The sequence below is a fragment of the Cotesia typhae genome, unplaced genomic scaffold, assembly GCF_013202065.1.
Source record: "Cotesia typhae breed Kobodo isofemale line unplaced genomic scaffold, CoteBio_Ctyphae scaffold_152, whole genome shotgun sequence".
NCBI lineage: Eukaryota > Metazoa > Arthropoda > Insecta > Hymenoptera > Braconidae > Cotesia > Cotesia typhae.
Window position 1 is genome coordinate 1,623,334 of NW_027423776.1, and position 144,179 is coordinate 1,767,512.

The 144,179-nt window shown below is 35.3% G+C and overlaps 12 protein-coding genes across 17 annotated transcripts; 8 read left to right on the forward strand and 4 right to left on the reverse strand.

Moving 5' to 3' along the window:
• The first annotated feature begins 4,938 nt into the window (after positions 1-4,938).
• On the forward strand, positions 4,939-34,884 carry Cpap3-d (cuticular protein analogous to peritrophins 3-D). Its single transcript, XM_074256108.1, has 5 exons — positions 4,939-5,093; positions 8,528-8,746; positions 8,819-9,086; positions 34,104-34,238; positions 34,648-34,884. The coding sequence occupies exons 1-5, from the start codon at positions 5,042-5,044 to the stop codon at positions 34,661-34,663; spliced, it is 690 nt and encodes a 229-aa protein (XP_074112209.1). The 5' UTR covers positions 4,939-5,041; the 3' UTR covers positions 34,664-34,884.
• On the forward strand, positions 34,696-51,967 carry LOC141535937 (uncharacterized). Of its 4 annotated transcripts, XM_074256110.1 has the most exons (5): positions 34,696-34,827; positions 34,909-38,356; positions 41,276-41,389; positions 50,470-50,753; positions 51,034-51,967. In XM_074256110.1, the coding sequence occupies exons 4-5, from the start codon at positions 50,559-50,561 to the stop codon at positions 51,505-51,507; spliced, it is 669 nt and encodes a 222-aa protein (XP_074112211.1). In that variant the 5' UTR covers positions 34,696-34,827; positions 34,909-38,356; positions 41,276-41,389; positions 50,470-50,558; the 3' UTR covers positions 51,508-51,967. The 4 variants fall into 4 exon arrangements, with proteins under 4 accessions (XP_074112211.1, XP_074112210.1, XP_074112212.1 ...); XM_074256109.1 differs by lacking the exon at positions 41,276-41,389; XM_074256111.1 differs by lacking the exons at positions 34,696-34,827; positions 34,909-38,356; positions 41,276-41,389 and adding an exon at positions 43,016-43,291.
• LOC141535920 (uncharacterized) lies at positions 45,071-45,949 on the reverse strand. Its single transcript, XM_074256083.1, has 2 exons — positions 45,871-45,949; positions 45,071-45,804 (listed from the first exon to the last, which is right to left on the reverse strand). Exons 1-2 carry the CDS (start codon positions 45,947-45,949, stop codon positions 45,071-45,073), a joined length of 813 nt encoding a protein of 270 aa, XP_074112184.1.
• A 4,403-nt stretch (positions 51,968-56,370) lies between the features above and the next one.
• Positions 56,371-57,883, forward strand: LOC141535921 (uncharacterized). The gene is made up of 2 exons (XM_074256085.1): positions 56,371-56,408; positions 56,731-57,883. Exons 1-2 carry the CDS (start codon positions 56,371-56,373, stop codon positions 57,881-57,883), a joined length of 1,191 nt encoding a protein of 396 aa, XP_074112186.1.
• Positions 57,884-58,057: 174 nt separating this feature from the next.
• Positions 58,058-58,981, forward strand: LOC141535923 (uncharacterized). Its single transcript, XM_074256088.1, has one exon. The coding sequence runs from the start codon at positions 58,058-58,060 to the stop codon at positions 58,979-58,981; it is 924 nt and encodes a 307-aa protein (XP_074112189.1).
• Positions 58,982-59,222: 241 nt separating this feature from the next.
• On the reverse strand, positions 59,223-62,595 carry LOC141536019 (uncharacterized). Of its 3 annotated transcripts, XR_012480668.1 has the most exons (3): positions 61,087-62,595; positions 59,707-61,009; positions 59,223-59,362 (listed from the first exon to the last, which is right to left on the reverse strand). XR_012480668.1 is itself a non-coding variant. In XM_074256220.1 (2 exons), the coding sequence occupies exons 1-2, from the start codon at positions 60,394-60,396 to the stop codon at positions 59,252-59,254; spliced, it is 801 nt and encodes a 266-aa protein (XP_074112321.1). In that variant the 5' UTR covers positions 60,397-60,879; the 3' UTR covers positions 59,223-59,251. The 3 variants fall into 3 exon arrangements, 2 of the variants coding, with proteins under 2 accessions (XP_074112321.1, XP_074112322.1); XM_074256220.1 differs by lacking the exon at positions 61,087-62,595 and having other exon boundaries at positions 59,707-60,879; XM_074256221.1 differs by lacking the exon at positions 59,223-59,362 and having other exon boundaries at positions 59,687-61,009.
• Positions 62,596-65,089: 2,494 nt separating this feature from the next.
• Positions 65,090-65,894, forward strand: LOC141535925 (uncharacterized). Its single transcript, XM_074256092.1, has one exon. The coding sequence runs from the start codon at positions 65,379-65,381 to the stop codon at positions 65,892-65,894; it is 516 nt and encodes a 171-aa protein (XP_074112193.1). The 5' UTR covers positions 65,090-65,378.
• Positions 65,895-66,479: 585 nt separating this feature from the next.
• Positions 66,480-67,319, forward strand: LOC141535927 (NF-kappa-B inhibitor cactus-like). Its single transcript, XM_074256093.1, has 2 exons — positions 66,480-66,501; positions 66,550-67,319. The coding sequence occupies exons 1-2, from the start codon at positions 66,480-66,482 to the stop codon at positions 67,059-67,061; spliced, it is 534 nt and encodes a 177-aa protein (XP_074112194.1). The 3' UTR covers positions 67,062-67,319.
• Positions 67,320-69,967: 2,648 nt separating this feature from the next.
• On the forward strand, positions 69,968-70,747 carry LOC141535930 (uncharacterized). Its single transcript, XM_074256100.1, has one exon. The coding sequence runs from the start codon at positions 69,968-69,970 to the stop codon at positions 70,745-70,747; it is 780 nt and encodes a 259-aa protein (XP_074112201.1).
• A 43-nt stretch (positions 70,748-70,790) lies between these two features.
• On the forward strand, positions 70,791-71,363 carry LOC141535931 (uncharacterized). The gene has a single exon (XM_074256101.1). It carries the CDS (start codon positions 70,791-70,793, stop codon positions 71,361-71,363), a length of 573 nt encoding a protein of 190 aa, XP_074112202.1.
• A 6,527-nt stretch (positions 71,364-77,890) lies between these two features.
• On the reverse strand, positions 77,891-117,334 carry Cpap3-b (cuticular protein analogous to peritrophins 3-B). Its single transcript, XM_074256106.1, has 4 exons — positions 117,206-117,334; positions 101,838-102,167; positions 78,397-78,793; positions 77,891-78,236 (listed from the first exon to the last, which is right to left on the reverse strand). Exons 1-4 carry the CDS (start codon positions 117,288-117,290, stop codon positions 78,122-78,124), a joined length of 927 nt encoding a protein of 308 aa, XP_074112207.1. The 5' UTR covers positions 117,291-117,334; the 3' UTR covers positions 77,891-78,121.
• A 16,778-nt stretch (positions 117,335-134,112) lies between these two features.
• Gasp (Chitin binding Peritrophin-A domain-containing protein Gasp) lies at positions 134,113-141,335 on the reverse strand. The gene is made up of 4 exons (XM_074256673.1): positions 141,143-141,335; positions 140,195-140,596; positions 139,749-139,962; positions 134,113-134,562 (listed from the first exon to the last, which is right to left on the reverse strand). Exons 1-4 carry the CDS (start codon positions 141,177-141,179, stop codon positions 134,415-134,417), a joined length of 801 nt encoding a protein of 266 aa, XP_074112774.1. The 5' UTR covers positions 141,180-141,335; the 3' UTR covers positions 134,113-134,414.
• Between the last annotated feature and the right edge of the window lie 2,844 nt (positions 141,336-144,179).

Below are 144,179 nucleotides of genomic sequence, written 5' to 3' on the forward strand. Positions count from 1 at the left end.
TAATTAACTGATAAATAATTTTAATAAAAATATCAAAATTATCAGGACTCGAGAGCGATTTTTTTTTCAATTCCTTATTTGACATTTTACCTGTCAATTAATTAAAAAATAATTTTAATTAAAATATCAAAATTATTGGGACTTGAGTTCAATGTTTGTTTTAATTTATTTTTTGACATTTTACCTGACGATTAATTGAAAAATTATTTTACAGAATAATTCCCAGCAAAATAAATGAGAAATGAAAGTTTTCCATCCGTTTGGTTGGGTCCGGTTGAGTCTTGGGCAATTCCTTCTGTTTTCAAAAATTATTCCGAGCATAAGAAATAAGTAATAAAAATTTTCTATCTGTTCGTTTTGGTCCGGTTGAGTCTGGGGCCTATTTTCTTTTTTGAAATAATTTTGTCAATTAATAATTGATAATAAATTTTTTCAATCAGTTTTTTATCGTCTTGTCAAGATTAGGCTGATTTTTGTTCAATAAATTTTTGTTTGTTATTGAAAAGAGAAAATAAATTTTTTTGCATTCTTCTATTCTTGGCTCTGGTCGAGTCTTGGGCATTTTTTCGTTTTTAAAAATAATTCCTAGCAAAATGAATGGGAAATAAAAGTTTTCGATCCGTTTGTTTGGGTCCGATTGAGTCTGGGGCCTATTAATTAATTTTTTTAAGAATAATGTTGTTAATTAATAATTGATAATAAAATTTTTCAATCAGTTATTCGAAGTCTGTTTGAGATTGGGCCTTTCTTTTCAAGGAAAATTAATCTTGGTGATCAAGTAATAAAAAATTTCTATCCGTTTATTTGGGTCCTGCTGCGTCTTGGGTCTATTTTTTTTTTTCTTAATAATTTAGTTAATTAATATTTAGAAATAAAATTTTTCGATTTATCTTTTTCGGGTCCGGTCGAGTCTTGGGCAATTTTTTTGTTTCGAAAAATAATTCCCAACAAAAAAACAGGAATAAAAGTTTTCTTTCCGTTTGTTTGGGTCCAGTTAAGTCTGGGGCCTATTTTCTTTTTTTAAAAAATTTTGTTGATTAAAAATTCATTATAAAACTTTTCAATTATTTTTTCTTGCTCCAGTCGAGATCAGGCCCTTTTTCAAAGGAAAATAATTTTGCTGATTAAAAATAGAAAAACAAAGATTTTCAATTTATTTTATTTCGGGTCTGGTCGAGTCTAGGGCATTTTTATCGTTTTCAAAAATAATTTCCTGTAAAATAAATAAGTAATAAAATTATTTATCCGTTTGTTTGGGTCCAGTTGAATCTAGGGCCTCATTTGTTTTTTTAATTAGTTTTGATGATCAACAATAAAAATAAAATTTTTGGATCATTTTTTCTGGGTCCGGTCGAAATTGAGCCTTTTATTATAAAAAAGTTAATTATGATGATTAAAAATGAATTGTAAAATTTTTTTATTCATCTCCCTTTCGGTCTGATGGAGTCTTGGGCATTTTTTCGTTTTTAAAGATAATTTCCAGCAAATTAAGTAAGTAATAAAAATTTTCTATCCGTTTGTTTAAGTCCGGTTAAGTCTGTGGCTTATTTTCTTTTTTTTAAATAATATTTGATTAATAATAAAAATAAAATTTTTTAATTAGTTTCTCTTAGTCTGTTTGAGATTGGGCCTTGTTTCGAAAAGAAATTAATTTGGCTGATTGAAAATGAAAACAAAATTTTTCAATTTATTTTTTTTTTTTGGGTCCGGTCGAGTCTTGGGCGATTTTCTTCGTTTTTTAAAATAATTCCCATCAAAATAAATAAGTAATTAAAACTATCTATCTGTTTGTTTGGGTCCGGTTGAGTCTGCGGACTATTTTTTTTTTTAAATAATTTTGTTGATTGAAAATTAATAATAAAATTTTTTAATCATTTTTTTTTGCTCCAGTCGAGATTGGGCCTTTTTTTAAAAGAAACAATTTTGCTGATTGAAAATAAGGAAAAAATTTTTGTACTGTTATTTTTTTGGATCCGATCGAGTCTTGGGCATTTTTTTCGTTTTTAAAGATAATTTCCAGCAAATTAAGTAAGTAATAAAAATTTTTATCCGTTTGTTTGGGTCCGGTTGAGACTTGGGCCCATTTATTTTTTTATAATAATTTTGTTGATTGAAAATTAATAATAAAATTTTTCAATCATTTTTTCTTGCTCCAGTCGAGATCAGGCCCTTTTTCAAAGGAAAATAATTTTGCTGATTAAAAATAGAAAAACAAAGATTTTCAATTTATTTTATTTCGGGTCTGGTCGAGTCTAGGGCATTTTTATCGTTTTCAAAAATAATTTCCTGTAAAATAAATAAGTAATAAAAATTATTTATCCGTTTGTTTGGGTCCAGTTGAGTCTAGGGCCTCATTTGTTTTTTTAATTAGTTTTGATGATCAACAATAAAAAATAAAATTTTTGGATCATTTTTTCTGGGTCCGGTCGAAATTGAGCCTTTTATTATAAAAAAAGTTAATTATGATGATTAAAAATGAATTGTAAAATTTTTTTATTCATCTCCCTTTCGGTCTGATGGAGTCTTGGGCATTTTTTTCGTTTTTAAAGATAATTTCCAGCAAATTAAGTAAGTAATAAAAATTTTCTATCCGTTTGTTTAAGTCCGGTTAAGTCTGTGGCTTATTTTCTTTTTTAAATAATATTTGATTAATAATAAAAATAAAATTTTTTAATTAGTTTCTCTTAGTCTGTTTGAGATTGGGCCTTGTTTCGAAAAGAAATTAATTTGGCTGATTGAAAATGAAAACAAAATTTTTCAATTTATTTTTTTTTTTTTTTTGGGTCCGGTCGAGTCTTGGGCGATTTTCTTCGTTTTTAAAATAATTCCCATCAAAATAAATAAGTAATTAAAACTATCTATCTGTTTGTTTGGGTCCGGTTGAGTCTGCGGACTATTTTTTTTTTAAATAATTTTGTTGATTGAAAATTAATAATAAAATTTTTAATCATTTTTTTGCTCCAGTCGAGATTGGGCCTTTTTTAAAAGAAACAATTTTGCTGATTGAAAATAAGGAAAAAATTTTTGTACTGTTATTTTTTTGGATCCGATCGAGTCTTGGGCATTTTTTCGTTTTTAAAGATAATTTCCAGCAAATTAAGTAAGTAATAAAAATTTTTATCCGTTTGTTTGGGTCCGGTTGAGACTTGGGCCCATTTATTTTTTATAATAATTTTGTTGATTGAAAATTAATAATAAAATTTTTCAATCATTTTTTCTTGCTCCAGTCGAGATTGGGCTCTTTTTAAAGAAAAATAATTTTGCTGATTAAAAATAAAAAATAAAATTTTTCATCCATCTCTTTTTGGATTCCAGTTGAATCTTAGCCTTTTTTTTTTTGTATTTGAAAATAATCCCCAGCAAAATAAATGAGAATTAAAAATTTACTCTCCGTTTCTGTGGGTCTGGTTAAATCTTGGGCCTTTTTATTTTTTTATTAAATTTTTTTCGAATAAAAATAAAAATTAAAATTTTTTCCTCTGTCTTAGAGTACCCGGTTAGCTTTAATTCAGCGTTACAACGCCTCCAATAATGCTGCGATACACGGACACACACTCATACATTAAGCCGTCCGCTTGCGACCTCATACATCCACTCATTCACACTTACGTACTCGGCTCATAGCGTCACAATCCCCTCTCATGCTCGGCTTTGTGTGAGCGAGTAAGCTGCTATTGCAGCATCTCACTCTCGCGTCTCCTCTACTTCCCCGCTCATTTTCATTTCTCGAATAGCGCGCTTCTGATTGGCTATCGTTTTTAATTCATAACTCAAATTCTATGGCCCAAAAAAATTTTTGGCTCAGGAACTTTCGATTCAGTATTTTTTTCTCTATCGACCCCAACAATTACTCCCGCCACTTCAGAGACACCCTGTATATATATATATATATATATATATATATATATATATATATATATATATATATATATATATATATATATATATGGTCCTATATAAATTAGATCTGATTAGATATAATCATATATGAACCCAGATAATTCAGGTCTGATCAGATATAATTATATGTAGATTTATTTATAATCATATATAGCCCTAGATGACTCAGATCTAATCAAATCTAATTAGATCTAATCATATATAGACTTATATAAAATGTACATATAATACATTAGTCCATATATGATTATATATATTTTATATCAAAATTTATATATAATCATATATAAATATATATAGTTAGGCAAATTCATTTTTTCCCGGGAGAAGTAAGTTCCCGTATGACCCCAAGCAAATTACGGCTATAAGTTGAAAATTCGGATTATAAATTGGCGTCTAACGTCAAGGTCTATAAGCGGGGAAAACTGTAACGATCGAACACCTGAATCGACTTAAAAAGTTCAGTTTATATATATATATATATATATATATATATATATATATATATATATATATATATATATATATATATATATATATATATATATACATAGTGACACCCTCGTGGGGATAGTCAAGAAAACTTCCTGTGACCTTCAAACGTCGAGATCTGATAAAAACTCGATTCTTGCAAAATGGGGTAAAACCAATAACTTCCCGATTTTTGAAAATTTTCAATTTTTTCAACGGGAAGTTAAAAAAAAAGTTATAATGTTTTTAAAAAATCACATAATTTTTATGTTATTCCATTTACTTTTTTTAATTTAGAAACGAATTTCGAGTACCCTGGTTTCCTTTAAAATCAAATATTATTGAGCTAAGTATTGAAATTTTGAAACGTAGATTTTTAAATAACTGAAATTCACGATAATTTAAAGATTATCCGTTTAATTTGTTTCTTTCGTTTGGATCTTTGCGATAGTTGAAAACAAGTAAAAGAAAGTTCCATTATTTGAAAAGAGATGTAATACGTAAAATGAGTGGGGAGTGACTTATTGAAAAAAAGTGATCGGTTCTTTCAGTAACGAGTGAAGGGAATACTTAGTTCTTCGAGGCTAAAAACTGGTATTAATATTTCTATATACCATAAATTTAGTTAGTACCAGTTGGTGTTTTATCAGTTGTACTGTAGTATTGAATTATGAACGAGAATATATTCGAGTTATTACTATTAGTAGTCATTTCCGAAACTGGTAAGAATTTTTTAATTATTTTAAAATGAGTAGTTCTAAATTCAGTTAGGTTTCACTTTAATACTTCATTTTCTTCAGTAGGAGGTCTAACATCTTGAAACGTAGTGATGTATTATAAAAATCAGGCCTCTTTAAAGAGAATAATTTTATCTTCTTTAGCAAATTGTCTGTTTAGAGAGATCCATAAATAATAGAATTTTTCCAACAAACATATGCTTCGTACAATACAAGTCTTTAATTATTCATTTTCTGATGAAATGAAATGATCTGTAATTTCATATTTTATCTCAAATCGAATAAATGTTTTCTATCATAATAATAATCAATTGTATTTATCTTTATGGTTGAATTAACAAAAAATTTGATGAATTCTATCATCTTAACTTTGAAAAGAAAAAGTTTTACATGTTTATTCATACAACATTTTAAATAAAAATTTCAAGACTGTAGAAAATCTATTATCAGGAAGTTAACGGACGTTTAAAATAAAGAAACTTTATTTTAGATTGTTTAAAAAATAGTTTGTTTAAACAATTTTTTTGAAAACTTTTTTGGACAATTTATTTAAGAAAATTTTTTCTATGTAATATTCTGATAAGAAAGTATTCTTTTTTATTGTAAAAACATTTTATTTTTAGCTCAATAAATACCTAATATATTCGGAGATATATTTTCTCGCATGGTAGTGCCAGTGATTGTTTTTACATGAAGACAGTAAATGTGTTGATTCTCATGGATGTGCTTAATCTTTTCCACGTTGATTAATTTTCAACCAAAATTTCTAAAATTTACAAGCATTATTTTTAATTTAATATACCACATTTATTGTTTATAAATAATCTTTCCTAACATATAGAGTAAACCGTTTTTTTCTCTTAAAATAATTTTATTCATAAGCAAATACTTTTCAGTAATTAATAAGAAAATCATTAATTTCCATTGATTACTTATGGTCAACCTTGATTTTTTTTTTTTTTTATTAGTAAACAATATATTCTACAGACAACGACTAATTTAAGATACTTTCTTTCTCGCAAGGAAAATCCCAAGTTCTAAATCTTTAGTGTGTTTAATTCTCACTTGTAATTGAAATCATAATCAATAAATGTTCACAAAAATAATTTCTTGAATTTCCATGTTTACTAGCATTTTTTAAATATATTCACATATTTACTTATTTTATGACTTTCCTATCGACCGCGTGAAAATCTGTTTATTCATGGGGAAGTAATTGCAGTTTAGAAATTTAAAGAATAGTGTTTTATTAAACTTTTCAGCTTGAAGAGCTCAAAAGGATAAAACAGCTCACTCAGAGAGCTCAAGATAATTCATAAATTATATTTAAGAGTTCGAAGAGCTCAAAAACGTCATGAGTGCAAAATAAAGCGCTTAGGTATGGAATTAGCGGGAAGTTGCAGGGATAGGCTTTGGTGACAACCGTTTTCCTAATTATTTCTAAATAAAAAATTGAATAAATGAACAATAAGCCGTAATTTTTCAGCCCATAGAATGAGCTTATGAAAACGATGAGATGTCATACGTCAAATGTGTGGAATGTTAATACGAGCATAGAAAACTTAAGATTACATTTAGATTATAGTTTGATACATTTTGTTACAAACTACAAGTATTTAGGCATAATTTTTGATTATGTGATCTTATTTGAGCTTCACTCTACTTCTTTGAGCTTTCGAAAACCATCGTTTTGTATAGTAGAAAGTTAAAAAGGAAAAGGAACTAAAAATTGCATCGTATGTTAGAATTTAATTATAAATTATGATCCAATTATTCAATGAGTAAAATCATCGTTCCCTGGTAGACTTGAACGCACGACTTTACGACGATTAGTCTTTTGCGTCAATTATTCATCGAAGTTTCAGATATGGAAATAAATGGCTTATTAGTTTTATTTAGAGTTAGTTGATGAATCAGGTTTACTATTTATTAAAATTGATTATCATGGAGAATCAGTAAATTGGGCGTCACTTTAAGAAGTACCTTTTTATTTATTTGATTAATGGAAAAAATGCACGGAAAGATTAGAATCCAAATGGTTCATATTCTGAACCAGTCTCAGTTGTGTGCACGAAAAAAAGAAGAAAAATTAGTTTACACCTGACTGAGTCGTGTGCGCACCATAATCAGTCGTGTGGGCACACGACTCAATCGTGTTCTGCACCAGACTCGGTCGAATATAGTAATGTAATGACAAATTTAGGACATTTTTAAAAATTTTAGGATACTTTTATGACAATTTAAGGACACTTTTATGGATTTTAAGATACTTTTATGACAATTTTATAACAAGTTTAGGACAGTTTTAGGATATTTTTATGACCTTTTATAACTTCATAAAGTTGTCATTGAAGTGTCCTATAATTGTCATAAAATTGTCATTAAAGTGTTTCAAAACAGTCCTAAAGTTGTCATAAAATTGTCATAAAAGTATCCTACAATTCATAAAAGTGTCCTAAAGTATTCATAAAATTGTCCTAAATTTGTTATAAAATTGGCCTAAAGTTATCCTATAAGTATCCTATAGTTGTCATAAAATTGTTACGAAAGTATCCTAAAATCCATGAAAGTGTTCTAAGATTGTCATAAAAGTATCCAAAAATGGTCATTAAAGTATCCTTAAATTGTCATAAAAAGTACTCTCTGCAATATTTTTTTTTGAGTAAGTGCGACAACATTTTTCTAAAATCCAAATTTAATTTCGGTTTGATGTCATAAAGTTACATACACGGGTATATATTGATAATTAGTAATTAAAAAATTAGATGAAAAATTTTGTTCACTATGAATCGATCATATCACGTATATGATATGATCATTTGTAATTATAACAAACTCAGCTCTTCAAGTAAATCTCTTAGGTAAACAGATAGTAAATTAGTCTTTCAAGCGTCAGGTCCACGGTTAGATTCCCACTCACGCCGATTTTTTTTTTGCTATAAAGGAACGGGTATATAGTCTGATATACTTATATCAAAGCATATATAGTCTGATATGGCCAATTTTCATATCAGGCTTGATATAGTCTGATCAGGAAATTTTTTTGACGGGTAAATTCTGCGATAACACCGACGAAAGCCCGCGAAGACCCTGCTCGAATGTTGGCAAAATTCTGTGGATGCACTAGCAATACTCCACGGATACCTGGATAAAACACCCTCGGAATCGTGTGTCATAACTGAACACAAAACTTCTCGTTCACATAGCTGAGACACAGCGTATAGTCCGTTCACACCGTATAGTCGTCGAAATCGCTGGGACATGAATACGATCTCAAACGTGCAAGGAAGAAAGTCCGCGAGTTTAGATTTTCCATATTTATTCGGCTATCTTCTTAATGGAATTGCTCGAATTTCATAAAGCATTTATTTTTCAGCATCAAAACTGTATAAATGGTATAATAATTGAATTTTTTTCAGCTTATAGTAATGGTTTACAGGAGGCTCCTCACTGTCCAGAATCTTATGGAGAACAAGCATACCCTCACCCAGAAGATTGTGGTTCTTTTTTTCTTTGTACAAATGGAACTTTGACACTCGAACACTGTGAAAATGGTCTTCTTTTTGATGGACATGGTGTGGTACATAACCATTGTAATTACAACTGGGCCGTACATTGTGGAGAACGTCGAGCTGATTGTATGTAAAATATTATTCATTTTTTAAAATTTGAAACGAATCACAGTGACTTCAAATAACATATATTTACAGTAACTCCGATCAGTTCTCCAGGGTGTGAATATCAATTTGGATTATATGAAAATAGTGATTCTTGCAGTACAACATACATTAAATGTATTTACGGTGAACCTCACATTGAAACATGTATACCTGGTCTTGTTTGGGATAGCAAAAGTCACTCTTGCGTCTGGCCTGATCAACTAATCCCTTATTGTAATCCAGAGGCTGTTGTTGGTTTCAAATGTCCGCAGAAAGTTCCCAAACATTCAATTGCTGCTAAATTTTGGCCGTTTCCAAGGTAACTTTATAAAATTCAGTGAGTGTTGAAAGCGAAAACTTTTGAGAGATGTAAAAATTATTGTACTTATCCTGTTTTTAAGTCAAATTATTATCAGATTTTGAAGTTTGAGGTCCTAGAAAGCTTTTTTGAAAATCCCGAAAAACCACTAGATTTTCGAAAAATACAAAAATTGCGTTTTTGAGCTCGAGCAGCTCAGAACATGACAATAGATAATTTCTCGAATTTTTTGAACTTGTACATAGCGGGAAGTTTCAGAGATGGCCTGTAGGGTCAACCATTTTTTAAGCGCTACGAATTTTTCTGTTTACTACAATTTTCTCAGTGACATCAACTTTTTATAGAAAATTCAGTTTACATGTACATGATTCTATAAATTCTATTTAAGGTGATACGGTTATGAAAACAACATTTTAAGAAATCCTTGAAACTTTAAATATAAGTCATGAAAAGCATAATACATAGACTGTTAAAATTTGAAGACGATTTACCGTACCTAACTTGAGATAACTGCAATTGAAAATAACATTGTTTGTACATATAACATAGGAGAAGCGTGGGAAAATGACAGTATTTTTAATTATTTTCGTCGAAAGAATTTCACTACTCTATCAAAAAACTAGTAGATTGAAGTATATAATATTTTGAACAATTAAAAAAAATTGAAAATTATTTCTCACGTAATTTTCAAGATGAATTAACATAAATTTCACTTTTAGAGGATTATTTTCAGAAGAGTGGGTACGAAAAACAGCCGCTAGTCACTGAAATCGTAGTTTATGTATATGCATAGAGAATATAGTAGTCGACAAGTATAGTAACGTTAGAAAAAACTTAACCTACAAGCTTAATTCTGTCGATATGTATAACATGGATAGTGAACTAAAATTTTTTGTCTGACATTCTTTCTCACATATCAAGTGTTTGGAAAATTCATTCATTTTAATCTGTTATATTTCCGCGATCTCGCGATATAAAAAATTAATCGCTTATGTGATCAGAAAAAATAACATGTTTGTAGAATTCTTAGTTCTTCGACTAAACAACTACTTGTGAAGTCAAGTTTTGGAAATCTTACAATGACTTTTTTCCCGCTGCTAACGAGACGATGTTTGTAAGGAAATTGTTAGTAAATGTTATTGAAGTTTAAAAGATTTGTTTCAAATTTCACATCTCGAGAAGTCTTAAATTTGATGTGATTGAATTTGGAATCTGTGGAAGTCATAACAATACTCTAATTAAATTTCAAATCTAGATCTAAAAATAAAATATTATTAAGTGCCCAGCGGAGCGGGCGGGTAACAGCTAGTTATATATATATATATATATATATATATATATATATATATATATATATATATATATATATATATATATATATATATATATATATATATATTAGGGTGGTCCTTATGTTGGGTTTTTTGAAATTTTTTTTCACGATAGTTCAAAATCGGTTCAAAATCTATAAAAAAAAAAATCATGCCAAGTTATAGCTCTTAATTTTAATATTAACCCGCGCCCCCCGACGGTCAAAGTTTTAAAGGAAAATAACATGGGAAAAGTTATATTTTTACTTTGGAATTTTTTACGTCATAAACTAACCAACAAATCACATCAAAAATATTTTTTCTAATGCAAAATTTAACGGTCTACAAAAAAGGTCTCTTATCATTTTTGATAATTCTAACGGTTTTGAAGTTATTCGAGGTCTAAATTGAAAATATAATCTTTTTCATAGTTTTATCTGGTCATTTAATAATTCAACAATCATAGACGGGTTATTATTCATATTAGATTACTTTTTTTACTTATGCATGTAATTTTGAACTATAATTTACGTGAAAAGTATTAATCAATTAAAGAAGTGTATTATTAATATTTTAATGAATCGAAAATGTACAAACATTACCATTTTTATTTTTAAGTACAGATACTTTCATGAAGTTTTTACATTAGTTTTTTTAAGTGCGTCAGGAAACATTTGACGATGATCTTTAATCAATTGTAACACGTATTGCATTTGTTTTTCATCCTTAGTATAACGATTACAAAAATCTTGCACTAGTTTAACTCCTCTTCCAGCACAGTCATTCACAACCGATAGTTTTTTAGCGAATCGTAATGCAGTTTTATAGTGTTTATTATGAGCCCATTCAGAAGAATGAATCTTTAAAAATTCTGTTTGTAACTCGAATCTATTGAAAAAATTGATCGATTCTGCAGTTACGAAAAAGTCAATATCATTATATAATAATTCAGTTATGCTCTTAGTTTGAAAGCGTTTAACACTACATTTTTCACTAGTATAATCCAAGTCTTCTTCCGGAATATCATCAATCACAATTGTTTCTTCTTCTTTACGCAGCTTAGCGACAATTTTTAATTTTGTTTCTTGTGAAACTTCCTCATCAAAAATAGCCATGATTGCTAATTCTGGTGATAAATACCACAAGTGATTCATAAATCTACTAATTGCCACAGTAGCAAGATTACTGTTGATTGCCTTAAAGTTGTTGAGTTCTTTTATAAACTGTAGATCATGGTACGGAGCTTTGACACTATTTGACGACGAAAACCAAGCTTTAACATAAACCATTGTCACAAAAACACATATTTGCCGTAGTTTATTATCTTCACCTTTTTCAATGACAATTGCTCCCGAAGCATGTACATTTTCAATATATAAATAGCTTTTGCCATCCATCGTGCATGGTGACAAGCTCCTGGCTTACGAAAACTAAATTTTTCGGAGATGACACCGATAAAAACTAAAGTAAGCTCTAATAACTCTTTGTAATCATCACGAGGCAGTTGTGATGCAAGATTTTCAGTCGCAAAAGTTCTAATAGATTCAATTTTTTCATTTGTCAAGATATTATCATTTTTCGGATCATCTAAACCTGTTTTGTAACTGAGTTTATTTAAATCTCCCCATTGCTTTTGGAATCGGATAAAAAGTGGAACATTAGGACCAACAGTATTTGGAAAAACAGCTTCGAAGACATATCTTAGGACTATTTCAAATATATGATGCCTACATGGAAGATACAACAAATCTCTTTCTAATAATTTTTCCAGTAATGCAGCAGCACCATTACGAAGGCCTAAATTTGAAGGAGTAGTGTCACAGCATATTGCTTTTACAGATATGTCGAATCCCCAGTCACATAATGTCTTATGAACTACAGAAGCTTGTGCCATTCCAGTTCCATCTTCACTCGTTGGTACACCTAACATAATTTCTTTACTTTCTGAAGTAATTATTACAGGCAATCGATGAACAGTTTCTGTATTTAACAAATTAGGTAATAATTTTCCATCCCAATGTACAACAATAGATGATAACTTTAAATCTTGGAAATGTTTTTTATTTCTATTGATTTTGACTCTCGCATAGTAAGCCGACATCGGCGAATAGATGATCGATTGACAATAATGGAATTAATATCCACTTCTAATAATTTTAAATCGATAAGCGACTGACAAATAGCTGTAGTTATAAACACAGCATCTCTGTCGCTTACTTTACAACGGTCAAAAGTAGCTACAACTCTTTCGTTGAGAATATTGTAAGTTCCTCTTATATTTCTTGATTTAAATTGGCCGGCAGTAGTTGGAATGTATACTTCTCCACTAGAGACTGATTGAGCACTTCCTTGGCTTAATAAGAGTTCAACGTTTTTGTCTACAAAAAGGATAATGATAAGACAAAAATATCTTCACTATAAAATAATAAAATATCAATGAGTAAGTTGATTATTATAATTTACCAAATAATGATTTTTCTTTTTCACTTTCCAATTTTCGTTTTTCGAAATCCAATTGTTTCTCTAATTTTTTAACACCAATTTCATCGTCATCGTATTTCGTCTTAATATTTGCAATAAAACCAATTCGTTCATCTGATCTCTGATTATTCAAGAATTCTTTGGAATTTTCATCAACCATTTCAAATACATTTGACGGTGCGATGTCAAATAATTTTTTTAATGAACAGGAAAATTCATTTTGTTTTTTCACAGCAACTTCACTCCGATTTCTATGTTTAAGAAGTATGCGCCACATCATACAGTTTTTTCAACTTATCTCGACATCTTTGCACATCTTGAACGGGAATTCGAGCTTTCTTCCAAAACACAATAATTTCATCAATTACTGCAGCAACACTATCTGTGATAGTATTATTTAAAATACGTGTATAAAAAAATAACACTTTCAAAGCTTGCAATTTCGATGGTAATTTGTTACCTACGATTTGAACGTCAACATCACCAATCAAAAAAATGTTTTGACGTAAACGTGATAACTCCATATTTAACTGATTACTTAAATATCGGATAAATGAACTCAAAAAATTTATTTATATATCAAAAAGGCATCAGTACTAGTAATTGAACGATTTTGATCAAGCTGAGAAATAAATGTAGGTTATGAGTAATCTGAGAATTAATTTTAGTGTTAGAAATTGAAGTAAAATCTAATAGATGGCGGCATGATCGGTTTCTAAAATGTTTTTAACCAGAAATCAAAATTTGAAATTGGAGTTTGTTGATATTTGTATCAATAACAATAAAAATCGAGACAATAGGTCCCGAATTTCTTTTGTATCCAAAAAAAGTTAAAAATCTTTAAAATGTTCGACAGTTCAGGCTAAAAAAATGAATTGGTGTTACTATTATTCCAAAGTTACAGTTACTTTGAAAATTTTCTAAACAAATAAATCCAATGAGATTATAAAGAATAACCGGTTCATGATTTATGAACTATTAAATGACCAAAAAAACAGATAAAACTATGAAAAAGATTATAGTTTCAATTTAGACCTCGAATAACTTCAAAACCGTTAGAATTATCAAAAAATGATAAGAGACCTTTTTTGTAGACCGTTAAATTTTGCATTAGAAAAAATATTTTTTGATGTGATTTGTTGGTTAGTTTATGACGTAAAAAATTCCAAAGTAAAAATATAACTTTTCCCATGTTATTTTCCTTTAAAACTTTGACCGTTGGGGGGCGCGGGTTAATATTAAAATTAAGAGCTATAACTTGGCATGATTTTTTTTTTATCGATTTTGAACCGATTTTGAACTATCGTGAAAAAAAATTTCAAAAAACCCAACATAGGGACCAGCCTAATATATATATATATATATATATATATATATATATATATATATATATATATATATATATATATATATATATATATATATATATATATATTTATTTATTTATTTATTTGATGTGTTTTTATCAGATTTATCTTTAATACACTGATTATTCTCGATCGCAAGAGTTTTAAAATAATTGTATGTAGTTCACTGACATTTGCCATTACAATCATAATTGAGATTACAAATTTAGTTTTGAGAATTAACATTTAGTTTAAGTTTGAGTTTAATTGGAACAATTTAAACAGTTCAATTCAATTTAAATTTCAATTTAAAATAGATAAATATAATAATTAAAAATTTTTAAAATTGAAATAATAATATAATTTCAATAGTTAGAATATGTAGTATTATACAATCTAAATAGTATATAATGTACAATATGTTATGTGCCAAGTATATTTGAATCAACAATCAACAATTCAGCGAAAATTTAACTAGCTTTCGACTATGAAACTTTATATGAAAATCAATTGAAGTTTAATTAAAGTTATGTGGCATTATTCTAGTGGATTATTTCGGCACAGGTTTGGACGTAGTTATATAGGTTGGTGTCCCCCAGAGTAGAGTAATCGTCCAGGATTAACATCAAGTTTAAGTTTTCACTGTTTAGAGGGCGAGATTCGGAGTATTTCTAGATATTGGGCTCTAGGCAAATTGAAAAGTGGGCATTCCAACAAGAAATGAGCCACTGATTTATTTGCCTGATTATGGCAGAATCGGCAAGGTTCTGAAGGTCTTAATTTGATTATTCCCCGTTCAGGCGTAATTTGACATGAGTAAACATTGGCTGTTCTCAGTTAGGCTCTGGATACAATTTTGTGGAAGGCGCTCTTCATTAGGTACGTGGGAGTTCCGTCATGTAAGGTTCTTGGTATAGGAGTCTGGCAACAGCTCGAAGTGGCGTATCTGCTTAGATCTTTTTCCCTAAATGTGTGCGATATTTGTCCAGAATTCTATTTTTGTTATTCTTCCAATATTGTGCTGTTAAATTGTTTAGTATCTGTTCTTCGTTTATAGCGGCAAGCAGTTTCCTCAATTGTATGGACCACTTCAAGTTGGATAGGTAGAAATTGTTTGAGAGCTTGAACAAACGTTTGAGGCCTATTTTGGGCAGTATATACTCTTCCATTTCCAAAATCTTGATGACCCAATTGTACGCTTGTTTCAATATTTCCAGCGTGGTATGTATCAAGTTCAACTCTAGTCTGAGCAGGTAGTGAGGTGTGCAGCTTGGGAGATGTAAGATTTTCTTGTAGAAGGAACAATGGGCAGCTTCGATTTTCTCGTAGGTTTCCTCTTTTAATCCCCAAATGTGAGCCTGGTAAAGCATAGTTGATTTCACTATGCTGTTGTAAAGTTGAATTTTGCTGGTCCATGATTTCGCCTTGAGTCTGGCGAGGATGGAATATGCCGTACCTAAAGCCTGGTTACCTTTTCTTATTGCCTCTGAGGCGGCTAGTTTGCTTTGAAGGTTGCTTGAGAGTGGAATTGCGAGGTAAGAGTACGATTTAGTTACTTCAACTGCCTCTCCTTTATATACAAAACTGTTATCGCATTTTCTTAGTCTTCCCGAGGTTCTACAGGCCATAATTTGTGTTTTGCTTATGTTCACTACTAGGCCGTTTAAATCACAGTATTCTTCTAAAATCTTTAGAGAGAGTCTAAGTTTGGATGCCGAGTGTGCCAATATGGCTACATCATCTGCGAACAGCAACATCAGTATCTGTGTATATTCTGCCAGACTCAAGCCTTCAGTTCCTCTATCTTTGAAGAAGTCAATTAAGTCGGCGATGAATAAAATAAACAGGAGTGGACTTAAGACGTCACCTTGTAGGACTCCTTCAGTGATATCTATTGGTTCTGAAGTTGAGTCATCGGTTTTAATAAACATTGTAGCTTTTTCATAAAAAACAACTTATCATTCTTATGAATTTGCCACTGACCCCCATGCTTGCCAGCTTTGACCATAATTTATCGTGAGGCACCTTGTCGAAGGCTTTTTGAAATCTACGAAGAGAACGTAAGCTGTGATGCCTGGGAAACGTAGTTGCATTTGGAGTATTGTTGTCAGTAAGAAAATGTTGTCTGTTGTTCCTTTTCCTGTGCAGAACCCGACCTGTTCTTCAGGGATCAGTTTCTGTGATGTCGCCCAGTGCTTTAGGCGGTCATGCAGAATTTGGGTGAAGATTTTTGCAATTGAGTTTATAAGTGATATGCCTCTGTAGTTGCCCGGATCTTGCTTGTCGCCTTTTTTGTACAACATGAACATTACTACTCTAGCCCAGTCCACAGGGATCGGTTCAGTCGTAAAAATCTTGTTGAACAGCGTTAGTGTATAATAAAGCCAGTTGTCCGGTAGTTCTTTCCAAAAATCATTACTGATATTGTCCAGACCAGGGGCTTTACCTCTTTTGCATTTCTTTATGCTGCGAACCAGTTCTTCTATCGTAATTTCTTGGTCGAACATATAATGTTGTTCTGTAGGCAGTTCTAGGTGGCAGCTAGTCCTAGGTGGAAAGGAGTTGGTGAAGTATTAGTACCAAGTGTCGCATGGAATATTGTTTTGAGCTGAAGGTCTCTGTCTGACTTGTTTACCTAATTTCCAGAAGTCCGTTCGGTTGTTTAGGTTATTAAATTGATAGATTAGCCCCTCGTTGTAGTGTTTGGCTTTGCTTCTGAGTAGGTTGTAGTATTTTTTTTTCTTTACCATGTATAGTGAGCAGAATTCCGAGTTCTGCCCAGTGTTTTTATAAAATCGTAAGAAATGAGAGGTAGCTATTTTTTTGCTCCTACACTCGGCATCAAACCAAGGTTTGCGGCTTTCATTTGCGTGATAGCGGGTGCTTTTAGTATACATATTGGCTGATTTGGCTGCTTTCATGATGGAGTCGCTCAAGATGCTGGAAAGTGAATCCACTGAGGATTCCGTAAAGTTCTGGCTTACCGCTGGTGACCAGCGAAGATTTTCCCTGTAAGTCTCGTTCATCTGAGGGTTCCATCTCAATCTTGAAGGTAGAACACGTGTTTCCTTAGGGATTCTGATCGGGTTATTTGTCTGGAGAGTAACTAAAACAGGGAAATGGTCTGAGTTGGTGAGTATATGTTCTATTGACTTGTCCTTGACGTAAATGATACCAAGTGAATTTACCCATACATGGTCTACCGTGCTTCTGCCTATAGCGTTTCTGAATGTGAATCCCCCAGAAAAATCTCCCTTCGTGCGTCCATTAATAATTATGAACCCATTAGCATTCATAAACTCTAGCACTACTGTGCCTTGTTTGTTTGTAGTTACATCGTTGACTGTCCTAGATGTTTTCAAGTTGGAACCCTCGAGAAGATTTTCGTCCTCAGGAAGTGGGTCTCCTATCCTGGCATTTAAGTCTCCTCCTATGATAATGACGTCAGCGTTTTGGACCTCACTAGAGTCAATAATCACTTGAAGATTTAGTAGTATGTCAGTTAAATCTTTCTGTTCTGGTTTAAAGTATAGTGCTCCAATAATGAAAGAGAGGCTGTTTGTTGTACACTTGATGAAAATCCAGTCTTTGGACACATCTAAGGTTGTAGTTTTAAAGCCATTGGTGAGTGTGAGAAGACCCCCGCTTCCTCGACCGTATAATTTGTTTTTCAGGGCAGGAGAGTTAGCTACGTTCCACTTGCTGAATGGATTATTTAAAACTATTTTTTCAGTGGTCACCCAAGTATCTGAGATACAAATGATACTCGACTGTGTGATGTTGTAGTCGTATAGGTTTGTTAGTCCCCTCACGTTCTAAAAAGTTACCGATATATAGCTGTTAATATTTGTAGGAGTGTTGCTTAAGCCAGCCTGATTATTAGTATTGCTGTTGACATGTATATATATATATATATATATATATATATATATATATATATATATATATATATATATATATATATATATATGTCGGAGATAATATCGAGCTGGGTTTTCCCAGAGATTGGAAATTCCCAATATTTTAGTTTGTCTGTTAATTTTAAGCAAAATCGTAAAGCATAGAATATTTAGATATTATTTATGATTTAAGCTAGTTATATTTTTATGGTTATAACGATGGGCTTAAGTCCGGAGTGACAATGGTCACCAAACGTAGCCGAGGTCACAGGATAGAAGTAAAAGTATATAGTTAGAAATATCGACAGACAATGGGGCTGTCGAAATAATTTTTGAGTGAATAAGTACTTAGGGTACTTGGGAGAGTAGTTCTCGTTGAGCATTGATCAAGTAAGGATCGCATACATCCTGCTGACCCCGGATTCGTTCTCGGTCTTATTTCCAAAACGTCTTTAACTGTTATATCAATCGCAGTAGAATATTTGTAATTAAATTTATTATTTGTACGAGTTAGTGTACGTTATATTTTAAATCAAAGTCTTTATTATATTTGATTATTGTAAAAATAAATAAAGATGGCTGATAATGATCCAAAGGACCGTAACGATGCCCGAACCACTCTTCCTCCGACATCAGAAGTGGGATCAGGATCATCTGCTGCATTTTCTTCTGAGCAATTTAAACTGCTTTTGGAAATGCAAAACCAAAGTCTTGTAGAGTTAATAAAGTCTGTGACAAAACCAGTGTCACCGAGTCGTAGTATTTCACTACCGAAATTTAACCCGGAAAATTCAAACGCGGATTCGTGTGCTTGGTGCGCGACAGTGGATATGTGTTTAGTGGAACGTCCTCTAGAGGGTAGTTCGTTAGTTATTGCACTAAGTGAAGCTCTTCAAGGATCTGCGTCTACTTGGTTATCTCAAGTGTGTTACCCTGGGATAACCTGGACTGATTTCAAAGATCTTTTCATTACAAGGTTTGCCGGAGTGGAGACATCAGCAGCAACTTTAATTAATCTGCAAAATAGTCGTCCAAAAGACGGTGAGTGCTTAGCATCTTACTCGAGTCGTCTCCTGGCGTCACTCATGTCAAAATGGAAAAATTTAACTGCGGAAGAAATTGCAGTATCAGTTGTTCTTGCGCATAACTCTCAGTTTGATAGTCGTCTTCAACGTTTGGCGTTCACCACAGACGTCAAGACCCGTATTCAACTACAGAAAGAGTTAAAGGCTTTTTCTTACACGCGCAAGAGACCTACATCGTCGCAAGATGAGCGATCGTCTTCTGATTTCAAGAAATTTAAGTCGGCTGTGCCTATTAAGTGTCATTCATGTGGGAAAATGGGGCACAAGAGTACAAATTGTCTCTCAACGGCAAATCAGAGGAAACCGGAGTCATCACCAAACAATCAGGTAGCTGTTAGACATATTCCAATGCACAACAAGCCTGTTACCTGCTACAAGTGTGGGAGAACTGGACATGTCGCTTCCAAATGTCAATCTACGGCCAGCAGCATGAAGGATCAAGGAAGCAAGGAATTTAGAGAGCGACGAGTCGATTTCTGCACAGTGGCAGCTCCGTCAGGTTCCTTAATACATCGTGGTGAGTCGTTTTCATTTTGGTTCGATTCAGGAGCGGAATGCTCATTGGTTAAAGAAAGTATTGCGACTCGGATCGCGGGAAAGAGGGAAAATAAATTAATAATTCTTAAGGGTATTGGAAATGTTAGCGTGAACTGTACGATACAAATTTTGTCTGAAATAACTATTAATAGCCATACGTTAGAGATACTTTTTCATGTTATTGCGGATGATTATTTAAAATGTGACATATTAATTGGTCGTGAAATTCTTGGGCAAGGATTTGATGTAAATATAACTTCAAATAATTTTAGCTTATCTAAAAGTAAACTGATTAATGCATGTAATAAACTCGAATCTATTAGTAAAATACATTTTAATGATATTGATACTGACGTAATTGGAGATGATAAAGAGAAACTCATTTCTATTTTAAAAGAATATACCGATTCATTTATTCAGGGGTTTCCAAGTACTCGTGTTAATACAGGGGAGCTTATAATACGTTTAGTTGACCCTAATGTAATTGTACAAAGGCGACCGTATCGTCTTAGTGCCGAGGAAAGGCAGGTAGTACGGGATAGAGTAGATGAACTATTGAAGGCTAATGTTATTCGTCCGAGTTGCTCTCCGTTTGCAAGTCCTATATTATTAGTTAAAAAGAAAGATGGTTCTGATCGTTTGTGCGTTGATTATCGGGAACTGAATTCTAATACGATAGATGATAAATTTCCCTTACCCCTCATAGCCGACCAAATAGCGCGACTCGCTGGTGCAAAGTTTTTCACATGTTAAGATATGGCCAGTGGATTTCATCAAATCCCTGATGAGACAGAATCAATTGAACGGACAGCGTTTGTAACGCCTGATGGGCAATATGAATATTTGACCATGCCATTCGGGCTAAAGAACGCACCCTCTGTCTTTCAACGTGCTGTTATAAAAGCTTTAGGAGAACTTGCATATACATTCGTTATTGTGTATATGGATGATATTATGATTATAGCTTCAACTATTGAAGAAGCTTTAGACAGACTTCAAAAAGTAGTCAGTATTCTCATTAAATCTGGATTCTCTTTTAATTTATCGAAATGCTCGTTTCTCAAAACCCAAGTACAATACCTGGGCTATGAAATTTCTGCTGGGGAAGTCCGTCCCAGCTCACGTAAAATCGAAGCCTTAACTGTCTTACCTGCACCGAGAACCGTAACTCAGTTGAGACAATTCATCGGTCTCTCTTCTTATTTTCGTAAATTTATTCCAAAGTTCTCACAGGTAATGAAACCCTTATACCGTTTGACCTCAGGTAACAAAAAAAAATATTGAATGGACTGAGGTACATGAAAATATCCGTCAGAAAATAATCTCTGTATTGACTAATGAGCCTGTACTAATGATTTTCAATCCGAATTTTCCTATAGAGTTGCACACAGACGCTAGCTCTGAAGGCTATGGGGCTATATTAATGCAAAAATTTAATGGTTCAAATGGTCGACCGTTCGTAGTAATAACGGATTGTAATTCGTTAAAAGCCTCTCAGAAAAAGGCTGACCTAACACCAAGGGTTCACCGTTGGTGGGCTTTCTTACAGACTTTTAAATTTGATATTGTGTATAGAGAAGGTAAAAGAATGGCTCACGCTGATTTCTTTTCGCGTAATCCTGTTACAGAACAATTGCGTAGTAATTCAAATAAAATTTTACAGAAACGGATAAATTTGACGGAAATTTCCGATGATTGGCTTCTTGTTGAGCAACGGCGTGACCCAGAAATTAGTAAGATAGTAATTGATTTAGAAAATGATGAGATTGCGTCCGATCTTGCTAAAACTTATGAAGTACGGTCAGGATTACTCCACCGAAAAATCCAAAGGCGAGGTAAAACATTATGTTTACCTATTGTTCCACGTGCTTTTAGGTGGTCGGTAATAAATCATGTACATGACTCAATTATGCACTTAGGATGGGAGAAAACACTTGACAAGGTTTGCGAGTATTACTGGTTTGAAGGAATTACGAAATATGTTCGTAAATTCATTGATAACTGTTATACTTGCAGAGTTTCCAAGTCAAGCTCAGGCAAAGTACAAGCAGAGCTTCATCCTATTCCTAAGACCAGCATCCCTTGGCATACAGTACACATGGATATTACAGGTAAATTAACGGGTAAAAATGATTCAAAAGAATACGTTGTCGTGTTGATAGATGCTTTCACTAAATTTGTTTTATTATATCATACTCGAAAAATAGATAGTGTCAATACTATTAAGGCTCTTAAAAACGCTATATCATTGTTTGGCCCACCGATCCGCATAATTGCGGATCAAGGTAGATGTTTCACAAGTAAAGAATTTCAAGAGTATTGTACCTCACAAAACTCAAAATTACATCTTATAGCTGCGGGTTCTAGTCGAGCTAATGGTCAGGTAGAACGCGTAATGAGTACCCTAAAAAGTATGTTTACTGCAGCCGAAACGAGTAGAAACTCTTGGCAAGCAGTTGTAAATGAAATTCAGTTCGCAATGAATTGCACTACCAATCGAGTCACTAATGCGAGTCCATTAGAATTGTTAATTGGTAAAGTAGCCAGACCTTTTGGAATGGTAGTTGGCCAGGTAGATAAAGAAATAGATATCTCTGACGTAAGGCAAAAAGCTATTGAGAACATAGAAATAAATGCTAAGTATGATAAGTATAGATTTGATAAAAATAAAGCAAAAATTATACCATTTAAGATAGGAGATTTCGTGTTAATTAAGAACGAAGAGAGAAATCAAACGAAGCTTGATCCTAAGTTTAGAGGTCCATTTGTAGTGGCGGAAATTCTCGATGGCGATCGGTATACTTTGAAGTCGTTAGACAATAATAGGACTTATAAATATAGTCATGAGAATTTGAGGAAAATGCCGGAAAGTCATATCCCTATTGAATTGGATATACCAGATGATCATGAGGGTGATGAACAGGAAGTTTCTCAGAATAACTCTGAGACAGAGTCAGAAACCACCGGGGGAAAGACCGAGCACTAATGGTAGTTGATGAAAGTCGCATCACTCGCATCAGGCTGTAGGTCATAATGGCAAATCAATGGTGGTTTGGCCAGAGTGTGATGGGTAGTAGATGATGTGGTGGCGATAAGAAAATTTTACTTCTGGGGGTCAAACTACTTGGACCAAGCTGTAGTCGTAACTGCAAATCCAGGGTGATTTGAATCAATCTTGGTTGCCAAGATTGTCAGGGGGCGATGGGCAGTTGGTGAGGTCGCGGGGGCCTGAGAAGAAAATTGTGTTGTACTACATGTGTCATTGGTTGACAATGTAGAAAAGATTTTGAATACTGGTGTACATAGTTGAGTAACTATGGTGGTACACAGTTTTGCTGTATGTAATATACAGTTGCAGACCATTGTGTGCTAAGGGTCTATACCTGGGGTGGTGATGAACATAGCCTGCATGATCGCTGGGATAGACAATCGTAGAAATTTTGAAAAGGCACCTTCAAGAAGCTAAGTCTGTTAGATTTGATAGTCGAGAGTTTTTGTAGCTTAAATGAGCCTCGGAATAAAGGAAAATTATTTGTTTAAAAAAAAAAAAAAAAAAAAAAAAATTGACACGGTTTGTAATAACATGTTTACAGATGCACCCGAGGACGTGTGATCGTCAGGTTGGCCGTGTCGGAGATAATATCGAGCTGGGTTTTCTCAGAGATTGGAAATTCCCAATATTTTAGTTTGTCTGTTAATTTTAAGCAAAATCGTAAAGCATAGAATATTTAGATATTATTTATGATTTAAGCTAGTTATATTTTTATGGTTATAACGATGGGCTTAAGTCCGGAGTGACAATGGTCACCAAACGTAGCCGAGGTCACAGGATAGAAGTAAAAAGTATATAGTTAGAAATATCGACAGACAATGAGGGCTGTCGAAATAATTTTTGAGTGAATAAGTACTTAGGGTACTTGGGAGAGTAGTTCTCGTTGAGCATTGATCAAGTAAGGATCGCATACATCCTGCTGACCCCGGATTCGTTCTCGGTCTTATTCCCAAAACGTCTTTAACTGTTATATCAATCGCAGTAGAATATTTGTAATTAAATTTATTATTTGTACGAGTTAGTGTACGTTATATTTTAAATCAAAGTCTTTATTATATTTGATTATTGTAAAAATAAATAAAGATGGCTGATAATGATCCAAAGGACCCTAACGATGCCCGAACCACTCTTCCTCCGACATATATATATATATATATATATATATATATATATATATATATATATATATATATATATATATATTAGGGTGTGCCAAAATGTAATTTCCGTGAAGAACCTTTTAAAATTGGAATTTTGAATTCCGCTTTTAACAGCAGCTGTGTTTAGGCATTTCCTAAAATATTGCGGGGTAAGAGGATTTATTTGATTTTCACAGAATTTTTAACAGGAGATTCAATTTGGCACTTCCGGCCAAATTTTGAATTTTCAGCGGAAATGCCCAAACTAAGCTGCTGTTAAGAAATTCTATGAAAATCAAATTTATCGTCTCACCTCAAAATATCTCAGGAAATGCCCAAACACATCCCCTGTTAAAAGCGGAACTCAAAATTCAAATTTTAAAAGGTTCTTCACGGAAGTTACATTTTGGCACACGATAATATATATATTGTTGCGTAAATACCACATGTTCGCGCCAGAACGTGTGGTAAGTCCGCAATCAACCTCACCAGAGGTGCAGCGACTCACGCGCACTCTGTACTTCATTTCCCGAAGTCATCATCTGCCGGCGCGCCAACCGGCATAACACACCAAACCTACACGCTGCAGTTAACATCACGTGCATTGTGTATTATCAACTTTACTTCCCAAATTTATTTTCTATTTGTGCTCACCTCAATCACCTAAGTGTTTTACTAAGAAGTTCAACACCATTGGCAACTCAGGTATTATTCTTATTTGTATATCATAATAATTTTTATCTTAAACTCGTTAAATAATTATTATTGAAAAATGCTGCCCTTGTAACCTCATATGCCGGTAAACCATTGGAATTTTTGGCAATTCACTGTTGCCTTGTACTTAAGTATTAATCTCCAGTCACCAGGGATTACTCTTATCCTTCTTTAATATGTTAATGAGATATGATTCATCATATAATAATTCAGTAATCAAAAAAAATCATTATTATACCTGGCTGAGGTGATGTCACCAAACACCAGGCACTCACTTAATTCTTCGATACCCTGATTCTCTCTGGTGACTGCAGATTTGTGTCTCAAGTTAGCATAAAGACTTCGATCAGTACTCATCACTCGCATTATCGCTCGTAATAATATTGTCGCGTCATTAATAGTGATTAATGTTATAATTACCTTAATTAATTCATGCAATCAAATTTTTATAATTTCAATGTTAATTTCGTTAACTTAAATAATTATCATCGCTCTGAACAATCTCAATATTAATATCGGTGTTTGATGTCACGTATATTAATAACCATTAATCATACTTCTAATTCAATGATGTAAATCAAATAATAGTAATACTCGGGTTAAAATAATCAGTTAATTAAATACAGTATTGTTAATAGTTTTAAGAGTTCATGTGTTCAGTAAATTAAACTGTGATATTTTATAGAATAAACGACAAAACACGAATTAGCGTGAGCATTTTTCTTCTTTCCAACATCCCGATTCAGCATAAATAAATATTTAATGATAAGATAATTAACATTATGGTCCCTCGTGCCGGATTGGGTGTTGGAAATCGCGTAAAATTAATCACAGACTCGAAATCTATACGCTCTTGTATTCAAACTCGAATTAAACAAACATTTACTCAGATTCAACAAAGATGGTTGACGAGACGAACCCTTCCACTACTCCTCCAGAGGATGCTACCAAGGATGAGGTTCCAAGTCACTCAACGATGCCAGTCATCCAGATAGCTCACCAGGAACTCGGACTCACGGTTACAGATCCAAACAAGATCAGAGATGGAATCAGCGACTCTGAAGCCATTGATGGAGAGGCTTCAAAAGATCCACTACTCAACCCGCAAGACCAAAGGAAGCGTGGACGCAAACGCTCCACAGAAGCTTGTGAAATTGATCTCAAGGTCAGTGGACAATTGACCAGATTGAAGCTCATCTCTGACATTGAAGCATCCTCACTCACCACTGCTGAAGGCCTGTCGTCACTCAAGGCTCGATTGGAGATTCTCAATCAAGAATGGCATCAGTTTTCACTGATCCACGACCATCTATTGGTCAATGCCACTGAGGAGTTTCTTCAACACTCGTACATCAAGGCCGGCACCTTCGAAGTAGCCTATAGATCATACATAGGAGGTCGCAGAGTTTTGGCTACGCTCACACATCAGCTTGAAGTCCCAGCTCCATCTGCTACGACTATATCATCGACACCACGCACTCAACACAGTGTCTCCTTACCACCACTGAACATCACTCATTTCTCTGGTGACTATAAAAGGTGGCCAGAGTTCAGAGACATGTTTACCTCAATAGTTATCAACCGTGAAGGTCTTCAGAACATCGAGCGGCTACACTATCTCAAAACATATCTTTCAGGTCAGGCAGCCCAACTCATTGCCAGTATACCAATGTGCAATGAAAACTTTGCGACTGCATGGTCTGCAATCCGGAAGAGATATGATGTTCCTCGATTACTCATCTCAGCTCAGCTGGACAAGCTGCTAAACCTTCCTACTTTAACATCGAAATCGGCCAAGCAACTCTACTCAATTATTGATCAGACTCACGAAGCAATTAGCGCCCTCCTAGCGCAACGAGTAGATCTCAATACTGGAGACTGCTACCTATTAACGCAACTCATAATTTCCAAACTGGATCGATCAACCCGAGAAGCATGGGAATTAACATTAGGAGCTTCAGTGGAATTTCCATCTCTCGCTTCACTTTGTCAATTCCTGACTGAACGCGCTCGAGCTCAAGAACGGTACGAGGAAAGTACCAGCAAGCATGGAGAACAACAAAGGTCAGGTAATTCCAACACAAGATCCAATTCTAAGTCCAACAAAGGCACAGTACACGCCCACATGGTCACCACAGGTGCTTAAGGTTCATCTGGGCTTCCAACCAATCAATCAAGTCAACGAAAGTCGCCAATGGCTCAGTATCCATGTGATGTTTGCAAAGGAGATCATTACGTGGTCAGATGTGATCAGTTCTGTAAGATGACACCGCAAGAGCGAATCCAAGCAGTGATTCAATTCAGATTGTGCCCTAATTGTTTTAAACATCATCGACTCGAGACTTGCAAATCACGATTCAGATGCAAAGTATGTCATGCTGATCATCATTCCATGATTCACCCGGGATTACCGATTACTTCAGCTCCAACTTCAACTGCCACTGCTCCTACTCAATAAGATGCAGTGCTTCCGCACAACAATCATCAAGATCCAGACAATCATGCTCCTTTAACGCTATTGCCCAACGTCAAGATCAACGTACTCAAGAATTGACAGATCCAGATCATCATTTATCAGCCCCAAACTCATCAACTGGTTGTGCTCCAGCTTCAAACACTACAACTCTACTAGCAACGTGCCAAGTCAGCATTGTAACCAAGTTAAGTACTTATCCAATTCGCATATTGTTAGACTCCGGTTCTGAAATCTCTCATTTCAGATTCATTGGTCAAATTCCTAAATTTACCTCGCACACGGTCACACATGACCATTTTAGAAATCGGCTCTTCACAGGCTGGCCATACAAAAGGATGTGTGACAATCACTTTAAAATCACATCATTCAGACCAGTCACTCACGTTGCAGGCTCACATCCTAGGTGGTCTGACATCTAAATTACCGTCGACGACAGTTTCCAATGCCGATGTGGCTCACTTCTTAAATCTCACGCTCGCCGATCCGCACTTCACAGCTCCAGGTCCAATTGATGTCATCATTGAAGCAAACTACTACGGTCAAGTCATCACTGGAGAGATCAAATGCGAAGTACCTGGATTGCTCGCAAGCAGTACAATTTTTGGATGGATCATTCTCGGTCCAGTCCAGGCTCACTTCAAACATCCACCTAGGACTCATCATGCTGTCTCAAATCATCATGATCAAGATCTCCAGGATCTCCTAACCAGATTTTTGCTTCAAGAAGAAGTCATGTCCAACCACTCACGCTCTCTATCGCCTGATGAAGAAGCCTGTGAGGCCCACTTCAAGGATACTCATACACGAGACAGCTCTGGCAGATACATTGTCAGACTTCCATTCACATCACCTCCAAGTCACCTAGGAAACTCTTATACAGCAGCACGACTTTGTTTACTACATCTCATGCATCGTCTTGATCATGATCCTAGACTTAAGACACTCTACATCAACTTCATGGAGGAATATCTACATCTCAAACACTTGCAACCTGCAACAACGAATTCATCAACAGCTCAATACTTCCTACCTCACCATGGTGTATTAAAGGAAGACAATAACAAATGCAAGATCCGTGTGGTCTTCAATGGCTCCAAACCAACTAGTTCAGGACTCTCACTCAACGACATCATGCACACGGGGCCAAAGTTACAAGTCAACGTCTTCGATGTACTTATCACGTCAAGACAACATCGGTTCATCTTCATTACGGACGTTACCAAGATGTATCGACAGATACAAGTTCACGAAGATGACCAAGATCTTCAACAAATACTCTGGTTCGACGAGCATGGAAATATCATCCCATTTAAGCTCACCACAGTCACATACGGCACCAAATCAGCGCCATACCTTGCTGTTCGAGCTCTACTTCAACTCGTTGAAGATGATGGACATCGGCTCCCGTTAGCAATCACACCACTCACAAAAGGTCGTTATGTTGATGACATTTCCGGTGGTGCAGACGACTTCGCGTCACTTCAAGCAGTCGCTGATGACACTGAAGGTCTCTGCATGGCGGGCGGCTTTCCACTCGCAAAATGGGCAAGCAATCATCACAAATTACGTCAACTCAATCGTGCGGAAGCGATTACACAATACAAGATTGAGGATCCAGAAGTCAGCACCAAGATTTTGGGGATGTTCTGGTCTTCACACAAGGATCAATTTTCATTCAAACACTCACCATCGTGCACCACTCAAGCATACACGAAGCGTGCAATATTATCAGAGATTGCTCAAATCTTTGATCCACTGGGATTTCTATCACCAATCATCATTCAAGCGAAGATGTTTATGCAGGAACTCTGGCTTGTGAAACTCGGCTGGGACACTCCACTGCCGTCTGATCTGCGGCATAAGTGGATATCATTCAAAAGGCAACTCAACATAATCAACATCAAGATTCCCAGATGGATCCTCTCGTCCACGACTTCTACTCTAGAAATCCATGGATTCTCTGACGCATCGCAATTGGCGATGGCGGCAGCAGTATTTATCAAGGTCCTACCAGCAGATCATTCTCAAGAAGCAAAGATTACGCTGCTTTGCTCCAAGACCAAGGTGGCACCGTTGAAACAATTAACTATTCCACGCTTGGAACTCATAGCTGCTCACATGTTGGCAAAACTCGTCAAGCATTGCCAGACAACTCTTCAATATTCTCAAGTGCCAACATACCTATGGACCGACTCATCAATCACTCTCACGTGGATGTACTCTCATCCGTTTCGCTGGAAAGACTTTGTCAGGAATCGGGTGTCATTTATTCAAGATCTAGTTCCAGATGGCCACTGGAAGTTTGTTCCTGGCACAGACAATCCAGCAGATTGTGCAACTCGAGACTTGACAACAGCTCAACTCAAGGATCATCGATTATGGTGGTCTGGCCCACCATGGTTACTCAAAGACTCATCGTCCTGGCCAACCAGCCCAATTCACCTTGATGTAGATGATCAACTAGAAGAACGCCCAATCAAGGCATTCTACGTCACAGCTCAGCCCTTGGAATCAACTTGGAAAATCATGGACCGCCTAATCCCGTTGCTACGCATGCTAAGAGCCACAGCAATCTGTTGGGGAGTGCGCGACATGATCCAGCGCAAGCCAAACGCAACTTTGATTCGTCCAATCACGTCTCAAGAAATCAACCTAGCACTTCAATTCTGCATCAAGGAAACTCAGCGAGCTTATTTTCATTCTGAGCTCCAACTACTCTCAAAACAAGCATCATGGCCCAAGGATCACCCGTTTGCCCGATTGGTTGCCTTTCAAGACACCGATTGCATCATTCGTATAGGAGGGAGGCTGGAAAATGCTTCAGATTCTGATCAGCAAAGGCACCCTGCAATTTTACCTCGTGATGCTGCTCTGACTCGGCTCATCATCTCTGATGCTCATCAGCGTACCATGTTATATATGGTGGTACTCAAGTTACTCTCGCATACATTCGACAACGATATTGGATCATCGGTGGACGTCAACCTGTGCGCTCACACATTCTTAAATGTCTCGTCTGTGCTCGACATCGAGGTGTACGAACTCAACAATTAATGGAACAGCTTCCAGCTCAACGTGTTACTCCATCTCCACCATTCTTACACACAGGAGTTGATTATGCTAGTCCAGTATCAATGAAATCTTGGAAGGGAAGAGGATCAAAGATCTACAAGGGCTGGATCTGTGTGTTTGTCTGCTTATCTCAGCAGTCCACCTAGATTTGGTCAGCGATTATTCATCATCAGGATTCATAGCAGCTTTCAGGCGATTTATTCACCGTCGAGGTGTCTGCACAGCACTCTACAGCGACTGTGGAACAACATTTCAAGGCGCATACTCGGAACTCAAACGACTCTTCGTCCAAGGAACTCAGGAATCAAGAGATCTACTCGACTGGGCCACAGTACATCAGATTACGTGGCATTTCAATTCACCAGCAGCTCCCCACATGGGTGGAAAGTGGGAAGCAGCGGTAAAATCAATGAAACACCCAAAATTCCAATTTTAAGAGGTCCATCAAGGAAGTTATATTTTGGCACACCCTAATATATATATATATGAAATATATATATATATGAAATGTAACTTCCGTGAGAAACCTATTAAAATTAAAATTTTGAGTTCCGCTTTTAACAGGGGCTGCGTTTGGGCATTTCCTGATATATTTAGGGGGTGAGACGATAAATTTGATTTTCATAGAATTTTTTAACAGAAGTTTAGTTTGGACACTTCCGCCGAAAATTCAAAATTTGGTCGGGAGTGCCCAAATGAATCTCCTGTTAAAAATTCTATGAAAATCGAATAAATCCTCTTACCCCGAAATATCTCAAGAAATGCCTAAACACATAGTCCACTGACTTTATTCTTAACCGTTGTGGGAAGTAATTTTCTAGTGGAATTTTATTATTCCATCTTATGCAAAAAAATTCGTAGATTACGAAAATAATAATTAGAAAGCTGAAAACCCCCGGGTTTTTTAAATAAATAAAAAAATAATACTCGGGTCGCTGAGACACGGTATATTTTATTCAAATATCTAATTTATATTAATGTAAAGCCCTATTAATATCATCATTAAATTAAATGACGAATTAGAGCGAATTGAATTAAAGGGTTAATTAGAGCTATCCCTCTATAGTTAAATGGATCGAGCTTGTTTCCCTTCTTGTGTAGCAATGTAATGAACCAGGCTTCTGGGGTTAGTTCGTGCTCTAGCACCTTGTTGACGAGATAGAGGATGTAATATCTCCAGTTCAGAGGCAGCGATTTATTAGCTTCGTTTTTTATATGATCCGGTCCAGAGGCCTTATTCAATTTACATGTTTTAATGGCTTCATTGAGAAGGTATAATTATTTAGGCTTTTAGGTGGGGCGTGCTCTGCAAAGAACTTTTCCCACGTAATTATGTTTATTGGGTTGTGGATCTGTGATGGAGTTTTTCTGAATAGTCTGGCTGCTTTCCAAAATTCGGAAGAGTTTTTAATATTTGCTAGTTTATCTAGAGTGTCAATTCTAAACTGTGATTTTTTGGACCTTAAGAGGATTTTATGCTTTTTCTTCGCTTTCAGATATACATTTTTAGCGTTTCCTGCGAAGTTCTCGTCTTTAGCCTGCTTAAAGAGGTTTATGAGCTCTTTTTTTGATGCTCTACAGTCTCCGTTGAACCATGATTGTGATTTATTTGAACTATTTTGATAACGGATTTGTCGAGTTAGGCCTGAGCAATTTGCAGCATTTTTTATTGCTTCTTGAAGGTTTGTGTTGAGCTCGTTTATTGATAGCTGGGAAAAGTCGACACAGAGTTTAGGCAAGTTCCGCATCGTGAGTTTGAACGAGTCTTTTGTTGATGGGTTCCAGAGATATTGTATTTTATTGACGTGATTGCCTCTGATAGACATTATTGGGTCACTTTTAATGTTTGGCGAGTAGACCTGTAATAAGAGCTGGAAGTGGTCGGGGTCGCATTCTGAGTGCAAAACTTCGAGATCCTCGATGAGTTACTATCTAGATGTGGTAAAAAATTTTACCATCAACCTGGTCGTAGTGAATACTATTTAGATGGTTGTAGAAATCATTTAGGTGGTAGCATTTACCATATTTATAATAATTGTTACAATTCTGTATGTTAATAAGAGTTAATTACTATTATCATCCTAAATGGTTATATTTATAATTTCTGATGGTAACAGTTACCATCAGGAATTATAGCAGCTACTATCTAAGGTAGTAAGTAGAATTTAAACATCAGGGTTTAAAAACTAAGGTCAAAGGCGTAAATATATACTGAGAGAAAAATATAGGTATTATTCCTATAAATTTATGGGATTATTTCCTATACTGATTGTAGAAACGATTACTATGATTATGGGAATGACGGCCATAATATTAGGAAGTATTCCTAGAATTTATACGATCATTTCCAATAATTATGGAAATAGTTCCGACACGAATTAATGGAGTGGTTCCTATATTTACAGGAATTGTTTCTATAATTTATAGGAGTCGTGACTTGTGAACTATAAAAAAATAAAATTTTGCTTCATTAGACAATGACTTTTGTTAAAATGCCCTGTACTTTTTTAACTAATGACATTTTTAAAGATATAAGATCATCCTGATGTTACACTCATCAAGAGCTTTCGTTTGAGTACCCACATGCATTATTTATATATTTTTCATATATACATGTATATAATATATGAAATATATTTTCTTTAATTTTCTTTCCGTGTACTTGAAAATTATTGAATTTTTGATCAATTGTTTTCATAGAATTCGATAATATTAATTACTATCTTTGATAGTAAATATTATCATTCTGATAGTAAATATAACCATCCTGATAGTAATTGTTGTCATCCTGATTGTAACTGTTACTAAAAAAAATGGTAACTGCTATCACAAAAAAATAATAGCACTAACCATCTTTGCGTTGAAACATGTTTTAATCATCCTAGATGATTGGAGCTACAAATTTAGTATGATAACGCAATTTCGCGTTCTCGGTTGAAGATGGTTACACTTTCAATGGCGCTTGGGAGATTAAATTTACTGCAGAAATACTCGTTTGCATCTGACAGAAGCTTTCGTTCAGACCAGTTATGGTTTTTAATTATAATGTTTAACTGTTTTGCATATTTCTCTTGCTGTTCCATTAAATCTTCTAGTTTTTTAATCTTTAGTTTCATGACATTTTCAGTAGCAGGAGTGACAGCCTGGGCCTGGGTTGGGTTTGTGTCTTGATAGTTTGCCTTTATATTATTTATTTCTTCCTCAAGCCTATCTAGTTTTCTGATGTATAGAACTTAAATTTGTGATAAATACATCAAATTAGTAGCAAATATCAAATATTAAAGTTTATGCTACTTAACCACTTACCCTGTCTCACGGCATACTTACAAAGCGCACGGGAGGGGGGAAGTGAGGTGGGCCGAGAACACCACTATCCTTCTTACAGCAACAACCCGAGAAAAAATGTTTCTATATAATCATATATATTTATATATAATCATATACGATTATATATGGAATGACTTATATAATTATATACAATTACTAGCTGTTACCCGCCCGCTTCGCTGGGCATTTTATAGAATTTTATTTTTAGGTCTAAACTTGAAATTTAATTAAAGTATTGTTTTGACTTTCACAAATTCCAAATTTCATCAAATTAGCATATACTTTTTATCCATGTAATTATTCCAGATAATATTCATTGTAACTTACAATGTGCAATTATTATAATATTTGCGTGACTTTTTTTCAAAAATGAATAACAATTGACACGAAGAAAAAAATTTGAAATGAGAATTTGGAGTCTATAGGAGCTATAGTTTAAAAACGGGAATTTTTCATTGTAAACGCCCCCGCAACACCCCTTGTGGGTGGAATTTTCTAAAATCCGTTCTTAGCTGACCTCTACTCGGCGAAAAGAATATTCCTGCCGTTAACCATTTTCCTAATTTTTTTTTTTTTCAGGTTTGCAGTTCCAGGTGACTGCGGAAGGTTGATAACTTGTGTTGAAGGACATCCGAGATTGATAACTTGCGGCGATGGGCAACTTTTTGATTCTGTCACGTTGAGTTGCATGGATCCTAAAGAATATCCATTATGGTAATACTATTTTTAATTTATTTTCATCAAAACTTTGATTTTTCAAGTGTGTGAGGTCTTCTTTCTACTTTAATTGAAACTACAGTTGGATTTTATAAAATAAAACACAAGTTGAAAAATGCAAAATTGCTATTAAATGTTAACTTGTATACCGCTTGTTAACTGTAATAACTAACTGTGAATCTCAAACTTTTGATTTAAGTCATGTGAAAATTATATCATACGCTGAGAAAAATCTATTACTGTGTGAAGACATGCAAAACGATTTTCGACTGCATGTGATCTCAATCCTAGCTTAACTCTGTCGATTTACTATTTTTGTAGTCTCAAATCGTTTTGAATTATTCTTTACCACGTGATATAATCATTTATTGAACTATATAATTATGTTATCCATATATTTTTACAGTGCTAAAGAAGCTTAGTTGACATCTAAAGGATATACAGACCGTTCTAAAATATGAATACAAATCTATTTCCAGTACAATTGTTAAGGAAAAGAGGGGCAATGTGTATGTGAATAAACGTAAATGTAAAGAATTTTTTTCAGAAATGATATAATAAAATTCCAGTATCTGGCCATTTTTGGGTTTGTAACTTTCATGTTCGATTAATAATACTAAATAAAATTAAATTTACAAATCAATAGTGAATTTTTTCTTTTTCAAAGATATACGAAGGAATCAATCCTTGAAGTCATATGGCTTTTTCAGAGATATGTCGGAAATGTTTCAATATTTTGGAACATATTTCACTGGAACACAAAAATTAAGTATAAATTAATACGTGCACTTTTCGAGCTTAAAATAATAGTTGAAGTTTTTATTTTTGAGTTACCAATCTAAAAAATAAAGTGTTTATTCTGTTTGAGTTCTTCGAATTCAAATATTTACAATTAATTAAAATAAAATTTTACGGAAAATTTTTGAATTATTATATCTTTTAAACTGATCGCTCAATTTTAATGCCGCTTCTGATATTTGATTCAGATTTTGGATGTTGAAAAAGATATATTATCAAATATTTGTCGCATCAATATCTTTGTAATACATATATGTTCACATATTTTTTTCGCAAGTGTATTTTACCATGTAGATTAGAGTACTTTATTTGGAGCGAACAATTTTTTTTTCTTCACGGACAGATAAAAATATTGTCACTTACAACAACAAAAAAATTCTTGGGAAATATCAACCTTTTATTTTAATTTTCAGTAAGGTACCCGCAGGTAATAAAGCCTAAGTAATAGAAATACTATTTAAAATAACCGCGTCCGCTAAAGACTTCTCTAGTAGAAGCGTCTAGCATAGAAATGTCACTACAAGTTTATAGAATCCCAATACAACGTTCGTTGTCTTCTATATTTTATCATCTGTTGTGTGTTAAAGTAGTGCAGAAGAATTCCTAAAAAACGATTTGAGTAAATAGTAAGCATTTTTTATAAATTTATATTCGATAATTTAAAATCATTGTTTTAATTTTTATCAACATTGTAAAAAGTATTGTTGCTCAATTTAAGTGATGATTAATCTCCAATACCAATTTTATCAAGTATAGTATAACTATATATCCATCAGTATATACAACCCGCAGACCTTATTACCCTACCTTAGTAAAATAAGGCCTATTCGCAAGGTTTTTGAAAAAGTTTAATTTTGAGTTTGTTTATGGTGAAAACTACCATTACTCCATCATATTTTATAGATAATGTATTATTTTAAAAATTAATGATACGGTGCAATAATTAAATGCAATATTTTCGATTTTTTTTCGAAATCCTTCTTAGCTCGGCCTTATTACCCGCAGCGACCTTACTTCTATTAAATTGTTGAATTTTATGATTTTATTGACATTTACATCGTTTGGTCTATGTCAGTATCGAAAGCCCGATTCTTATAATTGTTACGTCCAAATCAATAACTTGCATTTAAACAAATACGTGAGCAGTATTTATTTTTTCTTGACAATAAATTTTATCTGCGTTGTGTATTCTCTAAAATTATTCCGAAATCTTAACTAAATACAATCGAAATTTTAAAAAAACCCTTTATGATAACGAACCCTTATAATTTTAAAATTTACCTAGAAACATTTTACTATCATAAAGCTAAACATAAATACTCCTAAACAAATAGAAACAAAAAAAAATACATTAAAAATAAGTTACCTAAATGCATTTTTCTTGGAGACGTTAACATAATGAACAACCCAAGAAAAACGCATTGGATTTTTTTTATCTTAATTCTCTAGGGTAATTAAATATCCATAAAGAGTCCCAAACAAATAGAACTAAGTACCTACGACTCTTTGGAGTTTTAAAGTAATTTGTAAGCCTAACAGATGTACTTTTAAGATAACTAAAATTTTTCTTTATCACTTACGACAAACAAAATTTTATTACAGCGCGACAGCTATTTAAAAATAATATTTGAAACTTAACGAAAATTAACCATAGAAAGAACATTAACATTCTATAAATAAATTATCTCTTTTATCAAAATAACTTATACTGATTTCAAAAATCAAATCAATTCTGAATTAAATGAGATGATACCAATAGAAAATTGTAACTTCGAAATATTAATCAAATTATCAATTTAAATTTACATCTGAATTATTTAAATAAGAATAGACAACCACGTGTTTATTAAAATCAATGGTTCGTAATAATTTTATTCAATAGGAAAATATTTTAATTGTAATGTTATAACTACATAAATTTATCATAGGAAATAGGATGGAAATTATTAACATAATTCTTAAATATTTAAATAATAAAATTGTAAAACTTAGATTATGAATGAAGCGAACTAACTATTAAGCGAATTAAACAATTAGCGATATTACTAATGATAATAAATTTAAATAATTTTTGATAAACTAGAAGGACAATATGTACATGCCAGCGTATGTGTGAGTGCGCACGCACATAGGCTAGTATCTTGGGCGGGACCCAGTCGCTTTCCCTACGGAAAATGCAATGGGGCAAGGAACGGACCCCGGGAAACTGTTTCCTGATTGGACACAGTTTTCCCCCAAAAAAAACCCAAAGTCCGAACTCGAACGATCGATAAAAGGGGCCTTGTTCACAAAAACGTTGGTAATTTTTCCTGTTCAGTCCCAGAAGCTACAAGTGTCCACACACTTTCCTATAACAAGTGTCCTCACACTTTTATTATCCACGTTAGTCCTCACTAACTTCTAGTGTCCACACACTTCCTTATTATCCACGTTAGTTCACACTAACCAGTTCACGAATATCTTGATATTTCCAATTTTCGATTAATAATTTTTCATTAGTGAATTTAAATTGAGTTTGTATTGTAAAGTTTAGAATCAGTGAAATTAATAAGTTGCAAATCAGGTACCAAAAATCATACTGTATCATATTTTTGTTAAGATTTCCAACCATAAGAATTCTTGTAAATTTGTTTGTGTTTATAATTTTTCTTCGCATTTGTAATTTTAAATATTCAATATAATCATAATTAAAATATACACAAATTCTCATTCATTTAATCACAAAAATCCAATATTTAACACGTTCCCGGTCTATAGGCTGAAAAGCTTGGGCCGAAAATAATTTAATTTATTTAGTCCAAATTTGGACGTAACATAATATTTAACATGTCTTAGTTATCAAAAAAACGACTGGAGTAACAATAAAAACTTCAACAGTAAACTTGTGGAAAATTAAATTTTCTACAAGAATTAATTCATATACTTTTCTAGTAAAATGCGTTATTCATGACACACATCCAGTTAAAAATATTTAAATGATATAAGTTCATTGAATTTTAAGTTCTAAGGCTATTAAATGTTGTAACAGGGTAAACATACCCTGAACCGATCCTTCAAGTTCTTGAATATCGATAATTGTTCGACGCAGCACTGGCTCGTCTCAATTTTCGGACCTAAAGAGAGGATGAGAGGGAGTAGTTTTAGGTTATTATCGGTGAACCGTGCAGTGCAAACAAGGAGGTGGTGTGACCGCCAGACAAAGTACCACAAAAATTAAGAAGGATCGATCCCCGGAGTAGTGACGAGATGAAGGAAGACAACAATAACTAGGACTTCAGCCTTAAACAGCGAGTTAGATCGTCGTTTTATTTGTCAAGGTATCAATAATTACTCTGTGGGAAAGAAGTGGACCGAGGTCTACCTAATACTCGGTTTACTTTTCTTCTCCTGATTTTATTTGATTATTTAATCAAGAAGAGTTATTTATTTATTTAATCAAGATTTAGTAATACTCGTTAGTTTGAACTGAGTGATTTTCATGGGGAGTTATACCCGAGAGTCATTCAGTCGACCTTGAGGTGAAAAATCATTTATAACATTCGTAGTAAGAAATTTTAATTAACTGAAATTAATCAATTTAATTTATTTAACACGTGAATTTGTTTTATCAATTGTGTTAATTTTTAGAATCAATAAATTCGGTAAAACGAATGGTTAATTTTTACACTCGAGATGAACCAACAAGTGACTTCTCACGAATTCTTGATCGAGCGTCAGTAGAATTTTACGTCGTAGTTAATCTAAGAACCCAAGGTCAAAACAACCAAACTAGCGAATGTCTCGGCATCTACGTTACAAACGAAAATTTTATTGATTTTTTATGGTTCAATATTTTACATGGAAATTATTGAATGTTATGTTAGAATTATATTACTAGATAATTTTTTATAAAACAATTTATTGCGAATTTATTTATGTTACAACGCAAAGATAATTATTACTAATTTAATCGATTTTTGTATGGGAATTACTCTACGTTGAGAATGTTCATATTACAAAAGTTTTATTGGAAATTTATAAATCATTAATACGCGTAAATTACAATTGCTGATTAAGCAAATAAATTGTATGAAAAATTGACCTTAAGTTAATAATTTTGAATTCAATTCCTAAAATTGTTTATTGACACTAAATTAATTTAGTGGAAAAATAATTTGTAAAATCTCGGACACAACAAATATGTCGACAGATTATTAAGACCTCTGTCGTCGTATTTTTAACGAAGTGTCTATTGACACCATCCCCGGAAAATCCGTGACTCTAACACTGAGTCCGGGAATGGATTGAGTGAATGGATTTTTAATTCAAATCGGGTATTTTAACTTCAAGAATTAAATTCCGTGGCACTAAGCACTAAAGTCCGGGTCTGTAAACATCTATCGTCCGTGGCTCCAAGCATTTAAATCCGGATCTGTAAGCATTTAATTCCGTGGATTCTGCAAGCATTGCTTGTCCGTGGCTCCAAACATTAATCCGGGTCTGCAAGCATCTCATGTCCGTGGCACCAAGCATTAGTCCGGGTCTATAAGCATCTATCGTCCGTGGCTCCAAGCATTAGTCCGGGTCTGTAAGCATCTATCGTCCGTGGATCCAAGCATTAGTCCGGGTCTGCAAGCATCGCTTGTCCGTGGCTCTAAGCATTAGTTCGGGTCTGTAAGCATCTCTTGTCCGTGGCTCTAAGCATTAGTCCGGGTCTGCAAGTATCTCTTGTCCGTCGCTCCAAGTATCAGTCCGTGGCTCCAAGTATCAGTCCGGGTCTGCAAGCATCTATCGTCCGTGGATCCAATCATTAGTCTGGGTCTGCAAGCATCTATCGTCCGTGGCTCCAAGCATTAGTCCGGGTCTGCAAGCATCTCGTGTCCATCGCTCCAAGTATCAGTCCGGGTCTGCAAGCATCTATCGTCCGTGGCTCCAAGCATTAGTCCGGGTCTGCAAGCATCTATTGTCCGTGGATCTAAGCATTAGTCCGGGTCTGCAAGCATTGCTTTTCCGTGGCTCCAAACATTAGTCCGGGTCTGCAAGCATCTCATGTCCGTGGCTCCAAGCATTAGTCCGGGTCTGCAACCATTGCTTTTCCGTGGCTCCAAACATCAGTCCGGGTCTGCAAGCATCTCATGTCCGTGGCTCCAAGCATTAGTCCGGGTCTGTAAGCATCTATCGTCCGTGGATCCAAGCATTAGTCCGGGTCTGCAAGCATTGCTTGTCCGTGGCTCCAAACATTAGTCCGGGTCTGCAAGCATCTCTTGTCCGTGGCTCTAAGCATTAGTCCGGGTCTGCAAGTATCTCTTGTCCGTCGCTCCAAGTATCAGTTCGTGGCTCCAAGTATCAGTCCGGGTCTGCAAGCATCGCTTGTCCGTGGCTCCAAACATTAGTCCGGGTCTGCAAGCATTGCTTGTCCGTGGCTCCAAACATTAGTCCGGGTTTGCAAGCATCTCACGTCCGCGGCTCTAAGCATTTAAATTTGGATCTGTTTTTCCGTGGCTCCAAACATTAGTCTGGGTCTGTAAGCATTTATCCGTTGTAGGCATTTAATTCCGTTGCCCTAAGCATTAATGACCTGGTCTGTAAACATCTATCGTCCGCGGATCCAAGCATTAGTTCGGGTCTCCAAGCATCTCTTGTCCGTGGCTCCGAGTATTCGTCTGGGTCTGTAAAGATTTATTGTCTGCGGCTAGTAGCTTTGCATTTCGTGACTTTAAGCATCGAATAACCGCGTTCTTAAACATCTACTGTTCCATATTCCATTACAAGCAATGACTCTCTTCGCTATAATGGTGCAGTTCTATTATAACGAACATTAGATCGCTATAAAATTGGTTCTTTTCAACTTTCCGCCAAGAACACTGATGTTTTTTGAAATTCGTGAAGTTAATGGTTTTACCCCGTTATTCGAAAATCGAGTTTTCATCAGATCTCGACGTTTTGAGGCCTTAGAAATCTTCCTGACTATTTCTACGATGGTGTGTGTGTGTGTGTGTTTTTTTTTTTTTTTCCCATTAGGGGAGGAATCTTTTTTTCGGATTCTAGGCGTAGTTGTTTAGCCCGGATATGTGGCGACTCGATGCAGCGTCATACTAAAACTCGACGCTAGCGCCCCTACCTACTAAACCCTGAACCCCTTTCCTCTTTCCTCTAATCCCTCATGGAAACCGCCGTTAGGCATTACTTCTTGGGGGGAGGATATAGCGACTGCTTTTCCTTCTGGTAACTAAATTATTATTTTACCTTTCTTCTAGTTGTTGTCATTTGCTCTTTTTCTTTCGATGGAACGCAAGTCTATAAGGACTTCTGTTACAAACGTGTTTGCAGCGTTCCAGGCAGCCTTTGATGACAGCATTGCTTTGTAACGGGTAATTTTTGAGTGTTTTTAAATTAACTAAATCCCAATGAAACGAATACTGCGACACTAACACCCCTGTTGCTCGAATCTGAAGCTCGCCGAGGTCCAGGGTCATAAACGGGGATTGCCAAATATACAAACAAAATAAAAGCCAAAACAAAAACTCAATTAAATCAAAATAGGTAACTAAAACTAAAGAAATAACTCGAAAAGTCAAACAGGTTATGATAAAGATAAAATAGAACAATTTATTTATCAAAATCAATTAAATAAATCAACGAACAAAAATTACAACTTAATCAAACACACGTGATATAATTTTAGGTTATATCAAACAAAAATACTATTTCAAAACATTAATCTTACGTCGGTTAACGCACGCGTACCTTTCGCCGGTAACGTAGATCCGATCAAAGACTGTCAAAACCGGTCTTTACAAAATAAAAACCTCTCTCATACACTCTCACTCGCCGTGAGTGTCAAAGTCGCGAACTACAATCTCCAAAAGCTGGTACCCGGTCCCCCAGGAGACTAGACGTCACCCCTGGGCCTAAACCTCTACCCCGAGAGCGAATGGAGAATGTCCTCTTCGCCCCCACCTACACGGTGTATGATCACCTGCTGGATTTTTGACAGAAGGTCAAAAACCCAGGGAAGCCAAAATCTTGTTACGAGTTCAAAAGGTACTTACCAATACTCAAGACGAGCCGAGGTAATGTCCCTTCAGATGTTATTGGCGGAAGAATATTCACCACAATAACACTCGGTCACAAGACTTCCCCGATCGTGGAAAATTTTTGGGCTTTAACATTTTTCCAAAAGCTCTCTTACCGCAAACCGGAATGATCGTTTTAGCCACCTATCGAGGCTCGCGCAAGCTCATTAATTAACGAAAATTTCTAAGTCTTAATTTCTCAAATTTAATTCTTTAAAATAATAATCGTCATTTCCTTCATTATACATCCATTCGTTTCATCAAATTCACAATTCTTTATTATTTTAATCGGCCTTTCTTTCATTATCTATCCATTCGTCGAGTTTCCATACTAAAATCGGCTTGGGACTTAGAATAATTTTCGTTTGCCTAAATTATTTTTTACAAAATAATAATTTCCCTGGTCTTTTAATTTCTTTTACAATTAGTTTCTTTTGATCGCTTAATTTGCTCAGCTTCGAAAATAAATTCTCACACGCTTAATTTCTTAATTTAATCACACCTTCCGAAACAATAATATAATATTATACATAAAAAATATTTAAATAATAATCACTGCCATAATAAATATTTCCATTAAATAATTAATAAACATCGCCCTGAAACTTTTCATACGAAAGAAAAAAACTATACATAATTTATTTATTAATAAATTTTAACGCCAATAATACTCGAAAATACTCGGTTTGGACCCGCAATAGCAACTACTAATTTAATAAACTAATATTGGACACGTATTTTTAATAATAATAACGGAGAAACAAATAAACCCGGTGAAATCGGCCGGTCGAAGTATCAGGCGAACATGAAAGTTGAAGAGTAGGTAACCGCTGTCCTCTCCCTCCTTGCCTCGGTCTCCTCTCGCCGTCCCTTCTCTAATCGTCAGTCCCTTTTTCTACCTAGCTGTCTCTGTCTCACAACCTTGGTCATAGCTTCTACTATTGTCTCTGATTGGATTTTCTTCTTCAGGATTATTTCCAGCTCATCTCGCTGTGGGTAAAATCGTGGGCACTCAAAGAAAACATGCTCCGCGTCTTCAGTGATTCCTGGGCAGGACGGGCACTCTGGTGAATCATCATACTTGAAGCGGTGAAGATACGTCCGAAAACATCCATGTCCTGACAACATCTGCGTCAGATAGTAATTGACCTCGCCATGACTCCGGTTTAGCCAAACGTCGATCTTCGGTATGAGACGGTATGTCCATTTTCCTGTTGTCGCGGCGTCCCACTGCGATTGCCATCGTGCGATGCTGTTCTGCCGTTCTTCAGCTCTGAGTTCCTCGGCACTTAGTGTAGTTGACCTCTTTCGTTGGTAAAAGTTCCGTCTTTCCTCAGCTAGAACTCTGAGCGGCAAAGTTCCGGAAATGACACACACTGTACTTCTGATATCGTGCGGAATGCACTGGCTAGTCTTACAGCGCTCAGTCGATATACTGATCCAGCTTTTCTCCATGATTCTTGCAATTTCAGCGCGTCTGCCCAAATGGATATTCCATATGTGAGCACCGATGTGACAACTGATGATAGTAGTAGTCTCCTGCTCTGCTTTGGGCCTCCGACGTTCGGCATCAGTCGTACGAGACTAGCCCTCATTACTGACGCTTTGGCACTGACGTGTTCCACTTGCTGTTTAAAGTTGAGGCGGGCATCAAGCATCACTCCCAAATATCGGATACAAGGTTGTGATGTGATTTCTTGTTCACCGACTTTCAGCTTGATGGTCTCTAACACTTTTCTGCTGGATATAAGCACTGCCTCAGTTTTGTGTGTAGCCAGATGCAGGTTTACCGTATTCATCCACCGATGGACTCGCTCGAAGGTGATGTCGAAGATGTTGTTAATCTCGTCAAGGTGTTTAGCGACGAGGTGTTTACTACGGCTACGTCGTCTGCATACGCTACGAGTTTTACACTTCTTGGCAATTTCAATCTCAATAGGCCATCGTACATGATATTCCACAACAGTGGACCAAGTACAGAGCCCTGGGGTACACCTCCGGTAATATCGTACTCTTTTTGACCATTTTTCGTGTCGTATTTAAGAACTCTATCGGTGAAATAGCTGGCCACCATTCTACACAGGTATTCTGGAACGTTTTTCTCTCGAAGAACTTGCATGATGCAGTTCCAGTTGGCGGAATTGAAGGCGTTTTTAATGTCTACTGCCGCCACTAGGCAATACTTCTTTGTGCCACCCTTCCATCTGGTTCCTGCGATCGCTTCTTTAGTCGTGCTAACAACCAGATTGATCGCGTCCAGGGTTGATCGTCCTTTCTGGAATCCATACTGGTTGTCTGCCAGGAGTGGGTCGACTACTGCATTTATTCGTTGATGAATTATGCGCTCAAATATCTTACCCGCCGTATCTAGCATGCAAAGTGGTCGGTAAGATGACGGTTCTTCTGGTGGTTTCTTTCCTTTAGGTAATAGTACCAATCGTTGCTGTTTCCACTTACGAGGAAAAGTCCCTCCTTGTGGCATGCATTATAAGCGTCTAGGAATAATGTTGGAGCTGCCTTTATGATGGTTTTCAAGGCTAAATTAGAGATTCCGTCCAATCCCGGCGCTTTATTATTCCCTACACGGTTACAAGCCTCCAGCAGTTCGTCTTTAGTGACAGGTGGGATGTTGTCCAATTCGCCTGGCGCCAACTGGTAATCGAAAGTGCGTTGCTGTGGAAACAGTGCAGTGACGATTTTCTGAAGAAGTTGGGGACACGTAGGTGATGGCATTTGTTGTTTTTTCAGGTGGGTCATAACCACCTTATAAGGCCTACCCCACACGTCTTTATCCATCTCGTATATAAGCTCTTTTCAGCATCTTCTTTTGCTCTCTTTGATGGCTTTATTCAGTTCACGGCGCGCCTTTTTGTACTCTGCGATCAGCTCCACTGAGTTGGGCCGTTGATAGCCGCGCTGAGAGATTCTTCTTTTCTTATGGCACTCTTTACGGAGGACGCTGATGTGGTCGTTCCATCAATGCACCGAAGGTCTCGAATTTATGCCACGTTTACGAGGCATACTGGCATTACAAGCATCTGTTACTCTCCTCATCAGGTCCTTAGTCTGTTCTTCTGCACATCCAGTGTTGATCGGATCACCATCGAGGGCTATTAGTAATGCTTCTGGGTCAAAAGATTTTACCTTCCAACCAACGATGTTAGGCTGTTTGACTAGTCCCTTGGGGTTCTGGTCGCTTGATATTTCCCAGGATATTGCATGATGGTCGCTGGCAGTGTAGATGTCCAACACTTTCCAGTTGCAGTCGCCTCTAGCAAGACTATTACTGACAAAAGTGAGGTCTACAATTGAGCTTGCGTCACCTTTGGTGTAGGTCGGCGTATCACCACTGTTGAGCAAAACTACATCTAGTGTGGTAAAGGCCTCCAGTAGTGCTTTCCCTTGTGCGTTTGTATGTTTGCTGCCCCACTCAACTGCCCAGGAGTTGAAGTCTCCGGCTATCGCTACAGGATGGTATTGCTTTGCATCTTCGGTTAGTCGATTCAGAAAATCAGTGAAGTCAAAAATGGAGAAGCTAGGTGGTGCGTAGCAGCTATAGAAGCGGATGCCTTCTACTGATACTGCTACAAAGCCGGCATTGCTGTTGTCGACTGCATTTTGGAAAGAAAGCTTGCCACATGACCAGATGACAGCTTCAGATCTGCTGTCAGCTTCCCAGGGCTGGGTACTCAGGTGTTTATATGGCTCTGCTATCAGTACCAAGTCCAGCTCTAATTCTCACACGGATTGCATGAGCAGGTCATGCGCTGTCTCACAATGGTTGAGATTGAGCTGCAATATCCTCATGCTTGTTTGTTCGTCAACTTCTGGAGCGCCTCCTGAAACACCGAGCATCTGTAGGTTCCGGCATGGTGAGCCACGTCCTTTGCTCCTTGCTGCTCAGCACATATTGCACACTTGCCAGAATTTTTACAGTCAGCGATACGGTGCCCTTCTTGTCCACATCTGATGCAGAGCTTAGATCGGTCTACTTGGCTTTTACATTGGGGCCCAACATGTCCAAAGTGCCAGCATTTAAAGCATTGGATTTATTTCAAGTAGTTTTAAGCATTTCGTTTATTTTGCTATCCTATTTTGTTAACGACGAGTATTTCAGCATGGCCCGCCGCCCTGAAGAAGAGGTAATAGCTAGCCGAAGTCGAAGCAGTAATTAGTTGGAGATCACTCTCCTGGGGCCCTTTCATTAATGATAATTTTTTTTTAGTAAGCCAAATTTTAATATAAACGGTGAGCCTGGCTTGATAAATCCCCGGGTCAGGCAAAATCCCGTTATAATATACACTAGTCACAAAAATTAAGGGATATAAAAAAAATTCCAAATTTTTTGGTGATTTTCAGCGAGCTGTAACTCCGAGGAAAATGATCGCACAGAAAAAAAAAAAAAGCAAATTGTAGCTCCAAGTGTCTAGTTTTTAGATATGACCATGAAAATTTTTTGTCATCGTCAGGTCTGGAGAAATCCTAAGAAAACTACTGAAAAAAAATTTTTCGAAATTTTTTTTCGTCTTAAAAAAGGTCTACGGGCTTCAAAAAAATTTTTTCGATTGTTTTGTTTAAAAGCTCTTTTAGTAAATTTAATACCCTTCAATTTGACGTAATCAAAAAGCCTGTACGATAATTTGCCGCGGAGTTATCGTCAATCAAAGCAAAAAAGGTTTTTTTGACTTTGGAAATCAATAACTCTGGAAATAATGACCGTATAGAAAATCGAAGGAGGGTTTTGAAAACTACACAATAATCTCTATAAGAAAACGTAAACCGCTTTTGAAGAAAAAATTTTTTTTGAATTGAAAACTCGGACTGAAAAAAAGACAAGAATTCGCATAATTAAGGATATTTGGATAACTTGGTATAACTTTGGATAAAATGGATGAACGAAGGATATCGTTGGTAATTTTTTAACTTCAAAGTGTCCCCTAAAATCCCTAAGAAATTCAAAGCGCTGCGATTTTCTGTTCATAGTGCCCAGAAGCTTCAAATTCTGTGTTTTCGCAAAAATCACCATTATGAGCAATTTTGTGATTTTTATTCATTTTTCCATTGAAAAAAATTTTTTTTTTCAAAATTCTTTATTTTTTCCATCAAAGAGATTGATTTTTCAAGAAATTTGAAAAAAAAAAAAAAATTTTCAATTTTTTCGAAAATTTTTTAGAAATTTTTTTATCAAAAATTTTTTTTTAATTTTTTTTTTTTTATCGTCTTCAGAATGCTTCACTATTGTCAAAAAAAATTAACTCAATTTTTTCTGTCCGCTACAACTGCCTTAGTTTTAAATCTCATTTTAAAAATTCAATAAAAACAAATTGATATACCCCCCGCGGAGTTCGGCTTTTCCTCACACAAAACTTGAATTTTACGTTTTCTTTTTAGCCTAAATTCCTTACGTGAATTTTATGTATGCTTTTCTTTGATAAGCACCTTTTGATATGCCTCGTCGACATTTAGCTGCCACAGATGTGGCTCGCATTGTTACCCTCCTTCAAGAGGGCTACAGTCAGGTGGAAGTAGCAGCTTCTATGGGAGTGAGCCAGTCCGTTATCAGTCGGGCCTATGCCCGATTTAACGCGAGTCAAAGTTACGATCGTCGTCCGGGTCAAGGTAGACTACGAATCACTACCGAGAGTGATGATCGAGCTATCATTCGAGAAGCTCGTCGAAACCCTACTGCGCATGCCCACACGATCGCTCATCAATTTCGCAATCGTCGACAATGTCCTCCCCAACAACACATATCGGCATCGACGGTTCGAAATCGCTTTCGAGAGCAAGGACTACGCGCTAGACGCGCAAATCGCGTGCCTATGCTCACTCCACGACATCGCCGAGCCCGATTGGACTATGCTCATGATCATCACCATTGGGGTCGTAGACAGTGGACCAGTGTATTATGGACTGACGAATCTCGATTTTGTCTTCATGGCAGCGATAGACGATCTCTCGTTTGGCGCCGTCGTGGAGAACGAGATCGGGATGGTTTTACGAGACCAGTTACAGCTTTCAATGGTGGATCAGTCATGGTGTGGGCAGGCGTGTCCTTCAATACCAGAACCCCGTTGGTCATCGTTCGTGGGACGTTGACTGCCGATAGGTACGTCGACGAAATTCTGGAGCCACACATCCTGCCTATGCGCACACGCATGGGGGCAAGACGGTTCATTTTGATGCAGGATAATGCTCGTCCTCACACTGCAGTTCGTACGCGAACTTTTCTCCGCGCCAACAACGTAACAACGCTTAATCATCCAGCGATGAGTCCTGATTTGAACCCAATTGAGCATGTTTGGGACATGCTTGGGCGTCGATTGCGGCGAGACTATCCGCAACTGCACAATCTTCATCAGTTGACTCAAGCGTTGTTACGTTGTTGGCAAGGAATTTCGCAACGTGATATTCGACGATGCATCAACATGCAAGAGCGTTTACGAGCTGTGATTCGGAACAGAGGTGGCAATACACGGTACTGAGCAGTTACTGCCGTGCGTACAGAGGTCATTCGGCAGCTGCAAACAGACAAACACGCAGACACACACACACACACACACACACACACACACACACACACACACACACACACACACACACACACACACACGTGTGTGTGAGAAGCGTAAATCCGACCGAGCAACCTCCACGTGGTACGCTTTGGGTAACGCTAATGCCGGCGGTAAAACAACAGTCGAAAAAATTGAGAAAATTTCGAAAAAAATTTTCGAAAAAATTGAAATTTTTTTTTCAAATTTCTTGAAAAATCAATTTCTTTGATCGAAAAAATAAAGAATTTTGAAAAAAATTTTTTTCAATGGAAAAATGAATAAAAATCACAAAATTGCTCATAATGGTGATTTTTGCGAAAACACAGAATTTGAAGCTTCTGGGCACTATGAACAAAAAATCGCAGCGCTTTGAATTTCTTAGGGATTTTAGGGGACACTTTGAAGTTAAAAATTACCAACGATATCCTTCGTTCATCCATTTTATCCAAAGTTATACCAAGTTATCCAAATATCCTTAATTATGCGAATTTTTGTCTTTTTTCAGTCCGAGTTTTCAATTCAAAAAAATTTTTTCTTCAAAAGCGGTTTACGTTTTCTTATAGAGAATATTGTGTAGTTTTCAAAACCCTCCTTCGATTTCCTATACGGTCATTATTTCCAGAGTTATTGATTTCCAAAGTCAAAAAAACTTTTTACTTTGATTAACGATAACTCCGCGGCAAATTATCGTACAGGCTTTTGATTACGTCAAATTAAAGGGTATTAAATTTACTAAAAGAGCTTTTAAACGAAACAATCGAAAAATTTTTTTGAAGCCCGTAGACCTTTTTAAGACGAAAAAAATTTCGAAAAATTTTTTTCAGTAGTTTTCTTAGGATTTCTCCAGACCTGACGATGACAAAAATTTTCATGGTCATATCTAAAAACTAGACACTTGGAGCTACAATTTGCTTTTTTTTTTTTTTCTGTGCGATCATTTTCCTCGGAGTTACAGCTCGCTGAAAATCACCAAAAAATTTGGAATTTTTTTTATATCCCTTAATTTTTGTGACTAGTGTAAATAAAAATTGAGAAATTGCTCACAGTGGCCATTTTTGCGAAAACAAAAAATTTGAAGCTTCGGGACACTATGGAACAAAAAAACGCAGCACTTTGAATTTTCCAGGGATTTTAGGAGATACTTTAAGGTTAAAAAATTATCCATGAAATTTTTCGTTCATCCATTTTATCCAAAGTTATACCAAGTTATCCAAATATCTTTAATTATGCAAAATTTTGTCTTTTTTTCAGTCAAAATTTTCAATTCAGAAAAAATTTTCTCGTCAAAAACAATTCACTGTATCTCATAGAAAATATCGTGTAGTTTTCAAAACCCTTTTTGATTTCACATACGATCATTATTCCCAGAGTTATTGTTTATCAAAAGTAAAAAGAACTTTTTTGCTTTGATGACGATAACTCCGCGGCAAATCATCTCACAGGCTTTTTGATTCTGTCAAATAAACGGGCATTAAATTTTCTAAAAGAGCTTTTGAGTAAAAGAATGAAAAACCATTTTTGAAGCCCGTAGACCTTTTTTTAGACAAGAAAAAATTTGGAAAATTTTTTTTTTATAGTTTCCTTAGGATTCCTTCTGACTTAAACGTGATAATAAATTGTCATGTTCGTATCTGAAAACTAGACACTTAGAGCAACTATTTGCTTGTTTTCTGTTTTTGCTCTGCGATCATTTTATTCGGAGTTACAGCTCGTTGAAAAATACCCAAAAATTTAGAATTTTTTTATGTCCCATAATTTTTGTGACTAGTGTATATTTTTATCAACCATTTTAATCAAAACAGATAATGTTTTTTTTTTAAGGTGACACCAAAGGTGCTTGTCCTTTACTAGAGAAAAAAATTGGTCGTGATTTATTATACCTTACATGTCATCATCATACGTTAGAGTTGATGTTACGAAATGTAGCAGAGGTTGCTTGGCCAGCCACAAATGGTCCAAATGTACCTATTTTCAAACGATTTAGAGACAATTGGGATAACATTGATAAAGTAGTATATGAAATCGGTTCCAATGATGAACATATTACCGACATTTTGAACGACAAAAAAAAAGACATTCTCGATTTTATTGACAATCAATTAAAGGTATGAATTAATTCAATTTTACATTAATAATTGTGTATTTAAATGATGAACTAGTTTTTGACACATTTTTGTGTGTATTAAGGACTTATAAGTTTTTAATTGATAAATTTCAAATATCTTTTTACTCGAATATTTTACAAAGTGTATTTTTTCATTAACTTTATTTACAAATTTAATTAATTACATTATTATTCACTATCAAAGAAACCCATTGGTTGCTGATAATGATTACAGTTTTCTCACTTTTTTATTTTTCTTTCTTTTCATATTTTTCAATAAGAATCATCATCCAAGAGACGACTATAAAGAATTACTGGAACTAAACAGTATCTTTTTAGGTGGTGGAGGTGATAAAGTTCAATTTAAAGCCCCTGGCGCTTTTCACCATGCAAGATGGCTTTCAAAAGCTCTTTATTGTTTTAAGATATATTTATTTCGTAAGCAGTTTAAAGTACCAGCGAAAGAAACAGATGCTTTGCGAAAAATTTGTGTTTTTGTTGTATTATTTTACGTGAAAATATGGTTTACTGCTCCATATGCGATAAAAGCCCCAAACTCAGACTTACAATTAGTAAAAGATCTTATCGAACATCGAAAAATTCATCCGGAAATCGCTAATGCAGCTCTTGAAAAATTATCTAAACATCTATGGTATTTGCATGAACAACTTGCTTGCTTGGCGCTGTTTGATAATACAGTATTACCAGAAGAAAAATTGAAAATTGCGAAAAAATTAATGCTATTCCCGCTGTAAAGCAATCGAATAAGCATTACTCAGAGCCTTACAAAACAATTACTTCACTCAGTGAAAAAAACATCAGTGATTTTGCGACACCAAATTCAGTTTTCATCTTTAAACAGTTTAACCTTTCATATGAATTTTTAAATTCTGAATTTCATACATGGGAATCAAATTTTGAGTACCAAAAATGTTCTGAAACATTCAAAAAGTTAAAAGTTGTAAATGATACTGCTGAGCGAGGAGTAGCTCTGACTCAAAGATTCAATGAAGCTTTCACCCGCAATGAAGATGAACGACAAAAAGTTTTTCAAACAGTACAGCATCACCGATCGCAACATAAACTGTGTACTAAATCAACTTACAGCATAAAGAAAATGGTGTAAAATATTTAATTTATCGTATTTGATCATACATGTAGTTGAGTTCAAAGTTACATAGACCTGATATCTTAGTAATGTATTTACAAATAAAAAATCTTCAGAAAAATACAATTAAAAATTTTTTTCGTTGAATTAGCAACTTAATCAATAAGCAATTACTAATTATAATTATGATACGAATAAAAAATCAATATTTTTTAAGATTTGATTCAACATTTTGTGGAAATTCAATGCTACATAAACTTCATTGACTAATATCTCCGAAAATATCGATCTTAGTGATTTGGTGGTAAGGACCTTTTTTGTAGAGAATTGAATTTTCTACAAAATTATCATTTACATTTTTTCTGTATGTCTTGTTGTTTATGAGATAATGAGTGAAAAAACAAGAATTCTATGAAAAATTCGGTTTGGCGGTCCGTACTACCCCACCAGTATGAGTTACGACTTCGCGACAATGGACACTTTTGTAGAGCATTCAATTCTGAAAAAAACCCGTCCATGGTCAAAGCGATGCTATGAAATGCCACTGAGCTATAGAAATTAAAAAAAAAAAAACGAAAGTTCTCGTATATTTCAAATGGGAAATCTTCACACGCTGTGTAGGAGTACTTAATATTAATATTAAGGGCTCAAACTTTCAGGGAATTTTTTTGGGTGTATTTCCAACAAAATTTCGGGATGGGAGCGAAAAAAAAAAATAGTCGCAAAAAAAACACCCTATATATATATATATATATATATATATATATATATATATATATATATATATATATATATATATATATATATATATATATATATATATATATATATATATATATTGAGATGAAAGAATTTTTCTCTATATAAAAAATTCATTTATCAATTCACCAAAACCTTGCGGATAAGAATTTAGTCAATTGATTCTCTAAATTTATTTATTAGGATCACCAGCTCTCGGAAATCCGCTTCTTCCTTAATAGTATACGTCCTTCAAAGAATGTGTAGGTGAAATAATCTTAGTAGATAGGTAAATTCATAGCAATGATGGTATACGATTTATAACAAAATAACTATTTTATTCTACACACTGATCATTTACTTAACATTCCTCGAATGCAATAAATGCTTGAAGTATTAATTATAATAGTAGAACTTAAATTAAACAGTAAACAACTTTTAGAATATATAAAACGTTATAATTTGCTTAATTAGTAATTAATAAATAGTAGTATAGAAAGTTAGAAATTTAGCGTGATTACTAGTTTGGGGTTGGATCGAAGTCTGACCAATATTTTCGGTGTTGTCGCATGGGTCGTTTATCCCCACTCTTTTTCAAGACTCTACCGCCAAAAGTTAAGAAAATCAACACAACGAGGGTTTTCAGACAGTCAATTGAAGGCTGAGCAGAAAAGGACAATTTACATTGTCTCAATATATATTGTAACAGTTTTACCTGCTCAGGTTGGCCCCTAATAAATTTTATAAATAGATAAACAAACCTAACAACAATATAATTATCAGGGCGCCACCACGATTTTTAATCACGGTTCCTGGTACCGGTCCAGAGTTGAGAAATCTTAATCTTAGGGTAAAGAGAGTGGAGGAAGGTGCTGTTGAATAATAGATAATTAATTAACAAGATTGATCAATATTTATTAACAATAAAAATTAACAACTTTAGCGATTATAAAAATTAACTAAATCTCACTCACACACTCACACTATAATTAATTAAAACTTATAAACTATAGCCTAACTAACGGCTAACCAGGACCAATGAATCTCTCTGCACAAAGACAACAGTGTGACAGAGATTGTCTAGCCTAACAACGGCTAACCAGGCCCAACGAGTCTCTCTGCGCAAAGACTGCAGTGCGACAGAGACCGTCTAGCCTAACTAACGGCTAACCAGGACCAACTTAACAGTATATTAACACTCTCTAACACGCATAACCCACACTAATCTTCCCACACATAACCCACACTTGTATGATTTTATTTTATAAATTATAATTTTATAAAATTGACGGTACTTGATGTTAATTAAATATTCTAAATTAATTATTCAATCATTTGTAATTTAATAAAACGATAATTTTCAATTAACAATCAATTTCTAACTACCTATGACAATTCTCAAATTCCAATTGTGAATTTTAATTCTATTAAAATATTAGTTGGATTAAAATTCCTCAGTAACTAATAGTCATGGTCTTAACAATATAACAATAACTATTTAAAACAAAAGGTCTTAATACCCTAAATTAACTTTTGATAATTAAATCAATCACAATATAACTTTTACAATCACGTTCAAAATTATTAACATAAGTTATCTAGCTAATTCTGACTAAATTTTTACTGTGACAATTTTGACTCAATTAACTGATTTCTTGGAGTTAATGTCCACGCCGATAATCATTAAATTGGAATAAAAATTAATTTAATTAATTCACGGACTTAATCCCCAAAATTACTAAATTTATAATTATGAAATAATTTTACAATATAAAATAATTTCGATAATTTTCCAATATATATTATTTTCAATAATTAATTCTTAATAAAATATTATTGTTGAAAAACCCTCAAACTATCAGATACTAAAAAAAGCGCGAACTATGACGAGAGAGCTAGTAGAAAATTATTCTAGTAAAATAGTGGGAAATTATTCTAAATTTTAATTGGGCCGCTACCTTCGAAACCCCCACTCAGCCCATCGGAGCTAGCGAGCCAATGTATTCACCTAATCCAAACCCCCCTCAAATTACCAGACTGTTTAAAAGAGGCAACGAGAAGAGCTGCAACAACAGTCCACTTCTAACCACTGAGCAAAACCAAGAAGAAGAAGAAGAAGAAGAAGGAAGAAGGAAGAAGCCAACAGTCTACAGTAAGCGAGCAAGGCTTACTATACAGTGCAGTGATTCGGATACCAAGCGTGCAAGGCTTGTATATCCGCAACTCAACAATCGAGCCAACTTGGATCAACTCGGCTAAGCTAACTACTGACGAGTATCATCAAAACAGTCCTTTTGAGGGCTAACATTGAAACAGTTCTTTTTAGAACTAATTAATCCTCACTCCCACTTTGAGAGTGAGAATAAGTCATGTCAAGACTACTACGTAGTCTTAACGACACCGGTCTTTTTCAAGGCCATTAAATAATTGAGGCTCTTATTAAAGAGCGTGTGACTTACAAGTCATCTCTAGAATACTACACCACAACGGTCTTTTTCAAGACCAACAATTGCACTTAATTGTAAGAAAACCTACCCAAGTTTGAAGGAAGGTGCCGGTATTAGTACTGAACATTTTGTGGTCCCTTGAGCCGGATCTTCCTTCAGCTTGGGTAGTGATCAGTGACATCTCAAGTGACATCTCAAAACATATCTCTGAGTGTGCGTTGCATTTCTTGAGTTTGGGTTTCACTACTTTGCGCATTGCGGAGCACTAAGTGCTGCGGGAAGTTTTGCTATTCAAATCCTCAGTAATGTCCGCACTTCAGGCAAGACTGTCTCTGCAGCAGTCCAAATATGCCTTCATCATGTCTCTTCAGAAGGAAGTCCAGGCAGAAGCTCACCACACCTTCAACATTCACGTGGCCAAGGCAAAATTGCTAATGCTCAAGACAAACTGCGAAAAATTTGAAGCTGAGCACGAAAAGATCATATTGTCCAAGGTTGAGATCCTATCAGACGATCCTTACATCAAGAACAACACCTACGAAACTGCTATGCAGTGCGTTGTTAATATCCAAGCTGCCTTGGAAGAAAGAATCTCAGAGCTCGAAGCAGCTAACCCTCCTAGTGGAACTAGTCTTTCCAATGTAAGTCTAACCGGAGGTACAGCAGTCAGACCATCATCATTGCCCAAGATTCCGATTCCACCATTTTCTAGTAACTTCGGAGATTGGTGAGCCTTCTCAGATTTATTCGTCTCACTAATTGGTGAAAACACAGCTATCTCAAATGCAGAGAAGTTCGTTCATCTCCGAAATAGCCTCTCTGGAAATGCTGCAAGTCTCATCTCCAACATCAAGATCTCCGCCGATTCTTTTCAAGTAGCTTGGGACATGCTTGTCAAGAGGTATAAAAAAAAGAGACTTCTCATCGCAGCCCAACTGGATAAGCTTCTGCGCTTGAAGACGCCAGGAGTTCGGTCATCAGCTACTCTCAATTCACTTCTCAATTTAGTTTCTGAATCAACCAACTCACTGAAAGCCCTCGGACTTCCAGTTGACCAATGGGATTCAATAATAGTACATCTCATGACTCACCATCTAGACCCCAAGACTCGTGAAGATTTGGAAATGCACCTTGGGTCAGCAACGGAGTATCCATCCTTAGAACAGTTAACTGACTTTCTAACTGGTGCTGCTAGAGCTCTAGAAAGAGCAATCTAAGACCGCTTCAAAGAAGACAAAACCAGACACTAGGTCATCTCAAACAGCAAAGGTTCATCACGTCATTTCAGACCAACCTGGAACGTCATCTCAAGCTGAGACAAAGCCATGGGTGCAGGATTTGAACAACACCTGCAAGTACTGTGGTAAGAATCATTACCTTGCCGTCTGTCCAGACTTCTCAACGAAACCCGATGCTGAAAAACTTCAGTTAGTCAAGACTGAGCGGTTGTGTTACAACTGCTTAGGTAGGCACAACTTGTACAAGTGCAGTAACACTCAAACTTGTAAGCTGTGTCAAGAGCGCCATCATACATTGTTGCACGGCTTGTTTACAAAACCCAAGGAAAAGCCAACATCTCTTGCAGCCTTTTCTGAAAAGCTAACATCGTTGTCTCAACATTCTCAGATAGAAGACAAGCCAACTCCACAATGACGGTGGCAGCCGTCATCTCGAAACCCACGCAGTCATCTCAAGCCAGGAAGACATCTCAGATCAAGAGCATCTCAAACTGATACCAACATCACCAAATACAAGCAGTCATCTCAAAAGGTTACTATCATCAAGTCATCTCAACCCGAGCAGTTGCCTGCTCAGGCAAACCAGTCCTCTCAGATAATTGACATCTCCAAGTCATCTCAACCAGAGCAATTGCCTGCTCAGGCAAATGCAATAACTTTATCAGCAATTAACACAAGAACTGCAGTAATCCTGGCTACTTGCAAAGCACTAGTAGTGTCTCCTAACATGAAAAAACATACAACTCGTCTCCTCATCGATCCAGGATCAGAATTGACATTAGTCTCAGCCAAGCTAGTTAAAGAAGCAAAACTCAACCAACTAGCTGCTGTGATACCAATCCTAGGCGTGGGTAATCAGTCTTCAAGCAAAACTCTTGGTCAAACGAACTTAACCATTGAGTCTTGCATCTCACATAAACAAGTCCATCTCAGAGCACATATCCTGCCTCAAATCACTACTAAGATTCCAACAGTCTCCATCACAGACCAGCATTGGTCTCATCTGAGCAAGCTAGAAAGAGCAGATCCAGACTTCCTGAAGCCTGGACACGTTGAAATCCTCATAGGGGCTGATACGCTTAATCAAATACTAGAACCATCTCCAATAATTAAAGGACAATCAGATGAGCCATTAGCAATTCACACAATCTTTGGATGGGCCTTTCTTGGACCAGCATCATCTCAAGCACGAAATCTCCCTCTCAGGTCTCTTCATACAGTGCCAAACGGTGAGCTTCAAGACTCCCTCAGAAGATTCTGGGTTCAGGAAGAAGTACCAAATCAAACAAAGCCATCTCTCAGTTTAGCAGAAGCGCAATGTGAAGAATATTACGTTAGCACACTCTCACGAAACCAAGAAGGGCGCTACGTAGTGCGAATACCACTATCAACTGAAATCTCACAGTTAGGAGATTCCAGAGCTATCGCTTATCGGTGTTTGAAACGACTTCTCAAGCGTCTGGAATCTGACGGACTTCTCAAACAGCGGTATATAGACTTCATGCATGAGTATGAAACATTAGGCCACATGGTAGCAGTTCCAAAGGATACCCCTGAACCTAAACAAGTCTACTACCTACCTCATCATAGAGTTCTCTGAGAACAAAGCACTACTACAAAGCTCAGAGTCGTTTTCAACGGGTCATGTAAAACCACCTCACAAGTATCACTCAATGACATTCAGCATGCTGGTCCAAAAACTCAAAGAGATATATTTGACGTATTGCTGTTCATCAGACGTTTCAAATTCATGTTCATGACTGACATAGTCAAGATGTTTCGACAGATTCAAGTCCATCAGGATGATTGGGACTTACAACGAATTCTCTGGATCAACCAACAGAATGAAGTCCAAGAATATCAACTAAAAACAGTTACGTATGGAACTCGATCAGCACCATACTTAGCTTGCAGAACATTATTCCAATTAGTGGAAGATGAAAAGGAAAGTTACCCATTAGCAGTTGATTCAATTCTAAATGGCAGTTATGTTGATGACATCTCAGGTGGAGCTGATTCAATTGACCAGCTTAACACAATAGCTCAACAGCTTAACAGCATGTGCGCTTCAGCATGTCTTCCACTAAATAAATGGAAAAGCAACACACAAGAGTTTATTATTCCATCGACATCTCAATCCAAGGACAAGTCATCGCTTCACACGTTTGATGAATCATTATCAAAGGTATTGGGTCTCTCCTGGTCATCAACTCATGATCAGTTTACGTTTCAAAACTCCATATCAGAAAGTGCAGTAATAACCAAGAGATCAATTCTCTCAGAAGTAGCTCAACTCTTCGATCCTCTCGGCCTCATCTCTCCAGTGGTCATTAAAGCAAAAATTTTACTCCAGCAACTTTGGCTTGAGAAGCTTGATTGGGATGATCAACTTTGCCCTGATACAGTAAATCAATGGGCCAAATTTCGAGAAGATATCTCAAAGTTAACTGAACTTCGAATACCAAGATGGATTAATCTGCAATCCAATTTTTATTCGGTACAACTCCACGGATTCTCCGACGCATCTCAGCTAGCAATGGCTGCTGTTGTTTATCTCAGGATCATTGATTGTCAAGGAAAGTCGAAAGTCACTCTAGTCTGCTCAAAAACTAGAGTCGCTCCAATCAAGCGACTAACCATTCCACGATTAGAGCTTTCAGCTGCTGTACTTCTCGCTCACCAGGGTCATACGCCATGACGAAAAATAAAAAAAACTAATTGATTTTTTTGTAATTTGGTTTGTAAATTTTCTTTAATCACAAATTGGACAACACAATTGATTATTATAAATGACGATGCATTGTATTCAAATTGATCGAATATTAAACTCTTATAAGTATTTCTATTTTAGACCAGTGATGAACAATAAACTTAGCAACTACGTAGGCTTATTCAAATAAAAATATTTGATGAAGGTGAATATAATCACGTGGCTTTATTTACAAACAATACAATACTAAGCTTGATGTTATAATGATTCATTATAAATGTCTAAAAAACGAATCAGCTTGACGACTATAGAGAGAGGAGCTCTGGTGTCTTCCAGGAATTCGTGGATGTTTGCAATGCGGGTTATCCACTGAAACAAAAGGAAAAGTTTGGAAATTCAAAAGTGCACGCTTTCATTCAAATTTTTAAAAGATAATAAGTCTTACTACTGAATTATTATTATTATTATTAAATGGACATTTCGCTACCATGCGTTGCTTAACCCTTCAACGCTGAAATGGCTCTAAGTGACCCGCGTGGCACCGTAGTAGGGAGCGTGTAAAGTAAATGTAGAAGGGGGCGTTTCACTAAGAGTGGAGGAAACACTCATAAGCGTTAGAGGGTTAAGACTAGTCCATAAATTTCGCGTTATCAAGCGTACAATATGGATCGGGTGATTTGGCTGGTCATTCAGGTGCTAATGATAATACTCACAGCAAGGATACTGCGGCCGGTCCTGATAGGTCGATCTATCACCCTCCATGGCAGCACGTTGAGCATCCAGTGAACGTCCTCTAAGTGGAGGCACCAGACGACTATCAGTAGAGGATCCAAGAAAGGAATGTCCAGCAATGTATCTCCAGTACGCATGGTGCACGGGAGTAACGGCAGATCCACCAACTGTTGGGGCCGCATCAGGTATGCGTTTTCATAAAGGTCGAGAGCGCGGTAAAACAAATCCTCTTCTGTTAATTGGTTAGCATCTCGAGCGGGGTCGATGAAAAGTTCTCTGTAGCTCAAATCGTCCAGAATGACGGTGCTTATCAACCAATTATGGAAGCTGCTGCGTTGGTCATCCAGACCTTGGAGTTCAGGGAAATGGACTACCTGGGCTTGCACACGATCAATAAAGGTGGAAATTCTGACTGGTGGTGTTGTAGACCTTGACACTTGTGAAGCTGAGGTGGAAGTCGAATTGGGTTCATTATCCTCCAACTCAAGTGAGCTTAAGTGGTCTTGGTCCCCTGGTTCAGATCCTTGTAGTCTAGTTTCATTCAAGTTAACCAACAATTCAACGACACTTCTGTTCAATTTTCTTTCCGGCATCTGCAAGCTTTCGGAGGAATCGTAGGGTGAACTTGCAACGTTTATTACAGGTACATCGTTATTACTCTGTCTATACATTTTACCACGCAAATTTAATAAATCAAAACAATTATTCACGTTGTGACTGCTATCTATTGTGTCAAGTTACAAACTGATTTCCTTTCGTATCAATCTGCACGTATTTACTGTGGCTTTAAATTTTAAACTCGACTCGGATGTCGTTAATTATGCAAATAATCAATATAGTTGAAAGTTTAATTAAGCTGAACAATGTCCAGTAAACCCTAAAACTGATAAACCCAGAAAATTTTCGATTTAATACATCACAACTGCAGCGCCCATCGACAAGATAAGCAACGCATGTGTTTATATTACTGGCACTTATTTTTATCTCTGAGGTTATGTCAGTTTGATTACTTACATTGTTGTACTGAATCATACATCTTTCTAATTCAGACTGATGACAAATTATAAACTAAGCTACACACTCTTATTCAAATAAAACGATTAATTAATCTCTAACGAAAAGTCAGTACTATCTCGTGGCTTTGTTTACGAACAAAAAAAACTAAGCATTAGAATTTAACGATTCATGATAACTGTCTAAGAACCGGATCAGTTTCACGACTACGGTGAAAGGAGCTCTGGTCATTTCCAGAAAGTCGTGAATGTTGTTAATGTCGATGATCCACTGGAACAAAAAATACAGATTAGCATCCGATTGAAGATGATTTGGCGGGTGATCCAGGTGACAATGATGCTACTTACGGCAAGGAGTCTGCGGCCGGTTCTGATGGGACGATCTACCACCCTCCATGGAAGCACGTTGAGCATCCAGTGGACGTCGTTGATGTGGATGCACCTGAGTACCACCAGTAGCGGGTCCAAGAAAGGAATATCCATCAATGTCTCTCCAGTACCCATGGTGCGTGGTAGAAATGGTAGATTCACCAACTCTTGTGGCTTCAACCGGTCTGCGTTGTGATAGAGGTCGAGAGCGTGTTGGAACAAATCCTTTTCTGTTAATTGGTTCGCATCTTGAGAGGAGTCGATGAAAGGTTGTCTGTAGCTCAAATCGTCGAGAATAACGGTGCTTATCAACCAATTGTAGAAGTTGGTGTGTTGGACTTCAGGAGCGTTGGTTCCATATGCTTGCGCTTGATCATTTGGAGTGAAAACTCTCGTGAGTGGTGTTGTAGACCCTGACGCTTGTACAGCTGTGGTGGACATCGAATCGAGCTCGTTATTTTCCGACTCAAGCGAGTTTGGGTTATCTTGATCTCTTGACTCGAACAATTCTGAACTATTTCCATCGAAGCAAGGCAACAATCCTACGAAATTTCTGTTCGATCTTCTTCTTGGGGACTGTGAACTTCTGAGGGTGTCGTCGACCGAACTTGAAAGTTCTATAACTGGTATGAAAAAATTACCCGATTTATGCATTTTACCGCAGAAATTTAAGTTTTTTTAGCACTTAGTTACGTTGCGTCTGTTGTGTATTGTGGAAAGTTACAAACTGGATTTGTCTTCTTAATCCAGTCGTATTTATGCGTTTCAAAACTTAAAAAACGACTCCAATTAAATATACGACACCAATTGAATATACAAGCAAAATCACATGGATAACTGTGAGATGAAGATAAACAACGTGTAATGAGTACTCAAGCCGACTAACTGAAAAAAATATCCCAATTTTACATCAATGCAGCGCCAGGCAAGATAAAAACAAAATGTGTATATTTGTGCAGCTGCCGATTATTTTTATCGCCGACGTTATACTGGTTGGGACTGTGTAATATATTTATCAATATTTTGGAATTGCTAAGAAAAACAAAAAAATTTTTGATTTTAAATTATCAAAAATAAGTTCTATTGCTACCAAAAGTATTTTTAGTTTACAAACTATAACGATGATTAGACCAATCATATTCTGAAAGGAAACAGTATGAGTAGGTTGAAAAATTGGTTGCGACGTAGTTTGTTTTTTTTTCTAAATAACCAAAAAGTAAGATGATTAATAAAAAATAAAAGTTTGAAAATAACTTTATTTTATTCTTGTTTAATGTATGTGAATACAAAAGTGGTCCAAGAATAAATTTTAGACGTCCGAATTTATAAAGATGTAGATTTACATAAAAAAATGATAAGGTATTGAAATGCGGACGTCGAACATCGAATTGGTGTCTCTCTACCTGAACTATCTTTGAATGTATTTACACGTTAAACAGCAGTAAGCTTACAGGTTTAGCTTGCAGGTGATGTATCTTTTGACGTCCATTTTCTACCTGTTGAGTTAACCTGCAAAAAGATTCTCTTGTCACTGACGTACTATGCATGGCTCAAAACAGTGTACTTAGTGTGTTAATGCAGAATAACAGAAAAAAAAAAAAAAACGTCGCTGAACGTTTTTAAGAACGATCAGATCTTTAATTGTCTCATTATCAACAATATATTTACAAATAAATTGAAAATAAATAGGTTCAGTATCTGAGGACAACCATAATCCAAACAACTGATAAAGCAATAGGATGTAAACAAGTCCTCTATTGAAATTACTCTTATCCGCTCTACGGAGATAATTATAATTGCAAAATAATTATAAAAGATAAAACCAGGATTTATCTCGTAAGGAGGCAAAAATAATTTAAATGAACTACACCACTTACTTAATAATTTGAGAACGCAGAACGCATATCGCTTCTCGAGTTCTACCCCAAAAAGTCCTTCGTTGTAAGGCTCCAGGATCACTTCCGCTGGTAATCTCAATCAAATTGTTGTTCTCATCATCCGAAGGAACGATTTCGTAAACATCAGCTCCAATCACCTGTCTGCCATCGAGATAACGTTTTACATTCTGTCAAGTTAAACTTTTTGTTAACAAATTTGCGAGATGTTACTTACTCAGTAGGGACCAATTCACAGACGATGGGAAACCTATTTGGGTGATTCCTCACCAACCGAACTGAAATGTCAATCACCTTTATTATGGGGCTCTCCTGTTGACTGGCACTAATTATCTTTCTAAGGAGCTTTACAACAAAATTTTCTAGACCATAAATTGGCCAGGATAAGGGCACTAATATATCCGGTGCTAGAAGAACATACTCAATATTTGCAAACTGTTCTTCCATTTTATTGAAATAGTAAACGACTAGTCTCGACAAACTTAACGCTTAAAATACGGTTCGGGACTAGCAAGTCTCCATATCAGCTCCAGGTCATGCATATATGCAAATGTTAAACGTCTAAGAGGTCATTGAATCAATTATATCATCAAGTACTTTCATAAATAATTGATTTGTTGGACTGACAGCATTTAGAATATTAACTTGAATGAATAACGTATGAGAGGCTCTTTATTGGATATTTCCTAAATGAATCTGGTTAGCAGTCCAATAGTCGTCGGACCTACTAGTAGTAGACGTCACAACAACATCTAATTAGTCATTCGAGAATCGTTAAGGAAAACGCTCTTAGTTGGCCATTTAAGTCACACCCCAATCTGCTTGTTTGCATTTTAATAAACAAAAGAAAAAATGTAAGACGTAATTTAGGTTGTCGCCCCGATGTTGTATAGCTCGGCTTCAAAATAAATGGACCTTCGCCACTGTCAATGTCGTTAGGCCAATGAACGTATCATATCACTCGGGGCCTGCGTCTTTCATTAAATGTATAAACATGCGCACCGTTATATTACAATATGAAAACAACCGCGATGGTTATATTGAACTTGGTTGACTAAGGTCAGTTCAAGGTTGTGCGTGTTGATGATTCATTCGGTGTGTGGATAGAATATTCGTAGGAAAAACTAATGTATCCAAGTTATTTTATATAGATAAAATTTTATCAATGAAGTGATGATACATATGTATTTTGTGACGTATAGCATTGTAATCTTCACATTATTGGATGTTTCAAACGTAACGAGATAATAGTTGCATAATAGACTTGATGCATTCTCTGGAATGTTAACGAGTAGGATAGAGTAGGGTTAGTAGATTTTTTTTTCAATGTATGATTTGTAATTAGAGACACTTATATATTTTGCATCTACTAATAATTCATGTAACAATCGTTTACAAGGCTTGCGCAAGAATGCTCTCAAGTATGATAGTTGCTGGCGTCGTTGTCTCACCTAGGGGTTTTGCTGCAGATAATTATAACAGATAATAATTGACAATTTTGTGCAAACTTTCTACAAGAATTTGACTCTGTTATATCACAGTAAACTATGCATCTTTCACTCTGTACCTTCTTAAGCCATGTGCAAACTTCTTGCGTACAACAATAGGCAAATCATAGACATTTCTTGAGTCGGTTTCTTGTAACATGTGGTACAGCGTCATTAAGTCGTTGTTTATAGCTTCTCTGTTGATGTTAGGCTGCTGACACAGCCATTCTACCAAGGTGTAGTTCTGAGCCCTCACTGCTAAATGCAAAGGTGTATCCCCTCCTTTCAACTCCTTTAGATTGACGTCTGTGCCCCAGAGTATCAGGAGTTTCATCTTTTCTACGGCGTCTTCTTGCTGAGATGCAACAATGTGTACACACTATTGGCATTTCGGATTGTATTTCATTATAGTGTAGCGGTTTGTACAAGTTTTTACTCCAGAATCTTTTTTAAGCACATGTTTTTAATGAAAGTAGATAAAAAATTCCCGATTTACTCTTCTATTTACGTAAGTTTTATAATAAAATAAGACGTCGCTTCAATCGTTTCGTCAGTTAGAGTTTATCTCTCGCCCCCAAAGTTTTATAATGCCACCGCTGTGTTGGCGTGATGCCTACCAATTGACAGAGTAATTTATGAGCCGTTATAAAAGTTAATTTACCAGCTGAATGTTTTTAACGACGTATCAAAGAAATTGTTGGCATGTTAAGATCCGACGAAAGATATAAACTCACAGGATATATTGCAGTAATGGAATTAATACAAACGAGCTAAGTAATAGTCTCGGGGAATTGGTGAATTCCAGTAAGCTGAATGATAAATAAAAGTTTATATTTAGTTATATTCGACTTTCAGACAGTGCAAGACGTGTTGATCTAGGTCGTAAATTATGGAAAAGAATGGAGCTGCTAATGACCAACATTTTATTGAGTCGACTGACTACGAAGGCAACGTTTTTCAGTATATCTGTCGAGTAGGCGAGGTCAGAGAGCTTTTAGAGGCTCTAGAATCCATGCGGTGGACCGATGTCCTGCATCAGTATGACTTCTGTGAAAGACAGGTTACTCACGCCGTAGCTGAGGATGACCAAGCTAACGCTAAGTCGAAAATCGAGTTACTTTGGATGATGGGTGCTGATATCAATGCTAAGGAGCTTGTTATGGGAAACACCTTGCTGCATATTGCGGTGATCACTAGGAATCATCTGCTGGCCGAGTGGATTTGCCAAACACCTGGTGCAGACCTAGGAGCTGTAAACTATTTGCGGGATACTGCCTATCAAGTTGCCTACATAATTGCAGACCTTGGAATGATGGAAACTCTAAGGATTAACGGTGCTGTGTGTGACGATCCTTCCGACGAGTCTGACACATCGAGTGAAAGTCTTGCATTGACTCCGAGTTAACTTATCAAGATATTCGGCGATATGTAAACAAAAAACGTGCAATGCCCACTGATACGGAAAAAATGATACAATTCTAACAAGGAATAATTGTAATAACAAATAACTAACAGTGAGTTTGAGAATCTTTGTTTTTTCTTGTAATTTATTTAGATTTGTTATTTATGAGATTGTTGAAAATTCAAGCTATTAATCTTGTTTCAATATTCAAATATTTACAGTTAAAACACGTAAAAACTATTTTGTAATTCTTTACAACTTTTTTAATAACGTGGTTGTTTTTTAATAATATGGTGTAGGGTTTGTATTGATACATTAATAGAAATATTGAGAATAATGTAAAATAGGTTTTTACTAATTTATTATAATTCGATATTTATCATAAAGTAAGGTGAAAAATATCACTTGTAAAATGTGAAAATGCCACAATTGTAACACTTGTATAAACATATAGTAAGCAATATCATTTAATTATTTATAATATTGTTGATTCAAGTGTATTTCATTCGGAAACCAAATAATTATTTAATTGAATAATAAAAATAAAAGTTTTTCTACATAGAATTAAATGATAATTGTGACTGTGTTATGTTACAATTATACAGTTCAGGTGATAACTTATGACATTGGTAAGAATTCGTTATCACGTACGACATAGTATTTACCGGACTCAGGAATGAAGAAGGTGATAACTTGGTGCACTACCTTTGCCACAGCGGTAGCGTCGAAGAATTGATTTTGTTGCATGATTTAATCAACGACAAGAACCGGTACACTTTGGTGGAATATAATTGGAAAAGACAACAGTGTGTACACATTGTTGCATCTCAGCAAGAAGACGCCGTAGAAAAGATGAAACTCCTGATACTCTGGGGCACAGACGTCAATGGAAAGGAGTTGAAAGGAGGGGATACACCTTTGCATTTAGCAGTGAGGGCTCAGAACTACACCTTGGTAGAATGGCTGTGTCAGCAGCCTAACATCAACAGAGAAGCTATGAACAACGACTTAATGACGCCGTACCATATTGCCTTATTCGCCAGGGATGATAAGATGATGGGCATCTTGAAGCAGAACGGTGTACAATGCAGGGTTCCCCTGCAATCGGAAACCAATTCTTATGATGAGGACTACCAACCAGAGTGCAAGTCTCAAAGGCTTCAGTTGTGATTGTGATGTGAGACCTTTTGCAGTGACTAGGTTCTATAATTAAAGTTTTAAGTAGTTCAGTTTGCTTGTAACCAAAGAAACATGTGCTTGAGCAAAAGCTTGTGCAGAACTTATAGTTACTAGCGTCTAGATCTCTACGTATGTGTCTTGCGCGAGATTGTGTTACAAAAAACCGACTCAAGAAATGTCTATGATTTGCCTATTGTTGTACGCAAGAAGTTTGCACATGGCTTGAGAAGGTACAGAGTGAAAGATGCATAGTTTACTGTGATATAACAGAGTCAAATTCTTGTAGAAGGTTTGCACAAAATTGGCAATTATTATCTGTTATAATTATCTGCAGCAAGACCCCTAGGTGAGACAACGACGCTAGCAACTATCATACTTGAGAGCATTCTTGCGCGAGCCTTTTAAAAGAGTGGTATATGGAAAGTAACTGCTCATCATCGACTGTGAAAAAGTAACTTAACCCTTCAAGTAATTGTTTCTCGTCACAATTCGTAATCTAATTAGCTTAAGGTTAGCGTCCTAAATAATTAAAATACTTATATAGTTTAATAGGTAAGCAACTCTGTTATCTTTTCTGTGATAACAAAAAATGTACATTTCTTGCATAGTTATTGCAGCTAGTTAACAGATAGTTTAGTAAGAACATATATTATTTTCATTATCATCCATAATTCTTAATTATAATATGTATATCAGGAATGTGGACTAGATAGGATCATAATAGCAAATTACATTATTATTTCTGCGACGTTTCGGTCATTTATTAGACCTTCATCAGGCATCTGAAAATTACACAAATTAATAACTAACAAAATAACATAACAATTGATATTTGTTACAATTGTTACAATTCCAAGATACAATTCCAATATTTACCCATAATACGAATTCTAACAATCACTATCTTACATTGCACAGTTGCCTTAGTCATATAAATCATCACAAAATTAACAAAATTGATAGATTCATTAATTATTCTTACTATTAACTCAGAAATAAAGTACACACGACACTGATAAAATTGTTATTGCGTGGCAACAGTTAACTCGAATCTAAACTTTATGTACTATACCCCAAAGCATTCGTCATACAAACTAGCGCTGCTTGCTTGAAATATTCGATTCAATTTAGTAAGAACGTTCCGCGTGATGCACTCATATGCTTACGTCAGAAAGACTTGTGCTTATACATGTTGCGGTAGGACTAAATCGTCGCATTAGTGCATAGTTTATAGAAATATTAGAGTAAGTACTATAATATATTGACGTCGGACTTATAATTTATTTTCAGTCTGAGTAAATTTAGTCATTGTTTGGGTTACTATAAGAAATATTAGAGTAAGTACTATAATATATTGACGTCGGACTTATAATTTATTTTCAGTCTGAGTAAATTTAGTCATTGTTTGGGTTACTATAATTAAAATTAATTAATTGTGTCGGAATGATTTTTGGCAAGGATGTATAGCAATCAAGATGTAAACATTGTATGACACCATTCGTCATGACGCGCATATTCGTATGACATATGCGCAAAAATATGAGAGTGTTCATTTAGGTCACCGGTCATCAGCTTTGTCTCGTAACAAGGTTATGTCAAAGAGTATAACATAATAAAACAAAAAAGTCCTTATTTTTTGTTCTTTGTGAATATCTTTGGGCCGAAAAACTTGGCCCGAGTCTAAAAGCCCTAACTGGTGGTTCCGCTGATAAAGAAGGTTCTCGTGACATTTAACCGCAAAACGGATTATCATATGATGGTTGTTAGCATATCTAAGTTGTCTTTGTGAAGACTAAAAGGATTCGAACAAAATGTACACAGAATAAAACGGTTTAAGTATCGTAAAATTAGCATAATTTAATATAATATAATAAGTGTGTGTTACTTTATTATCAATCTCATTGAATTTCTCCAAGAAACTACATCTATCTTGTAGCTAAGACTTTGTTTTTTTCACACATTTTTACCATGTAATATTGTTTAGCTGTTAAGGATACTTACTTGTATGTATTGTATATGCATTTGTGGTACATTTTTGTTCATTATTAAAAAAGCTATAAGAATAACGTATCTGCGCAACATTAAATCATCTTTGAATCTATAAGTAGCCAACATTTATACACGATTAAAATTCACTACGTGCCAGTCACAGAAATACCCATATTTCAAGTCATTGGTTTCGTTATGGCTACTATGCTATCTAAACTTCACCTTTGTCGAGGACGAAATATACGCAGCATTCCCAGGTCGTTGATTCCTCTGAGGAGGATATAAACACTGGATGTACTCTGGTGATTCATTCTGTCTAAATTTACCACGCTATACAGACTGCGAAATTTTACAGGGCAATAATGTCTAATAACATTTCGATCATACTACCAAGTGTGTGGGGTTATTATCCATCCTTCTTGGTCGGGCGGTTAGTCCACGCTCACCTGACTGAGCATTGGGACCAATTTCATAGCCTGATTGGTGTCACCATCACCCTGGAAAATGTCACAGCGGTCTCGGAGTATTACGTCCTCGACATTATTTGGTTTCGAATTGTGGGAGACGCTACTGATAATCCGTTTCGCGAGGATTATTACGTCCTTTCCATATAGTGAATCTTGTACTAAATATGTGCAGTGTTAGTATTAAGCAAATTTGTGTTAGTGTTAAACGATCTTATTGCCTAAAGGTTTTATGGTGTATATTAAATGTTTTATGAAATTTTCCGTTTTTTTTTTTCTTATATCTTTTAGTGCGAACCTTTCAGGAGAAACAGAGAAGGTTACGGCTAAGCTTGAGGTAGGTTGACTGTATTGTGACGTCTCAAGCTCTGACCTCACGCTCTGACGTCATCGCTCTCTAACTAGAGGTAAAATTTTGCTAAGTCCGTAATTTTCCTGATTAAGATGATTACTAGTCATCTCATAAAGCAAACACAATCTACATTAGAACTCCAAGATGTCCCCGTATTTCTATGGACCGACTCTTCAATAACACTTGCATGGGTTAAAAATAACCCCATGAAATGGAAAGAATACGTTGGAAACAGAGTTTCATCTATTCATCAAACACTTCCAAACGCCTGTTGGAGATACACGTCAGGAAAACTCAATCCAGCAGATTGTGCTTCAAGAGGCCTAAACGCCTCTCAACTAATTAGTCATCATCTCTGGTGGAGAGGTCCACCTTGGTTAGCTCAATCTCCTGAATATTGGCCAATCTCAGTAGCTCCATCTCCAACAGAAGATCTAGAAGAACGACCTGGCATTTCACTAACAGCAGTAATACAACCAACAATCTGGGACTTGATCGATCTTCCATGTGTAAAAACCTTTCACAAAGACCTCAACAAGTTACTACGAATAACAGCACTATGTCAACGAGCCATCTCATGTTTCAAGCGGATCCCCAACTCGAACGTATCAACATCTACAATTGGACCTGCAGACTTAGAGAAAGCAAAACTATTTTGGATAAAAGCAACTCAGCAAGCATACTTCTCATCCGAGATCAGCACCATAATGTCAAGAAAACCCCTAGCAAAATCTCATGCCCTCTCTAGACTAACTGCAAGATTAGATCATCAAGGAATACTTCGAGTTGGAGGACGTCTTCAAAATTCTCAACTTGATCATGACAGCAAGCACCCACCCATCTTACTTAGAGCTTCAACGTCTACTCACTAATGATGGTACAAATTGGAAATTTAATCCCCCAGGAGCACCTCACATGGGAGGAAAATGGGAAGCTGCAGTGAAATCTGTCAAACGTCATCTCCAATCATCAATATCAGAAACCAGCTTCACATTTGAAGATTTTTCTACTCTCCTAGCACAAGTTGAAGCAGTACTTAACTCAAGACCTCTCAGTGCTCTATCAGATGATCCAGAAGATCTCTCAGCCTTAACTCCAGGCCATTTCATTCGAGGAGCTGCGCTCAACTCCATACCTGAGCCATCTCTAACTTCCGTGAACGAATCAAGATTATCTCAATTTCAAAGGATACAGGAACGATTCCAACAATTCTGGAATCGATGGTCAACAGAATGCTTATCTGCACATCAGTCCATCTCAAAGTGGCGCAATCAACAAGACGATATCAAAATAGGGTCTTTAGTGCTAATAACTGATGAAAGATTTCCTCCCTCAAAATGGCCTCTCGCGAGAGTAATTCAACTTCACCCTGGGAAAGACGGACTTACTCGAGTAGCCACTCTCAAGACAGCCACAACAACGCTCACTAGACCAATTATCAAGTTAGCTCTTCTCCCACTAGCTCCTCATCAAGAATCATCCGATTAAAATTCTGCATTCCTGCAGTGGACTTACTCGAGTAGCCACTCTCAAGACAGCCACAACAACGCTCACTAGACCAATTATCAAGTTAGCTCTTCTCCCACTAGCTCCTCATCAAGAATCATCCGATTAAAATTCTGCATTCCTGCAGAATTTGGGGGGGAGGGGGAAATGTTGAAAAACCCTCAAACTATCAGGTACTAAAAAAAGCGCGAACCATGACGAGAGAGCTAGTAGAAAATTATTCTAGTAAAATAGTGGGAAATTATTCTAAATTTTAATTGGGCCGCTACCTTCGAAACCCCCACTCAGCCCATCGGAGCTAGCGAGCCAATGTATTCACCTAATCCAATCCCCCCTCAAATTACCAGACTGTTTAAAAGAGGCAGCGAGGAGAGCTGCAACAACAGTCCACTTCTAACCACTGAGCAAAACCAAGAAGAAGAAGAAGAAGAAGAAGAAGAAGAAGAAGAAGAAGAAGAAGGAAGAAGGAAGAAGCCAACAGTCTACAGTAAGCGAGCAAGGCTTAGTATACAGTGCAGTGTTTCGGATACCAAGCGTGCAAGGCTTGTATATCCGCAACTCAACAATCAAGCCAACTTGGATCAACTCGGCTAAGCTAACTACTGACGAGTATCATCAAAACAGTCCTTTTGAGGGCTAACATTGAAACAGTTCTTTTTAGAACTAATTATTCCTCACTCCCACTTTGAGAGTGAGAATAAGTCATCTCAAGACTACTACGTAGTCTTAACGACACCGGTCTTTTTCAAGGCCATTAAATAATTGAGGCTCTTATTAAAGAGCGTGTGACTTACACGTCATCTCTAGAATACTACACCACAACGGTCTTTTTCAAGACCAACAATTGCACTTAATTGTAAGAAAACCTACCCAAGTTTGAAGGAAGGTGCCGGTATTAGTACTGAACAATTATCAATAGTTTTATCAATTATAAAAATAATCGACACAAGTCGAAATATTCAAATTTTATTTACTAGAACATTCGCTAGCTAAGTTTTGCTTGACCTTGGGTATTGGAATTTATTACGATACAAAAATTTATTGACGCTTGACCAAAATTCCACGAACAAAAATTTGTTGATTTTTTCCAATGACAAAAATTAATCAATTTTACTAAGTTAATTGTTATAAAAATTACAACAATAAATTTAACGAATTCTTCGGATGTTAATTAATTAATTGATAATTTTTAGTTGTTAAGATTTTCCCGCAAGGTAGATTGAGTGACCCTCGGGTATAAACCCCCATGAAAATCGCTAAATCCAAAACTAGCAAATATTCAACTGTTAATTATTAATAAATTAATCGTCGATTAAACGATCCTATAGTAATTAATTAGGAGAAGTAACTGGGTATTAGGTAAACCGCGGTCCACTTCTTTCCCACAGAGTAATAATTGATACTTTGACGAACAAAACGATGATCTAACTCACTCGTTGAGGATGAAGTCCTAGTTGTAGTTGGCTTCCTTCGTCTCGTCACTACACTCGGGAACGGTCCTTTTTGATTTCCGTGGCACTCAGTCTGGCGGTCACACTACTTCTCCCTTTTCCACTGCACGGTTCACCTATTTTAACCCAAACTCACCCCCTCCTATTCTCCCTTTAGGCCCCAAGATCGAGACGCGCCAGTGCTATGTCGAATAATTATCGATATCTGGTGACTTATCGATTTAGGGTAATTTTACCCTGTTACAATATATATATATATATATATATATATATATATATATATATATATATAATCTTTTCTTATTTAATTGCTAGGCATTTAGTAATAAATTATGAAATCTACTTCCATTTCGGCTGCAGAATGGCTCTTTTTTATTGTTACTCTTGCCTCCTTAGAGATGTCACCATTTATTTTGGCGTCGTAGATTTTCACCCTTTCGAATGCTAGTAAGTCGACTGGCACGGCTCCTGCTATGACCGATACGGTCGCTTCTGAGGCCGTGCGGTGGCACAGGTGACTCTGAGCGCTTCTCGTCATTGCACTGCCGCTATCGTGCGCCGGTAGGTCTTCTGTTTAAGGATATCGAGTGGACTACTTATAGAAGCACCCTCCTTTTTCTGGTTCGTGGTCCCACCATGTTGGTCATGATTCTTGACAGGTTTGATACTGTCTTGTTTTCTTCCGCGCAAGCGTTTTCAAGGTGTTCTTAAAAAGACAGATTTTCATCGATCCCTACTCCTACATAACACAGTGCTCTTGTAGATTTTAGACTTTAGACTTTCTGGATCACGCTGACTGTCGATCGTCCTTTCCATAAGCCATGTTGGTTTGTGGCAAAGCCTTCAGCACGATCGATGTCGTTGCGTCGTCTTCCCTGTATGAGCTTTTAGAGCAGTTTCCCAGCAATCTCGAGTGGTCTGAACAACGAAGGTGTTACTCGGCTACCTTTACCTTTGTCCAACAGAACCAGCCTTTGCCACTTTCAAGCCTTTGGAAACGTGCCGGTTGCTAGGTACGCATTGTAAGCGTTCAGTAGTATATCTGGGTATTCCAGGGCTACAATTTTCATCACCAATGCCGGGATTCCATCAGGGCAAGGTGCTTTTTCTGTCTTAAGAGTCTTCGCCGCATCGTGTATTTCTCTAGTTTTGAAAAGTGTCACGCTGTTTTTCGTATGGTGTCTTCTTTCCCGTGGTGAATGTTTGGGAAACAGAACCGCTACGATGGGTTTTACGACAATTTGGTAGGATTTACCCCAGATATCTTTGTCAAAGTCGTTACAGGTCTCTTGCCACAATTTCGCTTTGCTTGTTTTGATAGCCCGGCTTAGGGTCTTTTTGGCCTGCATGTACTCGTTCAAATGTAGATCTTGATTGGGGGAGCGTTCCGCAGCTCTCGTTGCTGGCTGACGTAACTCGTGGCAGTTTTTTTTTTGGTTCTGCTACGTCTGGTGACCACCAGCATGCCGGCCTGTAAAAACTCCGGTTTTTCAGCCCCGGCATACAGGCGTCGTAAGAGGCAGCAATTACTTTTATCGTATTTATAACGATTTTTTCAGTCCCGCTGCGGGTTTTTAGGATCGGGTTGTTTTGCAGAGTAGACCAGCTTTGTGTAAGTGACTTTCGTAGTGTCTCTACATCAAACTTTCTGGCGTTCCACTTCCACTTAGAAAGGTCGCGTTGCGAAACCGGAGTAGATGCCTGTCAAACGTTGAATGTCACAAATTGGTGGTCACTGTCACTGTATTCTTCGGATACAGTCCAGTCTTCGATTACGTCGGCAGTCCTTGGAGCCGCCAACGAGATGTTGAGGATGAGTTCTTGGTACCCAGGTCTTTTTAAGGTCGTGGTACTTCTGGTATTCAGCACTATAAGGTCGCGTCTAGCCACGACGTCAGCGACCTCGTTTTCTCTGGTGCCAGAGAAAGAAGTGCCCCTCTCAGCCGATTTAGCGTTAAAGTGGCCAGCTATGATGACTTCGCCGTCGAATTTAGTGAACGCATCGTCTATGTTTGCCAGCTTCTGTCGGAACACACTAATCCCTTCATTTGGTGAAAGGTAGACGCTCATGAAGTAGGTTGTAGGGGTTTGAATCCAAACAAAATCTGCTCCACTTCCGCTGTTGTTGGTGGTGACGTTCTTTGTTTTCACAATCCAGATTACTGCCGTGCCAATTTCGGCTGCGAACCATGATCTATCATGAAGGTTTATATATTGTTCGCAGATGAAGTAGACTTTGATCTTTTCTTTAAAGGCTCACTAGTGAAGTAAGTTCTGCGCTAATGTGCATCTATACAGATTTCCTCGTAGTATACGCGTCATTTCTGCCCTCTTGTAGTTTCGGCAAGTGCGGTGCGGAATGCTTTAAAAGCCCCGCAGCAAGAAATATGACATAAACCATCTTGAGCTTCTTTGTCTGGTGTACAGAGGAAGCATTTTGGCTTCTCCGTGCAGTCTGCAGATTTTGTAGTTTTCTCCGCCACACTTATAACAACACTTGCTTCTGTCCAGTCCCGTTCAATTTCTCGTTTGGTGCCCAAAATCAAGGCATTTAAAGCATCGGATTACTTTTGCAACTAGACATATTCGACAGTTAACCCATCCGATCATTATATGAGTTTTGTCAAGGATCTTAATCACTCTTACCTCTTCTATCTCGCAGAAGGCCTGATTACCTTGTGCTGTAGGTTTTATCAAATTTACATGTTTTATCTCCAGGCTGTCGGTAAATTCATGTTTGAGTTCTACACGAACGACGTTCTCGGTTGCTGTTTTTATCGTAGCCGTGAAAGCAGCAGTGTCTTTAGTCTTGCGACTCATTTCTAGGAGAATGCCCCCGCGTTTCATTTGTTTGATAGGCTTTATGTCTACTCCAGTCTCTGTCGGGTTAACCTTGGCCTTGATTTCCTTGAGGAGATCGGCGTACGTTCGCCCTTCAGCTGGTTGGACTAGCACGGCCTTTATTCTTATCGTTCTCTTTCTCGGTTTCTTTGAGCCACTCTTACTTGGCTGGTTTTGGGCTTCAGTAAATTGTGCCGTTGACTCCTGTTCTCTTTCCTTCTTTTTCTTTTGCCAAGTAACTTTGATCCATGTGTCCTCTCGGGCAGTCTTTTTCTGTGCTGGATTGTCACTTGCTGAGGAAAGGCCGGGCGTAGTGGAAAACTGCCTTTTCTTGTTGTTGTGCTTCCTTTGCGGTAGCAGTTTCTCAGGAGTGACCAAAAGTGGCTGTGGTTTTGTGGTGATCCCCGGAGATATTTGAGTGATTGTCGCTGACGTTGTTAGTGATTTATTGGTCAACTTATATGCCGTACCAATAGACGTAACCAATTTTCTGATTTCATGATTTTGATTCTTCTTGTCTTTGATGAAGACGGTTAATTCGATCTTGCTACCGAACCTCTCCATTGGTGACAGTTGGCCGGTAGCGGTCAGTGCAGAGTTAATCCTTCCTCGGTAGGTTTGAATAATGACGAAAGCAAAAGGTCTTTCACTTTTTGGAAGAACTTTCATTGGCTGTCTATTTTCTACCATCTGGGCTGTTTTCGTGCTCCCTGTAGCATTCTTAGATAGCGAAGCCACGGGGTCCACCCTGCCGTCCTAATAACGGTCGCTTGATAACGACGAGTTCAGACCCGTTTGCTCGCCTTTCTTCGCCAGCACTTGGGTATTCATCCCCTGTACTGTAAACGATGTTAGAAATTGTTCTGACAATTCCATAATATTTCGATACCTGACGTATCTGGCGTAGTAAAATTTTGCAACCTACAAAAATCGTTTTTACGACAGTATACACATTCAGTAGTTCTGGCGCTTCGTCAATGAAGATATGAATGGAACTTGACATCAGATTCTGCTTCATCTGTGGACAACATTCTATTTTCTTAAAATAGTTATTTTTAAAAGCGGCATAATGGCCGAGCGGACTAAGTCATTATCCCGGTAGTTCAGTCGTACATCATGCCGTGAGGCGAGGGTTCGAGCCCCGACGGTTGTTAGAGTAGTTCCAACACCAACTGTCGGGGGTCGCTCCGGTAGCCGAACTGTACTGGCATGGGTTTTCTCTGTGGTTTCCCCATCGACAATATTCCAATAACCGATCGAAAGGGGCGAGGAATAGGATATATGCAGTACAGAAAGCACAAGTCGGTCCAAAGCCGCATGGAGAATAAAAAGAAAGATACGTGCAAGAATTTGAAGGTGATATGTTGATAATAAAAGTGGAAAAGTCGATGAATATGTTGATAATAAGCGTTGAAAGATTGTGTTGATAACATAAAAGCGGGGAGCACATGTTGATAATAGAGAATTGAGAAAAAGACTATATGTGGAGACGCTGAGACAATCAGCCTTGCAAAAATCAGAAAAACGGTATACAAGTAAAATTCATAATAATAATAGTTATTTTTTATACATATGCGTAAAGCTAGGGATACCAACAACTTGCAGTGACGTCACAGATTTGAGGCTATGAGCGCATTCTCATCAAGACCGTGTTAGTTATGCGGTCGAGTAAAGCAAGTTAAGCCGAAATAAAGACACTTTGTGCATGAAGATTCTAACAAAATTTTTGTCACATCAACGACCGAAGTTGGATTTGATAGAGAAGTAGTCAAAAATGTTTAGTTACTGTTTATTTAATTTAAAAGTACAAGAATTATGTCAAAACATAAAATACTAATGATATAATGTTAAGTAATGGTTTTAATTATTTCGTTGATATTTTATTCAATTTCATGTAATTTTTTTTTTATTTTTTAAACTATAAATCCTTCGTTGTTCGCGTCTTTTCTAGTTTCTCGCTCGCCCTACAGTGAGTCTATATAGGTTGACTACCAACAAGAAGTCATAAGATAACTCGAGTCATCTATTGCGTATTTTAGCAATCGTGTAGGAATGTAGAGACGGATAGAAAAAGAGAACTTACTTTTCGATACTAGTGCGAGGTAAGACAACTAAACTATAGATTGCCAGGAATCGTATACTTTACACCCTCTGCATGTTGCTCGAAAATCTAGCTTTCACGGTCAATATGGAAAAAATAATTCAAATTAGTTCAAATTATTTTCAAAAAGTATACTTCTTACTGCTGTGTTCAGAAATAATAATTTACTGATCTGATAATGTATTTATCAAAAATGACGACTACAGAATTTAAAAAATGACATTTACACTCAAACAATTAACAAAAAGAGCTCATAACTTCAGTCATACAGTGCGTTCTAACTTAATATTTAATGATTCTGTAATCATTAATGGGGTATTCCTGTGTACATGAACAGAGTTATTTTCTTAAGATCTGGTGCGTCTTCTTGTAGCTTTAGTTGCATGGTTCTCTAATTTGGGTAGAGGATTTTCGAGAGCATCTAACTCTTCATCAGTCAGTCTATCTTTGTACCAATCAGAACTATAAATAAAAGAAAAGAAATCATTATTACAGTTAGTACAGTTATTTTAATCTAAATGACTTGAGTAATTTTGTGTGATATCGCTAAATGATTTAACTTCAAGTCCTTTTGGATGGATGAGTTCTTGTTAGATATTCTCTTTTTAAAAAAATTACTCACCACTCAGGAATTTTTCTAGCCCAATCACATTTCTTTGTTTTTTCATCGAAAGCCTGACCTAATTTACAGCCGTTTCTTCGAGGAGTTTCACCATTGATACATACGTAGAAATATTGGCAATCATCTGGATCAGCATAACGAGGATGCGTTGCAGCTACTGCTTCGTCAACTTTAGGGCAAATGAAGTTAAACAATTCACGTGATCCACATCCATTTTTTTTGGCTTCATCAGGCCAATTACAGATACCGGTTTTTTCCGAAAATACAAGACCAGCAGGACATGTTATCATATTGAATTTCCCTTCAACACAATAGTAAAATATATCACAGATTCGAGTATCTTCATGAGCAAAGTAACCGTGCATTCGTGGACAATGTTGAGATGATTGTGGACTTTCTGAAACATCATTGATATTCGATAATATGTAAATTGATATTAGAAAACAAAATTTTTGAAAAATCTATGTCTAAATTTTTTAACTTCCCGCTAAAAAAACGGAAGATTTTTAAAAATCGGGAAGTTATTGTTTTCACCCCGTTTTACCAAAATCGAGTTTTCATCAGATCTCAACGTTTTAAGGTCTCAGGAAGCTTCCCTGACTACTCCCCCGATGCTGTCTCTGTGTGTCTCTGTGTGTCTGTGTGACTGTGTGTATGTAAACCTCTCATAACTATTATACGGATTGACTGAATGGATTGACTGAACTTAGATTTTGAATATGATTCAACCGATTTTGAACAGATTGGCGGCGATCGACGTGGATTATCACGTCTGACAGCTGATCAGTTTTTAAAATCGATCGGTTGAGCCGTTTAAAAGTTATTCTAAAAAACCACTTCCGAAAAAATATTTTTTCCTATTTTTTTGAGATTTCTCTAAATTTTTCAAAATCTATCGGTCCGAATTGGTTCAAATTTTTAGAAAATCTAAGTTCGGCGAAGCCCTCTCGAATTGCACCAACCGCGAGGAAATCGGTCCAGCCGTTCAAAAGTTATAAAAGGGTCACACACACACACACACACACACACACACACACACACACACACACACACACACACACACACACACACACACACACACACACATACACAGTGACACCCTCGCGGTAATAGTCAGGGCAGCTTCCTAGAACCTCAAAACGTCGAGATCTGATGAAAACTCGATTTTCGAAAAACGGGGTAAACCAATAACTTTCCGATTTTTGAAAATTTTCAATTTTCTTAGAGGGAAGTTAAAAATAGTGATTTATTACTCCTATCAAAGTTTTGAGCTCAGAGAGCTCAAAACTACACGAAAATAAGATTTTTGAGCTCGAAGAGCTCAAAAACATAATAAATGCAATTTCGAGCGCTTAATTACGAAAGTATCTGGAAGTTGCAGGGATGGCCTTCAGGGTCAACCGTTTTCTAATTTTTTTATGATATTTTTTCATTCAAAATATACAATTTTAAACAGATGAATGTTCTGATAAGAATGTTTAAATATTTCGAGTAAGATCGATCACTTATAAACTCGATTCTTTCAACTTGGTTGTAACAGGGTATTTTACTCTGTGCCGATAATTAAATCAGAGATCGGTAACTATTCGACGCAGCACTGGTGCGACTCGGTCTTCGGGACCTATTTAGTACTGAGTGTGGGTATTTTGGGGCTTACGTGCGAGCAAGCACATGTCCAGCCAGCAAAAGTAGTTGAGTGATCAAACAAGTGCCAGCAGAAAGTTCAAAGAAGGAAGCCCACTGGATCCAAGGAGTTTTATTCAAATTAAAATTTTACAAAGTATTAAGATTTTATAGATGAGCCAGGGGATCATATACTCGGCTCATCTAACTACTTCTCAATTTTTATTAATGTATTTATTTAATTAATTAATTTTTCTCAATATTAATATTAATAGTTCGATAATTAATTGATTGCAATTCAATTTTTGATTCGTTAGTTTGCGTTGAGAGTACCTCAAGGGGGTTTATACCCGAGGACTGCTCAAGGACCTTGTGGTGATGATTGTCGTAAAAATTTATTCTATTGCTTGATTATTTATAAATAATTCCAAACATCGGGAAAAACGGTTCAGTTGCAACTATTTTATTCAATGAAATAAACCCGAATAAGAAATTCTTCGAGAAAATTCCATTGTCTTCTCGCAGACTAGTTAAGCGTCGGTTGAATCCTACAACGCAGTTAACTCATAACCAAGGTCAAAAGATTATCACGCATTAGCGAAAAAATGGCGTCAGTTTTGAGCACGCAAAATTCTTTGTTGATTATCCCATGCGATTATTAATTGAATTGTAACAGGGTAAATTACCCTAAATCGATAAGTCGCCAGAGGTCGATAATTAGTCGACTCAGCACTGGCGCGCCCCGATCTTCGGGGCCTTCCGTGTAGTAATTAAGAGAGGGGTAAAATGGGAAAGTACTCGGGAGCCAGTGTGTGACAAAATCAGAAGAGGTTTGATAGTCAACCGCACCGGTCACTACTCAGCAGAAAAACAGGTAATTGATATATTCGCACGTAAATTTTGGAACGCCGCGATAAAAATTTATCAAGATTGTCTTTTCAATCTTGGAGACAATATTTCTAACATTTTTACTGTTGCAGGAAACTGAACTTGAAGTGAAAACGGATCCCCGGAGTGGAAGAAAAACTACACGACGAGTACCCAGAGGATTCACTACGTCAGAGAGACATCGTGAACAGGAGTTAAGTCAAATACTCAGGTACTTTATTCCATTCCGTGGGTGGAAGATAGACCGCGGTTTGTACTCGGTCTATCATTCCTCTTCTCCTTTTTATATAAAATTTTATTAGTAAATTGATTGTAGAACAATTGCTAGTTTTGGATTTGGTGATTTTCATGGGGGTTTATACCCGAAGATCACTCAATCGACCTTGAGGGAAAATTTAACAACAAAAAATTATCAATTAATTAATTAACATCCGAAAATTTCGTTAATTTTATTGTTGTAATTTTTATAACAATTAACTTAGTAAAATTGATTAATTTTTGTCATTGGAAAAAGATCGACAAATTTTTGTTCGTGGAATTTTGGTCAAGCGTCAATTTTTGTGTCGCAGTAAATTCCAATACCCAAGGTCAAGCAAAACAGCTAGCGAATGTTCTAGCAATTAAAATTTGAATATTTCGACTTGTGTCGAATTTTTTATAATGGATAAAACTAATAGAAAATTATTGATAATATTTTATATTAAGAATTAATTATTAAGAATTCTATATTGAGAATTAATTATTGAAAATAATATAGATTGGAAAATTATTAAGAATATTTTATTAAGAATTAATTATTGAAAATAATATAGATTGGAAAATTATTATGAATTTTATATTAAGAATTAATTATTCAGAATATTTTATTCAGAATTATTTAACGAGAATATTTTATATTGTAAAATTATTTTATGTCGTAATAAATTTCGAAATTTTGGGATTAAGTCCGTGATTTAATTAAATTAATTTTTATTCCAATTTGATAATTATCGGCGTGGACATTAAGTCTAAGGAATTAGTTAATTGAGTCAAAAATTGTCACAGTAAAAACTTAGTCAGAATTAGTTAATTAAACTTGTGTTAATAATTTTGAAGTGATTGTAAGATTTATATTGTGATTAATTTATTTAACAAAAGTTAATTCAAGGTATTAAGCTTCTCGTTCGAAATAATGACTTAAGAATTTTAAGCTGTTGTAATATTTTAATAGGATTGAAATTAACAATTGGAAATTGAGAATCAAAATAGTTAGTTAGAAATTGATTGTAAATTGAAGGTTGTCGTTTTATTAATTTACTAATGATTGAATCTGATTGAAATATTTAATTGAAATTAATTACAGTCAATTTTTATTAAAGTAAAATTTATAAAGTAAAAATTAATTAAAGTCAGTTAGTAGTGTGAGTGTGAGACAAGTGTGGGTTATGTGTGAGTTACAGAGTATCTAGGTCTATGTTTCGTCGCTGGGCTGTTACTCCTGTGAGCCGAGTCAACGAGCCCAGTATATGATTCGTCTCTGTGCGGGTGATTGTAGGTTTAGAAATCGGGTAGACGCCGGGAAGGGCTCGTCGAGATTAAGATATTGTTAAGTGTGGTCAGTATGTGAGTCAATGCATTTTGTTAACTAATTGTAAGTCAAACATTGTTAAGTTTTTTTTATTGTTAATAAATATCGATCGATCTTGTTAATTAATTGTTTATTATTCAACAGCACCTTCCTCCACTCTCTCTACCCTAAGATTAAGTTTTCTCAGCTCTGGACCGGTTCCCAGAACCGTGATTAAAAATCCTGGTGGCGCCCTGATAATTGTATTGTTAGTTTTGTTTATTTATTTATAAAATTGATTAGGGGCCAACCTGAGCAGGTAAAACTGTTACAGAATAATTGAAATATTGTCGATTAAGGTAAATTATTACCAGATATTAATTATTGTCTGTTATATTAATTGTTGAGAATTGTTTACTGAAGTCTGGCCGATTTTAAAATTTATTTAACTGAGATAAATTGTTATAACTTAATTAATTAATCGAAAATTCCACGAGGTTAATTTTATATTGAACTTAAGTTCTGGAAAATTAATCTTATTAGTTTTTATTTCATCATCTTGGAAAAATTTCTTAGAAATTATTTAGCTACGTGGATTATTAAGTTCGGGAGTCGTTAGATAGAATTGTTGAGGAAATTTACAAGAATTTGATTTTATTTTAATGTTGAGTATTAAACTCGTGAAAAATTTAGAAATCGGATTAAATTCAGATTTCAGGGAATTAAATTGTTAATCGACGATAGTCGGTAATTTTAATTATTAGCTGATGACTGAATAGTTAAGTTAAGAATTAATATAGTAACTTTGGAAAATAAATTTTGTAATTCTTTTCATTACTCAAAAAAATGAAATAAGATAAAATCAGTGTGTGTATCTGTGTGTGTGAAGACGTGTGGGTTGTGTGTGATAAAGAGTGTGTACATCCTCTACTTGTTGATGTTTTGCAGAGTAGAGGCATCGCAGAGAGTGTGTAACGATCTCTACTTGTTGATGTTTTGCCGGGTAGAGTGATAAAAAAATCGTAGAGCGTGAGGGTCCAGTGGACAACGCGATTTAGTTAGAAACTGCTGTGTAGACGCTCCGTAAGAGGGTTCTGTCAGGATTAAGTGATTTTAGTGTACGAGTGTGAGTGTGTACACCTTGTGGAATTATTTGTTATTAATAAATATCGATATATTGTGTGACGTGGGAAAATTTTCCCACTAAAATTTCATATTCGAGATTATTTTTTTTTTTTAAGTAGTAATTAGTCTAGAATGTTGGCCAAGCTGACGGAATGCGGAGATTCGACGCGCCTGTGTCGCCCTACGTGGTTTGCGGTCAGAAGGCGAAGCTCGAGGTAATTAAAAAAATTAAGCCGAACCGTGCCAAATTATCAAAATGAGTATGGATGGATGCGTCCGAAATAAATTTACTATGTAATTAAGAATGTGTGTGATAGAGAGAGCGAATGACAAAAACGACCGAGCGAACCCGCAGTTCAGTTCGCAATCAACGACCGAGGAGACATCTGGAAACGACAACGATCAACGAGGGAAACCCGAAACCGGAATGGAATCAGAATTGACCAATGACAGGACGTTGAATCACCGGGAGCGCACCAGGGCTCCATCTGAACGCCGACGGGCACACTGAATTGATTATCGACCAACCATCGACGATGGAAATTTATCCAACGACTGCTGATTGGACGCGCAGCTTGGTAGCTGCGCTCGCGAAAAACCACATGTTGCTGAAAAACGGAAAAGCCAAATAATTCTGGGCGAGATACCGAAACGACTGTTGAACATTGTTAATTTTGTTATCACGATCAAAAGAAAAATTGAATCGATTAGTAATTATTAATTGTGAAATTCTGATCCGGACCCCGAAAAGCCACTGTCGAACCGCTGTCAATTTATTGGCACGATCCGAAATAAAATTAAACGATTAAGTATTTTTTTTTGTACAAAATTCAGCCGCTCCTTGGTGCATTGATTGAATTGACGATTTTGTTAATTGTGTGAGTTGATCGAGTCGAAGTTAGAAATTCTCTCGGGAATTATTGTAATTGTCAACCGACAAAAGTCGAGAATTCGACAGACGTTTGGTCATTTCAACAACGGAAATTCCGGGAGGCCATCGCTGAGAACCTCTGCCGCCGTCAGCAACGCCGTGACCTTCTGCCTGGATTCACACCTTCACCGAGAAGTCGATTGGACTGGGGTAAGTGCGGTCGCAGTTATTATACACCTGGGTGACTTCACCGCGGTCCACGATTAAGTAGAGAGTTATGATTTGCAATTAATTAATTATTTTTTTATTGTATCGAAAAATCAGATAATTACGAATTTTGCAATTAAGTCAAAAGGTAGAATTTTACCGAAATTCAGCAATTGCGTTGTTGAATTTCGGCTTCGGGCTGACGTCAGCCAGGTATCCGGTGCCAAAAATATTTTAATCCGGTGTAAAGGAATGTTGTGTACAGTGTCAATTTATTTGATCAAAGTTTAAGATTGCATGCCGAATAAAATTGGCTCGAATCAAGGGCCATCTAAGAGCGTAACTAGGAACTATACCTCGAGCTTTGTCCCGTATATTGCCCGCCGGGTAACAACAGTTACCGACGGTTCACTTACCCGCCGCGGCGGATAATTGATCGATCGATTGTATCATCGAACCAGTATACGACAAATCGATGCTACTGATAAATGCGAAATTGGTTGTATGAACGAAATACGAAACAGTATAATTTTTATTGTTAAATTTTTTTTAAATTTTGATTCATTATTGTTTGTAACGGAAGAAACGTAAGACAAGTAACTTATTTGGTCGCAATTCAAAATTTGGCGATTTACGAAAGAAAGCTAAGACGATTAATTTTTTTTTGCTATTGTTGTTTTGTTTAATTTTTTCTTGAGAGAACCAAAATTCGGCGGTTACGAAGAAAAGTGACGACAATTTGAGTTTTTTTTTTGTTATCATGAACTTCGAAATTTGTTGCTAGGAAAGAAGTACGAAACTGAAATTTTTTTTTTAAGCTTTTGTAAATTTAAAAATTTGTCACTACGAGAGAAAAGCTACGACAATTATATTTGTCTTTTGGAAATTCAAATTTGTGTTACGAAGGAAGTGACGGTAATTTTTGTTGATAAGTTCGAAATTTGGTGTTACGAGACGATAAGCGAAACGATTATCTTTTGTTTTTTTTTTGGTTGTTAATTTTTTTTATTCTATAATTTGTTGTGACGATAATAAAGCGAAGACAATTATTTCCCTTAATTCGAAAAATTGTTGTTAAACGAATAAAGAAGAACTCATTATTGTTAATTTCGATGATATTCAGATGGTTTTGTTTTTTTTTTATTCAACAGTCCCTGCACATTACTGGTTTCTTTGAGCTGGCTCAATTTTTTTTTATTATTATCCTCTGGTTGCAAGAATATTCCGCATCGATTTCGATACTCGCCGTACAAACCTTAGGATCTCTTCGACGTTGACCTGCCGCCCGACGACGATTAATTGCTGACCCCGAACCGTGGAACGTAAAGTTCCTGGCGCCCAACAATTTACGAACCAGGTAAGCCAATATTTAGGTGGAACTCTCCGGCGTTGTCGACGCCAGCATCGTGAAGAAAAACCCATCATAATTGTTAATGAAGAGTTTATTTATTTCAGATCACCTTTCGCACTCTCTCTCCCTGTAAGATAAGCTCATTGCTCTGGACCAGTTCCAGGAACCGTGATTAAAAATCCTGGTGGCGCCCTTTTGTTAAGAATATTAGCTATCAATTTTGTTGTTTTATGGTTTAGTTCATTGTTTAATTAAGGAGCCAATTTGAGCGGTCAAACCCGTTACATGGTTAACAATTTTTTTTTCATCCCCGGCCAAAAGTACGTACTTTCGTCTACGATTGCGACGAAGAGTGCCTAACATTTATGGGTTGGTAGAAATGCGCATGTGATCTACTGTAGTGACTGTAGTGGTCTATCGCTCACTCAGTTCTCTTTTTCACTTCCCTCTAAGAAATCGAAGATTTTCGAAAATCGGAAAGTTATTGGTTTCACCCCGTTTTGAAAAAATCTAGTTTTCATCAGATCTCGACGGTTTTAGGGCGCAAGAAGCTTCCTTGACCATTCCCGTTGTCACTATGTCTGTATAAAAATGTGTAAACTTAGATTTTGAATACGATTTGCACCGATTCAAACCTGTAGATTTTGAGAAATAACTTTTGAATGGCATTACCGATCGATTCTAAAATTTATTCAGCTCTTACCATAAAAAAACCACGTTGATCGCTGCCAACTCGATCAAAATTGGTTGATTCGTTCGTGAGTTATCGTTTTCGAAGGAAAACCGAAAAATAAGTTTTTTCGGAATTACTTGAAAATTTCTAGTTTACTTAATTCAAACTACAAAATTCTTTATGAAGCTCAAAAAACTGCGTCGAATGCCGACAACTACGTGAAAATCGGTTCATTAACTCAAAAGTTAGTGCGGTTTGAAAATTCAAAATATAGTGTTTTATCAAGCTTCTAATAGATTTTGGAACCTGGAGAGCTCGAAATGACTCGAAAATTATATTTTAGAGCTCGAAGAGCTCAAAAACGTAAGAAGTGAAATTTTAAAAGCTTAAGTATGGAATAAGCGGGAAATCGCAGGGATGGCCTGTAGGGTCAACCGTTTCCCTAATTTTTTTTATAGAAAAGCGAAAAAAATCTTCGAAAGACACCGCTGTTATTGAAAGATGATGATCAGTAGTGTGGGATTTTTACCCACTAAAAAAAAACTCTTCTCTCTTTCCCCGTGGATAGTACGGAGATGACTGAATCGGAACCGCGAGAGCATTACTTCAATCCAGTCTATGTTGCGTCTCACCACGCCTACTCCTGGCTACCGTACCTTTTCTGCGGTTTTTTTTAGGAGGCGCTGGGCGTAGGCTGCAGCAGCTGATCAATTATCTGATTTCTGAGTATGCAGGCTATCAAGCTCTCGGGGGAGGGCGTGGTGCCACTAGTTGTTTCTTTGGTGCTACTTCTGTTGCCTTTCCACCGATTACACTCGAAGAACGTATTTTCGACGTCGTCAATTTTATCTGGGCAGTATTTGCACGTTGTTCTTGGGTGCAGTCCCATTTTAAAAAGATCGGTATTGAACTTTCCGTGCCCACTCTTGGTGCGTTTCCACCTATATCCTCATTCTTGCCTCCTTTATCTTTTTACCACTGGTTTTTAGCGCCATAATGTCTTGCTCCCTTAAACGCTAGTAGGTCAATGGGCGCAGCTTAATGACCAATGCAGCTGCTTCAGAAACCGGGCGGCAGACGCAGGCAACCCTGAAAATGCTTTGCCGCTGCACCGCTGCCGTTTTCCGTCGGTAGATCTTCTGGTTTAATATGTCTGCCCATATCACAGCTCCATAAAGCAGTACTAAATGGACTGCTTCCGAAAGAACTTTTCTCTTTTTGGTTCGTGGTTCTATCGTGTTGGCTATGATCCTTGATAGGCTGGATATCGTCTTGCTGGCTTTTCTGCATGCATTATCGAGGTGTTCGCGAAAAGATAGTTTCTCGTCTATCATTACCCCTTGATAGCGCAGGGCTCTTGTTGACGGCAGTGATGTTCCTCCCATGTCCGCAGAGAATGTTCTTACAGGCTCTAAATATGTTAATACAGGTGTCGCACGAGGCAGTAATTATTTTCATCGTATTTATTACGATTTTTTCAGTCCCGCTGCGGGTTTTTAGGATCGGGTTGTTTTGCAGAGTAGACCAGCTTTGTATAAGTGACTTTCGTAGTGTCTCTACATCAAACTTCCTGGCGTTCCACTTCCACTTAGAAAGGTCGCGTTGCGAAACCGGAGTAGATGCCTGTCAAACGTTGAATGTCAGAAACTAGTGGTCACTGCCACTGTATTCTTCGGATACAGTCCAGTTTTCGATCATGTTGGCAGTCTTTGGAGTCACCAATGAAATCTAGAGGATGGATTCTTGGCACCCTGGTCTTCTAAAGGTCGTGGTGCTCCTGGTATTCAGCACTATAAGGTCGAGTCTAGCCGCAACGTCAGCGACCTCGTTTTCTCTGGTGCCAGAGAAAGTAGTGTCCCTCTCAGCCGATTTAGCGCTAAAGTCGCAAACTACAATGACTTCGCCGTCGAATTTAGTGAACGCATCGTCTATGTTTGCCAGCTTCTGTCGGAACACACTAATCCCTTCATTTAGTGAAAGGTAGACGCTCATGAAGTAGGTTGTATGAGTTTGTATCCAGACAAAACCTGCTCCACTTCCGCTGTTGTTGACGGTGACGTTCTTTGTGTTCATAATCCAGATTGCTGCCGTGTTAGTTTTGCTTGCGAACCATGTTCTATCTTGAAGGTTTAGATATTGTTCACAGATGAAGCAAACGTCGATCTTCTCTTTAAAGACTCGCTAGCGAAGTAAATTCTGCGCCAATGCGCATCTATTTAGGTATGCTTGTAGTGTGCGCGTCATTTCTGCCTTCTAGTAGCTTTGGCAAGCGCAGTGCGGAATGCCTTACAAGCCTCGGAGCCAGAAATATGACATATGCCATAGGGTGTTTCATTTTTAGACGATTTTTTTTCTGCTCCTACCTGAAAATCTGATAATTAATAGATCAAAAAAATTATTGCCGCGAAAAAAAAAATTCTAAGTTGATTAGACACTTCACTTATTGAAAAATTCAATTTTCCGCGTAAATAACATGGGGAAAATTTTTTTCCGGTTTCTACTCTATTTTTCGGTACTAAAAAATTTTCTTTAGGAAAAATGACAATACGTCTTCTATAGGAAATCAAATTTACTACAAAAAAATTTTTTCAGCAAACACTCTCCGACCAACAGTTTTTGAGTTCTAGAGCTGAGATGGTGAATGTTAATAAAAATTGATGCCAAATTTTCTTCCACTTGGAATTTTTTAATTTCAAATTAGATATTATTCACAATAAACGCTGGAAAGTTGTTAAATTGTTAATTCTAGAGATGACATTTTGTGTTTAGTAACTAAAGATAAATTACCATGTATGAATCATTAGAATTACTAAAAATGCATTTTTTTGCTTTTATTTCTGAGTTGGTAACACTAATGTTCTCCCTGATTAAAAAATTATGAAAACGATTCATCCTAAAGGCCATCCCTGTAACTTCCCGCTAATTCCATACCTGAGCGCTTAGAATTGTACTTATGACATTTTTGAGATTTTTGAGCTCAAAATAGAATTTATGTGATACTTTGAGCTCACTGAGGTTGAAGAGAGAATATTTTGATGTATTTGAGCTCTCCCAGCTTAAAAGTCTGATAGAAGTTTCATAGAACACTATTTTTGGATTTTTCAAATCGCAATAACTTTTGAATGGATCAACCGATTTTCACGCGGATGGTGGCATTCGACGCAGTTTTATCATCCTCATAAGTGATTTTCAGGTTTTAATTAATCAAATCGAAAATTTCAGAGTAATCCCAAAAAAACACTTTTTTCGGTTTTCTTTCGTTCACGATAACTCACGAACGAATCAACCGATTTTGACCAGACTGGCGGCATTCGACGCGGTATTTTGATGTTGAAAGCTGATTAGTTTTTGAAATTGATCGGTAAAGCTGTTTAAAAGTTATTCCAAGAAAACCGCTTTTCGAAAAATTTTTTTTGTAGTTTTTTTGCAATTTCTCAAAATCTACTGGTTTGAATCAGTTCAAATTTTCAGGAAATCTAAGTATTGTCAAGCCTTTTCGAATGGTGCCAACCGCGATCAAATCGGTCAAGCCGTTCAAAAGTTATAAAAGGGTCACACACACACACACACACACACACGGACATCATCGCGGGAATAGTCTGAGAAGCTTTCTAGGACCTCGAAACGTCAAGATCTGATGAGAACTCGATTTTCGAATAACGGGGTGAAACCAATAACTTCCCGATTTTTGAAAATCTTCGATTTTCTTAGCGGGAAGTTCAAAAAAGTATTGAGACAAAGAAAAAAGTATTGAAAAGTATTGATTTTCTAGTCAATCCAATACTTTTCAATATTTATTGCTTTGTCTCAATACTTTTTTTTATTCTGGGCTATACATTGCCACAACTTGTCATAAGTATTCTTTCTGTTTTTTGTGATAAGTTAAACTCCGATTATAAGATTCTATCGATTGAACTCCTCGTCAGCCATATCATTTACAACGTGTAAATTTTTCAAAATTGTTAAGCACGTATTATAATCTTTATCAGATTTTCATTGATTTGGATGTAACTTAAAAAATTCAGTAGAAAGTTGAAATTGTTCAAATAGAACCATCGACTTTCTCGGTGCAGAATCGTTTAAATTTTTTGTCATAAGAAATCTATCTTGATTTTTTTTTACATTTACACGTCTTAAATTCGTACTTTCACTAGTTTTTTGATTCAGTGATTCGATAATTTTAATTTTATCTTTTGAGCTTACATTATTATCAAAAAGTGATAGACAAATAAGTTCTTTAGACAAATACCAGAGATGAGTGCTAAGTTTTTTTGTCGCTGCTTCTGAAATTTTCTCATTGATCGTTTCATGTGGCAATAAACTTTTAAGAATTCTAAATCTAGTCATGGAGCTTGAATTGACAAAGGCTCACAATGCCATGCATTTAAATACAATAACGTTATAAAAATACAGATATGACGGAGTTCTTGGCTTTCTTCTGTGCTAAGCAAAAATTGTTCTTTTCGGAGGGCAACAAAAATTTTGCCTGTTATTCATATGGGAAATCGAATTTAACAATGAGTGAAGCGTCTAATCAACTGAGAATTTTTTTTGGCGGCAATATTTTTTTTCATCTATAAATTATCAGATTTTCAGGTACTAGCGAAAAAAAAATTTCGCTTAAAAATAAAACACGCTAATAAGTCATCTTGAGCTCTTTTGTCCGGTGTACAGAGGAACCATTTTGGCATCTCCGTGCAGTCTGCAGATTTGTGGTTTTCTCCGCCATATTTATAGTAACACTTGCTTCTTTCCGTTCCCGTACAGTTTCGCGTTTGGTGCTCAAAACCAAGGTATTTAAAGCAGCGGATTACTTTCGCCACTGAACGTATATAGCAGTTAACCCATCCGATCTTTATATGGGCTTTGTCAACGGTCTTGATCGCGCTGGCATCTATCTCGTAGAAGGTTGCCCGGTTGCCTCGAGGTGTAGATTTTGTCAGATTTACCAGTTTGATCTCCAAGCTGCTTGTGAATTCCCTTCTTGAGATTCCATACAAGTCAAGGATTTTTCACACACACACACACACACACACACACACACACCTCGTGTCGGGCTTGCTGGGTCCCGCATGGGGCGCCTCCCCAGGTGGCGGATAGGGGAATACTCGTCATACCTGCGCGCCAGATACGTCGGGTACCAAGGAAATAAAATACTCGGGGTGGATCAAAACCTAGCAAAAAGATGATATGAAATGTCAGAAAACATTCAAACATCGTCTACGGTGCAGAGGGGGGATACCTCAGTACCGGCGAGGGAAGGCGTACAAACGGGCCTGAACTCGTCGTTATCAAGCGACCGTTTGAACAGCAGAGTGCACCCTATGGCTCTGCCGTCTAGCAATGCTAGCAATGCTACAGGAAGTACTGAAACAGCTCAGATGGAAGTAGACGCACAGCAAACAGGCGTTCCTCCAAGAAGTGGAAGACCTATTGCTCCCGTCAACACTAACACATATCGAGGGAGGATCAACTCTCTACCAACTGTCACCAGCCAACAATCGCCAATGGAACGGCTCGATAGCAAGTTTGATGAGTTGACGGAGTCTATAAAGGACAAGAGAAATCTCCATCATGAACTCAGAAAATTAGTAGCGTCCATTGCCACGGCATATAAGTTGGCCAACAAACCAGCATCGATGTCGGCGACAACCACGCAAACATCTCCGGAGATGACCACAAAACCACAAGCGTTTTTGGTCACTCCTGAGAAACCACTGCAAGGAAAAGAGAACAAAAAGAAGAGGACGCTGTCTACACCCAGCCCTTCCTCTGAAATTGACTAGCCAGCACAGAAAAAGACAGCCCGGGATAATACCTGGATCGAGGTGACACGGCAAAAGAAAAAGAAGGAAAGAGAACAGGAGCCAGGGGCAAAAACTACTGAAGCCCAAAACCGACCAAGTAAGGGTGGCTCAAAAAAACCGAAAAGGAAAAAGACAAGAACAACGGCTGTGCATGTTCAACCAGCTGAAGGGCGAACGTACGCTGATCTCCTCAAGGAAATTAAGGCCAAGGTTAGCCCGACAGACTGGAGTAGACATAAGGTCTATTAAAAGGACGAGGCACGGAGGCGTTCTCCTTGAAATGGCTCGAAAGTCCGAGGACAGCAAGGCTTTCACTGATGCAGTAAGGTCAGCCACTGCAAACATCGGCACGGTCAAAACGCTAACACCAACAGCAACGATTGAGATCCTCGACTTCGATGAAATCTCTACCGAGAGCGAAGTCCGCGAAGCACTTAAACGTGAATTCAATGACAGCCTAGAGATCAAACGAATGAATTTGACAAAACCCACACCACGAGGTAATCGGGCAGCCTTCTGCGAGATCGACGAAGCCAATGCGACTAAAGCCCTTAACAAGGCCCGTATAAAGATTGGCTGGGTTAACTGCCGCATACGCCAAGTTACAAAAGTAACCCGCGGCTTTAAGTGTCTCGGCTTCGGACACCACACACAGCAGGGTGCGGGACCAGACAGAACCAGGTGCTGCTACAAATGTGGCGGAAAAAATCACAGGGCCGTAAACTGCACTGAGAAGCCAAGCTGCTTCCTTTGCACTCCGGACAAAGATGCCAATGACGATCTATGCCATATTCCTGGTACCGGAGCTTCCAAGGCATTCCGCACAGCACTAGCAGAAGCCACGAGAGGTAAAAAATGACACGCATACTACAGGGCAACCTGAATAGGTGCGCCTTAGCGCAAAACCTGCTGTGCCAACGTGTCTTCGAAGACAAGATTGACATCTGCCTTATCTCCGAACAATATCTGAATATTCAGGATAGAACATGGTTCGCTGATAAATCCGGCACGGCAGCAATCTGGATCACTAACTCGAAGAAGACCACCGTCAACGACAGCGGAAGCGAAGAAGGCTTCGTCTGGATCAAAACCCCCACGACGTACTTCATGAGCGTCTACCTTTCACCCAATGAAGGGATTAGTGTGTTCCGCCAGAAAATGGCAAAAATAGAGGACGCTATCGGCAAGTTCAACGGAAAAGTCATCGTAGCTGGTGATTTCAACGTGAAATCGGCTGAATGAGGCGCTGAATACTCGGACACCAGAGGAGACGAAGTAGCGGACTTTGCAGCACGAACGGACCTCATAGTGCTGAACACCGGTACTACTACGACCTTCAGAAGACCAGGATACCAGGAATCTATCCTTGACATTATGTTGGCGACCCCAAGGATTGCGAATATGATTGAAGGCTGGACCGTATCCGAAGAATATAGTGGCAGTGATCATCAGTACATGACATTTAGTGTTGGACTAGCACCCAATCCACGTTCGCGGCATGACAATCACCTGCGGAAGTGGAATGCCAGGAGGCTTGATGAAGAAGCACTGCGAACATTCTTGAATCAGAGCTTGTCTACTGAACGGAGTAGCCTGATTCAAAGTACTCGCAAGAAGACGGAAACAATAGTCTCCAAAGCGATGGGACTGATTGTTTCCTCGTATGATGCCTCAATGCCACGGCTGAAAAAGCAAGGCTCCCATAGGCCGGCATACTGGTGGTCACAAAAGATAACAGAGCTTCGAAAAACATGCCACAAGCTACGTCGACGAGCAACGAGAGCTGCGAAGTATTCTCTCGACTAAAATAAATATTTGATGGAGTACAAGCAGGCCAAAAAGGCTTTGAATAAAGTTATTAAAGTAAGTAAAGCGATATTGTAGAAAGAGATCTGCAACGACCTCAACAATGACCTCTGGGGTAAGGCGTACCAAATTGTTACTAAACGAGTTGGAAAGGCTTTGCCAGAAGCGACAAAGACTATCAAGACAGGAAAAGCACCTGGTCCTGACGGCATACCAGCATCTGTCATCAAGACAGTAGCCCTGGAGTACCCAGACATACTCTTAAGCGCCTACAATGCCTGTCTGACAACCGGCACGTTCCCTTAGATCTGGAAGCGGCAGAGATAAGTCCTTTTGGACAAGGGGAAGGGAGCTCCTATAACACCTTCGTCGTATAGACCACTCTGCATGCTGGACATTGCCGGAAAGCTGCTCGAGAAGCTCATTCCATGGCTAAACAATGACATCGATCATGCTGGAGGTTTTGCCTTTAACCAACATGGCTTTCGGAAAGGACGTTCAGCAGTCGATGCAATTCGGAAGATAACGGAGATAGCAAGAGGAGCATGGTCTCGTAGTCTCAAAGATCGCAAGGTCTGTCTTCTCCTAACATTCGACGTTAAAAACGCCTTCAACAGCGCGAATTTGGGGGATATTTTAGACGCCCTGGAACACAAATTTGACGTGGAACCAAAAAATCTGGAAATGATCGACGATAACCTTGATGAGAGAAAGCTGATAGTAGAAACAACAGATGGCTATCAAGAGCATGACATAACGGCTGGCGTGCCCCAAGGCTCAATTATGGGGGCTGACCTATGGAACGCTGACTACGAAGAGCTCCTCCGAATTCCGCTGCCGAAGCAGGTGGAACTCACGGGCTTCGCGGATGACGTCGCGTCTACGATTTTAGTAGACAGTACCGAGGAGGCAGAACTGCTAGTTCGAGGCACCACTGATGCTATCGAAGCCTGGCTTGAGAAACACTACCTAAAACTCGCCAAACAAAAAACAGAGATGGTTGTCCTGACTTGTCAAAAATGGGTTCCAAAACCATTTACAATAGACATGGGAGGTACAACATTAACGTCAACACGGGCTCTACGCTATCTAGGGGTAATGATAGACGAGAAACTATCCTACCGCGAACATCTAGATAATGTATGCAAGAAAGCCAGCAAGACCGTATCCAACCTATGAAGGATCTTGAGCAACTCCATAGGACCACGGACCCGAAAACGATGAGTCCTGCTTGAGGTAGTCCACTCTGTACTGCTTTATGGAGCGGAGATATGGGCTCACATCCTGAAGCAGAAGACACACCGACGTAAAATGGCAGCGGTGCAGCGGCGGGGCGCTCTCAGAGTAGCCTGTGCCTACCGCACGGTTTCTGAAGCGGTTGCATTGGTCATAGCAGGAGCCGCACGTATCGATTTACTTGCGTTCGAGAGGGTAAAACTCTATGACGCTAAAAGAAACAGTGACAACTCCAAGGAGACAAAGACGAAGATAAAAGAGGAAACGCTATAGGAGTGGCAAGACCGATGGACGTCAGGGGAGACGGGCAGATGGACGGCTCGCCTGATTCCGGACATAACCATCTGACTCTCTCGACAACACGGGGAAACGGATTTCTACCTCACCCAGTTTTTGATAGACCACGGCCAGTTTAACGCTTACCGCTACAAGATGGGGCCACAGGACACGCCGATGTGCAAATATTGCCAGGACCAAATCGAAGACGCCGATCACACTTTCTTTGAGTGTGTACGGTGGAAGGACTACAGAAGCAGCAAAGAAGAAATCATAGGCACCACGCTTTCCCCGGAATGCTTAGTAACCTATATGCTCGAAAAAGAAGATAACTGGTCAGCTGTCGCAGCCTACGCGCAGCGCCTTCTAAAAACAAAAACCTCGGTAACCTATAATTAACACACACACACACACACACACACACACACACACACACACACACACACACACACACACACACACACACTGACATCATCGCAAAAATAGTCAGGAAAGCTTTTTAGGGCTTCAAAACGATGAGATCTGTTGAAACCTCAATTCTTTGAACTTTGATTTCGGATATCTTTGGAATGGTCAATGTAATCGCTTACACATATTTGATCTCTTTTGTAGATTATTTAATTTTCTACGAAAATTCAAGTAAAAAATTGAGTAATAGAGAAATATGATTTTTTTTATAAGAGACTAACGAAAATGTAAAACTGCGGTGAGAATACAATATCCCTATCGATATTAAGAGCTCAAATTAAGAGTAAGCATTTTCTAGAAGTGCCTGAGAACCAACTTTTCAATGTCAGAAGTAAAAAATAATAATCGATTTTTTTGACCCACTCCCTTATAGTATATAATATTACCTTAAGTACTGATTACCGGTAATTTTTCTAAATATTTTGGTATAATTTTTGTAATATTGTTTTATTATATATATATATATATATATATATATATATATATATATATATATATATATATATATATATATATATCTATATTCCAAGAAAATTTTTTTTTCAAGTAAAATTTATTTTATATAGATCCCGATGAAAAAAGATTTTGTCTAATCATATATAATCATTCATAATTGTCTGTATATGATCAGATCCAAAAATTGGCCAGGTCTAATTATATATAATCATGTATAACTATATATAATTATATATAACAATATTTAATTACATATTTTGACTTCTAATTAATTATTTGGTTACTTGTATGGATATAGCACTTGATATGGTCGTACGCGATTCTATATAACCAATTAAAAGACAAAAAAAAAACTTTATATATAATTTTGCGGCTATGACACCAGCGGTCACCCATCGAACTACTAACCACGCTCAATGCTGCTTAAATTTGATGATATCCGTGCGCCTTGAAGTTCTCGTCTGCTGTGCTGCTATCTTATATGACATTGATTCTATGAAGTACATAACGTATAAAATCAGTTTCTCATAAATATAATATAAAAATTAATTTTATAATATATTTGATAGTCTTAAATTATTTATTTTACCGAATCTCATTATAACATTAGATTTATTTGAATAATAAAGTAAATAATGATTTGACTGTTAAGCAGTAGCAGAGCACTGGCAGAGCAGTAAGTCGCAGAGCAGATCTAAACATTCCATAGGAAATGTAACAAATTTTTTATTTCAGAATGATTCGAACGTAATAGTAAACATCATTTTGCACTTTTTGTGAAGACCAAAAAAAAAATTTTATTTTTCAAAGGAAAAATTTTGATAACATCTGACTATGCAAGTCTGATCAGATCTAATTATATATAGACCTATATATTATCAGATCTGATCACATAGAGACTTATATATGATTATATATGGAGTTAAAACAGCCAGATATGATCATATCTAATTATATATAGACTCATATATCAGATCTGATCATATCTAATTACATATGGACTTATATATAATCAGATCTGGTCATTTATAGACTTATATATGGGCTTATAACAGCCAGGTATGATAAGATCTAATTATGTATGGGGCCATCTATAATTATATATGACCTCATATATAATCATGCATGATTATATATAACTTCATGTATGATTATATATAATCATATACATGAACATATATAATCATATTAAATTAGACAAAAAATTTTTTTATCGGGATGAAAACAAATGATTCGACACATAATTTGACACACAAAAACCTGTTTCAATGAAATCAAATTTTTTTTCGTCTAAGAACTTCGTGCTCAGATGTTTCCAGGTTAAAATACAAATTCACTCAAAAATCACTATTCTGAAGAAAACTCTAACTCTAAATTAACTTCGTAAGTGGAGTTTTTAATTACTTTATTCCAGTGCTTAGAGAGATAAAAATGAATGCGTAATAAAATTCACTCCCCATTTCTTACAAAATACACTTAAATCTGAATATGTAAAATCTAAAAAGATACTTGAAGAGATACAGGAGAAGCCTTGCCCTAAAAATTCACAAGTTTGTCGGTTAGAATTTAAAGACCTCACAACTAGAGTTACCACTTATAGAGATTTATAAACGATACAGCAAATATGCATTGGATATATGTATGTATGCATTGCATAGATTTATTTAATTATTTGAATTCGACAGTGGCATGACAGCTTAGCGGACTAAGTTATTTGTCCGTTCGTATATTGTGTCGTGAGGTGAGGATTCGAGCCCCGAATATTGTTAGAATAGTTCCGACACCAACTTCCGGGGGTCACTCTAGTAGCTGAACTGTACTGGCGTAGGTTTTCTCGGTGGTTTCCCCATGTCATTATTCCAACAGCTTATAGAAAGAGGTGAGGAATAGCGTAAATAGAGTATAGAAAGCACAAGACAGTCCACAGCCGCAGTGATAATAAAAATGAAAGAATATTTAAATGCGTTAATTATATGCGAAATAATGATATAATGATATAATGATATTATTATTATTGGTATTATTTTTTTGTTATTAAATGCTCAGAGGGGTTATCCCCGGAGTCTGATTCTCCGAGGGCCCAGCCTGAGCTCCATCCGTTACTGCTGGACCACTCCGCACAACAAGGCGGTTAGTGATCACAGTAGGCCAAAGTCATTTCCCTTAAGAGACGGAGAGAACCAAGTAAAACAGCCTTCTGCATCCTAACTGCCAAGAACTTAGCTTTTGATGAGCAAGCTGGAACCTTGGCAAGTGAGGATACAAAAGACTGTTTCATCCCTCCTAGGACGCCAACAATCAGGACGACAAGCTTGACACGGTAACCTGGGTAACGTTTGCCAATTTCAAACAGGAGATCCTGATATATTTGTCTTTTGTGCTCTTCTTTGGCTGAGATGTTGTATTCAGCCGGGGCCGAGAACTCAATGACATAAATGTCACGAGTGGCCTTGTCGAAGAGCACAATATCAGGTTTGTTGTGATCTATCCGCCGGGTTGTTGCAAATGGCATGTTCCAATAAATTTTGCAACTGTCATTCTCAACAACCTGGGGAATATCTCCTGGCAAATAAGGCAGCACTGGTGTCACGTCAATACCGTAGCAATGACGAAGATAGTAGTACAGTACTCTCAGGGCAGCATTGTGACGCTGGATATATGCACCTCTCGCCAGCACTGGACATGCCGACAAAAGGTGCATAAGTGTCTCCGGATGTTGTCTACACCTCCTACAGGACGTGTCCGGAAGCTGCACCTGGAGCACCTTGCTACGGTACTCAAGAGTGTTAATGACACCATCTTGGCAGGCAAATATGAACCCTTCAGTCTCGGACATCAGGCCCGCTGACTTTAAGAAGCAAAACGTCAGCTGGATGGACAAGCCATGATCACGCACGTGTTTAAAGAACACGCTGTGCATGGACTTGTCCATCAGTTCGCCAAGGAGTAGTTTTTCCTCGGCGTTCCTGATGACGCTCTTAAATTCCTCCTTTCGGAGTTCCATAAGAGCGTTTATTTCTCCAAGACCAAGGGTTCTTGCCGCATATATTGCTGCCTTATACAAGAATGACCCCTTATGCGCATTTTCATGTTTATGTACAATTTGCATAAGAAAGTCATCCTCGTCTGCAGTGAAATTGACAACTTCGTGTGTTAAACCCAGGACCAAACGGTCGTGAAGCCGCTCCAAACTCTGCAATTATTATTATTATTATTATTATTATTATTATTATTATTATTATTATTATTATTATTATATTATATTATATATTTAATTCACAAACATGTATGGAATACACTCACATTTCATGCTTGTGAAGGTGGATCCTAGGAACTCCGCCGCCCATCTTACGGCATGAAATAAATTAGAAAATAAGGTTAATAATAATGAGGTGAAGTATAGGAGTGAAATGGGATATTCTGGGGTCCAATACATAGAAAGAACAGGACAGAATACACACATGATGGGGGAACAGTCGCTGCATGCGACACCTACCATCTACTCAGCCTTGTAAAATCCAAGACCGGTATGAAAATAAAATTTGAAATAATAAAAAAATATTTTAATTCGACATAAATCATGAATTGCACTCACAAAAAGAATTCAAAGAAACTTACAAATCTATTTAAACGAATCCATTAGTTTTTTCTTCTTCGCAGTTTTTGTGTTCAATGCATGCTTCTTTTAATTTTGAACCACTTATTAGAGTCTTCAAGTCTTTCTTTTAACAAGTGTCCATTTACGAGAATGTTGCTGATCCGATTTTGCTTTATCCTCCTTAAAAGGCAGTTTTTAATATCGAAATACTCGAAAAGTCATCCCTCTTTGATCTACCCCATCTAATATTTACGTGTTTCTCCGAGCACTGAGACTTAATAAGATTTTTCAACTTAATAGTTTTATGATAGTTAGATTCCGGTATCACTGAAAGAAAATACTTAGATTTTTTGTTTAGACATCACGTAGGTACTAACGAAACTTTATTTGCTATTGATACTTATCAACTGCAGTAATGGGGCAGTATCGAGTATTCATAACAATAAGGACTAAAAGTGCGCAAAGATAATGTAAGTAAGTTTCCTAAAATTTTAGAAAACAAACATTACAGCTGCGATTCATGTAACTCGTTACTAAGTCTGAAAGAATTTAACATACACACACATATATACAGACATCGGACATCATCGCAAGAACATTCAGGGAAGCTTCCTAAGACCTCAAAACGTCGAAATCTGATGAAAATTAGATTTCCAAAAAACGGATTGAAACCAATGACTTCCCGGTTTTTAAAAATTTTTAATTTTCTTACACGGAGAAAAAAATATAATAATTTTTACTCAAAAATATGAGTAAAAATTACTAAATTTAGATTGTAATGTTGAACCGCTATTGAAAGTATAGGAAATATTGTTAATCATATGAGTATATTTTATTTATCGTGGTTAGTAATTTTTAATATAAGGATAAAGGAATATTTACCATACTGTTTACTAAAACCTACATGTCAAATATAAAATAGTATAAACCCTCCTTAGTAATAATTAGAAGTCGTTTAGTAAGTTTGAAACTACGAATATTGGAATATTTACTATACCGTTTAGTAAAATATACATACCAAATACGAAATATTACAAAACCCCATTAGTAATAATTGCAAGTCGTTTAGTAATTTTTCAAATACTGATAATGTAATATTTATAGTGGGAAGTTAAACATTTTTTTTAATGTGGTATTTTTGAAATAACTTTTTAACGGCTATACCGATCGATTACAAAAACTAATCAGCTCTTAACATCAAAAAACCACTTCGACCGCTACCAGTCCGGTCATAATCGGTTGATTCTTTCATTAATTTTAACAAATTTCTGTCAGACTTTTGGGTTCTGCGAGCCAAAAGCATACGGAAGCTACTTTTTTTTAGCTCGGAGAGCTCAAAAACGTCATAAGTGCGATTCCAAGCGTAGGTATGAATTTGACGGGTAGTTGCAGGGATTGCCTTCAGGGTCAACTGTTTTTCTAATTTCTTTAAATCAAAATTAAATCAATAACTCCCCAATTTTGGAAAATTATTGATTTTCATACCAAGAAGTAAAAAGATTTTATTTACGTCTGTATGGGCGTCTGGTACAATCAACTCCAAACGGAAGATCACATTTTTCATGTTGTGGACTAAAATCGTTGAATACTAATCCATCGGGACAGAATTTTTCAGTGAATTGACCATCTCTGCAGTCATAGTATTTGTCACACTGTTCGCGATCAGGGAAGTATCCATTAGATTCCAGGCATGGTGTTAGTAACTCAACGTTTTCATGATCATTTAATTCATCACGTTCATTGATCGGAATAACTATGTCACTGGTTAATTTCGAAGAAGCAACCCTCCGACGACTAAGTTCTATAGACTGTTGTTTTCTTGACAATGCACTGGCTATTCCTATAACAAAAAGAAAAGATTCTTACAATAAACTAACTGTTACCCACTTGTTTCGCTAGGTGCTTCATAGCATATATATAAATACCCGGGGTAAAATTTCGTCAAAAATTTACATACAGTTGTAACAGGGTAAAATTACCCTTCATCGATAAGTGACCAGAGATCGATAATTATTCGACGCAGCACTGGTGCGCCTCCATCTTCGGGACCCTTTTTAGTAATTAAGAGGGGGTGAAATAGGTAAGTGAACGAGAGCCGGCAAATGTGACAACCAAAAGAGGTTGAGTGACCGACCATACCGGTCGCAATTATCATAAAAAAAAAAGGTAATTATTTTTTCGCACGTTCAATTGGAACGCTGCGATAAAAATCTAATTATGTCCTCCTATTAATAATTTACGTGACAAAATATTAATTAATTTGTAATTACAGAAAAATTTTATACAATTGAAACCGGATCCCCGGAAGAAAAATTTGGAGCTCGAGACGGACTTTCTACGGAAAATTGCCGGATCAGGAAAATTTTAGGATTTTCATCGAGTTTGATTAAGGTAGCAAATTTTACTTCGTGGGTGGAAGGTGGACCGCGGTTTACACTCGGTCCATTTTACCTCTTCTCAATTTATTACTTTATATATAATTTTCATTAATAACTAGTAGTTAAACATTTGTTAGTATGAATTGAGTGATTTTCGTGGGGGCTTATACCCGAGAGTCACTCAATCGACCTTACGGAAAAAATTCAATAAATAAAATTAATCAATTAAACTAATTAACATCTAGAAAATTCGCTTAATTAATTGTTATAATTTTATAACACTTAGGTCAAGAAAAAGTGATTAACTTTGTCGCTTGAAAAATAATTGACAAGCATTTTTACTCGTGGAATTTTTAGTCGAGCGTCTACATATTTTGTGTCGCAGTAAATTCCAAACACCCAAGGTCAAATATAACTAAACTAGCGAATGTTCTAGCTAAAGAAAATGTATGTTTCGACATTTGTCGATTTTTATAATTTAGAAAATTATTAAGATGTTATCGAAAATTATATTAGGAATTAATAACTGAATTATTTTATATTGTAAATTAATTCGACATGAAAATTAATTTATCTTGGGATTAACTCCGTAATAATTAAGTCCGTGGATTAGACAAAGTAAAAATTTACTAAAAATTAAAAATTAATAGCGTGGACATTAAGTCCAAAAATTAGTTATTCTTAGTAGAAAATGTCACAGGAAAAATTGGTCAGAATTAATTAATTTACAACAATAAACTTGTGTTAATAATTTTGAACTTGATAGTAAAATTTATATCGTGATTGATTTAATTAGCAAAAGTTAATTCAACGAATTAAGATCTCTCGAATTAAACCATTATTATTATATTATTAAGATCATGACAATAAGTTAATTAGGAATTTTAATCTATCCAATACTTCAATACAGAGTTAAAATTTGCAATCGGAAATTGAAACTGATGTTCGTTAAGTCTTTTGGAATTTGATTGTTAATTTGGAATTATCGTTTCACCAATTACTAATGATTGAATACTTAAATTAAAATATTTAATTAAAATTAAGTACAGTCAATTTTGTTAAATTAAAATTTATATAATTAAATCATACAAGTATGGGTTATGTGTGTGAAGATTAGTGTGGGTCATGCGTGATAGAGTGTGTTAATAGTGTTGTCAGTTCTGGTTAGCCGATAGTTAGGCTAGACGATCTCTGTCACACTGTTGTCTTTATGCAGAGTAATTCGTTGGTCCTGGTTAGCCGATAGTTAGGCTAGACGATCTCTGTCACACTGACGTCTTTGTGCACAGTAATTAAATAGTTCTGGTTAGCCGATAGTTATTAGGTTTATGTAAAAGTAGTTTAGTTCTGGTTAGCCAATAGTTAGGCTAGACGATCTCTGTCGCACTGCAGTCTTTGCGCAGAGAGACTCGTTGGTCCTGGTTAGCCGACAGTTAGGCTATAGTTTTAAGTTGTCCTGGTCAGCCGATAGTTAGGCTGTAGTTTATAAGTTTTAATTCATTATATTGTGACTGTGTGAGTGAGATTTAATTAATCTTGATAAGTACTTATTTTGTTGATTTTTATTGTTAATAAATATCGATATATTATTAATTAAATATTTATTCTCCAACAGCTCCTTCATCCACTCTCTCTACCCTAAGAATAAGGTTTCTCAGCTCTGAACCGGTTCCAATAACCGTGATTAAAAATCCTGGTGGCGCCTTGATAATTATATTGTTTGTTAGTTTCGTTAGTTTATTTACAAAATTGATTAGGGGCCAACCTGAGCAGGTAAAACTATTATACAGTAAAAAAATAATATGCTAATAAATATTATTGTTCTTATTTATATGTTTTACTAGTTATTAAAAGTTTACATCTTTCAAAAGATCATTAATACAATCATGAAAGACAGATTTTTAATCTTGTTATAAACGAAACTAACACGCAGAAAAAAACCTTGTTAATAACCTAAGGTATGTTGTGGTAACAAATGAATTTGTGAACAAAATGATAACAAATTATATGTTCAAGCTACAAAATTGAGGTTATAATAAGTTTTTGATATATTATAATAACGAAACAGTTTTGTTGATATAGTAAAATCTTTTAGTTTATTCAACAAAATACTTTATTTAGTTGATATAACCAATTTTTTTTTTTTTGAAACAGCAAAACTGTTCTATCATATTAACAAAGAGAATTTTGTGGAGTAGCAAAGACAATTCGTTATAGTAATAAAGACAATTTGTAAGGATGACAATGAGAATTTGTTGGAATAAGAAGTAAATTTGTTACAGTAAATTTTATAAAAATACATTTAAAAAGCAACAAATAAGTTTTCTAACTGCAACAAAATCACTTTGTTGCAGCAAAAAAGTAATTTTGTCAGAGCAACTAATTTATTTTGTGATTTAACAAACTGGTTTGTTAGTACAACTTGAAACATTTTGTTAATGTTACTTATAGATTTGTTGGTATAACTATACTTTGTTGCTATAGCTATAACTGTACCGAAACACATTCTATTTTTATAAATGTTTTAAAAATATAACCACAAAATCTTAACTTTCATTTACAGACCTGTAACAATTATTAAAATAAAAATTAAAATCATTATTATCAAATTGGTGTTTCTTAACATTTTATAATAATTCCAATTTTTCATTCAATTTCCAATATTTTCTTTTTCAATGAATCTAGAAGTACCTATCCTTAATAACCCGAGAAAAAATATTTCTATATAATCATATATAATGGTATATAATCATATATGATTATATATGGAATCACAAACTTCAAGACGCACGGAGATCATCAAAGTTAAGCAGCATTGAGCATGGTCAATAGTTGGATGGTTGACCGCTGGTGTTATAACCGTAAAATTATATCTAGATATTATTTTTTTTTACATTTTAATTGGTTACAGAGAATTGCGTAGAGCCATATTAAATACTCTATCCATAAAATTAACCCAATAATTAATTAGATGTAATAAATATCTAATTAAATATTGTTATATATAATTATGCATTGTTATATATGATTAAATATGATTATATTTGGCCATTTTTCATTTATAATCATATATAACCAATTTATATATAAATATATATAAATATTTTTTCTCGGGAATACTCATATATAATTAGAAGTTTAATCAACCATCTATGCAATTAGTAATTAAAGGACAAATTTTTCACAATTGAACATGAATTTAGTATATTATTGCTGAATAATTAGATATGAGCATTTAAATTATAAATTATTGATAAAAAATCTGTACAAATCTGTACACACTGCAGCAGCGAGGTGCTCTCAGGGTTGCCTTCGCCTACCGAACGGTTTCCGAGGCGGCTATATTGGTCATTGGGGAGCCACGCCCATCGACTTACTAACGTTTGTGAGAGCAAAACTCTACGACGCTACAAACAGTGACGAAAACATGAAAGACGCAAGAACGAGGATAAAGGCGGAAACGCAGCTAGAGTAGCAGGATCGATGGACATCAGAAGTGATGGACAGATGGACGGCGCGCTTGATCCCAAACATAGACATCTGACTTTCTACGTCATCTGGTACAGGTGTTTATGGGCCTTTACTTCTTCTTACCAACCAAAACAGTTCTTCAGGACAGGAGTAATCAGATACATCTTTTTTTAATCTCTCACATCAAATAATTTATTTAGTTTATCAGTAAGTTTTTTATTTTCAACAGATTAAACTTCGAATGTTTTTTAAGACGACTTTTATCTGAATTTCTACATTTCGTAAAAAGCATTTCTGTTTTTTTTCATTGCATGTTGATGCTTTATCAGTGGTATGTTCATAACACTCCAAACTTCTCAAACTTCTTCTATAACCTCTGCAGCACATTCTATTTTCTTTAAGATCTTGTACTTGAACATAAAATAATTCAAAACGTCTCCATTTTTAGGAAGCTGCCATAATGCCAAATTATTATGAACAGCACCCAAAAGATAAACATTATTCAAACTATTTTCCGACATAGCTAATATATTTTTACAAAACGAGTAATTACTAATCACCGCAGATATCAATATAGTCTCAAACTTTATGGTAGATACTAGTCAGCTGTAAATGTAGCCAACTTTATCTAACCAGCTGTGACATATTTGCTAACAAAATCTATTAAATCATGTTTGCAGTTGTACACTAGAGGGATTTTTATAACTGCCGTTTGGAGTTACTAGCGCTATAGAAGAATCCGAAAATGACAGAAAAATATACACTACTGGAAAAAATTAAGGGATCAAAAAAAAATTCCAAATTTTTCGGTAGTTTTCAACAGGCCGTAACTTTGAGAGAAATGGTCGTACAGGAAATAAAAAAAAAGGAAATTGTAGCTCCAAGTGTCTAGTTTTTGGATTAGAACTTTAAAATTTTGTAGCTTCCGCGGTTTCTGAGTAATCGTAGAAAAACCAGCAACAAAAAAATTCTCAAAATTTTTTTAGTTTTTTTTTTTGGTCTAGGGGCGTGGAAAAAATTTTTTTAGCTTAACCACCATAAGGATCGGATACTTTGTTCATTTAGCTTTCATTTCTGTTTTTAAACACCCTGATACGTCCACTCCTCGCTGAGATATCGGTCTTCAAATGGAAAAGGATCTTTTTGTCTTTGATTATCGATATCTCAGCAACCAATGATCGCACAGAAAGTTAAAGGTGGGTTTCAAGAACTTGAATGAATTCCCCTTAACGACTGTCCATTGTTTTTTCGAAAAAAATTTTTTCTTTCCGTCACATGAATTTGAAAATGCAACAAAAAAGGGCTTTTAGTGGTTTTTGGAAAATCAAGCGCTGGATCGAAAATATTGAGGAAACCACTAATGTTAAGTGTGCCTTTTACAGTTCAATATGTCCACAAAAACCCTACAAAGAATCAAATTAATCCAGCCAGCCGTTTTTTTTTGTTTCACTTGATCGAATTTTTGAAAAATTAAAGGATCACGTTTTTTGCTCTGAAAAGCTCATAATTTTTAAAAATGAGAAAAAAAATTGTTTTTTCGAGATTTTTCCACATTTTTGTTCCAGAAAGTGCTTAAATTTTCAAAAAAAAAAAAATTAAAAAAAAAAAATTTTCAAAAAAAAAATTTTTTTCGAAAAAAAAATTAAAAAAAAAAAATTTTCTTTGGAAAAATTTTTTTTTTACAAGTTAAGGAAACTCGAAAACCATCGCCCAATGATTTTTATCACCTTTCCACCGCTGCATTCCTTGATTCTACTGATCTCCTTTTAATTAAATTAATAAAAAAGTTAATACCCCCAATCGAATTTCGATTTTTTCATACGCTTTTCGGAGTTTTTTTTTTCTTTTCTTTTTGTGAATCCTTAGCAAATCGCTTCATTCAACAGTTTTTTTCAAAAGTAATCCCTCTGCGCTAAAAAAAATTTTTTTTAATTTTTTGGTCAAAATTGAAAATTTCTGACTTTTGATTCTTAATCATGGTTAGACGACATTTATCGGAGGTGGAAGTCGCTCGGTTAGTGACTCTAATCGACGAAGGTTACACTCAACATGCAGTTGCTATCCGGATGGGTGTAAGTCAATCTGTCGTATCTCGAGCTTATACCAGATACCAAGAGACGAATCAATATCATCGTCGCCCCGGACAAGGTCGCCATCGAGTCACTAATGCCCGCGATGATCGAACAATTGTTAGAGAAGTTCGACGACAACCTTTCGTCAATGCGAATATTGTCGCTCGAAACTTCCCCAATCGCAGACAACAGCAACAACAACAGCAACAGCGACGACGGCATCAAGTGCGAAACATTTGCTCTCGAACAATCATCAACCGTCTTCGTGAAACTGGGTTACACGCACGACATCCTAATCGTGTACCCCTGTTGACAGCAAGACATCGTCGAGCTCGTTTAGCGTATGCTTACGATCATCGAAATTGGAACTTGAGGGAATGGACAAATGTTTTATTCACTGATGAGTCTCGTTTTAATCTGTATGGCAACGATCGATGTCCTCTCGTTTGGCGCCGTCGTGGAGAACGTTTTCGCCAGAACTTTGTCCGTCCAGTCGTTGCCTACGGCGGTGGATCAGTTATGGTGTGGGGCGGCGTTTCACGAAATTGGAGAACACCTTTGGTAATTGTACGCGAAAATTTGACAGCTAGACGTTACATCGACCAAATTTTAAGGCCCATTGTTCTGCGCAGACGACAACATCTGAGGTCGTTCATATTGATGCAAGATAATGCACGTCCACACACAGCCAACATTACCCGGCGCTTCTTTGAGCGGCATGACATCACATTGTTGCGACACCCAGCAATGAGTCCAGATCTCAACCCCATAGAGCACGTTTGGGACATAATGGGCCGTCGGTTGCGCAGAGAGTATCCAAATTTGCAGAACTTAGCTGCTTTGGAGCGCGCGCTTCAGCACATTTGGAATACCATTCCGCAGCCTCAAATTACCGTCTGCATAAACATGGCTGAACGTTTGAGAGCCGTTATTGAAAACAGGGGTGGTAATACCCGGTATTGAACCAACAAAAACCTTCAGAGAATGAGTTTGGAGTCATTAAATACGGTGGAACTGACGAGCCACCGGGTCTCAATTCTCCTGAAATACCTCACACACACACACACACACACACACACACACACACACACACACACACACACACACACACACACACACACACACACACACACACACACACACACACACACACACACACACACACACACACACACACACACACACACACACACACACACACACACACACACACACACACACACACAGAAGCGTAAATCCGACCGCGCGACCTCCACGTGGTACGCTTTGGATAACGCTAATGCCGGCGGTAATTGTTTTCTTAAACTTTTCAAGAAAAAATTTCAAAAAAATTTTTTTTTTTTTAATTTTTTTTTTTCAATTTAAGCACTTTCTGGAACAAAAATGTGGAAAAAGCTCGAAAAAACAATTTTTTTCTCATTTTTAAAAATTATGAGCTTTTCAGAGCAAAAACGTGATCCTTTAATTTTTTCAAAAATTCGATCAAGTGAAACAAAAAAACGGCTGGCTGGATTAATTTGATTCTTTGTAGGGTTTTTGTGGACATATTGAACTGTAAAAGGCACACTTAACATTAGTGGTTTCCTCAATATTTTCGATCCAGCGCTTGATTTTCCAAAAACCACTAAAAGCCCTTTTTTGTTGCATTTTCAAATTCATGTGACGGAAAGAAAAAATTTTTTTCGAAAAAACAATGGACAGTCGTTAAGGGAATTCATTCAAGTTCTTGAAACCCACCTTTAACTTTCTGTGCGATCATTGGTTGCTGAGATATCGATAATCAAAGACAAAAAGATCCTTTTCCATTTGAAGACCGATATCTCAGCGAGGAGTGGACGTATCAGGGTGTTTAAAAAAGAAATGAAAGCTAAATGAACAAAGTATCCGATCCTTATGGTGGTTAAGCTAAAAAAATTTTTTCCACGCCCGTAGACCAAAAAAAAAAACTAAAAAAATTTTGAGAATTTTTTTGTTGCTGGTTTTTCTACGATTACTCAGAAACCGCGGAGGCTACAAAATTTTGAAGTTCTAATCCAAAAACTAGACACTTGGAGCTACAATTTCCTTTTTTTTTATTTCCTGTACGACCATTTCTCTCAAAGTTACGGCCTGTTGAAAACTACCGAAAAATTTGGAATTTTTTTTTGATGCCTTAATTTTTTCCAGTAGTATATATTTTATAAATTTTACAGCATGAATAATTTTACGCTAATGAGACTTACAGATAAATAATGAATTTTTTTTTCTTCATTATTTCCGTTGAAAAAATTATTTTTAACTTCTATCGTACTAAACTATAATCAATTCAAGCATATAAACTATTATTTTAGATCATAAATATTTCTAGAAAGATTGCATTAGCATGATCTTTTCATTAGGATGTTGTTTGATAAGTATTTATCAGTAATTAAAAATAAAAATTATAGAACAAATTTTAATTTAATCAATCACAAAACAAAGCTGTTAATTCTTTGAATTCGACAAAAAATCATCGTTTTAAAGAATTTAATTTCCTACAAAACCATACCAAGGGTTTTTTTAGGTAGATTTCTTTAGAAATCTAACTATTGCATTAGTCCTCACGGTGAAATTTTCACCTGATTTTGCTATCAGATATCATACTTAGTCGAGTAGGTTCCAAAAATACTACCCGGGGAAAAAGGTTTAGATCTCACCAGATATAATTATATCTGATCAGATATGGGATTGGAGACATAATCAAATCTAGTCATATCTGATCAGATCTAAACAGATGTAACTATATCTGAGTTGAAAAATTCATCAAACGTGATCAGATCTAAACAGATATAATAATATCTGGGTTGAAAAATACATCAGACATAAAAAGATTTTATTATATCTGGCCAGATATCACTATATTTGTTAACTATTGATAAATACTTATAAACTATTTTACTAAATATACTTTCCTCCTAAATAAATATTTATTGAGGTGTTTTTTTTTATTTTCTGCCCCTCCCTCCCTCCCTGGTGAGATTTCGTGAGATTTTATTCAACTCCTCCCCCATCCCCCAATCTCACGTGAGATTTTTCAAAATGTGAGTTTCTTACGTAAAAGCGTTGGATTGTTATTGTAAAAAGAAAAAAACAAATTTGCTTCATGCTTTTATTTACGACTATTTAAGACTAGTAATCAATGGTGCTGAGAGTTTAATTATAAGTGTAATAAAAATTCAACAATAGAATACTTAAATCGAATTTCTTTCGTAACTAACTTCGTTCATTGAGACGCGCGTTCAGCTGACAGTGGCGTGAAAACAAAGGACGCGTTACACTGTACCGTAAATTCAGATTAAATTGAGCTATTTGGTATAAAACAAATATGGTGGTTTGACAGTGAGTAAATGTATAACGTCGAAATATGAATGAAATTATTTTCTTTCGAACGAATTAATAAATGATCTTACTCGTATTACGATTACGCTTAAGATAAAATCTTAAGTATGTACAATCTGGATTAAATGGACCAAAATAGTATAATTTTTTTTTGTTTTAATCAGAAAAAAAATTGCGTGATATTTGCCGAGACCCTCTCCCTCTCTCCAACGTAAGATTAGATTAGATTTGACTCGACCCCCTCCCCCCCTCAAACACCTCACGTAATTTATGGACGTCCCCTAATAGTTTCGCAGATACAGTTTTGAAAAGTTGCGTGTTAAGCCCGTACAGAAAACCCCAGAGTTGAACCACGGGGACATGCCTGGGACATTATTGGCAAGTCCATCTTGGCAAATCTATATTGTCCCATGCCTGGGCCATAACTGGGAAATCAGCCTTGGCCATTCCAATGATTATCCAGGCTTGGGCCAAGACTGAATAACCTGGCCTTTGCCAAGCCTAGAGTCACCCTAACTTGGGCCAAGTTTATGTAACCTAATCTTGGCTGTAGGATGGTAACCCTAAAATAGGCCAAGACTGGATAACCTAACCTTGGCCAAGCCTACAGTTACCCTAACTTGAGCCAATCTTATGTAATCTAACCTCGGCTGTTGAATGATAACCCTAACATGGATTAGGACTGAATGACCTAGTTTTGGCCAAATCTAGAGTCAGTTTAACTTGGGTTTTGAAGTCTCTATATTCAGGTGACATTATGACATGACAACCTAGACTTCGGCCAGGAACAGGCAATCTAGCCTTGGTCAACCCAATGATTACCCGAACTTGGACTAGAACTGGATCCCCCAGCCATAGCCATTCAATAGCGATCCAGACTTGGGCTAGAACTGAGCAGCCTAGCTTTGGCCGACTTAATAATTACCTAAGCGTTAGCCAAGACTAAGAAGCCTAGCCTTGGCAGTTGAATGGCAACCCAGACTTGAGCCAAAATCAGGCAACCTATTGCCATTCAATGGGAAATTCAAACTTAACTAATCATTAAGTAATAGAATTTGGAACAGTAAATATTTATTGTTTAACGATTATTTGATAACAGATGCTAACATTGAAAATTTATTATTTATATAAAACAATTGTACATCGTCAAAATTGATATGGTCTTAAAAAAAATTAAAATATCATAATTTACAGTTGAATTTTTAATACTGATAATTTCAAACATTCAAATTCATAATATGACATTCAAAAGATACAAAATAATTAACAAAGTCTACAGTAATATAAGAACTTGACTTTCCTTTTTTTGTTTTTAAATAATAATGATTTGTAAAAAATAGATTATTTTTATCAAACACAATATTAAATAACATAAATTATATAAATAATACCTCGTCACCATACAGATTTAGCTTATAAGAATGATGAGATGTGCATTAACTTATCGGTTGTATGGCGTAGGGATTAGTGATCGGTCTGGCAAGCGCGATGCTCGGGTTCGAATCTCGGTTAGAGTAAATGCGATTTTCACTTTATTTCTATAATTAGCAAAGGTTAGGTCTAAATTAACAGTTAGGTCGTCTCAATTTCCGTTAGATCTACGTCAAAATTTAAATCAATTAATGACAGTTTGTAACAGTTTTACCTGCTCAGGATAGCCCCTAATCAATTTTATAAATAACTAAACAAAACTAACAACAATAAAAATTATCAGGGCGCCACCAGGATTATTAATCACGGTTCCTGAAACCGGTCCAGAGCTGAGAAAACTTATCTTAGGGTAGAGAGAGTGGAGGAAGGTGCTGTTGAATAATAAAAATCTAATTAACAAAATTGATCAATATTTATTAACAATAAAAAGAAAAAAAACTTAACAGAGTTGGCTTAAAATTAGTTAACAAATTTCACTCACTCACACACTTATAATCTAACGAAGCGGAGAATACTGCGAACTAAACGATATTTACAAACGAACCTCCCAACGACGATACGATGACTAGACGGGCTTTTTTGAACGAACGGTCTCCCACACCTGCGTAAAACTAAATGGGCTTTTCTTAACGAACGGTCTCCCACACCTGCGTAAAACTAATGGGCTTTTTTGAACGAACGGTCTCCCACACCTGCTTAAAACTACTGGGCTTTATTCTAACTAACGGTCTCCCACACCTGACCTAAAACTAAGCTTAAAATTACAAGTCCACCGGACTACCAAAACGAACTCACTTTACACACTTATAACTTAAAATTAAGTCCACAGGACTACCGCACTTAACACTATTAACACTCTCTATCACGCATAACCCATACAATTCTTCACACACATGACCCACACTTCGCTTAATTAAAATTTTTACAATTTTAAATTGAAGGTATTGATTTTAATTTAATTACAATATTATTAGTTTAAATTATTCAATCATTAGTAATTAATAAAACGACAATTTTCAATTAACAATCAATTTCAATTAACCTCGAACTAATCCCTATAGAACCAGAGGCTTAATGCCTTGAATTAACTTAGTCACAATATCAACCTTTACAATCACTTCAAAATTATTAACAAAAGTTTATTAATTAATTCTGACTAAATTTTTACTGTGACAATTTTGACTCAGATAACTGATTTCTTGGACTTAATGTCCACGCCGATAATTATCAATTTCAGTAATTTTAATTTGACTACTTCACGGACTTAATCCCCAAAATTTACTTAATTCACACGTGTCAAAAAAATAATTTTATAATATAATAATTTCGATAAAAATTCCTAATATAACCTTCTTAATAAATTTTCCAATCTATCCTATTTTCAATAATAAATTTCAAATATAACAATCCCAGTAATTAATTCTTAATATAAAATATTGTCAACAATTCTCTGATCGTTTTATCAATTATAAAAATTCGACACAAGTCGAAATAGTCAAATTTTACTTGCTAGAACATTCGCTAGTCAAGTCTTGCTTGACCTTGGGTATTGGAATTTTTCTAAGTTAATTGTTATAAAAATTACAACAATAAAATTAACGAAATTTTCGGATGTTAATTAATTAATTGATAATTTTTAGTTATTAAATTTTCCCGCAAGGTCGATTGAGAGATTTTCGGGTATAAGCCCCCATGAAAATCACTAAATCCAAAAAACTAGCAAATGTTCTACGATTTATTTATCAAAAAAGAAAGGAAGAGGAATGATAGACCGAGTACAAACCGCGGTCTATCTTCCACCCACGGAATAAAATAATGTACCTGGGTAATTGTCTTACTACGTCCACGATGTCTGTCTACCGTGGTGAGTCCTCCAGGTACCGGTTGTTAGATTTTTCTCACTCCGGGGAATTGTCCTCACTCTAAGTTCAGTTTTTTTTTTTTTTTTTTCCTGTAACAGAACCAATGTTAAAAGTCTGGTCTAAAAGATTGGAAAGACAATCTTAAAAAAATCATCGCAGCGTTCCGAAAATTCACGTGCGAAAAAATAATTACCTGCTGCTTCGTTGAGTAGTGACCGGTGCGGCTGACTATCAAACCTCTTCTGATTTTGTCACTCTCCGACTCCCGAGCACTTACCCATTCCACCCCCCTCTTAATTACTAAACGGAAGACCCCGAAGATCGGGGCGCGCCAGTACTATGTCGAATAATTATCGATATTCGGTGACTTATCGATTAAGGGTAATTTTACCCTGTTACAAGTTAAAAAATTCTTCTTTTATCTTTTTAACTAAAAACTAGTTATATTATAGAAAATAATTGATCCGTTTTGTAGAATTTTACTATTCCATATCAGAGAATTCAATTTATTCAAAATTGGTTTCTTAATACTAATTTTGTTTAACATTGAATAATAAAATTCTAAGTAGATTCTATAATCTACTTCTTTTAGTAAATTCTATCGTGGTTAATAAGCCTGGGTTTGTTTTGGCTTAAAAACTTGGGCCAGTCTTGATTAACATACATGGGCCAGTCGTGGCAACCAAGCTTTGCACCCTCTTATCACTCTAGACTTTTACCAAGGCTGGGTCAAAGCGGGCTCACAAGCATGAGTCAGAGATAGACAGTATTGCGCCAAGCGTGACCCATATCTGGCCCCGTCGTATTTTCCTGTATGGAAAGACACTGTTTCATCGTCACTCAAAACTTTGAACCGTTTTTCTCAAAATTGTGTTTTGAAAGACGGTTGTCGAGATTTTTCGAGAACTACGCAATCAATGTTGATGAAATTTTTGACAGGTCTTCCAGATACAATTTACAAGGACTTGGACGAAAGATTTTTTTTACCCTGCGGGCGGAAGGTGGCGACATTCGTCCCGCTGCGCTAAACAAAATTGTCGCTTTCCGCCTTCATCGGACAAAAAAAAAAGTATACAGCCTTTGAAAAGTAAAAAAAGAAAACTTTAAATTATATATTTGTTGACCTCAGCTTCGTCTCGGCCAACAAATTACATGTGATCTGAGGCTTTTCTTAATTTCCTTCCCAAGGGGTGTAATACACTATTTTTTTAAATACAACGATTCAAAAAACAAATACCGCAAAATTTTTCCTAAATTTTTCAATTTTTCGCAAATAACTTTACCAGAAGTGCATTTTTTTTGTTCGTCCAAGTTCTAGTTGAAAGTTTTAACTGAAGCACGGATGTCGTTTTTTTATTTCAAATAATTCTGCTAGGAGTTCTGCTGTCAAGGCGGACGAATTTTTTTCCCAGTAATTGTTGGAAATTACGTCACAATGGCAGACTTTTTAGAATTTTTCAAGAATTTCAGCAATCCGTTATTAAATATGCATCTTTGAGACACTAAAAAGTTTGAATTACATATTTCATTTTTTGTATTAAAAAAAAATTTTTTTTATATTAAAAGAAAAAAATCTGATGAGAGCTCCATTTCCGAAAACTGGGGTGGAGCCAATAACTTCCCGATTTTTCGAAAATCATTAGTTTTCATAGCGAGAAGTTAAAAAGGTGTAAACTTGAAAACGTAAATTTCATATTCAAAAGTTAAAAAAAAGCCATATGGTGGATTGAGTATTAAAATGTAAGAGTATTAATCTCATTTCTCACTTGATTTCTATAATTTAAAAAAAAAAAAATTAAAAAGACCATCGAATTATCGATAGTTTTCATTATATTGTTCTTACTTTGAGTAACAAGTCACAAACACTGTAATTTTTAAGTAAAACGTTTTCAAAGCGTTGAATTATCCAAAAAAAGACTAAACTTTTTTTTTCTTAACCTAGAAATTTTTTATTAAGATTTCAAAAATTTAATTATGACTAGAAAGTATCAATCGTACTAACAAACGTTACCCTCTTTTTTTAACTGCTCAATTTTTCTGTTTAATACGAACAAAATAGAGCGATTCATGATTTTATTAATCACAGCAATTTCGATGTAACTATATATGATTGTTTAATTCAAAGAATAAGTAAATAAGCTTTTCTACAATTTCATAATTTTGTTTTTAAGTTTATAAATCATAATCCCATTATCGAAAAGCCGATGAAAATTTAATTCATTTAAAATGCTTTACAATCAAGCTCCTTATTGATTTGAAAGCACAAAATGAGTAATTAAGAGAAAATCAGAATTGTTTACTACTTACCGAACAAAATAACTATTACACAAAGAATTTTCGTATTTTTCGTCTGATTAAAAATAAACGACATCGTTCTCGTCGAAATCAGCATGTCTAAGTAGAACAAGTAACGTATTCAATAACCGTAGAGTGACAAGAAACTACTGGAGTATATCACAGATCCACTTACAACGTTTCGCTCTCCCCCTACCGTTCTTGAGCGGGAAGAACTTTCTGATGTGTTACACGACTTTCTATCTCGTAAATGATGTATTTTTCGGTCTGATGAAATTTTCCGAAAGCTGGACACTGCATAATTAAAAAATCTATTAACTGACCATGTCACAACTTTCTGAATAAAAATATATATATATATATATATATATATATATATATATATATATATATATATATATATATATATATATATATATAGATACATTTATGATTTCTAAAAGTGTATTAAAAGAAAATATTTTTTCGTAATTTTTTTTTATTTTAATATAAATTGTAAATACAATTGAGCATCATCAAAATATCAAGTTAACATTTTTTTTCTGGATCGTTAATTAGTCTAGGTATATCAAAAAAGAAAAATTTAGATGAAAAAAATTTTCAACTGATCAAATGAAAATGTATTTACTTGAATATGAAATTTTCAGCAAAAATTTTTTGTTCGTTTTTTTTTCTTTTTAATTTTTGTTCATTAATAAATTTCCAAATTCAGTTTGTAACAGGGTAAAATTACCCTTAATCGATAAGTCACCGGATATCGATAATTATTCGACATAGCACTGGCGCGTCTCGATCTTCGGGCCTAAAGGGAGAATAGGAGGGGGTGAGTTTGGGTTAAAATAGGTGAGCCGTGCAGTGGAAAAGGGAGAAGTAGTGTGACCGCCAGACTGAGTGCCACGGGAATCAAAAAGGACCGTTCTCGAGAGTAGTGACGAGACGAAGGAAGCCAACTACGACTAGGACTTCATTATCAACGAGTGAGCTAGATCATCGTTTAGTTAGTCAAGGTATCAATAATTACTCTGTGGGAAAGAAGTGGACTGCGGTTTACCTAATACTCGGTTGCTTCTCCTTTTTATTTATTAATTTGATCGTTTAATCGACGATTATTTACTTAATCAGAATTTAACAACTTTCGCTAGTTTGAATTGAGTGATTTTCATGGGGATTTATACCCGAGAGTCACTCAATCGACCTTGAGGGAAAAATTCTTTCAACATTCTTCACGAGAATTTTTTAATAAATAAAATTAATCAATTAAATTAATTAACATCTGAAACATTCGTTTATTAAATCGCTATAATTTTATAACAATTAATTCAAGAAAAAGTGATTAGTTTTATGCTTGAAAAATAATCGACAAGCATTTTCTCGTGGAACTTTTGTCAAGCGTTGATATATCTGCATCACAATAATTCCAAATACCCAACGTCAATAACTACCAAACTAGCGAATGTTTTAGAATCAAAATTTGAGTGAGTCGACTTTTGTCGATTTTTACAATTTATAATTTTACATAGAATTTTCGTCAACATTTAATGTAGAATTTATTAATTGAATTATTTTATCACGTGTTAACTAATTAATTTGGGCTTAAGTCCGTGGATTTTAAACGAATTATAATTATTGAAAATTAATAATTAACAGCGTGGACATAAAGTCCAGGAATTTAGTCAATTTTTGTTGAAAATTTTCACTGATAAATTTGGTTATAATTAATTAATTTTCGTCGTCGATTATATAACAATTCCGAATAAATTTTTCTTGTGATTAAATTAATCATCGAAAAATAATTTTGTAAATTCTCTTTCGAACAATTACTATGTCGGCACATTATTAAGACCTCTGTCTACATATTTTAATCTATTAATTCAAGACATCAAGACCTCTTGTAATTTAGTATTTATTGTCGTATTATTAAGACCACGACAATAAATTAGTTGTGAATTTTAATATTCTAAGTCAAAAATAAATTAGCAGTCGAAAACTGAGAAATTGAAATAGTTAGTTCAAAGTTATTTGGAATTGGTTGTTAATTTGAAAGTGTTTAATTAAAGAAGCTAATGATTGAATAATTTAATTAAGTAATTATAAATCAATTAATTATTATCAATTTTTAAATAAAAATAGAGTCATTCAAGTGTGGGATATGTGTGTGAAGAATTGTACGGGTAATGTGTGATAGAGAGTATTAATAGAGTTAAGTTGGTTCTGGTTAGCCGTTAGTTAGACTAGACGATCTCTGTCACACTGCAGCCTTTGCGCAGAGCAATTCGTTGGTTCTGGTTAGCCGTTAGTTAGGCTATAGTTATAAAATTAAAAACTTTTCAATCGTTAATAGTGTTTTCCCTCTTTTAGTTATATTCCCCCTCTATCATTATATAATAATATACTGTATGGTAATTGGTTTAGAATATCCCCCTCTCCTCGTTAAAATGCTATAAATAATATATAGCTATAGAATACATACCCCTTCCCTTTTTAAAGTTATTAGAACTATTCTGTTACAATTAGTAGTCAGTTTCATCTTGTAGCTCCTAACGCAAGTATTGAAAATGTAAAGTCACCAGTTTGTATATTTATCAAAAGTAGTAGCATTGAATAAGTCACAAACCAAGCAGGTGTGTTGTGGTTTAAAGTATAGAGAAAATAATTTTTATCCTGTGGTTTAAATAATAGCTACTCATTCAAGAAGCCTAATTCAATTGAATTTAAACGAATGGAAGAAATTGTGTTCTTCATGTGATACATTTTCAAACTATTTTCATGAAGAATTAAACAGCAACTTTTATCGAAAGTTCTGTTCTATTCAGTGCGAAGACCTGAGAATTAACTTTTTCGAATTTAAACAACAGCGTTGTATTATATTAACTTATCAAGATCCACGCATTGTCTTACTACCCCAAACAACAAACACATTAAAGTGCATCAATCAAAGTATCAACCATTGGCTCGACCATCTTGAGCAACTTCCTATTAGGGACTACATAAACACCATAGAAGAAAATATATCAAGATATATTCTGAAAAATCTTGTACCCAAGACCAGAGAAACACCAAACACAAATACAATATTAAAATATTTTGAAAAACATTTTCTGGATTTATTCAAATATGACGAGAGGACTCCTTCAATTCACAGTAATCTTGGAGATCTTGGGTTTTCATTTTTCTGGGACCTGCTACACCACCACGAAATGCTACAGCATGTATTATAACACCGACGAAGGACAAGACATCGCCGATTAATATGGGCCCAATATTTTTATCTCTAATATTATCATTATCATTACTATTATTACTACTATTATCATTATTGTTTTGAGTGATATTATTATCATCGGCATTACGATTATTACTAATTATAGATGAAAAAACCTGTTTTTATAAGTATGAATGTGAGTGTGAAGAAAATTGGTAAATAAAAGAAAATATTATATACTTGTTGTTTATTATTTAATTATATATTTTACATCAGATATAATTTTATCGTTTAAATCTAAATCTATAAAATCATTAAAACCTAAATTATAATAATAACTATCTAAATTATAATTTTGCTGCTTTTGCAACAAATAGTTAATCCAATGAGCATGGTTATCATTGTTAACAATATTAAATTTTTCAGTGTACATTCTTCGTGATTGAATCTCACACTCAATTAAATACCATAAATTACAATCTTCATATTTCTTTCGCATATTATAGAAATGATAAGTTCTTACAATATTTTTAATTTCACTATAATGCGCTTCACAGTATTGATATTTTTTATGGCAAAAATTTTTACATTGAGAGTTATAAACATATGCTCGACATGGGTGTATAGGAAATACAATTTTTTCATATAAATATGTAATCATCGCATTCCATTTATACATATACATGAAAAAAGTATTAATCCAGATATTAAATCGAACACAGTAAACAATAAGATTCTTACTATAGCCACGTAATATAATACTATGGATACAATTTTCTAGTATGACTTATTTGCCATGCCATGACTAATTTATGACCTACATCTTTATTACCCCATATTGTAAATCCATATCCACATACAACTTACAGGAAATACTTCAGGCCCAAAATTTATCAAGGGAATTCCTTCACGGGGGAAACCTCTCACGGCGGGGAGCGGAAAAGGTCTGGCGTCAGTGGCCGAGGAGTGGGGGTTTGTTGTGTCTCGCTCTCCGTGCCCCGTACTACTAGCATAGAAAAATTTGTAAAAGAAATTTGATTTGATAACTGTTTATGAGAAAATTGAATAAGAAAAATTGTAGAATCAATTTAGTGAGAATTTATTATGCATTGGGAATGAAAATTTGGTACTCAATGTATATGAAAAAATTGGCAAAAGAAATTTAGTTAATTTTGTGAATTTATTTATATGAAAATTTGGTAAATGAATTTAATAATAAAATTGGCAAGGGATTAAACTAGTGAAATTGAGATTTTGGATAAAAGAAATATAAGTGTGGAATTTTGATGATTAAAATAAATTAGGGATTCGGAGAAGATCTAGTAATTATAGAATTTTGAGTAATTAAGTTAGCGTCCGGTGGACGATGTTGGATGTAAATTAGGGAATAATGTTGTAATTGAGAGTCCATCAGGTTGACGTGGAATTTAGATGGAATTGATAGTCCGTCAGATTGACGTGGAATTAGGTTAGTTGATAGTCCGCCAGGTTGACGAGGAATTTAGATGTATGTTACGTCCCGGTTTCCTCACAGGTTTGTAGGTAGACGGTAGAACAACTAGAGCTGGAGATAAAGATGTTACGACCTCCAGAGTCGTAAGTAGAAAGTTCTCGAATTAACTCCGAAATAACTAGCTTCGGTGAATTTAATTAATAAATAACTTTATTTAACTGTTTAAAATACACGTTTAATGAATATGATTTGACAACTGCCGTGAAGTACGTAATAGTGTTTCGTAACCGTAATTAATAGTCTCACGACAAGTATAAATTATGAAGAGCCTTAAGTGTGAGACGTTAAGATTAAGAAGCCGTAGCAAAAAGACAAGCCCCGAACTACCCGTGCACCCTGCTTATATCCCCGTTGAAGGGCCGCGCCCTGAGGGGAGTAGGGCTGCGTATCAGGCCCCGAATGTCCTATTCTCCTGAGTTGATATGCGTGGCATCTCCGAGTCCGACTCGGATGATCCGCGCTGACTCAACTCCGGAGTCCAGGACACACAGGCGTTCGTTATCATTATTTATTTAGAACATTCCTCGAACGTTCTCGAATATACTTATGTACTCCACGCTAGTTGTCTTACAAAATGAATCATTTACCATTAACATTCTTCGTGAGAAAATGTTAATGTAAACTTAAAAATATTTTGTTTACTCAGGTGTTGGCTGAGTTTCACTTTTCTTATCATTTTCTATTTCTATATTTAGTATTTAATGTTTAACATTTGGAATTCTTTACTTATCATTTAACATTATATTTATAAAAAAATGAATGTTTATGAAATTATTGTACAATTGTTAGAGTCTAAATTAGCGCACGTATTCGCTATCAGAGACATCTGCGATTGCAGGTGGGGACGTAACATGTAATTGATAATCCGTCAGGTTCACGTGGAAATTTGGTTATTTGATATTCCATCAGGTTGACGAGAAAGATTTAGGTATTTGAAGGTATTCCGTCGGAGTGACAAGAGTTTTAGAGAAGTAGGAAAAATTGACATTAGTTGTAAGATTTTCGGTAGCGCCGGCGTAGGTAAGAGGTTCTTACAATTAAATTAGTCTACAAGTTAATTATTTAAAAGTTGTTGAATTTTGTAATTTAATTGAATAAATCATTTTATTTGTTTTAAATAATTTTTCTCAGTATTATTTACAGCCCTCTCGGACTTCTCACGACCCTGTCTTTCCCCTCTCATGCTATCCCGGTTTCTGGGACACCGTGTCTGAAATCCCAGTGGCACCCTTTCTAAGGAGGAAAGGGGTCACCAACTGGACCTGGGCGAAACACCCTGGTTATAATTTAAATAATCAACTTATTTTAATATTTAAAAATTATTTAGATTATTCAAACTAATATTAATAATATTCTGTAGTTTACCAAAATAAAATTATTATTGTCATTGTCTACATTTTTATTATGATTCATTATTTTTGGATCAGTAAAATTTCGACCGTCGAAATATGAATGGTATATACGGCCCTGTCTCACGTGCTCAGCGCCCACCTTCACTCCACCCATTAAACGAAAAATTCGAGTAGGGATTCAAGGTTGACCAGAAAAGGGTTATGCAACTTCTTAGGTCGGAACGTGTGACGTTCCCGTTAAATTTATAATATTTAATTCAAAAATTTAAACTGATTCGTTGCATTGGTGATGAATGAAATTCATCAGCAAAGTAACGGAAATCGCTTGTGATACGAGAGTCGCCGAGCTCCAGCCTAAACATCGTGAGAACTGAATTCCGACGACTTCTTTGGGATAACCTGAGATGCGACGTTGTCAATTGTACTAGTTGTTATAATTCTTTTGTACTTTACTACTAATCCAGGGCAGTCATCCTGAGCAAGTCAGCTGGTGAACATTTTCGGCTCCGGACTTATGTCCGGAGATGGACTGAATCTATTTGTTAAAGTTTTCTTAAAATATATTTCATCAATCGGAATGGATACTCTTGATTTACTTAAACCTTATAAAATCCTTAAAAGTTAAAAGAGAGCTTAGCAACAGACCCACCTGGGGTCTCTTGACACCCTAATGAGGCAAACCTGGAATTTAAAAATATTAAAATCATGTCCTGGAAAGTCCAGAACGTTACAACAGCCACTTCAGGTTACACCAACCAAACCACCACGGCAAGAAAAGGACAGATGTCCACACCTAGCCCTTCTTCAGTGAACGGCAAGCCAGCACAGAAAATACAGCTCAGGACGATACCGGGATTAAAGTGACTCGGCAAAAAAAGGAGAAAGAAACAGAACAGGAGTCAGCGGCTTAATCTACAGAAGCTCAAAATCAGCCAAGTAAGGGTTGTTCTAAGAAACCGAGGAGGAAGAAGACAAGAACAATAACTGTGCTGGTCCAACCAGCTGAAGGGCGAACGAACGTCGATCTCCTCAAAGAAATCAAGACCAAAGTTAACTCGACAGAGGCTGGTGTAGACACAAAGTCTATCAAACAAGGAAGCGTAGAGGCGTTCTTCTAGAAATGGGTCGCAAGACTGAAAGCACTACTGCTTTCATGGCTGCGATAAACATAGCAACTGCTGAGAATAAAACGTGTAAATCTGACAAACCTTACACCACGAGGCAATCGGGCAGCCTTCTGCGAGATAGACGAGACTAGTGCGATCAAAATCCTTGACAAAGCCCACGTAGAGATCGGATGAGTAAACTGTCGCATTCGCCTAGTTGCGAAAGTAACCCGATGCTTTAAATGTCTTGGTTTTGGACATCAAAAGCGACGGGACCAAACAGAGGCAAGTGTTGCTATAAATGTGGTGGAGAAAACCACAAGTTTGTAAGCTGCGCAGAGAAGCCAAAATAGGGGAAGGTAGCCTCAAAGCTCGCAAGGTGTTTCCCCTCCTCACATCAAAAACGCTTTTAAGAGCGCAAATTGAAGAGATATTTTAGATGTCTTGGAGAACAAATTCGACACAAAGCCAAAGAATTCCGCCATAATCGATGACTATCTTGACAAAAGGACGTTGATCACAGAAACCACGGAAGGTCTACAGGAACACGATATAACAGCAGGCCTTCCGCAAGGTTCACTTATGGAACGCAGACTACAATGAGCTCCTAGAAATCCCGTTGCTGAAACAAGTGAGCTCACGGACTTTGCCGATGACATCGCGGCCACGATAGTAGTAGACAGCGCTGAAGAGGCAGAACTATTGGCTCGGGGAACTATTGATGTCGTCCAAACTTGGCTTGATAAACACTACCTGAAACTCGCTAAGCACAAAATCGAAATAGTCGTCCTGACATGTCAAAAATGGTTCCCAAAACCATTCGCTGTGGACATGGGAGGAACAACACTGACGTCGAGAAGGGCCCTGCGCTATCTAGGGATAATGATAGACGAGAAACTATCTTTCCGCGAGCACCTTGATAGTGCATGCAGAAAAGAAAGTAAGATAGTATCTAGCCTATCAAGGATCATGGCTAACACGATGGGACCACGAACCAAAAAGAGAAGAGTTCTTTTGAAGCAGTTCATTCAGTACTGCTTTATGGAGCAAAGATATGGGCAGACCTATTAAAGCAGAACTCCTACCGACGAAAAATGGCAGCAGTGCAGCGTTGAGGCACTATTAGAGTTGCCTGCGCCTACCGCACGGTTTCCGAAGCAGCTGTATTGGTCATTGTAGGAGCTGCGCCCATCGACCTACTAGCGTTCAAGAGAGCAAAACTCTACGACGCTAAAATCAGTGGCGAAAACATGAAAGAGGCAAGAACGGGGATAAAGGCGAAAACGCATCAAGGGTAGCAGGACCGATGGACATCGAGAGGGACAGGCAGATGGACAGCGCGCCTGATCCCAAACATCAACGTCTGGCTTTCTCGGAGGCACGGGGACACGGACTTCTTCCTAACCCAGTTATTGACCGGACACGGACAGTTCAACGCCTGTCTTTTTAAGATGGGACTGCGCCCGACGACGACGTGTAAATACTGCCCAGACAAAATTTACGACGTCGAATACACGTTATTCGAGTGTGATCGGTGGAAAGACAACAGAAGCAGCACCAAAGAAACTGTTGGCACCACGCTCTCCCCCGAGAGCTTGATAGCCTGCATGCTCAGAAAAAAAAATAACTGGTCAGCTGTTGCAGCCTACGCGTAGCACCTTCTAAAAGAAAAAACCACAGAAAGGGACCAGTAGCTAGGAGTAGGTATTGTAACACGCAACATGGACTCGATTGAAGTAATGCTTATGCAGTTCGGATTCAGTCATCTCCGTACTATCCACGGGAAAAGAAAGAGGAGTTTTTTTTAGTGGATAAAAATCCCACACTACCGACCATTATCTTTCAATGATAGCGATCTCTTTGGGTGATTTTTTTAGCTTCTCTATAAAAACACACACTGGTAAATTTTGTACCAGTTTTCTTATAGTCCGGTGTTACTATGCACCTATAGTAAAATTTAATGGAAATTTTTTACTGTGTGTAGCCGAAAGAGCGCTTCGATAAACTCATAAATACATTAAAATTTCAACTTATTAAAAAGAACGGAAGTAACATTTAGTGCAAATTATATATGAAAACAAAAATACTTATCATAATGCGACTTAAGTTGCTTAACAAATAAATGTTAATAGAGACAGAAAAAATACAAATGATCGGCAATATTGTTAAGAATGTGTTAGAAAAACGTGGTACATGGTAATTGGTTTTATTGGGGATAAACCTCTTTATTTAATTCTATTATATATTTATTATTTATTTAATTAACACAATTAAAATATACATATACATGTTTTACGACTTAAATGCTTTGATGTTCAAATAGGTACTATTAATAATATAGAAAAACTGTCTTCTATCTTTATATATTCTTATGTATAGTGTGCAGTCGCTTAAGTAATCTACTGCGCATGGCGCCTTGATTCTAAATTTATTACATTTTCAACACGCCTCCTTAATAAATTTGGAATGTTCGTGTGATTATATTATTTTCAAATTCTTTCTAAATTTCTTAAATTTAATTCTACCTAAAGCTTTCGTAAATATATCGGCTTCATTATCTTCAAACTTAACTTTGATTATATCAATTATTTTTTTTTTGAAATTTTCGTTTACAAAATGATAGTGAGTTTCGATATATTTAGAATTCTTTGTGTAATTGCCATATTTCGCAATATTTAAAGCTCCTGTGTTATCTTCGTATATTTCTACTGGTTTTTTGACGTTTATATCGAAATCCTTTAATAGTTCAATTGTACACAAAACTTCACTTACAGCTTCAGACAATGCTACATACTCAGCTGCAGTTGATGATTTTGTGACATTTCTTTGTTTTTTTTGATTTCCAAAAAATAACGTTATCAAATAATTTAATTACATAACCACTAATCGATTTTCTGTCTATTACATCACCAGCCCAGTCTGCATCTACATAAGCTTTCAATATATCATCTTTTAAGTTTCTTTCATATGTTAACTTTAAATTTTTTGTTAAAAATAAGTACTTGAGTACTCTCAACGCATATTTGGATAACGTTTGATTGGAGCTGTTTTGAAAACGGCTTAAGTAATTTACGCTAAAGCTTATATCTGGTCTCGTTCCAGAGCTAATATATAAAAGTGCTCTAATCAAATTTCTGTAATTTTTGTGTTCAGATGCAGACTGTGTTGGTTCACATTTTAAATTTTGTTCCATCGGAGTTTCATACAATTTTGAGTTTTTTATGTTGTATTTGTTCACTAATGATTTAATATACTTTGTTTGATCTAATTTCATTACGCCTTTAGTTCTTTCATACTCTATACTTATACCTAAATAAGTCTTTACTGTGCCCATATCTTTCATATTGAATTTTTTTCTTAATAACGCTTTAACTTCGTCAATTTTAATTTGATCTTTACTACCTATAAGCAAATCATCCACAAAAATAATTAGATATAATGGATGTATTTTATCGTCTTTTATATACAGGCAATAGTCGTTATCGCTACGCTTGAAACCTATGTTTTCCAAATACTCATCCAAACATTCATACCATACTCTTGGACTTTCCCTCAAACCATACAAGGCTTTCTTTAATTTCCAAACTCTACACGAATTATCATCAAAACCTTCCGGTTGTTTAACATAAATTTCTGATTTTAGATAACCATTTAGAAAAGCCGACTCAACGTCCATTTGGTTGATTATATACATTTTTTGTAAACATATATTTAAGAATATTTTCAAAGTTTGGGTTTTAGCTACAGGGGAATATATGATCTCTATTGTTTCTTTCTGTTCAAATCGTCTTACTACTAATCTCGCTTTAAATTTATTTTCACTTTTCTTAGTATAAACCCATTTAACATTTATAATCTTTTTATTCGTTGGCCTTTCTACTAATTCATAAGTGTCATTTTTTTAAATACATTTTAATTCATTTGTCATCGCTTCCTGCCAATTAATACTCTCACTGCTATTAATCACCTCACTAAAATTTTGAGGAGTATTAGCGCTTGCAAAATTTACATAAATAAATGTACTATAATTTTCTGATTTATACCTATCTGGTTCTTTACGATCCCGGTTTGATTTTCTACGTGTTATCACCTTTTCTTTTACTTTCTCATTTTTTTCGGTATTCTTTTCTACATTTCCATCTTCAAAAGTTGAATCGTATTCGCTATCTTCGTTACTTTCTATCTCACTATCTGTACTCGATTCATTTTCACTTATCCCTACTAATTTCACATTTGTATCTATAAATTCTACATGTTTAGCTACTATAACTTTTCCATTTACTAAAATTCGATACCCAACATTCTCGTAACCTACCAATACACCCTCTTCTGCCTTTTTTGCCCACTTACTATTTCTCTTAGCTTCTGGTATCCTTACATAGGCTTTGCTTCCATAAACTTTTAAATTTTTAATATTTGGTTTCTCTTTTAGTAGAATCTCATAAGGAGTCTTTTTTTCTACAGTATTAGCCAATGTTCTATTTTTTAAATATGCCGCTGCTTTTACTGCTTCTGGCCAATACTTCCTATCTAACTTAGCATCTGCTAACAAACATCTAGCCATATCCATTACTAGTCTTATGTATCTTTCCGCGGTACCATTTAACTCATGTATATATGGGGGGCAAGTATCTATTATAATACCCTTTTTATTGGAAAAATTACGAACTTCAGAATTTATAAATTCTAAACCATTATCGCATCTCAATTTTTTTACTTTTTTACCCGTAATATTTTCGAATAAATTTATATAGGCTATTACGTTTTTTACCGTTTCTGTTTTTGACTTCAATGTGTATGCTTTGACAAATTTACTATAATCATCTACTATTACTAGAAAATATTTTTCTCCGCATAAACCATCCCTGTGAGGACCACTCAAGTCTGCATGAATAATTTCAAGTAAATCTTTTGCTCGTCGCCTATTATTATCAAATTTCATATTATGCATCTTATTTTCAATATATACTTTACATTTTAAATATTCATCTTCAAAGTTTATTGGCATATTCTCTAACAATTGATTTTTGCCTAATGTTTCAAGATATTTAAAATTTATATGACCTAACATTTTGTGGTATTTTTCTTTCATAGTCATATTATAGTCATATTATAGTCATATAGTATATTTTTGCATCATTTCCACAAGCTACAATTTTATAATCTTTTGTTATTTTTTCAATGTTTAATAGATTACTATTCATTTCTTCTATATAGAAAATATTATTTACTACAACTTCTTTATTAAATTCTTCGAAATTCATATTTACTTTACCTACTTTAGTTGCTGTTAAGATTTTACCATCACTTATTTTAACTTTAAACGGATTATCTAAATCAATACAGGTTGAGAAATAGTTTACATTGTTTACAATATGATCCGAACAGCCACTGTCTAAAATCCATTCAATTTCCTTAGTGCTTATATTAATCTCGCTCGTATTTACATTATTATTTACATTTCCTTTTATCTTATTCTTTCCAGTCGAACAAAATGCTTCGCCGTCTGTACTTACGCTTTCACTATAGCTAGCTCCTGTATTGTTTCCACGGTTGTTTTGCTGGTGCCAAGACTGTTGATGCCAGTTTGCTCTGCCTCGATAAGCTCTGCCACGTCCACGGTTATTATTGTTGTAGTATTGGTCCTGACTCTTTAACCTGTGACTCACACCTGCTTGCTGTGCGTAACCTTTTCCTCTATTTTCATTTGACCTACCTCTTGACTGGCTTTGATGAGGCGTGGGGTTCCAACACTGCCTTTGTAAATGACCGGGCTTTCCGCACTTATAACAGACTTTCGTGTTATTCTTGTTCTCAACTTTAAACGCAGTGGACTCACTTGACTTCTTTTGTTCCTCATCCTGGCTGAATTGTCTTTCGTGCACTGTAATTTTATTCTTTACGTATTCCGTAGTTTGATCATCTTCTTTCACTGAGTCTATCAAATTTCCTATATAGCTCATTGATATAGGTAAGGTTCTCAACATATAGTCCATTTTTTCTCTTTCCGTTACAGTTGCTCCTGCACTTTTTAGTTCATTAATTAATTTTTCGAATTCGCTGAAAAATTCACTTGTTTCTGTATAATCACTAAACTTCAAAGTATCTAATTTTCGTCTAATGCATATCTGTAGTGCTGTAGATTTTTCCAGGTACAACTTATCTAATTTTTTGATTATATTGTATGAAGTCTCCTCTTCATTTATAATTTCAAATTGCTTGGGTGATAGTACACTATATATGTAGTTCATAGCCTTCAAGTCCTTCTTTTTCCAAGTTGCTTCCGGTATAATCTCAACTCTTGTTTCATGGAGTATTGCTTCTTCACATTCTTTATATCTTAAAAATACTATTAATCTTTTTTTCCACATCTTGTAATCTTTACCATCAAAAATTGGTAAAATATTTTTCATTTCCTCAGTCATTTTTTGTTCAATTTTATCACTTTCAATTTCCTTCAGTAAAATAAGTACTTTTTTTAAGTTTTTCAGAAATACTTTTCTCAAATAGTTTCGATGTTTTATCTTTAACTCGAAATTTCCACTACTTATTTGATTTATAAGCTTATTTTCCTCAGTTCTCTTATCTACTTGATTTCCCATTCAACTTTTTGTATACCGAAAATTTTTCAACTTGCCAGGCCACGCGTTCCAGAAATTTCCATCGATCAATGTCTTCTCAATCACTATTGCTCAACCTTTTTAACGAACCACGCTCTGCTACCATGTTAGAAAAACATGGTACATGGTAATTGGTTTTATTGGGGATAAACCTCATTATTTAATTCTATTATATAGTTATTATTTATTTAATTAACACAATTAAAATATACATATACATGTTTTACGACTTAAATGCTTTGATGTTCAAATAGGTACTATTAATAATATAGAAAAACTGTCTTCTAGCTTTATATATTCTTATGTACAGTGTGCAGTCGCTTAAGTAATCTACTGCGCATGGCGCCTTGATTCTAAATTTATTACATTTTCAACAGAATTTATTCAATATTTAATTTAAATATTTAAATATCCCCTTTAAAAAATATTTAATAGCCATATATAATAGCTAAATTTGTCATTAAAGACAAATTTGGGAACTGGGGGAAATAAAGGATAAAGGGGGAAGGGGAGGACCTTTACTCAGTAGGAATTTTCGGTAACAGAAAATTTAATATAATTAATTTAAATTAATATTAAATATATAATATAATTTAAATTAATTTAAAAAATAATTCAATACATTGTATTCTTAACGTTACTGTAACTATTAATCATTTCAATAAATTTTAGATTTAGAACATTTATAGATGAAATAAATGATTATAACACATGAAACTCTATATTAAGGCTAATAACTTCTAAAGGAATGATTTTATCAAAAGAAATAATTATAACACATGAAACTTTATATCAACAAGTAACTTCTAAAGGGATGATTCTATCAAAAAATTATAAGAGGTTTTTTTTTGTAAAGCATTCAATTTTCCATCAGAATATGCATCGATCATAGTTGCAGCGACATTTATTTTGAAGAAAAAAAATTATTTGCAAAAAGTTCCAAATTTCCATATTATTTAAATGAGAAATGTAACTTGACTTAGATACGGTTTAATTTAGTAATTAAGAGCTTATTTGTGTGAGATATTTTTTTTTTTTAGGTCAAGATCTAAAAATTCAGGGGGTGGCAGCGGAAAAAAAAACAACTTGGGAAATAACGGACACACTACTGTTTATGCCTGCTTATGTCTGAAGCGTTGAATACGCTCAGACCTGATCAGACCTGTCTATGTCTATTAATGTATGAAGCTTTAAATACGCTCTGGCCTGATCATACCTGCCCATATCTGATCTAGCCTCGAAAAGGATTAAAACTTCATATATCAGCTGACAAAAACTGTTCATGCATGATTAGTCCTCGTAAATGTTATTTTAAGTCTGGAAGAAAAATTTCATCGAACTATATACCGCAGTTCTATTTTTAAAATTAATTTGTTCCGTAGGACGTATCAATTTCTATCTCCTTATAAATTTTAAATGTACAGCTTTCATCAAAAATTTCGGCTTAAGCATAAACTTTTTGATTTTCCATGCCAAAACGATGATTTTTGACGCAATGACACATAATTATTTACTGTCTTTCATTGAATACACAAAGAACAAGATTATTTAGTAAGAGTTTGAGTTTGATAACGTGCAATTACTAAAATATATCAATTGAGATCGATAGGCGATGAGTCCTTTAAAGGAGTCTGTTATTATCTTAAGCTAGCCTTTGGTTCATTACAGTCGTGTCAAAGGTTACTAAATTGTAGAATACACAAATAATTATAATAAACACGAATAAACCTTAAAGAAATTTTTTTACTGTACATTAAACCATATTTTAATGGAATGAAAAAAATACATAGCCGTCTCGAATAAATCACGCTAATATATAACTAATTATCAATAATTAATTAATTAGGCAAAGAACTCCGTTTACTATAAGGTTAAGTTATCAATAAGGATAAGTAATGTATAAAATTTAGATTACGTAAACTGGTTTAAAAGATACCCTAAAGTTAAGATAAGTCATTTGGACAACAGGTAAAGTATCAGTCTGAAGAGCGCGACGTCTATCGTTCGAATTCCCGAAGACACCATTATTTTTTTTTTTTTTAATTATCCTGATTGAGGTCTCAGCAGACCCGGTCATTTTTTATATCTCATCAGATCTGAAGACTCATGACTGTTCATATATGATCAGATCTGATCATTTTTTCCCGGGTTTGACCAATATTTTTTTCTAAAGGGGAATTTTTAGAACTTATTCATTTGAGTATTTGAGTACTTAGTGTTTGTAATGCTTCTTGTAACCCTTCTTGAAGTTGTATATCTCACAATCAAATAATCAAGATTTTTTATTTTATTTATGTATAATTTGATTGCTCTCATTAAGTAATAAAATTGGTCAATTAATCTATTAACAAACAAACATATTTTTATTATAAAATAAGTTCTGTGGAACTTATAAAACTGTCTTAATTAGCCTAAATCAAAATTTTGCACGCCTCAAAATACTGCAGTTGAAAAATGATTTGTACGGTTGTCAGTTAGTCTTTGCTTTTTTTGTCGTCACGTCTTCGTTGATGAAAATAAATCGTTTATGTGATAGAAAAAAAAATAGTATGAAATTTCACCAATTTTCATCAATATCTTTTAAATGATTACGAGTTTGATAACGTCCTACCATAGGAATCGTCTTAAAGGTGAATGGAAACTTATAGAAAAAAATTTATTTCATTTCATGGCGTACATTTTCTATCACATAAACGATTTATTTTATTAATTGTCTCTATGTCAAAGTTGGCATAAACTAATAGACGGTAAGTATAACTCAAACTTTAGTTCATAGACAAATTAATTCAATCAAGTACAAGCTGAGGTTAACGACTATCCATAGTATTGACTATCTATCGACAAGCGATTGACTTTTTTTTGCTTAAAATTTTCATAGGTCTATTTTAGATATAAAATATATTTTTAAGGTTCAATTGATATTCTGTGAAGTAATTGTGATTAAAATAACCGTAAATTTCATAGTAGAGGTTCATCTTATTTTCATAAATATTGATTGATAAATTTATAGATTGCAAATTTATCGTAGATAATTTTGAATTAATTATTAAATTAAATTTAAAATGATCAAATTGTAGATGGATATTACCATGCTAATAATTTTTAAGCAGTTAGATAAGCCGGTTCTATTAATACTAGAATTTATTAGAAAAAAAACTTTATTTTTCTTATTTTTATTCGAAAATAAACGAAAACATTATGAACAAGTATGAATCATGAGGCCACTTTCTTATAATTAAATAATCGAGATGTCAAGAGTTGTTTCTCTTATTGTATAATTTTTTTTTTTTTTTTTTTTTTTTTTAGTAATTTTATCATAGCTTTGGCACTCCAACCAACATCACGATAAACTCTTGATCATCTCAAAGGAATTGAGGATGTTTAAAACAGTAGAAATTAAAGATAAAATGTAAATCTCATTAATGAAATCATTCTTGAATAGGTTGAGGTCTTGAAGGAGTTGGTCTAGGCTTTCCTTGTGATTTAGGTGCATTTGATTGCCCGTTGCCTGAAATTCCAGCTAGAAGTTCACTTTTCCTGATGCTTTTCAAGTCCAAATCACCGTAATAGTCTTCACTGAAAATCGAAATTCAAACCATAAATGATTGTTATCAAGCTATAATAAAATACAACATTAATATTCATTGCTAGCCGTTACTTAACTCGCCTACATCGTTGAGCGTAAATTTACGTTAGTAAAATTTTGGAGAACTTCAAGTACTTAGGATAAAGTAATAGATTTATTAATGGCATTGGTATTCGATTCAATTAGTTAATAATGAATCATTTAACATTTCTACATTATGGAGTAAATAAAAGCTACAGATCCAAAATTTTATTTCAAAATTGAGAATAATATTACATAGCATAATTAATTCTTTTAAATTATTATTGGTCCATTTTTATCTTTCTAATATTAAGAATCTTTTCAAAATTGAAAACTCAATAAAGTGTATCTTTTTCCGCTAAGACAATTGACCAGTTTTAAAAATAGAATATTTATTGTTTCTAATTCAATTTTAGAAAATTACGTGTTCATCAGATTTCGACGTTTTGAGGTTTAAAAAAGTTGTTATCACATTTTCGCGTAAACAACTCATAATTTTGAGCTTAAAGAGTTCAAAGTTTTACAATAAAAAATTTTTCGAACGTTTTGAGCTCAAATAATATCAAGACGCTCCAGTGATGTTCTGCAGAGTCAACTATTTTTCAGATTTTTACAATTGAAATTTTCATACCAATATACTATTCAACTCTGCAATTTTTCCGCTGTATTTTTTTCATAGAAATTTTGTCCTGACAATTACGAACACAATGGATAAGAAATTCGCTAGATTGGTTAAGCCGTTTTTAAGTGATGCATCATGATCCGTTATAAATTCAGCGACTGGTTTTTATTTTTACAGATTAATTAATAGTAATTCGATTTTTTAATGTATCTGATGTAAACTTTTTAAGCTTGTTGTATCTTTTATTTATTTAAGTTCTACATTAGAAAAAAAAATTGTAAACTCCAAAATTCTTAACATTCGAGTATGAACATTTCACTATCTAATTACAATTATGTAATTGCATAAAAATTTTAATCTATACTCGATAAATAGTTTAGATATTATCATTTTTCAAAGTAATTTTGAAGCCCACAATAGAGAGGATCTAAAAATGTTTATTCTATAAATTAATAAACTTTCATTTTATAAGAAATTGCAAACGCACAGATAAGAAAAGTATACTTTTATGTATTCCCTTCATTTTTAAATAAATACAATTCTGAATGGTATTTTTTGTAGTTTTGAACATCATATCGAAGGTTTATAAAATAATTTTTCATGCAAATTCACATTGTGAGAATTTACACACTTCATTTTTAGAAAGGAATCAAGTGTTGAAATTTATAAGTTTTTATTTCAAGAAAATAGTAAAATATATCTCGAGATTTCCCTGTAAAAAAATCCACAGAGGCTTACATGGAAAACCACACAGGAAAGTATGGATTTGTATAGGAACCCATTGGAATTCACATAGGAAGTATGGGTTTCTATCGGAATCCACATGGAAAACTGTGGGTCCATGGATTCCTACATGGGAAATTCACATATGAAATATGGATTCCTATAGGAATCCTTATAAGAACCTATGAATACATGGATTCCTATATGAGAAATTCACATAGGAAATATGAATTTCTATAGGAATCCACGTGGGAATCTGTGGGTTAATGGATTCTTCTATGGGAAATCTACATCGGAAGTACGGATTCTTATAGTGAATTTATATGAAGGGAATAAGCTAAGAACGTGATTTAAGCCAGTGAGTAGCGTAGAAGACTGTCAACCATGAGGTACCACGTTCAAGTCCATCAGACGCGAGCAGTTTTTTCATTAGATAACATTACAAAATCCGTATTTTAGAATTAATTTCATTTAATAATTAATTAATAGCAATTATTTAAGAAGTATTTTTGATTTTGTAAATAAATTTTTTTATGCTAGATTAATATATATAGGAATCTAAGTAAGATTCAACCTTGGATTCCGATATAGAAAACCATGTCGGTATCTATCCGAAACACCTTGCGGAAACCCATCTGAGAATCCAGACTGGTTTCCCATGTGGGTTTTTTTGATAGGGTTTGCACTTAAAGCATGCAAGATACAATCAAAGAAAAAATGTACAAGTTGGTGCAAAAGTAAAATATGCCTAAACAAGTTAAAAGTTTCTTTTTGTGCGTTTTCCCTCTCCTTCTCGTATCCTCTATCATTTTTTCTGATTTCTTCCATTTCTTAAACAACCCCCTCCCAACAAAAGAAGGCCATTCGGTATTCGCCAAGAAGAAAGATAGATTTCATATAATCCATGACTTTAATAACAATATTATAAATAATTAGAACTGATTTAGATGACGTTCAGCTTCGTACATTTTTGTTGTGATTATTAAAAAGTAAATTCATTATAGGTGAAATTAAATAGAATTTTATAAACTTTTAAATGAGATGCACACGGAAAAAAAAGTTTTCTGTTCGGCACTATCTACTGTATCGTAAACAGCGTATTGCTATTGTCACATTACAACTCGTGAACGACGCTAAACTGTATCATAGTATTTGCGTTATAAGTCCCAACATGCACTATACTAGAGATATTAACATTAGGGATTTAAAGTTTAGTCATTTTTACAATATGGCATTTATGATGCACGATTCGATGAATCGCTGTTACAGCGATTCAATTGTATCGTAGATATTCTCATCCATATAGTAACGGTCAGTGAACGTATGGTAAATATAACGAAACGGATCCCGATAGTTACGATCCACACTCGATGCGCCGGTCCTTAGCGTAAGTTTCTAACCTCATTTTATTGTGTGATCTGTAGTTATTTATGCGACATTAATTTATATATAATTTATATATATTTACAGTGATTTTTTTCTAATGGTGCTAATATTCGACTAATTACGATGAATTAATTTTTTGTTTTTGTTATCATTTTTAAAATAACAGTGAATGTTTTATAAATTTAAAGCATGAAATGATCCTGAAATTAACGGGTATTAAACATTTTTTGAGTTATAAGAAAAATTTTATTTTCAATTGAAAAAAATTTTCACATGATTGTATTTTTTTTTTTTTTTTTAATAAAAATAACATAAAAAATAAACAAAGCCAATTGAGTTTCTATGTTATCGTGCCGTATACGATCCGGTAGATCGCTATAGTTACGAAACTGGATCGTAACCGTCGCGATCCAACTTGACTATCTGTAGATCGTGTCTGGCGTGATCCAACGTTACGATCCGATGTATCGTAAGGTGCGTATCGCGTCAACAGCGATACCGTATCGTGCGCGGCAGAAAACTTTTTTTTCAGTGCAGAAACACGATCTATCGATTCTCAATGAAAAATTATTTCCTGGTAAAGTCACTGAACACGTGATTTTTTACGTTTTCGAAAATTTTAAATGGCTGCTATTTCTAAACTTTGCCGGGTTTAGCTCACTTTTTAACTAATTCAAGCTACAGAATAACTCTACCAAGTTTTATAAAGATTCATTAAGAATTGTGGGAGTTATCGCGTCCACAAGTCGCGTTGTATTGTGTGCTTGTCTGAAACTAATTTAGATGAAATATAGCTTCTTAAATTTGTGTTATCTGTTGAAAAATAAATTTATTACGGTGATTTGGACTTGGAAATATGACATAAAAAAAAACGTCCATGTAAAAAAAAAAAAATTGCTAAATGAAGCCGTTTGTAAAATGAGCGAGTTAAATTTTTGGAATTATTAAAATAACGCTAGCTTTAAAATAGCCGAATAAAAAAAAAAAGAACTCTTAATATTCTTTCAAATTAAAGTGCAAACAGTTGAAAAAAAAAAAAAAAAAAAATTAGGAAAACGGTTGACCCTGAAGGCCATCCCTGCAACTTCCCGCTACTTTTGTAATTAAGCGCTCCAAATTGCGCTCATTACGTTTTTGAATTCGAAAAGCTCAAAAATATAATTTTCATGTAGTTTTGAGCTCTCTGATTCGCCCCCCTCCCTTGATAAGATTTCGTAAAATTTTTCTCTACTCCCACCCCTCTCTCCTAATCTTATGCGAGATTCTTCAGAATTCATGGTTTGGCTATAATTGTGTTGGATTATTGAAAAGAAAAAAGCGACATTTGGCTACACCCGACGTGAATAGGTAGATTTTTTGGTTGAATGTTGAAAAACACACGTTATTAGAAGGCAATAATGTTCTAAATTTACTTTTTAGAATATTTTCGCAAATAACGATGTGAAACCGACTACAAAAAAAAGATTTTCAAAGACATCGACCTAAAAAATAGAATTTGTTACAGATAAAAATCATTTGATGATGAAAGCTAAAAATTAATTATATATATATATATATATATATATGAATACATCCATAAACTGACGAAATTTTATTAAAATTACGACATGAGACCGGCTATAACAGATAGATTTCCAAAAAAATCTACCTTAAAAATTAATGAATTCTATCGATCAATAATCAAATAAATTTAACGTTGATTCAAAGTTAATAAAGCGCTTAAACAATCGAGCGCTACTTTGGTGCTCTGCGGGATTCGGACGAATACAATAATCACTATTGTATCAGATTTAGCCCTATTTTATTATAGAAATACTTTTTCACGCAATTTTACACCATTTTCTGCTAGAAAAAACTCACGTGATATTTTCTGACCCCCCCCCCCTGAGTGAGATTTGGAAAGATTTAGCTTGATCCCCTCCCTCCCTAGAACACCTCACGTAATTAATGGAGGCCCCCTAAGAGTATTTTCAGTGGGCTGATGGTTTCAGACAAATAGCGAAAATACCATTCTATTATACAAGTTATCAAGAAAATAAACAACTACAATTCAAAATCTGATAGGATGGAAAATAAAGCTGCAACTTTATCTCGTGGGCAGTAAATTATCATTTTCTGCCCACCGGGAAAAAATGATTGATTCGTGCCAGGCAACATTCGCATTGGTCTGAAATTGTCTAGTTTCAGTTGGATCAACAGGCATTGAAACTCGTATTTTCAATGCAGGTTATAAGAAAAGATATTAACTTAACCCGAGTTGAAAAAATTAACTTAATTCAACTCAACTACTATACTTAAATAATTGATTTAAGCTCATTTAATTTCATTTTTTTGATTCAGAAATATTTACGATGATACGTTCATAGTGTTATGTACTAAAATATTAAAAATTAATATGCAAAGTCCCGGAAGTGTTCAACTTACCAACCAGGAACGTCTTCGGGATCCTCACAGTTACCGCTTCCATCTGTATCACCAATCTTGAAAACAGTACCAACAGGACATCCGTATTCTCTGGCAATTCCTTCTAGACAAATGTAATATTTTCTGCAGTCTTCAGGATGAGCATGCCTGGAAAAACTTCCTGACGCTCCAGCGACCTCACCAGCAGCGGGACATGAAAAACCGCCAGCAACTTCTACAGAGAGACAAAAATGATTTACTAAAATTGTTCAATGATATAGAAAATATATATCGTTGATACAATTTGGCATCTCAAAACAACACACTAATAAATAATAATAATAATAATAATAATAATAATAATAATAATAATAATAATAATAATAATAATAATAATAATAATAATAATAATAATAATAATAATAATAATAATAATAATAATTTTATTAATTATAGTGATCTTATACCATCGTTACGGCATTCAGGTACTTGATCAGCCCACATGCAAACACGAGCTTCACGATCGTAGGCAAGTCCAGGACTGCATTGGTATCGAGATGCTTCACCATTCCAACAATTCCAGAATACATCACATTTTTTTTCATCAGGGAAAATACCATAAAGTCGAGCACAGTGAGGTGTGCTAATTGGTGGCTCAAGCTGAGTTCTTTCACCACATTCAACGTTGTGCAAATAATCGCAATTTTCTGTAAGAAATTTTGCATCTGAAGCGTCAAAAGCGAGGCCATTGCCACAAGTTTTTAACTCTGCGACATTGTTATCACATTTCCAATATTTGTCACATGATAAATGATGAGGATAGAAGCCGAAGTCATCAGGACATTTGAAAGTTTCTTGTGCTTCAGATCCTGTAGGAAACACATATTTAATAGTTAATATTCATTCTATTAGTTTTCTTAAATCAAAATATTAGAATATTATTTTCATGGCAGAAAATCCGATATTCGAACCAGATTTTTACTAAATTGATTGATGATCTTATATAAGCAAAATGTATAGACTTTCTCGTATTACTTTCACTCTGTGAGTAAAACCAATGCGTATGCACATATTACTTGAACTTTCAGTATTTACTTTATTTGCTTCGAATGCTTTGTTTAACAAACATAATTTTAAAAAAACTTTAAAGTTTAATCTATAGCAAAATCATAATAGCAGGAAGAAAGTAGAATAAATCTTCTTAATCTTAATAATTTTACAATTTTTTGTGAAAATTAGCACAAAATTTAGGCACGACAGAGGAAGAAATCAAATGCATCTTTATAAACTTAAGTCAATTGAAAGTGAGAAAAACACTTTTTCTACAGTATTCGAGTTAAGATTTGAGTGAAAAGTAAAAATCCGCACTGTATAACACTTTTTCCGTTACACTTTTAATTTTCTTGTTTACGTACCAATAATAAGAAGCGCCGTGATTAAGTAGAATTTCATTCTTCAATTTAATACTAATTTTCTTTCTGAACAGTTATTTTATTTATATATATATATATTTATTTATATATATATGAAAAAAATTGAAGCAAGTGATATAACTAAATGGTATAGAAAATCTTCTGTGATATGAATAATTCTGTTAGCGCCCTGCCAGTTCTTTGCTTTATATATGTCATTGGTCACGTGTCACTCCCCTACCAAAAGAATATTGACGAGAACGTCAAAGAAGGTATCACAAGTCCCCCTCTGTTTTAGTTTGATATCCGGCTTGAACAGGAGAAGTATGATTCGAAAATTTTATTATAAGCTTTACATCATTTTCCTCAATCAAAAAATGTATAATTTATATCTTCTTTTACTTTAAATTCTTTCAAAAGGCTAATCATACGATAAAGATCATTTTTCTACTTCTGTTTTCACTACGTGGGCCGGTTTCAAAAACAAGTTTCCATGTTGGTGCTTGATATCGTAACCTGGAATTTAAAAAACAAATCATGATAAGAAATGTATTTTTAATTTATAGAAGGACAAAAGTAAATAATATTTGATGAAGTCCTAATTCTGTATTGTAAATATTTATTACGATATTTAATAAATAATTTAATTATACATTGATTATATATTTGAAAATTTTCAAGATACTTAACATCATTAGAGTGTGATAACTTTATTGTATGCAAATAATATGATACAATGATTATATCCGTTATTAGAACTGAGAGATATATTTGATACAATTCATTTTTGATATGAAAAATCAAGGCCGCGGAAGAGGCTTAATGTATCGTATATCCGTATGAGGCTTAGAGCAAGGCTTTCAACCGCAACATAACTTTCTCGTTTTGTGTCGATCCAGTTTCTTAAGTCATTTTAAATAAGTCGGAAAGAGAAATAATAAAAGAGAAAGAAACATTTGAAACTACAGTCTCGGTTTGATTGCGTCTTTATTTACTCGTGTGGTAGACAACAAGGTAAGCCTTGAAAAAGTAATATTCTGATACGCTGAGTATAACTTGTCTACCTCGAGTGAAATAAAGAAAGGAAGAGTAAAAGATGAAATTGTGAAAATAAAAATATAATTTAACACTTCAATGTCAACTTTTTATGTAAAGTGCTCACGTGTAACTTTTACTTTGCATTTATTAACCTTTTAGTTTAAACACAGTTAGATTTATACGTACATGGTTTTAAATTTAATTATTGATTTTTACATATTTTTTAACCATGGATATCGAAATGAAAATGTTTGATTTGATTTATAAGAATTTCAAATTTTTGGAAATTCGCTTATTTTTGTTTATTTTTTATTGTAACTGCGTAAATAACAACACGCAAACTTCAAAAATTTTTTCAATAGAACTTTTTGATTGTGAATGAAATAAAGGCGTGGACATAAGTGCTCCTTAAATGGAAATGGGATGATCAAACAATTGTTGCCTTCCGGATAACGGACACTCTAACTCAAACTTGAATAAGATTTTATATTTGGAAACGTAAAGGTCAACAATACAAGTTATTTGAATACTTAAGAAATAAAAAAATGTATTATTTTAGTGATTTATTAATGATTTATTTGTATTTTTTATAGAATGTAAATAAAACAGAAAAAAAGTAATTAAAAATATGTCGTAGAAGTATAAAAATTCATCCATATATTTGTGGATCGGTTGCTGTATTCTAAATAATCACAATAAAAATAACTGTGATTGCATTAAACGGTAAAACAATATTGTAAGTCTTGCAGATGACGTAAAGAATAAAATGTCTTAGCGCATCTACAGGGTCCTCACAAGAATATGCTGCTGGTTTGTTGGGCGAGGTACATAATTTATTTACCCGTAGATCACAAGTGAAAGTTACAAGAGAATAAATACCGGCTTTCCAGACCTTTTTCGTTGGTGAAGGCGAATAGCATTAATGATAATAATGCTTGAAGTGATGAATGCAATGACTATAACTTATGATAAGAGAGAGGAAGAGTAAGAGGAGGCATCGGGGTTGTTGACACTTTAGATATTTCTGTCGACGTTTCAAGATATTATAGTCAAATGTCTTAACGGCCATGAGCACGTTTTGCTGGTATGCATGATTTCGCGTGCATTTATATTAACACATCAATCCTTCCTTATGAACCTAATTTTTTTGTTAAATTTTACTTTGTACGAAATGATGAGTAACAAAATTTACCAAGAATACGCAACTGGATCGATAAAATTTCATTGATTTACATGTATTTATACTTTATAGAAGAGAAAATAAGATGTTGATTTTATGTCGCTGAGTCCACCTTATAGAAAGTTTATTCATATTAGTAAGTTGTTGCGTTGGAGTAGGTCGATCGTCATATTGAGTAGTTATTTAGTGACTCATTTAAATAGTTTTTTCTTCTTCTCTTCATTACTTAATTATATGATCACTCATAGCATATATAAACGAATGTCATGTAATCAAAAAAGATCATTTTTGATTATATTTTACTGGAATAAAAACTTTCATGGTAATCATAACCATTTTGGTCAAGAATAATCATTATTTCATCTAAAGCAATTATAATATTGGTTGAAAGTCAAAGTATATTTATTTGAATTTTCAGTAATCATACGGCGGAGCTTATGCATAAAAACGCATTGATAATACTGTATAAATTATAATTTATAATTTATAACTCGAAATTAAGTTATTTTGGATATACAATAAGTAACTCAATTATTTTATGAGATTAATATAAATAAAGACTAGGGTGGTCCTTGAAAGGGGTGCTTTTCAATTTCTTTGCTCCCAGGGGCTCAAATGCTTCCAAATTAATAAAAAAAAATTCCCGCAAAATTTGAGCTCTTAATATTAACTTTAAGATTGTACGCGTTCCAACCTAAGTTTCTTATGGAATAAACATGGGAAAAATTTTATTTTTTCGTTAAAATCTTATAACTCATCGATAAATAGATCAAAAGTCATAAATAGCAAAATTTTATTGTAAATTTAACGCTCTGCAAAAAG

What these genes read in the sequence shown, in the direction of transcription:
- LOC141535927 (XM_074256093.1), top strand. Translation starts at nt 66,480, where the DNA reads ATGTTACAATTATACAGTTCAG. An exon ending in GTTACAATTATACAGTTCAG is followed by an intron (nt 66,502 to 66,549) that starts GTGATAACTTAT and finishes CGTACGACATAG; the next exon opens with TATTTACCGGACTCAGGAAT.
- Cpap3-d (XM_074256108.1), top strand. Translation starts at nt 5,042, where the DNA reads ATGAACGAGAATATATTCGAGTTATTACTATTAGTAGTCATTTCCGAA. An exon ending in AGTAGTCATTTCCGAAACTG is followed by an intron (nt 5,094 to 8,527) that starts GTAAGAATTTTT and finishes AATTTTTTTCAG; the next exon opens with CTTATAGTAATGGTTTACAG. An exon ending in TGGAGAACGTCGAGCTGATT is followed by an intron (nt 8,747 to 8,818) that starts GTATGTAAAATA and finishes ATATATTTACAG; the next exon opens with TAACTCCGATCAGTTCTCCA.
- LOC141535930 (XM_074256100.1), top strand. Translation starts at nt 69,968, where the DNA reads ATGATTACTAGTCATCTCATAAAGCAAACACAATCTACATTAGAACTC.
- LOC141535937 (XM_074256110.1), top strand. Translation starts at nt 50,559, where the DNA reads ATGTTACGAAATGTAGCAGAGGTTGCTTGGCCAGCCACAAATGGTCCA. An exon ending in TTATTGACAATCAATTAAAG is followed by an intron (nt 50,754 to 51,033) that starts GTATGAATTAAT and finishes TTTTTCAATAAG; the next exon opens with AATCATCATCCAAGAGACGA.
- LOC141536019 (XM_074256220.1), bottom strand. Translation starts at nt 60,396, where the DNA reads ATGTATAGACAGAGTAATAACGATGTACCTGTAATAAACGTTGCAAGT. An exon ending in CCGGCCGCAGTATCCTTGCT is followed by an intron (nt 59,363 to 59,706) that starts GTGAGTATTATC and finishes CTTTTGTTTCAG; the next exon opens with TGGATAACCCGCATTGCAAA.
- LOC141535923 (XM_074256088.1), top strand. Translation starts at nt 58,058, where the DNA reads ATGTTTCGACAGATTCAAGTCCATCAGGATGATTGGGACTTACAACGA.
- LOC141535920 (XM_074256083.1), bottom strand. Translation starts at nt 45,949, where the DNA reads ATGCTCGGTGTTTCAGGAGGCGCTCCAGAAGTTGACGAACAAACAAGC. An exon ending in GCAGCTCAATCTCAACCATT is followed by an intron (nt 45,805 to 45,870) that starts GTGAGACAGCGC and finishes TGGTACTGATAG; the next exon opens with CAGAGCCATATAAACACCTG.
- Cpap3-b (XM_074256106.1), bottom strand. Translation starts at nt 117,290, where the DNA reads ATGCTGATTTCGACGAGAACGATGTCGTTTATTTTTAATCAGACGAAA. An exon ending in TGTAATAGTTATTTTGTTCG is followed by an intron (nt 102,168 to 117,205) that starts GTAAGTAGTAAA and finishes TTTTTGTTATAG; the next exon opens with GAATAGCCAGTGCATTGTCA. An exon ending in GCTAGAAAAATTCCTGAGTG is followed by an intron (nt 78,237 to 78,396) that starts GTGAGTAATTTT and finishes TTTTATTTATAG; the next exon opens with TTCTGATTGGTACAAAGATA.
- Gasp (XM_074256673.1), bottom strand. Translation starts at nt 141,179, where the DNA reads ATGAAATTCTACTTAATCACGGCGCTTCTTATTATTG. An exon ending in CACGGCGCTTCTTATTATTG is followed by an intron (nt 140,597 to 141,142) that starts GTACGTAAACAA and finishes TGTTTCCTACAG; the next exon opens with GATCTGAAGCACAAGAAACT. An exon ending in ACCTGAATGCCGTAACGATG is followed by an intron (nt 139,963 to 140,194) that starts GTATAAGATCAC and finishes GTCTCTCTGTAG; the next exon opens with AAGTTGCTGGCGGTTTTTCA.
- LOC141535921 (XM_074256085.1), top strand. Translation starts at nt 56,371, where the DNA reads ATGGGTGCAGGATTTGAACAACACCTGCAAGTACTGTG. An exon ending in CAACACCTGCAAGTACTGTG is followed by an intron (nt 56,409 to 56,730) that starts GTAAGAATCATT and finishes AAACCCACGCAG; the next exon opens with TCATCTCAAGCCAGGAAGAC.
- LOC141535925 (XM_074256092.1), top strand. Translation starts at nt 65,379, where the DNA reads ATGGAAAAGAATGGAGCTGCTAATGACCAACATTTTATTGAGTCGACT.
- LOC141535931 (XM_074256101.1), top strand. Translation starts at nt 70,791, where the DNA reads ATGGGAGGAAAATGGGAAGCTGCAGTGAAATCTGTCAAACGTCATCTC.